The sequence below is a fragment of the Acipenser ruthenus genome, chromosome 28 (genome assembly GCF_902713425.1).
Source record: "Acipenser ruthenus chromosome 28, fAciRut3.2 maternal haplotype, whole genome shotgun sequence".
Classification (NCBI taxonomy): Eukaryota; Metazoa; Chordata; class Actinopteri; order Acipenseriformes; family Acipenseridae; genus Acipenser; species Acipenser ruthenus.
The window spans coordinates 16,198,803-16,304,676 of record NC_081216.1 but is presented as its reverse complement, the minus strand read 5'-3'; the positions used below and the strand labels follow the sequence as shown (position 1 = coordinate 16,304,676).

The 105,874-nt window shown below is 38.4% G+C and overlaps 2 protein-coding genes across 4 annotated transcripts; one reads left to right on the top strand and one right to left on the bottom strand.

The window, feature by feature from the left end:
• The first annotated feature begins 8,036 nt into the window (after nt 1–8,036).
• Nucleotides 8,037–43,197, top strand: LOC117434755 (transient receptor potential cation channel subfamily M member 5-like). Its single transcript, XM_034057395.3, has 26 exons — nt 8,037–8,120; nt 14,693–14,760; nt 17,482–17,662; nt 18,076–18,256; nt 19,155–19,321; nt 20,379–20,556; nt 21,243–21,304; nt 23,096–23,278; nt 24,971–25,073; nt 25,517–25,635; nt 27,457–27,798; nt 28,946–29,089; nt 29,570–29,693; nt 30,068–30,213; nt 30,949–31,061; nt 31,901–31,999; nt 32,440–32,698; nt 32,951–33,069; nt 33,249–33,381; nt 33,779–33,953; nt 35,876–36,044; nt 36,772–36,950; nt 39,580–39,712; nt 40,423–40,495; nt 41,044–41,134; nt 41,568–43,197. Exons 1-26 carry the CDS (start codon nt 8,094–8,096, stop codon nt 41,675–41,677), a joined length of 3,678 nt encoding a protein of 1,225 aa, XP_033913286.2. The 5' UTR covers nt 8,037–8,093; the 3' UTR covers nt 41,678–43,197.
• A 1,839-nt stretch (nt 43,198–45,036) lies between these two features.
• LOC117435009 (phosphatidylserine synthase 2-like) lies at nt 45,037–95,393 on the bottom strand. 3 transcript variants are annotated; one of them, XM_034057847.3, is made up of 13 exons: nt 94,490–95,393; nt 83,043–83,144; nt 75,186–75,268; nt 68,966–69,033; nt 64,535–64,669; nt 60,742–60,792; nt 60,140–60,253; nt 59,583–59,701; nt 58,975–59,089; nt 58,248–58,393; nt 55,226–55,411; nt 51,795–51,817; nt 50,449–50,585 (listed from the first exon to the last, which is right to left on the bottom strand). In XM_034057847.3, the coding sequence occupies exons 1-12, from the start codon at nt 94,705–94,707 to the stop codon at nt 51,796–51,798; spliced, it is 1,359 nt and encodes a 452-aa protein (XP_033913738.1). In that variant the 5' UTR covers nt 94,708–95,393; the 3' UTR covers nt 50,449–50,585; nt 51,795. The 3 variants fall into 3 exon arrangements, with proteins under 3 accessions (XP_033913737.1, XP_058858716.1, XP_033913738.1); XM_034057846.3 differs by lacking the exon at nt 51,795–51,817 and having other exon boundaries at nt 45,037–50,585; nt 94,490–95,391; XM_059002733.1 differs by lacking the exons at nt 51,795–51,817; nt 94,490–95,393 and adding an exon at nt 93,157–93,311 and having other exon boundaries at nt 45,037–50,585.
• Between the last annotated feature and the right edge of the window lie 10,481 nt (nt 95,394–105,874).

Genomic DNA, 105,874 nt, shown 5'->3' with positions numbered 1-105,874 from the left:
AGCACTTATTTTGTTAATCACTATCTGGTTGTATTCTGTATTTGTATAAAACGCTTATTTTGTACTTTTTTTGTTTTCTTACTTTGAGCACTTTCTTCTCCAGTTGACAGTGGCATATGGGAGAGGCTGTCCTGACTTCATTTGTGCTTTATCAACCCATCCTTGCTTTCTTTTAGGACCTACCGTAGCATATAATAACTGCTGTTAGGTAGTAAAGAAGATATCTGTACTAAAAAGCATTTCTTTTTTTTATTCTTTTGTCTGAATTTTCTTTGTATTTAAATAAATACCACCTCGCCTATGTTGGGTAAGGTTTAAACCATATGCACGTTTTTTTATTATTCTTATTTGAAATGGACTCAAGCGGGGGTCACAATATATGGGAGACATTTTAATTCAGAGCTCTCCTTACTCCTGCTATAATAAGGGGAGGCATAGTCAAAACAATAGCCCTGTAGAGAGGGGGCGCCACATGTGTTTAACTTTTGCAGGAAAATGAAGAGGCGGGCGAACACGAAACATTATTTTACAATATTTGAAAAACGTAAAATGCATTTATCGTTACCTGTTAAGTCTACTATTGCCCACATACCTTTTTGACTTGTTGATTTAATTGATAATTGGGTAAAAGTGTGCTGTGAAGACATGTTTGTGACCAGTTTCTGCAGTTAAACTTCCCACACAACACACCAGGCACAATGTTTTATTCACCGTTTGCTCACCCGGTGACCCCTCTGTGGTCACCGAACTGTTGTTAAAGTAAAGAGTGACGCTCAACAAACTGCTGTTAAACTCACCGATGAGCCAATAGACTCACTGGGCTCGACATTTGGTGAGATTCACCAAAAACAATATGGATGCCACCATGGACTGTCAGTGTGGAGAGACCAAATTAAATGTTTTAGTCAACTCTGAGATGGCAAATTGTTTAAGAAATGGTAAATAATAGAAGTCCTACCGAATCCTATTCATTTATGAACTTTTTTGCTTCGATTCAAATATTCAAATCCAAAAGCAAAGAAATTTGAATTTAAGTTGATTGATTTGTAAAGATCAAATCAGTTTTATAATCTAACTGTGGCGTTTAATGTCATAGCAATTAAGTCATATAAAAAAAGAAAAAAAAGTACTGCTTAGCATAATAAGAAATTAATTTAAAAAACCACATCAAAACGTTTGTATGAATTTATTTTAAGTTTCATTTAGCATGTTACTATCTGTACAAAGAACAATGAAAAGGAAAAAAAAAAAAACACCAGGTATTTCACATTGGTGTCATGTGAAGCACCAAATTAGACTAGTTTTAAAAATGAAGAACTTGAAAGAAATTTTACAAAATAAGATTTTAATCTCAATTATTTTAGAAGAATCAGGTGTATTATTTATATTTAAGGAATATAAACTTCATATACCATGACCTCAGCTGAAAATACAGCAGTATATTAGCACTCTGTTAAGTCAGAGCTTCAAAATGAACACCAGTGCCACACTTGAACTGAAGTCCTGCTCAGTCTGAAATGACTCTTGAAATCCATGTTGGAGTACTGATTCACATCATGTTAGTAGCCTTGAATTTTTACCTTTCTCAATTTAGATCGAATAAACTCGGACATTTCCTTTTCCAATTCAAAGTCATAATCAGAATCTAACTTCGTTCTCACTGACAACAGCAAGTCTGTTACAGCCTTGCCTGCCGCTGCAGCACAGTTTTCTCCTACTACTAGTCACCATATTGATGTCACCAAACTGTTCTTTGAATCCAGTCACCGATGCATGTACTTCCACCTCGCCAGTTTCTTGGCAGCGGTGAATAAAACAACCCACCCAAACCTTCTCTCCTGTGTATGTGAATCAGTGTGGGTGGGTAATGTGAGTAGTCCAGACCCAATGAGAAACTATCATCATCTATGGTTGCTAAGGAATTAAAAAAAATAAAATGTCTACTGGTGCCAGAATTTAAAGTTGCTGGTACCCTGGCGCTACAATCTAGTGCCATAGCGCCAAATTTGCACCACTACCAATTCTATTGAATTGTGCCCTGCGTTTGTGAAGAACCACACTACCAGGCAGGACACTAAACAGTGGGGCTGGGGGGTGCTTATGGGGATGGATGTCTGTCCGTCCCTCTGCATGTCACACTTACATGTATGCACATAGTGGGAGAACTGCTTATCCAGTTGTCATGAACCTTGGTATTGCCATTCTGTAAATAAACACTGAGTATCAGATTCTGGTTATTGTGTTCATACTCTGAAGCACCGTGGAGATCACCAATGCCAGCACTGCAGTGTAATATCTTATTGCATTATATATCTTTGTCCAGCTAAAGCAATCCCAAAATTCAATAAACCAGTCACAGTGTGTAGTTACCTTTCAAACATTATTATTTAATTACAATGAAATATGAGGCTGGTATTTCTTTAATGACCGGGATCATTAAAGAGATGCAGTTTGGATCAATAGAAATTCTGCATCCCCAGCAAAGTACATGCCTTTATCTCTTTATAAAACTGAGAAATTGGTCACATTTATTGTCCCCATACCTTTATGTTTGCAATCATTCTAAGTGGTTCTTTTTATGCTTTTCAAGTATTACTTTGTTTTGTTTTTTTTATAAATCTGTGCTGCTCAATTCTAGTTTCCACGGACATCTGTAATGTAGGCTAGAGCAGCAAAAGTGTCTTTATATTAGTAAGCACCAGTGGCAGATCACTAGATGGTGCTGGCCCTTACTTCATAAAAACACTTTGGTTGATCTAGCCTATGTTACGTCTATGGCAGGCAACTAGAACTGAGGAGCAGCTCCTGAATGTTGATGAAAGCAGCAAAATTAGTGTAGTTGCAGTAAGAAGCACCCTGGATGATTGCAAGTATAACAACGACGTAAGGGAACAGGGTAACACTTTAAAATAATGGCCACAAATTCATAATGAATTCCAGCTGAATACCACAGGAATAACAACTGAATATCGTATGCGCTTCCTTGAATTCAGCCCTGTTTATTCATGTGGATTTAATTACCAGTATTCATTAGGTGTTCTTTTGTAGAAATGATGTTGATCACATGTATAATGCAATATGGCAGGTGTTCCTAGTTTGTATTTTGATTAAATAGTTTTTTTTTCAAAGTTCAATTGCAAAGAGAGGAAATGATTCATTTTAAAGACCATTAAATGTAGCAGCCCTAACGGGTGCCCAGTGATTACAGCAGGCTATCAGCCAATGACACTTTTTATTAAAATATTAAAACTGCAGAAGCCAAGACCTTCTGCCAGCAAACCTATTAAACAGTCAATCCACCAGGTCTCTTTTTATCCCTGTCGCACTGAGTATCTTCTAAATTCAATTGGATCTGAAGCAGCAGTCTGAGGCACTTGAGTTGATCACTCCTTGCAGTCTTTGTAGTTATTAAGTTACTTTGTGTGGGTATTGACAAAGCATTTTTTGTTCACTAGGGTGCAGACTGCAAGACAGCACAGAACGATGTACTACAGAAGTGTTCCTGCTGTCCCACCAGAAAACATGGATTTCCGCAGAGTAGTCTGTGTGCACAGAGATCTATTGAAACGTTCTTGAGCATTAGGAATAAAACACAGAAATGTTGTAATTCAGAAGTTTGGGGGAACATATTTTACCTAACCATTTTCTGCCTTGCAAGTGTTGGCAGTCTACACATCCACAGTCTCAATGGTATTCTCTTTTTTTTTCCTAAAATAACATCCATCAATGCCAAGCTTAATAACAAAACATGTCAAAGGTTACTTCAGAAAATACAGCAGCAATACTAACAGACTGCCGCCAGGTTTAAAAGGTCAAAGGCTGATCTCTTAATGAACGTTAGCTTTGCCAGATCTTGTTTTGAACAGAGCAAAGGTCCACTGTGGTCTACAGCAACAAAAAAGAATTTCATTGTTTTATCAATGCTATTCACAAAGCTTTTTTAAAGACAGCTTTAAGTTTGTGAATTTTGTGAATGTTTTAAAATACTTGTATAAAACTACAGGCTTCATGAATACCAAGCTTTATACAACAATCTTTGGGAGGCTCAGCTGAGCTTTTTCCATATATTTTGTATATAACGACAGAATGACTGGCCAAATCATTGCTGAGCAGCTTGAGGTAAGGACATGAATCCTATGATCCAATGCTGTGTCCGATGCCCTCCCATTAAATAACTGAGTTTCCTTCCATTCTTTTCATTTCTCTTGCACTTCCTCATTCTGGTGAGTGACTGTATCCATGGCAGCAATAATGTCTCTTAAACCTTGAGAGATATTGTTCTAAAAATCCAAGATAATCTAATTATATCGATTATTTCTGTGTCAGATCCAACAAATCGATATGAATACACCTCCAATAAAAATAGCAGAGGCTCCACTTTCAAAAAACAAAGCAGATTTAGTGAGGGTTAAAAATACAGGGATGCTAATGGAAGCCATGGAAGTTTATTTTGCAAGAGAAATTATAAATTTACATCATTTTGATAAGGAGTTGAGCTTATCTAAAACCACTTTCCAAAAACATATGAGAATTCTTTTTTTTTACTTAAGTAACAGCACTCAGAACCATATATATCAAGTGCATGCACACACTGACCTAACAGGTTCAAATATTTGTATAAAAATCAGTTTATCAGATTACAACCAAATGCAAGCCAAAACAGAGGCAGATAGCAGACGGACAAGATCAGCAGAGGGTCCCCATTATTTGAAACAGGACCCCAAGAAGAGAAAGTAAAACAAGAGTAAATTGAAGCTGTTTGCTCCTAAATCATACTGCAGATCCTAATTATATTATCATCTGACACAGATTCATGTGCCACTTTTTTGGTACCATTCTTGATGATGCACTGCTTTTCACCTTTCTTTCTTTCCACTGAATAAAACACCAGCAAGATAAATGTTTCATTGTCTGATTTAGAGAAGATTGGATTTGACAGCCTGAAATTGCTATCCGTACACATCCAAGGTATTAAGAATTTAGAACAATTAGGAGCTTGGAGGGGAATCCAATTATTTAGACCATTATACCCAGCGGTCCAGATAAGCTGCATACCTGCTGTTTTTTTTCCTCATTAAAGAATCCGAAATACGCACTAAATTTAAATTTAATGCGTAAACATACGCATGGCAATTTTGCTGCACAGCTTGTCTGCCTCCCCTAAAACGTCCACTAACAACATCTCCCAGAATACAATGTCTTCAGTTACTAGGAAACTGTACACGACAAAAACCAACCCAACATACATTATCAAATCTCTGGCTAGCCCTGTGGTCTTTGCAGCTACAAATCCAACTGAAACCATCATCAGAAGCAACCGCTAAAAAAAGGTGCCTATAATATTAAACAAACTGTTTTATAACTTATTAATGCATTTCCTTATTTTATTTATCTGTATGACTTTCTATTAAAGTTTTAACACTGAGTTTAAGAATGTAATGTTAAAATATAAGTTCTGTTTCTGTGCTTATCTTCAAATTCATATTGGCTGTGATCAATAAAGTGAATAAAAAGAGCTGTTTTCTCTAATTTTATTTTAATACCAAGTTTTGTACAGTAATTCAGAGTAGCATTGTAGTTAAAAAGGAAGACTATTTTTTAATATCTATCCCATTACAAATAAAGATTGTACAGTATTTATCAAGATTATTTATGACTTCAAGGTAATGTTGCATTTTACCCCCTGAAAATACATTTTACTCTCTCAGTTTTAAAACTCGAGGGTAAGTTACTCCCAGACCCAAACCCTTATCTGGAGTGCTAATTATACCGTCCAGAATCTCTTTCTGGTTTTCACATTGCAAAAGGGGGGCAATTGATTAGCGAACCAATAAACATGACAAGCAATGTCATTTAATCAGGGGGTTGGTTGTGTGTGATGGTTACAAAGGCTACAAAGTCAGACAGCTTGCCTCTTTGCTGTATTATGCATGTGGTTTCTGTTAAGGTGTTATGAATGCAGTGTCCGATTCAAATAAAGTGTTACCCATTAAACTGTTGTAGACTGGTAAAGAAGCCAAAAATAGGACAGTTTCATATATATCAAACTGTATTTCATTCATAAAAACACACTTTGAAATAACACTGAAATGGCTCATGTGGTAAAGCTTGCAAATAGGGCCCATTAAAAGCTGGAGTTACAGCATGACTATAGTGTTTAGTATCTGTTACCTGTACAAGCTCATGAACCATAGCTTTTCACACACTGAAAGCAGCAGATGGGAAGGGGGTATAGCCTCCCTATGGCACACATATAAAAGGACTGGGAGTACTCCTTCAGTAAAATGGCTGGCATGCAAACCATCTGAAGGATGAACTGTGAATGTAAAAACAGTTTCAGAGAGAAATAATAGGCTGCAGTGGGAATATACTTTTATTATGACAGATGGACAGGTGGAGGCCAGAGATTTTTACACAGATTGCATTGCTTAGTACTTCTCTCCCACAGGGCAAAAGAAACGCAAGCCTTTTTTCATTGCACATCAATCTGTTTATATCCAGGTGAAGTGTGACATAGCACTGTTTTATTATTTGTATTTAATTTTTGCCTTTTTATGTTAATTTATTTCACTTTATTCTAAAAGATACATGATTTGAATCTGGTTCTTAAAGATACAGTTTCAACAATCATGTTCAATCATACACTAAAATCACTAATCACTAAGAGTCTGAGTATATTAAATTCTATAGCCTTTTGTACACTTTATCAGAAAGCAGAATGTTTTGACCAATTTTCGTGGCTTGGAATAGTGTGTTAGCATTTCAAATTGTGTAGAAAAATGGGAGGAAAATAATTTAAAAAATGCTAGTTTTCTTCAACTGTAACTAAATTAAACTAATTTAATTTAAACCAGTCACATTATTGTGAAGCCCAAGGCCTTTAAACCAGAATAAACCACATCACTAAATTACTCCCAGTTAAAAAGCAAACACTAATAAAGAAAGAGTTATAGATTATTTTAAACACATACTAGTGGGATGATTGTGAATGTCCATACAGGGTTTTGAAAAGTAGACCTGTCTTTAATATAGGATATGTCTCCCTCTTGTGGATAAACTGTAAATTCATCAATCTTGGGCATTGTGCTAGGGGGCTGTAGTATGTTAATGGTTATGCTGTATGATAAGCATGTGTGTGTGTGTGTGTGTGTGTGTTTTGTTCTGTCACACAGATATTACTAAATGTGGTGTTGCTGCTATTGAAATTAGTTTTAACAATGTTGCTGTAAAAATGAAGTTCAAGTTTACTTTGCACCCCTTTACCCTTGGTTAAAGAAATCTCAGTTTGCAAGCCATGTTTTCAGTTAGTGTTGCACTTACTTGGTCATTTTACCTTAAGGGTGAAATTGTCTCCAACTCTTCAATAGCTTCTTTCCATTCATTAACCAACCAGTTCCTTCCTCTGTTGACTAACATGCTTTGACCCAGAAAACGATACTGTTGTTGTATTGGCTGATGTTAAAAAATAAAAAGAAGTGGTAGTCAATACAGTATAAGGCCTACTGATGTTTAGATCATTAAAATAAATCCCTGAATGTAGCAGCTAAAAATCTATTGTTGTGACAAACACGATTCAATGTTTTGTAAAAACTAATATGAATAGTTGAATATTCTTTCATTTTTTCAATAAAATGTTCAATATACAGTAGTGTTCAAAAGTTTGGAAACAACTAATCATTTACAGCAAGACTAGATATTTCATGAGCAAGTAGCCTGAGAGATAATCTGTTCCATGAGACTGTGTATGCTATTGTAATAAACTACAAGTAAAATGCTTTTATTCTTTAACACTGCAATTGAAACATTGTAATGGATGTTAAAGTGAAGTACTATCACAAGATGAAATGAGTGCAATATTAAACTAATGTCATTTGAATAACTACCATCGTCATTGTAAATATTTGCATCTCGCAGTGTCTGCAAAGCCATTTCCATTGCAGCCTACCTGTATAATGTAAGTTAAACACAAGGGCCAGTGACAATAGGAACAGTGACATCACTAGAAATAGAGCAGGTGATTGGAACAGGACTGTGTGGACAAAAGCTAGTATACTGAACTCAACACTTCATTGACTGAGTCCTGACCCTCAGCAATGCCTGTGATACAAGAAAAGCAACAGGTAGGCGACCTGCTATTAAATGTAAATACAGAAACTTAGATTCCTTAAAAGACAGGGAAGTAGATCTGATTTGTTTAACTGATTTGCGCTGTGATACTTTGCTAGGCTGCTGTTGGTGTCTTTAAGTCAAGGGAAGTTTTGTGAACTTCTTTAAATATATATATATATATATATATATATATATATATATATATATATATATATATATATATATATATATATATATATAGTTTAGTTAGTAGCTTTAACCATTATTATATGACTCTAGTGTGTAAACATGAACATATGTCAGTTGGTAACTACAGATACACCTAAACTAAACAAGAAAACAAGAGTATCAATATATTAGTCTCAGTAAGGCACTATTGAAATACTACAGGTCCTTTGGCATAAAACGATTCAGTAAATATATGCCTTCCGTTGTCCATAACTACTAGTGGTGCATTGTTAGTTAATCTGTGAAGGAATTTTTGTTTTGTGTGTTGCAGTGAATTTATTCAGTCTTGTATTATGTTCATTTCTCTTGTAATGGAATGTTCCTGTATACTATTGGGTTTAAATAAAGACAAAGGCAATGGTTCTCTAATGGAACAATAGAACAAAGTAGTATGAGTGGTATAATGGTACTAACATAGTTATATACCATGTCGGTGCCAGCTGTTCCAAATCCATTGCAAGTTATGCTGTAGTCTAGTAATGGTTCCGCTAATAGATTCTTCAGATCAATTGTCTTGTAATTTAACAATTTATTTGTGGAATTTGTCCAACTTTAAAAAAAAAAAAATGTGATTTATGGTAATAAATAAAAAATGGCTACAAGACAGTAATGTATTCAGCACTGTGGCAGGGCAGGAGCAAAACCAAAGAAGATCCCACCAAAGTTTTTGTACTGTTCAGTGTGTTGATATGTAAATAAATCCTGTTCGCCTGCAGGGCGTATCAACTTCAACCATCTTTGTGCAGTTTTGGTTGGTCAAACTGTTTCAACTGATGCCTCGCATAGTAAGAGACACTACACATGACATATTAAACAGTTTGTACTGGGAACCTGCTATAGTTGTTATTTTTTAAAATTTTAAATCATAAGTTCTATGCATGGGATCTGGAATGTTGTTCTGAAATTGACAAATACTTAACAAATGTTGCATAATTTAAGTAAAACATATTGAATGTCGCATAAATCCAGGTTTTGCTGTTTTTAAATTTTAATTTATTGCAATGGATTGGTATAGTATGCTTTCCAAATATGTTGTAAAATATATTTTCACTTTCACTTGGGTGAGACATACCTGGTTTCTCAGTGTTAGTCTCAAGGCTTACCATAGTAAAATAATAACAAAGTGCAATTCATAGTGAAAGCATGCTTATGCATTGGTAAGCAATGTAAAGCCCAGAGAGGTATGGCAAACCATATTATAAAACATGGCTAATGATAGTGAATTATGGGAAATGCATAGTATAACCACAGGAAAATTGAAAAATGTCTGTCCAACTTTACTGTGGTAACCATTATTATAGCATTTATCAGGGATCCAGTCTTGAACAAAACAAAAGATTACCAGCTGCACATCTGATGCTCCTACTGATCCCCAGCCCTGTGACTGACCTTCATGCAAATTCCAATTTGCAGTTTGCGTGCGAGAGTCGGGATAGTGTTTTTAATGTTTCAGGTGTGGGAGTACAGATCTTATGAAAGCAACTTGAATAATGAACATCATTCAAATGGGCCTCACCTTCTGGTTTGTAAAGAGCTCATTATGTGTTTTTTTGGGGGGTTTTTGGAGGGGGGGGGGGTAGAAATGGAGAAAATTCTTTACAGTAAGCTTTAATTTATAGTTGGTTTTGAATAGGCAGACACAGCCCTATATCATAAATGTGGTTTATTGTATTATAGCCAAGAACAAATTCAAGTTCTGGTTAAATGACAGCTATCTGAATGCTGTTCTACCACATCACATATTGTTTTTTTTTTATTTATTATATTTATTTTATTTTAATAGATCATTCCTAGAGATGTTCTATCTAACCTAAAACAAAAAGGTTGCTTTAAATATAATATTACATATTTTCCCGTGTAAGTTTGCTTCATTGTTTCGTATTCTTCTGCGACTCAGAAAGAAAGCTGACCCTACTTGCAGTTGAGTTTATTTACATTCCCCATAGGGACACAGGCTCCTCTTCCTCCTCCTATAAACCTGCTTATACAATGGTGTGCTCTGCTCCTATTGTTGACTACTGTGATGTACAGTTCTGAACCCTCAATACCCCCAATGATTTGTTTTCCACTGAAAAAATACAACCTTTACTCCTGTAACTATTTTATTACATATTAACAACATGCCTTTGACAGAAGTAAATATTCCTGATTATATATTTTGTATTGAGAGTTGGATATATGAGTTTACACCATGATCTAGGTTGTTTAAGCCAATGATGCAATGTATGTGCCACAATTCAGTTCAAAAGCAGCACATTTTGGTTTTGTTACTAAAGTTTCCTAAAAGTGGCTGCACCTTCTACTTCAACCTGAGCAGGCTACTCTACAGTACCTGCACCAGACCAGCCCAGCTCACAACGTACCCTTCCAAAAGCACACAGATTGTGGGAAACATTAAGAACCAAAGTGTGGAATAAATGAAACAATCAAGAGAATGGCCTGGTTACCTCAGAATGATTACACTCAGCCAGTGCAAACACTCAAGTTCGGTTTGTGTTTACTGATGCTGGCCGCATGTAAATATCCCTTAAAAGCTGCATCTTGATTATGTCATGTGTAGACTGTACTGGCACTGTGTAGTTTGTCATGTGTAGACTGTACTATAAAATGTATAATGGTTCCATGGTGGTAGTGATATTGCAGAACATTTAGAGAGAAAAATGCTGTTCTCTCACTATATTGATATTCAAAGCTTCAGAATGCTGTCTTAAATAGAATGGGTGGTATAATGTAATGGAATGTTATTGACTGGTTTGTAAACATGAAGTGTGAAAAAAGACTTGTGAAGTGGAAGAACTACATGTGAAGTATGTATTGTTAATGGTTTACAATATATTTTTTACCTTTTTATCAGCTAAAAGCTAATTTAATTGGGCCTTTGATCAAGAGAATAATAAAATACAGCTGTCCATTACATGTCATGTTTTATCATCAATATGGCAGTGAAACTCTTTACTGGATAACACTTACAATGGAACTTGACTGAAAGAATCATACAATACAACTCTGTACCAAATATGAAAACACAATTATCACAAATGTGCTGTCTCTATCCAGCAGAAACCTAAAAAGTCACACAACCTCAATATGGCATCCATATTATGACAGACTAAATATTACCTCAATACCCTTTTAAAAGGTTTTGTACAGTAATTTTGCTGGTATACTAATCATTTACAAATATCTCTTAGAAATTTTGTAAAACTTTTTTTAAAGAGGTTTCTGAAGATGACTTAAAAAAATTGAAATGCCAAAAATATTTATTTTAAAAAAGCGATCTGTAATTGTTTATAATACGTGATTTATGGTAATATAGTATTAATAGGGTGTCTCATATAAATGGTTTGCTGTGCTTTTTTAAATGCTTTACAGTACCTCTCCAGGCTTGACAGTGCTTACCTATGCTTTTGTAGTCTTTCACTGCGATTTCTTGCACTTTGCTATGCTTTTACTATTGGGAACTTTTATAAGGGTATTAGGTCAGAAGTCTATGTCAAAGTTACCAAAACATATAGCATGCAGGGTTTAACTAGTCAAGCCAATTTGAAATGACTGCCTGAAATGGTGCCTGAGATGTAATAATAATAATAATAATAATAATAATAATAATAATAATAATAATAATAATAATAATAATAATAATAATACCCATACCAAGTCACTCTTTAAAGTAGTTGTTCCTTTAAAAAAAAATGAACCTATTATGCACTTCTGTTTGTTACCTAGGTCTCAGATATGTAGCTTACAGTCTGCAGGTCCTTCAACTTTAAAAAATGATATGTGGTACTACACTGCGTTAAAGAAATCTCTGTTTATAAGCCATGCTTTTAGACTGCCTTGCACTTTCAGTGTCATTTCACCTGGAGGGTGAATCTCCCCCCTTCATGGTCTTCTTTCCTGTCATTAACAAACCACTTCACTGCTGATTAACATGCTTTGCAGTCAGTAACATGCTATGATCTAGAGACGCTGCTGAGGTAAAAACAGATCTCTATGGAAGGAAAGCCAAGCAAACTGAGAACTTTTACCTAGGGTAGTGGGTATGTCAACATTCAAGATCTATATATTATTGTAAATAGTGTGTTAGCTACAACCACTTTAAGAGTAGCGGCAGTGCACAGTTTATTTACTGATGTTAAAATATATCTTATACAAAATATATACAAAAGTATTGGATGCTGTAAGATACAAGCAGCTACACCCTATACAATATTCTATATGTAACAAATGCACATGCGAGTTTTACTGCTGTCGTGATTGATATTTAGTAAGCAAGGGGGCTGAGTTGGGTAAAATGGGATGTCCTACTCATTTTGTATGTATTGTGTCATACCTGCGGTCCTATATATAAGCTGCAATATATTCCTGAAGGCAGAGTTTTTCATTTGAACTTTGTGGATAACTGAAACCATATACTAGAGGGAGTAGTGAGTAAAGGGCCTACAGCCAGTTAATAAGCTCTCCAGGAGTGATAATAGGCAATCAGCCAGAAGGAAAACTGGTCTGGCAATCAAGGAATAATAGAATAATTTGGCAGCAGCAGAACCAGTATAAAGGAGAGTGTTTGGTCTGTTTAGCAGGCTCATGAAAGGAGTGAATGCGAGGGCCGGAGATATAATCTTTAGTGAGATATCCTACAGATCCAACCTGTCAGTACATTTTAAACCCTGGGTTAAACCTGCTAGGCTTATCCTGCCTCCTACGATTTAGTTAAGCCTGGCAAGGGAGCAAGAGAGCCACTTGGTAACAGTTCAGATAATGCTTGGTTAGTATGGTCCCCCCAGACTAAATTGTTGTCTTTCCTAGATACCCACAAGAGGCAATACTGCGACAGCGCCCTGTCTATTCTGACCACCAGGGGCGCTGTTTTACAGTATGCATTGGTCCCAAATTACTTGAATGTAGTGTCAAATAAAAGCTCCAGCAATTATTATCTAGAAAATGGAAGTCAAAGGTCACTGGCAACATTATAAAATGAGAATGGCGATGGATTTTGTTGTGCGTTTCTGTCTCACAACTGGTATCTAAAACAATCAGAGTTTTGTTGTTTTCCATTGCAAATACATGCAAATGAAGAGCTGATTTTCATACGCAGTGGAAAGCTCTTGGGTTTTTTTTTTTTTTTTCTGGTTATTTAACCCGAGTGGATTCCACAAATATTTCTTACAAAACTTGCATCGCATGAAACAAATAATTTAAACTCAGCATGCAAAAGGTTTCAATACTATGAGTATTCTGCGGCACACCGGTGTAGTGTTATTTTTAGGTATGCGGTAAAAACTGATACACAACTCACTGCACTTGTTTGCACATGCCTAAACAATGTCTAAACAACTTCCTCTAAGCAAGCAGGGAAATGCCCATTCAAATCTGGTATGTTATGCTGTTTTTTGTAAAATGTAATTTATCATATTTTCTAGTCTTTTACATTGCTGTTAATGTAATTTGTCATATTTTTCCACCATTGAGAAACTACTATGCAAATATTTATCATATGAAATACATTGAGTCTTGTACATTTTTATACTTGTGCAACTTTGCGCTGGACTTTTTTTTTCTTTTTAGAGAAATTGATTGTCTGTTTCCAGTTTAAGTTTGCAAAAAAAATAATGTATAATTAATGGTAAATTAATTGACAATAGGAAAACACCCATCAGATCGCAATTGAAAAAACAACATAATAAAACATTTGTTAACATGTTAGTAAGTAGTTGTTAACACTTAACAGTATCACAAAACTGACACCTTTTTGGGTCACGCTTTATTTAGGCCACTTTTTTAGTTTATTAACTGTTAACAAACATTGTTCATTTTGAGCTAAGGGTTCTACATTGAGATCTTTCTGAACTAATGTAACAGTCAGTGTTGTGGGATGCACTGCCATTACGGATTCTGTTTCCTGTCGGTGAGATGAGGTTGAAAGTTCTATAACTAGGAATGCAGACCAGCCTGGCTCGTCTGCATTGCGGTTAAGACGCCCGCTAATAAAAACCTGATTTAATTTGCTCAACATTACAACAGTAACAATTGTAACGGATTTCAAATTGGGAATTGATAATCTATAGGGCTCTGATGTTTGCAGTTTTAGCTATTATATATTAAATAACAATTAACAAAAAAATAAATCATGTATATTAACATGTTTATTAGCTGGCTGTTAATAGTTAATAGACGGCCCTTAAAATAAAGTTTTGTTTAAGATAATGTGGTTTAGGGACATGTATGGAGTTTTAGCATTAAATAATTGCACACAGTTATCACGGTTTTTGGTATTTGGCTATAAGGATAGCGGCTCCATAATTAAAATTGAATCATTCACAATTTTAAAATGTAAACTTCTTTCTCTTTCTTTCAGAATGTGGCTCCCAGAAGAGGAGCATGCAGCAACTGTGGGGAGAACCTGGAGTATCCGCAAGGCAGGAAGTAAGTCAAATCCAGGGGGACTATTAAAGGAATGTGTGACCTACAGTTCAGGAAGTGGCTAGGTACCAGGAAGCAACATTATCATTTTTTTTTCTCATGGTTTTTTTTCTTTTTTTTTTAAATGTCAAAAGAAAGCATGATTAAAATAGGAGCAAGTTGTATGTATTTTAAAGCCTTCTGATACATCACTACTTTAAATGATCTGAACAAAAGTATAAATACCAAAAACCAAGCAGCATTGACCAGGTGTTTATACAGGCAAGTGCAATTTCTGTACTGCCCTTCTTACACACAACTTATTTTTTCTGATTGGGTGAGCTGCCTCTGAGGGAAGGATTAGTTCAGGTGTCCAGTTCACATGACAAAGGGGGTGGTGAGGTAGGGTTGGGTGATGTGCCTGTTGGTTCCAGCTGCAGTGATTGTCCTGGAGTTTAAGCTCCAGCTCCAAGGGCTCCCACTGCCGTCTGTGTACAAGAAATAAACAAAACAGCTTAGAGCTTGTTGCATACCAAGCACCAAACAAGGGGAAGTATTCAGCAAACTGTGTTCCCTACATGCTGTGATCAGCGTGTCACAGCCTCCAGTCCAATCGCTGCAAACAACACAGCTGATCACACTAAATCTGGGTTCTCCACAGAAAGATGGCCGACTTCTGGTCTAACTTCCACACCTACAGTGACCGTTGAACTGGTGTTCTTTTCTTTGTATGCCTCACCAGACTTTCTCCAAATGTAATGACTATCAGCATGATTAAATAGCTCAATTTTTGTTTCATCACTCCACAAAACCTTTGACCAGAACTCATATCCATCATTCAAATGCCGTTTTGCAAACATTAAGCAATTGTCCTTCTGACGTTTTCCAAAGAGTGGCTTTTTCCTTCTAGACTTTTCTAGACTTTTCTAGAATTAGGTTCTGCATTATCATTATCTGCATTATCATACACATTTCTAGCACCTTGTAGACAATACTATCATAGCATCAAAGTGTATGAATATATATATATATATATATATATATATATATATATATATATATATATATATATATATATATATATATATACACACTACATTCTTTACTAGATATACTAGATTGTCCTTGCAGTCCATTAAAAACCTTAGCCATATATGGCTCAAGATCCATCCGTTGGACAGCCCTGATTTAGGCATGTATGTCTCTCCCCTAATTCTGCATGGACTTGCTTTTTAGACAATGGAATCTACAATAACCCCAACTTCAATCTATAGGCTGTGTGGTCCAGCGGTTAAAGAAAAGGGCTTGTAACCAGGAGGTCCCCAGTTCAAATCCTACCTCAGCCACTGACTCATTGTGTGACCCTGAGCAAGTCACTTAACCTCCTTGTGCTCCCATCTTTTGGGTGAGACGTAGTTGTAAGTGACTCTGCAGCTGATGCATAGTTCACACACCCTAGTTTCTGTAAGTCGCCTTGGATAAAGGCATCTGCTAAATAAACAAATAATAATATTAAGCAATGATGTCAGTATGGGTTATACTTGGTGCACTGTAGTTCTTTTAATATTGACAGCTCTTTCACTGTATTTTATTAGTACAAATGTTTGTACAACATTTCTTTGGCTCATTGGCACTGTATGTAAGCGAGGAAACTGATCCTCTCTGGTGTAAACTGAGCTCTGTGGTTTGCCTGACTCTCTCGAGTCAGAATCACATCCTGAGGTTTGATCCTGAAGCCGGTGGAGGAAAGGTTTTCAGGATTTAAATTGTGTCATGCAAATGTGCTGCCCAAACGTCACTCGTCTGCTAGGTGCCACAGAATTTGTCAGCAGTATGCAAATTAGACTGACATGAAAGATCTTTCAGGCTCATCAGTGAGTCTTGTGCAGCCTTTATCTTGCCACACTTTCATAGTCTTGCAAGAGCACCATCAGAATTTCAATTGGATGAGAATAGCTACTAGTTTGAAACATTTGTCAGAGGTTCCTGCCTTTGTCTGTTTTTTTTTTTAAAGACATGTTGATACATTTTTTTATATGGGCAGAAATATTTTTCAGCAAGACAATGTATGCCATTCATAAACACATGAGACTGGTTATCCTGGAATATTTTCTGGACATGCTATTATTTATATATTGAAAACTATTTCAAAAAACAGCTATAACCTTCTTCAGATAGCATGTTAGAAATTGCTAGGTAGAATGATGTTTTTTTAAGTTTGAAAAACAACAATCTCAATGTACCTAGCTATTTCTACCTTGCTATGTGAAGAAGCTGAAACATTTTAGATAATTATTAAAATAGTAAGTTTTCATTTTATCAGTTAGTTTTCTGCTTCATTAGGTATTTCTAGCGATTGAGGATTCTCCGTGGACATAGAGCTGTTTGCTGTTTTTGAATTCCCTGCACTATTATTTTATATAGAAGATACACTATGAACGTTCATCTGCATTGTTGTAATTCCAGGAATAAGGATGACCAATTAACCAATGAGCCCCCGAATTGTATACTTTTAACTCTCTTTATGCTATGATATGTGTTCTTAATCATTTGTGATTACTGCTTCTACACTAGTGGATATTTGGTTTGTTTTTAAAGTCACCAGCATATTTTACCTTGAGTCTGAGCAGGGTGGATTTTCTGTAATGAGGTCAGTATAAAAATCAACACTAGGGGTGAAAGTGTATCCCGCTTCAGAAGAACAAGTAAAAGATAAATGGTCTTATTGTGTGTGCCCTCTTGTAGTGCGGAAGGTGTCTGTCGGTGTTTCTACACCGTTAATGAATCCAAAGTATCCCCAGTCCAGGGAATTCACAAGAGGGATGAACGGTACAATGGTTGTCGATCCGATAACCAGAGGAAAAGAGAGCCCATGCATCGCGTTGGGAACATTGAGTTCAAGGGATCTGGAAAGAAGCGAGGCAAGGTACAGTATTGAAACACAATTTTAAGATTTGCATTGATATTCTACACCCATTTAATTTCCCAGTTTTAAGCCTATGATTCACCACAGCAGTAACCAATTAATGAATAAATTAATTAATGAAGAATGATGATCCCATCCAGACATTCTATATTGGTAGTAAATGGGTGATATTTGGGGTACCACCACAATTGTGATTTAGCTTGCTCAATAAAATGTTTTGCTTATTTGTAAAGAGGGGACAATTACCTATTGAGTCATACCAAGATATTTAGCAAGGGCTGAAATGGGTGATAAACACCCTGCTCCCATCATCCTACATTGACAACAATTTGGATAACATCATTCCCATTGTGCACGACAGTGTCTGGTCAGAGTGTTTGTTTTAACATTTCTAACCTGGACTCTTCCTGTAGTTTGTGATAGAGCACTGCACCACAGACCCAGCAGCCCTCTATGAGGTTCTGACGGAGGAATGGAACCTGACACCCCCCCACCTGGTAGTGTCGCTCGTGGGGGGGGATGAGGACTTCCAGATGAAGCCCTGGCTGAGGGACACTTTGAGGAAGGGGCTCGTGAAAGCAGCGCAGAGCACTGGTGGGTTCATATCCGCAGGGCGGGTTACAGCAGGAGCTCATGGCCCCCCTTGACATTAAGCATCCTGACTGAGGTCCCCTAGCCAATGAGTCCATAGAAATGGGAGATCGTGTTTTCCTCATAATCACTCCCTCTCTTAACACCTCTTTATAAGGCCACCTCAATAAAGGCCACTTTTCTAGTCACAATGTGCTCATATTGAGTTTGCAGCCCCAAATATATCAAACTCTAATAACACCAAAACACTGTAAATGACAAGCCTTTTTGTTCTTTAAAAATAAAACAAACCCTCTGAAAACCTGTATTAAATTATGCAACTTTTGATTTAGATTTAAAATAAATCGACTGGAAACAAAATAAGCAAATTGAAACCTTTTTCATAAAAGAAATGCATTGACAATCTGTATAGTCTACTATACTGTACAGGTACAACATGTTGTATGAATATTGTTTTGTTGGTTTTCAAAGGGATTATGCAAATATTATACAGTGTTATATAGCCTTTATGTAGGGGTTAAGAATGTTTTATAGTTATCAATTCACAGACAGCGTTACCACAAAGTCTGATAACATGCACAGAACTATGTACTGCAAAATGAAAAAAGAATACTCTAATTTTTAGACTATAATGTCAAGCTTTTACAATTTTTTAATGTCATATACAAGCCGGCAGTATAGTTCGGTTATAGCAAGTGCCAAAGTAGCAAATCACTAGATGGTGTTGGCTCTTACTTCTATCAAGACAGTTTTGCTGATCCAGCAAGTTACATACAGTACATATTGCAAGCAAATAGAACTGAAGAGCAACTTCTCAACTCATTTCAATAAGAACCATTGTTTGCAAACAGCATATAAAAGCAAGGGGACAATCAACTGAGCGAATCCTTTACCTCTGCAGGTGCTTGGATCGTCACCAGCGGGCTGCGTGTCGGCATCACCACACACGTAGGAGAGGCAGTCCGGGATCATTCACTGGCCAGCACCTCTTCAAAGGTCAAGGTCATTGCCATTGGAATTGCACCATGGAAAGTGATCCGTGACAAAGAGACATTGCTCACTGCTATGGTTTGCATCCATTTTATCTTGCTATGTCATCTGAGCTACGTTTATTCTGTTGCTTGTATGCAGCGGGAACTAATATGAACTTGTTTCAGAGATATGTGGGTGCCAAAACCCACCCTTTATTGGGATAGGCATCAACATGCTGGGACTTTAGGTACACTGTAGCTGGACTTATAAATAATGGGACACACACGTCAAAAAATTCAGGTTCAGAAAGTATTTTGTTCTATTTTAAAGTTCTAGCAGTCTAATGTTCTAATCCAGCGTAGAAACTGTACTTTTCAATTCTGTTCCCCGCAATAAAGAGAGTCCAGTGAGCAGACAAAGAACCCTTGCCAAATACTTTAACCACAGCACAGAGACCAGGACACGTAGGACAAGAGTGTAGGAGACACTTGTTTTATACAGAGTGAGTGTACGGAATGGGTTACAAAGCCACGTCCAACTTGACAACGTTTTGTGATCAATCTGCAACTATGAACTGGCTGAACGGCCTCCTCTACTTCGTACATGTTCTAAATACAGCTGCTTTAACATGTATAAACCTGACTTGTCACGGACATCAGTTCATTGTAGTTTTATTGCTGATGTTCATCAGCAGACTGCAATACAACTTTAAAAATGGGTTGCTGGGGGTACTTAGGGACCAGGCTTAAAAACCACTGACCAGTGGTGTAGTGGGAAAAAAAAGTAGTTAAACTGAACTTTTTGGTGTTCCAGGCAGGGCAGTGGCATGGTAGGCACAAAGCATGTGTAGAAATGCCCTTTGTAAACATGCATGTCAGTTGACGCGGTCGTGCAGAATTGTGGTTTAAAGATTAATGGGAAGGGATTCTGCCCATCATTAAACGTGCCGAGTCACTTTATAACCTAAATTGGACTATTGCTTGGCTTTAACCCTTGGTATAGCCAGGATTCACTTTTCACAGGAGAGGAGGATGCGAGTAAACGCTTTATTCCTTAAATGAGAAATGTTTACCCTCGACTACACTATTGCCACTGTCTGGTTGAACATTGAATGTCTTTAACAAAATAGGAATTGTTGTTCTGTGTTCTTTAGCCCGGCAAGCCGGCATTTTATGAGACAGCTGAGCAGCCATCTGGCTCATTATATTCTCTGGACAGCAACCACTCTCATTTCATACTGGTGGACGAGGATGAGAGGCACAAAGATGGAACAACTGAGATGAGAATCAAACTCCTGAAACACATCTCTGAGCAGCGCACAGGGTATGGAGGTATGAACATGACCAAAGAAAAAAACACTTTCCTATTCACTTTGATTCTTTTGGCACAAGATCGTGGTGTTATGGTAGTGCACCAATTCAGTGACGTACTAACAAAACAATATACTGTATGGCCACATGTTTTTTGATATGCTGTACCTCTCTAGTTAGTTACTGTCCTGGTGCTAAACTCACTAGTGATTTAAATATAATATGTTATGCTGGCACTAAAGCAATAGTGAGATTTTATTAAGAATTGAATGCGACTTTCATTAAGACGGTTTGTATTCCTTTGAAATTAGGGTATGGCTCAGGTTAAAGGGGCGGCTTATTTTCTAGTAAATATGGTAGTTAAATATGTTGAATATTCCAGGTTGGTTATGGGTGGGCATTTTATTTTCAGCTTTAAGTGTCTATATTAATAGAGGGAACTTGTTTTATAGACTACAATTCATATATATATATATATGTATATATATATATATATATATATTGCATCCGCCACACACCATCTCAAGTACACAAGCTCTGTGCTAACATCCTAGTTTTCATTATTGTTTGTATTGCAAATAAATATTTCTTATGCTAGATGGATCACAGATGAAACTGAAGCACATGCTGGTACAGCTGCTGTAAACATTTTCTCCCAGTTTTAAGGTTGTATTTTTAAACATTTTTTTTTTTATTATTTTTTATAGGAACTGGTATTGAGATCCCTGTACTTTGCTTACTGGTACATGGACAACCACATATTCTTGAGGTGAGGATTGTTTGAAATTACTTGACCTTGGTAGTTGACAAATGTATTTGATAATATTTGTTTTGTGATTTTCAATACCTTAGTTTTCCTAGTAAGTAGCTTCACATGTAATTTTAATTGCATCTTTATACTGTATGTCCTTGCCTATCGTATGGTGTTTGCAATCATTCTGAGTGCATCTGTGTTTTTACCGTTTATCCTTAAATCTGCATTTACGTGGCTTTGAGCTTGTCTGGAGACTCAGAAGCACTCAGACTGACAGCCTTCCTCATTCCAGCCAATTGAAGTTTTGCATAATACCTACCTACTGTAATAATAATGTAAACAGCCAACTTTACTAAAGTAATGGAAAATATCTGGGGCTTTGATGGGTAAGAAGATCTTTGACTCACAGCCCTAATAATGACACTATTCCCTGTTTTGAGTGCGCTTATTCTAATTGCACTGAGACAACTATGTGAAGTAACTGTCTTATTGGAGAGATGTGGTGGGACCATCATTGGGACCGTACAGTCATTGAGAGCAATTCCAGGATAAGGTTCAGGCAGTGGAAACAAAAGCAGTACAGGGATGCAAGCTTAATATATAATACTTTATAGTTTACAGTAAGTGCAAATAATACTACTAAAATACAATATGAACTAGGATGCAGCAAGTTAGGATTACAACAAGTTATATCAACAATTACATAAAGGAAGTGCAAGGATAGTGCATAAGCTGAAGATCCAGTAAAGTGGTGTGTAGGTCAGGCTTCCAGTGCGTAATAGGAGGGGTTGTTCAAGAGATCTAGAAGTGCAGTGAGAGACGGAGCAGTCCTGAAGTTTTCCGTTAGCTGGTTCCACCACAGAGGGGCTAGGGAAGAGAAGGAGCTGGCAGGGGAGGACGGAGAGTGGAGGGAAGGCATGACCAGTCGACCAGTAGGGAGAGGAAGGAAGGGGCAGTGTGGTGAAGAGATCGGTAGGCAAGAACAAGGTTCTTGAATTGAATGCAAGCAGAGCTAGGTAGTCAGTGGAGAGTGTGAAGCAGAGGGGTAGCAAGAGAGTAGCGAGGTTGGGAGAAAACAAGACAAGCAGCGGAATTGTGAATGAGCTGAAGGGGGCAGATAGCTGAAGCAGGGAGACCCAACAAGGAGGGTTACAGTAGTCCAGTCTGGAGAGTAAAAGAGATTAGACCAGGAGTTGGGTGGAATAAGTAGAGAGAAAAGGACGGATTCGGTAGATGTTGCTAAGAAAGAAGCGGCAAGTGCGTGTCAGGGATGAGATGTGCTGAGAGAAGGAGGGGGTCAAGAGTAATACCTAGGTTTATAGCATAAGGGAATGGAGAGAGAGTGATAGAATCAAGGGTTACTGATGGAGAGGTCAGAAGAGGAAGAGGAAGCAGAAGGAAAGTAGAGGAGGTCAGATTTAGAGAGGTTGAATTTGAGGTGATGAGAATGCGTCCAAGTTGAGATAGCCGAGAGGCATTCTGTGATGCTAGAGAATATGAAAGACGAGAGGCGGGTTTTAAAACTGCAAATGTAGGCGGAACATGCTTGCAGTGGATATATTATTGGCAATATTGGCGATTGGGGAGTTCATTTATAAATAGCATTATACAAAACGTGATACATGCTGTGTAATCCAGTTGCGGATTAGATTGTAGACTGCAGAGGAACCGTCTGCAGCCCCAGTTTGATATTGGAGCGAGATAAGATTGAGTTTTATAGACTGGTTTCATGGTGCAATTTGGCACACAAGTGCTTTTTCTTTCACTGACTGTGGCTGTACCTACTCTTGTGTCTCGCGTCTCCAGAGGATATATAGGGGGATGTTGAACTCGACTCCCTGGCTCATCCTGGCAGGGTCTGGGGGGATTGCTGACATCCTGGTGGACATGATGAGCAGACCCTGTGACCCTGATTATGTGCAGGAGCAGCTGCAGGAGAAATTCCATACAGAATTCGCATGGACGGACATCTTAAAATGTACAAAAATGGTAAGTCTTACTATCATATATTTCAGTGGCTAACAAAAAAATTCCATAACTCTTACTAGTTGTGCACTTCCATTTCTGTGTACGTCTGAAATAGACAGAAGAAACACAGGTTGGAGGATGTTGCATTTTAAATTTAAAATATCTGGTACTACACTTGGTTAAATAAGTCTCTTTACAAGCCTTGTTTTCTGGTAGTGTTGCAAATTCCTGGAGAGCGAAATTGTCCACACCCTTTGAACATCTTCTGTCTTGTTCTTAAATAACCAGCTGCCTCCCATAATGAGTAACATGCTGTATCCCGAAGACACCGCTGTGGTGAAATGACCAACTGTAGGAAGTGAAAGAGTAAAAGACTTCCTGCAAAAAGGCAAACAAACTGAAAACTTTCTAATCTAGTGTAGAACCAGATCTCCTGTTCTGAGAGCCGAATGGAAGTGCAAGATAGATAGGGCAGCAGTGTGGAGTAGTGGTTAGGGCTCTGGACTCTTGACCGGAGGGTCATGGGTTCAATCCCCGGTGGGGACACTGCTGCTGTACCCTTGAGCAAGGTACTTTACCTAGATTGCTCCAGTAAAAACCCAACTGTATAAATGGGTAATTGTATGTAAAAATAATGTGATATTTTGTAAGTCGCCCTGGATAAGGGCGTCTGCTAAGAAATAAATTATTATTATAAGGTTTGTCTTGCACTTCAATGTATAATATAGTAATACATTTAAACCATGTGTGTAAATAGTCATTTACCTTTTAAAGTATTATGCACTTTTCAAATAGAAGAAAACCTTGTGAATTTCTGTCTCTTAAAGTAGCATATTAGAGCAGTAAATAACATCTCTCCCCTCAATTTCAGTAATGCTTCATATACACTCAGAATGCTTTACTATGGAGATATATGTATTACTGTCAGGGAAATGTTGGAGTCTGGGGAGTTCGTTCATTACTTACACATATTGGTGATGTGCTTATGCATCATTAATAATAATGCTGATGTGAGAGTTAAGTGTGAATCATTACATTTGATAGCAGATCATATTTGTGTTCATATATAATTACATTTGAATTTGTGTGCACTATGTTGCAAGGACCTCTGTTTGGCTGAACCACTATTATTATTATTATTATTATTTATTTCTTAGCAGACGCCCTTATCCAGGGCGACTTACAATTGTTACAAGATATCACATTATACATTATTTCACATTATACAGGTATCACATTATTTATTGAAATCCAAAGACAGGTAAAGAGCGTGGATGGGGGTATTGTAACTGTTGCCTTTGCAGAGTAGGTATTCACATTACAAACGTGATAGATCACATTGGCTGGGTTTACATGCACGTGAAAATCGGCTATATTTATGACTGTGACGTTGTCACATGAATACCTCATAAAACAGCAAAAGAACGTCCTTTTGGCAGCGCGACTTTGAGGACAGGGTCAATCATTTTCTCGCGATAAAAATAGCTGTAAAAACCCATGTAAACCAGAGCAGGAATCGTGCTTGTGGCTTATGAGGTTTCAGCAGACAAGATCCTGTTCTTCTGACTTAATCTCCAGCAGAAAGGCCGTACAATTTTTTTCCTAAATCAGAACTGCATAGCAACGCATTTCCTGAAAAGTATGGCAAACACGTTGTGAGGAAAACTGTCATGACCTTTGCATGTAAACGCCACCATTGTTTTACTTCAAAAGATTCAGATTATCCTAGAGCACCGTCACCTCTTAACCATACACAACCCAGGACAGGAAGGATCTGAGGAACTTGACACGGTCATTCTGAAGGCACTGGTAAAAGGTAAGGATAGCAATAAAGGAGCCTGCATATATTACTGTCTTCCTGGCAGAGATACAATACAATACAATACAATACAATACAATACAATACAATACAATACAATACAATACAAACAAGAGAAATAATATAATAATTTGCCGGAAACTGACAGAGTTGAATATGCCAGGCTTATTTAGCACAACAGATAGACACAACTTGGTATAAATACCCATACAGTACAGTATATATAATCTTTAAAAAAAAATGGGGCAAAGAATACTGAGAATCAAGGCCACGACTGTGAGGTATGTGTACAATCGTGTTAAAAACATGTAATAATAATAATACAAACTGACTTGTGAACCAGCTTCTGGTACCTTAAACTTTAATTGATCACAAGCAGGCTTGCTAATCACTGTCATTCAGCCTCTAAGTCCTCACTTGTGCCTCTCTTGTTCTGGCAGCTTGTAAAAGCCAAAGCCAAGAAGCCCAGGAATATCTGGACGAGCTGAAGCTGGCTGTAGCGTGGAACAGAGTGGACATTGCCAAGAGTGAAATCTTCAGTGGAGAGGTGGAATGGCGGGTAAGAAACAGACCCATATTATTGTGTGATGCTGCTACACAAAACAGCAGAGCTCAAGCGTTCATTCCAGTACAGTGTTGCTGAAACAGTGAAGTGTTATAATGCTGTGACCTAAGTAAGAAAGGTTAACCCTGCAATGCAGTCATGCCTGCTCAGACACTGCTTACCCTGCTTCCAGATCAACAGCACTAATGATAATAGAAAGCAAAATCACAAGATTCAAATATATCCTGAATAAACAACTGACTGCCAACCTCCTACTGCATGTACACCATTTACTGTTTCAAATTAAATCACAAGATTCAAATATATCCTGAATAAACAACTGACTGCCAACCTCCTACTGCATGTACACCATTTACTGTTTCAAATTAACATGCACCCCTGTATTTCATCATTAGAATCATTCAACGCATGTTTGTTTTCAGTTATTTTATTTGTATTATCCTTACATCATTTTAATTGTAGCATTTATTAAAATACATTCCTGTAAAGAGATACATTTAAAATCAATATCAATAAATTAGTATAGACATACTAAAAGGTCAAAACATCTGTCATGGACTGTAAAGTTTCTGTTAGTATGTCTACATTTAACACTATTGAGTGTTTAATAGTTATAGATAAAAAAATAAGTAACATGTATAAAATAATTAACTACGAAGTGTCTTATAGCTAACAAAATGTCCCCTAAATCGTATCTGTCATGCACTGTATAGGTCATAAATGTGCAGCTTTAAAATAAATACATTATAAATACATTATAGCATTATAGAAAATGTATTTTCATTTCAACAACAAGATATCTGGTACTATACTATGTTCTCAGTTTGCATGCATGACTTTCAAAAAGTCTGATAGTATTTCACTTCCTAGGTTATTTAACCTCAACAGTGTCTTCAGGGTCATAGAATGCTACTGACTGAAAAACATCTCCAGGTGAAATGAACAAGGAAGTGGAAGCCCATCGGAAAGCAAGGCCTGCAAACAGATTGATAATGTTAATTTAAAATACCTGATTCATTTAAACAATAAAAAGAATGTAACAAGTAAATACATCAAAAAATAGGCATGAAAAAACATAAACAATAAGCTGTCAATTTTAGCTTTTCAACAAAACATGTTTTAGATTTCTATTGTCACACTCATCATCTTTCAGGAAGTGCGTTCTCAGGCTGTTTTGAATGATCAGATTAAAATATATTTTTACAACTATGCAAAATATGTGGTTTAGTATTAGAAGATGCAATCTAAAGTTAAAAATACCTATGGTTTTCTACAGTATGCTGGTGACCACATACACGCCTAACAGCATTGCCTTGAATTTAGGCACATTCATATTATTATTTTGCTATGAGCCTTTGTCAAACAAACACATTGCTCTCCCCCTCCCTCCTCAAGATTTGGTTCCTACTTTCTAGGAAAGATAGCCCCCCTTGGTCTAATTTTCAGTCGTGTATCAAGCTAAGAAATTCCCTGAGTTTAGGATTCTGATTTTGTTTGTTGTATTTGAATTACTGGAATTACTGACATGCTTTGCAGCCAGTAATATGCTTTGACCCCTGCTGACGTGAAATGACCTAGGAAGTGAAACAGTAACAGGCTTCCTGATAATAAGGCAAGCAAACTGAGATCTTTGTGCAGTTCCAGATATCATGTTTTTAAAATGAAAATACATGTTTACTATGTGCTTCGCTCAAAACTGCACATTTGAGACCTGTAGAGCACAATGGGTTTTCTGAAACGATGCTGTTACAACCACAGTAACGAGAGCTGCTTGCTCTACTGAACACAAGTTCCTCTTCTGTGTTCTTCTCGCAGCCTTGTGACCTGGAAGAAGTCATGATGGATGCCTTGGTCAGCAATAAGCCCGATTTTGTGAAGCTTTTCATTGACAACGGGATGAACATGTGTGACTTCCTGACATACAGCAAACTCCAGGACTTGTACTGTGCAATCCCTCCGAAGTGCCTTCTCCACCAACTCCTGCAGAAGAAACACGAGGAGACCAAACTCTCCATATCAGCGCGGAATGACAGCATGGCAGATTCCCTAGAGCAGAAACCAAAGTTCACTCTGTATGAGGTCTCCAGAGTGCTCAAAGACTTCCTGCACGATTCCTGCAAAGGATTTTACCAGGAGACCACCAAGAGAGGAACAATGGTGTGTGCTTTCAGGTTATTTATTACAGACATTTCCATACCCACATAAAACACACATAGTCGCATCCAGATTAATTTTGTATCCTAAAGTAACAGTACTCTTAGGTAGGGCTTCTATTGGAGACATGTTTGATTGCTTACAAAATTCCAATATTTTAAAGTTTAATCCTTAAAGTTAAATGTTTAGAAAATGAATGTGATTTTTTTTTTTTGAAACGCAAATACGATATACAGTACATCACTGTAAGCCAGGGTAATGACGTTAGAAATATGACAGATAGACTTAGTTTGTAAAAGTAGTGGGGTTGCAACAATGTTTACTAACTGCAGACTATTCAGTGAAACATCATTTATAATAATTGATCCTTGAGGTTAAAAATCCACATGTCTTTGCATCAGCGTCAGGCACCATAGGCCTCGGCCTAGCTCTTCTTCTGAGGTGCAAAAATCTTAGTACCAGGTCATTAAATTGGTGACAAATGAAGTCCCAGATATTTTTGAGAAAATGTATTTAGAAATGCCTAGATATTGTATTGTAACCAAGCTCCTTCGCCTGTTCAGCTTGTTTTTAATAACAGTTACCCATGAAATTGGCCAGGGGGCTGTGTTTTCACTTGACATTGGCAGGTAGGAAAATGGTGATAGGAATTTGTATCAGTTGCCTGAAATTTGTAGTATGTTACCTAGCTGTGGGGGCTGTTAGGCATTTCTGTGGTCTCCATTCTAATAAATACATTATTCCACTGTTACAGAACACCCTGTAGTGTTTACAAGAAAGACGTTACTTTACATTTGCTGTATCACGTCTCAGCAATATACTTGCTGATCTTATTGCACGATATATATAAGTACACAATTGTATCAGAAAAAAAGGTAAGGTGTGGGGGGTAAGGTTAGGGCTAGGGTTATAGCGTGCAAAAAATGTACACATGAAGTTCATTGTAACTACGCATAATAACATTATAATTATGAACAAGTGCACATGTATTTACTGTCAATGCACAGTGATTAGAGACACTTAATGTAAAGTGTTACCCAAGATTCTTTTAAGTGGACTAATCGATTGCCTACTGTACTTTAAAAGCCACCTTACTTGAATGCGCGGTGTGTACATTTGTAACATGGCCTTGTTTCGTCTGTATTTTCAGGAAAGAGCCAGTATAAGTCGAGTCAGTCATGTGCAAAAGGCCTCACTTAACATGAACCAAAAATGTGAGAATCCGTGGAGGGATCTCTTTCTGTGGGCAGTCCTCCAGAACAGACAGGAAATGGCCAACTACTTCTGGGCTACGGTCAGCCATCTTCATTTTCTGTGCTGGGAGAAGATTTATAAATTGAAATTATACTGAAAGTTATTGCATTGTTCGGGGCCTCTTGTCAGTCTGTTAACCTATAATAATGCATTCTTGTTGCACTCTTTGCAGTCTTTTCTGTATTAATTTTTAGAATCCAAATGATTTGCAAGCAGCATTGATTAAAATAAGTTGGTATTCAAACTACATTTTATTTCAGATAGATGAATTCTTTGTATTGTATTCTAAATGTAAGCAGCAGTCAGTTGACAATCATGAATTTACAGTAAATTGGACTGTATCCTACATGCATGGGTTTTATTTAAGAATCAGTGAAGAATTATGTTGCAAACACAAGCTAGCTGAGTGGAGTTGCAGCTGTTTCAGCAGATTAAAATGTTTTTGATTGGTGTATGGTGGGTACATTTCCATGATATCTATCCAGGGGTCTTCTTTTTTTTTATATCTTGTGCATGGCAGGGCCCGGAGGCAGTGGCAGCAGCTCTAGCTGGCTGTAAGATCCTGAAAGAGATGGCTCACCTGGAATCAGAGGCGGAGTCTGCTCGTAGCATGAAGGAGGCTAAATATGAGCAATTTGCACAGGGTGAGGAAGTCCAGCCGACCTTCACAATGCCACATTAACTCTCCTTATGCGGCAAGCAGCTCAGGGTGCCACATTAAACTGCACATGTGTCAAATTAAATGTCAGTTAATGTCACCCATGCTCATCTTATTTGTATCATCTTATTAAAGCCAGGAACACATTGGGTACTCAAGAGACAGTAGTCTTGCTCTTTCCACAGTCCCATCCCGTTTATTGAATCTACTTATTGCTTAGGGGCTGATCAATAATCCACAACTGAATTTTTTAGAGCATTTTGCAGCACCAGCTGGAATGGATGACCCATATTTGCCAACCCCAGTTCTAAACATGAAAGGAGTTTCTCTTCTGTAATGGTTGCGGTCTGTTATTCCTAGACTTGTTCAGTGAATGCTACACCAACAGTGAGGACAGGGCCTTCGCTTTGCTGGTCAGAAAGACAAAGTCCTGGAACAAAACCACCTGCCTAGACCTGGCAACAGAAGCCGATGCCAAGTCCTTCTTCGCCCATGATGGTGTTCAGGTACAGGGCATTACAGAAACCTTTAGAATACCAATGTGTCAGGGGTCTACCATAAGCTTGCCATGCCGTTAGCAGACAACCGCATTTCCAGCAATGGCAACACAAGGGATTTGGCGTTAGCAGTTTTGTACAAACGTACTAAACTGAAAAGTTACTTACCAAAATAATTGTTCAAGGTACTTAACACCAGTTACATAACCTGAAAAATGTGTGTTATTGTATGTAATTTAAGATAATTAAGTAATTTTAAATAATAAGTAATACAATCACTTATTCATAGATGGTTTTAAATAATTCTAAGTAATGGTTGGCAATTACTTTACTTGATATTAGTTACAATAAAAAAATGAATACATAAATAAGTGCATTTAAATACCAACAATGTGTTATAATTTGTAGTAGCAGGAATATCAAAGTATTTATTTTATTAGTAGCAGTAAAACAATATTTTAAGAGTAAAAGTTTATGTACCAGTGTATTGGTTTATACCAAAGTGATACTGTACCATTGACATCATAGTCACTTTACAGTAATGGATCGACCATTTTCTTGAGCATATAATCATTTCACTGACATTGATTCCTTCTCTGTTTTCCCTCAATATCAACACAAATGAATGTAATCTTTCCCCTGCCTGGTTGCAGTACTGTATACAGTATGTAGTATACAGGTGGTGTCTTTCCATCCTATTGTTTATCCAACCCTTACTGAATCATTATTCCTTCTATGTTCCAGTCTCACTTGACGAAAATGTGGTGGGGAGCCATGAAGTCAGACACCCGGATTTGGAAACTAATGCTCTCATTCTTCTGTCCTCCTCTAATTTACACCAACTTAATAACATTCAGGTACGGAACCAAGCGCAAAGGTATTTACATGCCACGACTCCAGTTCTGTGTTGAAACTCAAATATCAAAAACCTTGCAGTTCACCATCTCAGTATAGAGTCTACCTTGCTAAAGCCATATGTTTAATTAGGTTCCATTGGCTTCACTCTCACTGCAGATTACAGACCACTACTTACAGTCCCTCACTAGACCAGGAAAACGGCCAGCTGTTTTTAAAAGAAAAAAAGGCATAACAAATAACTAGAAATGGGTGTTTTTGTGAAGAAAAGCCAAGCTTCCCCCTCAGTGGATGTAAGGGGAATACACCCTGTGTATTCATGTAACAGTAAAATGCATTGCAGACAGCACTCTATTGAGAGTAGAAATGTACTACTGCTCATGTTTGTTTGAACATTACCATGGCTTTGTTAATGAATAGACTCAAAACAAACCCACACAACAATATATAAAATACACACTTAAAACTGAAATTTGACATGCCAGTTTTTGGATTTTAGTATAGGTCACTTTTTTATAGCATGGGTTTATACTGGGTAGCAGCAAAATGATGTCCACATCACAACAACATCACACACTGGGTATAATGTTTTAGCGAGGCCCAGGGCTGAATGACAGGGAGTGTTCAGGGTAAGAAATGAAATATGGGAGGGGAGGCTCTTATGGTATTTGCTGGCATCACTCCTGGCAGTAGCCCTGTGCCAGGGATATCTCTATGCCTTATCATGGCTTGTGATTGTTTAGTATTTACTGTTCATTGGTTCTCATTACACTGTATTTGTTCAGGGAGTTAACGTTGCTTTTATGAGCTGGCTCACCCCTCTCTGCTTCTCTGGTTGCAGTGAGGACGAGCATCACACAGTGGGTGGAGCGGAGCAGTTTAAAGAACTTGACAGCCAGGATAGTGAGAAGGCAATGCTGCTCACGCAGAGGCAGAACAGGTCAGTCTGAAAGCAGCTCTCTGACATGACCCTGAGCACGCTGTCCGCATGTTAAACCTGGCTTTTCAAAAGGAATAAACAGATTATTACAAAATAATCTAATATTTATATAGTATTATTTTAAAAAATGAGGATGGAATGCAAACTATATTTTAATTTAATTTAATGAACCCCAATTAATTTACTAAGCTATTATATGAACTAATATGCTTTATTGTTTAATAAAGGTTACTCAAAATTAAGTAAGAATGCTTACTTTTTTATTCATTTCTGTGTTAAGGTGCATTTTAGTAAGCTAGCTGTTACAGTTTCTTGGAAAATATTTTGATTTGCCACTGATACGAGAGGGATAATAAGACACTGGTGTCTCAGAGCAGCTGTATTCCATTATGTTTTGATCTCCTGTTGAATGACTCCTGCCATTGTGATATCTTTTCTAGTGACACGATCAAGCCTGAAAAACAGGTAACGGCCAGCAATAACGTCTACATGAAGTTCCTGTTCTCAAGATGGAAGAAGTTCTGGGGTGCCCCGGTCACTGTGTTCCTGGGCAATGTCATCATGTACTTTGCATTCCTCTTCCTTTTCACTTACGTCATCTTGGTGGACTTCCAACCCCCTCCTCCCTACGGCCCGTCCATCCCAGAGATCACCCTCTACTTCTGGGTCTTCACCCTGGTGTTGGAGGAGCTGCGACAGGTCTGAATCTCAGCATATACTGCTAGAGAACATGATTTATCGAAGTAAAAATACAAGTTCTTTCTGGTATTTCCGAAGAACTGCTCAAATCAAATAACAGCACAGATAGGAATTCAGACAGACATTCATATGGGACCAGTCTTGACAACCACCCAGGTTCTGTATTTATAACAGTTACACTTAATACATATATTCTGCTTGTATTCTAATTATTTTGAATGTAAGCATCATTACATTTCAATTTCTTCTCAGAGTTTCTTTACTGATGAAGACACCAGCATCATAAAGAAGTTCAAGCTCTATGTGGAAGACAGCTGGAACAAGTGTGACATGGTGGCCATCCTGCTGTTCGTGCTCGGGGTATCTTGCAGGTTAGACTATTGAGGATGTATCTTTCCATTGAATACCGTAATACAGCTCAGTTAAAATCTTCCTATTTTAACATTAAAATATGGGTTTATTTGATCAGCCTACACCTTGCCGGATAAATCACATCTGGGAACTAAATGTATACATTTTGATCTTATGTGTAAACTTGTTCCTCTTATAGGATGGCAGGGTCTACGTACGAAGCAGGCCGTACAGTCCTGGCCCTAGACTTCATGGTGTTTGCTCTCCGGTTGATTCACATCTTTGCCATCCACAAGCAGCTGGGCCCAAAGATTATCATTGTGGAAAGAATGGTAAGTCATCCAGTGCCATCTGCAAACCCCAAGAGCTGCAGTAGTTCCTAATAATTTAGGGGAGATCCTATAGTTTCTAAAGCCCTTTGCTTTGACCCCTTTTAAAAACTGTTCTTAACTGCACCTGCTTTCCTTTTTAAATTTTAATTCAACCTCAAAAATTGTTTTGGTTTCTTTTCGTACACACCCACATTTCCATATACAAAACAATACTTTATTGTCATACATTTTCCTAACCTAACTGGCTTGAGTGCCAGCAGTGCCCCCCTTCTCATCTGTGAATTCATACCTGTGCGAGAAGACGTGTTCTTTCCTACCCAAGTTGCTCTGGATAATGAGAGAGAATTATTTGAGGCTACCGCTGGCCGGGGTAATGAAAGCTGTGTGTTTGTTTCAGATGAAGGATGTCTTCTTTTTCCTCTTTTTCCTGAGCGTCTGGCTCATTGCCTACGGAGTGGCCACTCAAGCCCTGCTGCACCCCAACGACACGCGGGTCGACTGGATCTTCCGACGCGTGCTTTACCGGCCCTACCTACATATATTTGGACAGATCCCACTGGAAGAGATTGATGGTAATAAAAATAAAAACACTTTCATAGTTCATATCGTTTGATTTGAAATTTACTTGGAGACTAAACAGCAAGGCTATGCCTGTGCATCCCTGTACTTTAAGCTGCATCAACCAGTATATATATATAAGAAGCTGCTTGATGAGATTCTGGGATCAATAAGCTACATAAACAACCAAACAAGCAAGATGGGCTGAATGGCCTCCTCTCGTTTGCAAACTTTCTTATGTTCTTATGTTCTTATTTGTGCTGTATAAAAGACAGCTCTTAGTGCACAAACAGGTTGCTTTGATTTAGTCTTTAAAGTTAACAGACAAACTAATAAACCAACTACAGTTTTATCTTGTAGATAACAAAATTACAGTGCACCTTCGCTATAACAAACCTGTTGAAGTCCAAGCCTTTTGTTCATTATATTGAGGGGTTCGTTATAGCGAAAGGACAATCAAAATGAACGATAAACTGTAGAGTAAGTTAATGAGATGAGATTGTGAATAAAAGTAGAATTACATGTACCTGTTCGTTTCATGTGTGCAGTATATTCTGCCTTTGCTTTATCCAATTCGTTAAAGAATTAAAACGCAGTACAAAAAACAAAAATCCTGAATTGAAGCTAAACTTTTATTCAAAATCAATCTGACATGAATCATTTCAAAGTGCACCAAATCTTAATCCAACATGCAAGAATCCCAAACTGAGTTTTTATTCCAAATCAAACCAACATGAAAAGTTCATCAGATCCCAAAGTTTTTTTGTTTTTTTTTGTTTAATCAAATTTGCTTTGCCACATGGTTTGCTGAACAAGCCAAAAAAAAGAGTGCTTTTTGACAACCTATATTCACGACAGAAATTATTTTTTAATTTTTTTATTTGGGGTCCATGGGCCAGGTTCATTATAGCCCAAGGTTCGTTATAATGAAGGGCGTTATAGCGAGGGTGTACTGTATTTAACAAAATTGTACCTGTCATGCTATTCAATTCTATATAGGTATCAAATTAGCTGTTTTGAAAGAACCACATGCTATAGCAAACATACAGTAATCAGTTGTGTATCTGCCCTAACCGTTTATCTGACATGATTAAGCTCTTCAGCAATGTTAGTTTATTATTGAACAGAGAAGATTAGTTCAGAGATTGTAGATCCTACCAAAGTTTTTGTACACTGTGCTGTATGTGCTCCTTGTGCTGCCATTGCTGGTAGTGTCACGTGAGCTGTTCAGTGTGCTGAATTGATATGTAAATAAATCCTGTTTGCCTGCAGGGCGTATCAACTTCAACCTCTGTCTCGATCTCCTGCCTGTCACTCAGCAGCGAATGCACGCACCCACACGGCAGACAGCTACCGTGTCACAAGCATTAATACCCTGTATCTTTTAAAACAAGGGATTTAGAGAAGCTCCCTATTGGCTGGTATTTAAAACCGGATTAATGTATCCAACTTTTTACATATCCGCCCGTACTCTGGTGCCACCGCAGTTGGATACGCGACGGATTACTGTATTTTCATTTTATAATATAATAGCTGGTATAAAGAGAGTTTTCAGTTGTCTTGCCTTCCCGCTCAAGAAGTCTGTTACTCTTACACCTAGGTCATTTCACCTCAGCAGTGTCTTCTGGGTCAAAGAATGGTCCTAGAGTCAATAGGGGGAGCCGCTGGTTGGTTAAAGCCCTGAAAGGTTGGGTAAAATGTCAACAGAACAGCTAAAACAAGGCTGTAAACAGATATGTATTTAACCACACTAGATATCAAGTTTTGAAATGAAAATATTTGCTATAACATATAGCAATGGAAGTACATGACAGGTAAGATCCATGGAAGTGGCTGCAAGGACTAAGCATTTTGAAAATATGCTTCTCTGGACGGTTTCTCAAAGTGGTTGCCCAAGTGAAACGTTGAAATAAAATCCTTTTTACTGCTATTCCAGGCGCTCGCATGCCAGAGCAAAACTGCACCATCGACCCCATTGAGATAATGAAAGAAACATTTTCTCCGTGTCCTAACCTATATGCAAACTGGCTGGTCATCCTATTACTGGTCATCTTCCTCCTGGTCACCAACGTGCTGCTCCTCAACCTCCTGATCGCAATGTTCAGGTAAGGACATGAGAAACACCACGATACATCCTTTACAACCTTTCTACTGACATACCTTTTTATCCAACAGTGCCTTTCTTTCAGCAGTAGTGGGTGCAACACAAATAATAAAACTGTATTGCCTTTGGCATTCCTGAGGGCTAGGAGACAAAATCAGCCGCAACTGTGCTACAACAGTCCCTACTGGCCAGGCGGACACCTGCAGGGCTGCCCTTTGACCACCAGTGGGCTGTAGTTTGCGGACATCGTCTGTCAGCAAACTACAGCCCACTGTGGGATATTTTGATTAGTTTTTAAAAATCAGAAGGTAATATTTAATAGATAAAAGCTGTAAATAGTTCCAGCAAATGTAACAATACAGCATATTCAGATGAAATACAAAAACAAAGTATGCTTATATATAAAATAAGGATTTGTATGTAAAGTTTCATAAACAACTGACATAAGATCTAAAATAGATTTCCAAGAGGTTGTATTTTTGAACAAAAGTAGAAAGCATGGCCTAATGATGCTGAATTCCATTTAGGAAAATCAGATACAGATAACGGTACACATTTGTTCAATTAGGATTTGGTATAATAAAAGCGATTTAGCTAGTTTACAAATGTTTATTAACGCAGCAAGCTGACTATATTGGAGACAGAGAAACTCTCTCTCAGCTTCTCTCTCTCTCATGTTTAGTGCCTGTATGTGACACGTTCTCCTCTCTGTCATCGCTGTCTTCCAGCTATACCTTCCAGGTTGTTCAGGGAAACGCAGACATCTTCTGGAAGTTCCAGCGCTACAACCTGATAGTGGAGTATTTCAGTAGACCTTCCCTGGCACCGCCCTTCATTATCATCAGCCACATCTCTCAGGTTATCTGCAGCATGTTCAAAAATGCCGAGCCCAAGCAGGAGCTCTTAGGTTAGTCAGTTTTCTAGTGATTTCACTTTGCAATCCACTAGTCAATATTATGCAATCCACGCATTTATCTGGTGAATGAAATTAAAATACCCAGTAAGCAGTGCAGCATTCTCTGGCTTTTCAGAACGACCCTCATGTTACATGGTGTTCTTGCACACAGTTGAAGCTCATTTGAGTCTCTGTGTATTATACAGTATATGGATTTGTTTCTAGGTAATGCTTACTTGCTTTTTGAGTTTTGTTAGATTTTGCACAATTATTTTGCAACCAAATAACAAATGCATTGATAAGATGTAACAATTTGCCTGCATTGTACGCATGTCTTTAGTTCTCTTTCAAGCACGAAATGTAACCATTACCTAATGGGATAGAACCTCTTGTAGCCAGAATTACCTGAGCACTTATATTATTATTATTATTATTTATTTCTTAGACGCCCTTATCCAGGGCGACTTACAATTGTTACAAGATATCACATTATTTTTTACACATTATTTTTACATACAATTACCCATTTACAGAGTTGGGTTTTTACTGGAGCAATCTAGGTAAAGTACCTTGCTCAAGGGTACAGCAGCAGTGCCCTCCACCGGGGATTGAACCCACAACCCTCCGGTCAGGAGTCCAGAGCCCCTAACCACTACTCCACACTGCTGCCCCTGAATCAAAGCTGCTCCTTTAAGAGCCCTGTATGCATCAGACGTCATCTCCACCCCCAGGAGATAAATACGAACAACGCATAAGGCTCAGCGCCATTTTGTCTTTCAGCCTGCCTGATGAAGGAGTGAGCTTTGACTTTGTCAAAACGGAGATAAGCTGATAAATTAACTTTTTCTCTCTCATTTCATATTTTGAAATAATTTATATTTTTTAGTGATAATTCTTCTTAGCTTTAGGTTCTGATAATCGCCTCTGCAGTCGTGTGCCCTGTGTGAAGCCGACGGCTCTCCCCTCCCCGGGATTCAGTACCTTGTTGTGGCTAAGTTCATGCTCTCTCCCTTGCTGCGTGGATCTTTGGGAGTCGATATTAAATTCTTGCAAGCACCATTTCACACTCACACACAGTTACTATTAAATATTATACATATTTTTAGCAAGTGTCTAATAATTTTCTGTTTTCTTTCAGAAATCCAGTGCACGCGCAGGCCGTCTGGTTATTACAGTCAGCTTTTCACGATACAGAGACACCGCCAGTGTTAATGGCTTTTTAGCTACAGTGGAGGCCTTTTGACTGGAGAATATTCTAAGTGTCTCTATGTGGTTGCTGTTTGCTTTGCTGCACTGACAACGAAGACTACTAGATTGTTCTAGTTAGCAGGCAACTGCAGCCCCTGTCTGTTTTACAGTGCATGCTTGCAGTTTGCCACTGGATTTTTCAGGTTTTTACCAGCCCATTACCAGTGGCCATTACCAGAGCCTGTACCAGTCACCTGGTTGGTATCAGAGCCTGTACCAGTCACCTGGTTGGTATCAGAGCCTGTACCAGTCACCTGGTTGGTATCAGAGCTGGTTCCAGTGACCTGGTCGGTACCAAACTAGGTACCAGTCACCTTTATTTGTACCAAGGTTGGTACCAGTCATCTGGCTCATACCAGAATTGGTACCAGTGACCAGATTCAGTTTGGTCCAGTTTGACACCAAGACCGTTACCAGTGCTCCATTTTTGTGTACACTGTACACAACAATTTTCAGCACCAGTCAGCTTACTGTCTGTTCCTGTGCACATACATTGCATGTGCTGAACTGTTTTTTCAACCTTGCACCATGCTTTTCACCTTTGTGCTGGCTGCAAGAGAAACATTCCAGCAGAGGATAAGCACGACAGGTGCATCCACTGCCTGGGAAGGGAGCATGCAGAGGGAGCAGTTAAAGACTGAAGCTCTTGCGCATCTTGTGCTCATTTTGCTAAAAGGGCACTGAAAAGCAGACTGGCCCACTGTTCCAGGGACCGATATGCATCTCTGACACTGGCATGACTTGCCTCATTCGTCCCCTGCAGTGCGGTCAACAGAGTCCACACTCCCTGTTACATCGGCAGCTAGGAAACGATCCTCTAGGGGTAGGAGCAGGACTAAGTTCACACTCCTCTAAATCCTCCTCTTCATCATCTGGCTGGGAGAGCTCCCCCTCTCCTCCTCCAAGGAAGAGGATCAGGAGCTGTCATAGCAGGCATTCTGGTACTGACCGGGTTGTGGGGCAAATGGAGAAGCTTTTGATGGAGCTGCTGCGAGGCCACCCTGTTGTCTCCGTACCCAGGGTTCAGGCACCCTCACCTGTTTGTTTTTTTGCGGAAGCTATAACTAAGGTTACTCTCTGCACTAATCCTGTTTTTCTCCCTAAAAGCATTTCTGCTTTCCATATCAACCAGTCAGTGGAATTGGAGGCCTTCTATCCACCTCCCTTCCAGTTTGACAAGAAGAAAAAGTTTGATATGCTCTGCCGTTAGGGCACTGGTGTATTATGTGGACCGCAGTTCCACGGACAAGCCCTGTCTAAACAGTGCAGACGTGGTCAGGATTGCATACAAGAAACCAGGGTTATGATAACAACCTACCGTTTCATTAACAGTGCTGTTAAATCCAGATCTCTTACAAACAATTATTTTACTGTATTTCTGCTGTTTTTGAAGAGCGAGACTTTCCAGAAGGTCTTGATCAGAAGCTTATGACCTGGGAAACCGTTCAGAAGGAAAACTACCTGGCAAATCTGGAGAAAGAAAAGAGAGAGAGCAGTGAGGAGAGACTGAAGAAAACCTCTCACAAGTACGTACTGCACTACACTTTTCCAATTACCTGAAATGGGGGCGGGCCTACAGTATGGGTTACCTTTGCACACACATAAAACTGGTTATATGATAGGGTTATCCTGTCAAATAGTGAAAAAAAATCTTTTTAATAAATAAGCAAAACGTAGAATAAATATAGCTGGGTTGTTTGAAACTCAAAAAATATAGCAGTTTAATTGTGGCCATTACTTGTAGCCGCGGTCAGTTATCCAGCAATTCTTAAGAAATATAACATTTCATAATTACAAGTAACTATAAAAATGATTTTGTCATCAGATGTTACACTTTGTTTATTGTTCCACAAATGTGTTCTTAATCTTCGTTTATTACTGTGACTGCTCCTGTTTGACAAGTTTAATAAAGTCACCAGCATGCTGTACTTGACTGAGCAAACCTGGGCAATTTCTGTAGTGAAGCCAGTATAAAAGTGACAACTAGTGGTGCGCTTGGGATGCACACCAGTAATTAATAAAAGACTTTCAATGGGAAATAAATAAGCAGTGGTCATTTTTATACTGGTCTTATTCCAGTATAAAAATGGTGTTCTCAGAACTACCTGCCCCACAGGTTCAAGTATATTCTGATGACTTTATTAAACTTACCAAATGCCCATAAGTGCAGAAACAGGACTACAGTGTATAAAGTATTCATTTAATGATAAAATGTTGTTGCTTTTTTAACATCTAGGGTGGATTCTCTTTTAAAGATTATTGGAGGATTTAAGGAGCAAGAAAAACGACTAGTGACTGTTGAGACGCAGGTGAGGGGGTTACCAATGATACAGCCAGCTCATGCATGTAAACATAGACCAGTAAACAAACCAATTAATAGCAGTACATTTTTATTCATGTATTTGTTAGCTACAAGCAAACAACAGTTCCCTGTTCAGCAACTGGCCAATCGTTGATTTGTGAGGTGCAATACTCTTACAAGCACCTAACCACCAAGCATCAACTAATCAGCCCTCTCTCAGTCTGTCAGATCTGCTATCTTGCCCATCATGCCTGAAACAAACATGCTACATGGAGATGCAGCTTTTAAAAAGAGACCTGTTCATTTTTGTTAGTTTGAAGATCTTTGGTTCTCTGCTTGTTTTTGTTTTTTTATATACTTTAATAATATGCACAATAGATTAAAGGATTGGCCTATAGCACAGGAAGCAAGTCAGTCTGTATATACTGAATTCAACTCTACAACATATGAAATGGATTTTAAAACCTTGGCTAGCACACTTGTAAATGCATGATATCAGACGGTGGAACCTCCTGAGGAATGTAACCTGTGTGTGTCCTGTTTATTGTGTTGCAGATTAAGTACTGCAGTGACGTGCTTTCCTGGCTCGCAGACTGTTTCACACAGAGCAGCCTCAAGTGTAACAGAGCAGCTCCAAAACACTCAAGTAAGACCCTTCTTGCAGAAAAGTGAATAGGTTATACATTACAAGCACTTTGTGAAGGAGGAAAACTTGGTAAAATAGAGAGCAACCAAGGTTTATGTGAATTTAAGTGCTATGTTCAAATATGTACATCACATAAAATACAGGAAACAAAAACAAAAATGCTGTATAGTGGCACCCATATTAACACAACAACATCTTAGTTGTGGTTAGCTTTCTTGCTGATCTAAACTGAGGTAGAGCATAATATTTGGTGCTGATGGACAGATAGCAGAGGTCCCATTGAATGCTCACCGATCTACAGCAATAGCTATCATGACATAACGGATGTAAAACGTTCCTATACACTCTACAATTGAATCGTTATTACCATACATTAGTTTTGTCATTACAGGCGCATGCACGTATCACATAGAATGAACCTGTTCTCTTGTAGGTTCCATGGTGAGTGGTTCGAAGAAGCAGCAGAGGTCTATGGCTGAGGAGGAGAGCACTGCCAGAAGGACAGACATTTTGATGACTGACTTGAAGTACATTGATGACTGACTATGTAATACAAACCAACAATGGACCAATGAAACACATTTGCACTGAAGGATTAAAAACAAGGGTCAGTTATTAACAAGTGTAGTAACTCTAAAAATAAATGTAGTTTTAATGTAGTTTTGTGGAAACCTCCAATTTAACCAACAAACAAGGGTCTGTAAGATGGGATTTTACCTACAAGTGATGTCCAGAAATGAAGCGTTTATGGAAGTGGTTTCATCTTTAATGTAACTACAGCACAGTACCAAAGGGTATATTTCTAGAAGCTCTCTTCCCTAATGCCACAATCCTCTGTAGGCCCAGTTGTGCAATTTTGATTATTTTTAAGCTTTTTCCATTTTTTATGCAAGCACAATTAAAACAACTTCAGTCTTCAGTATGTTTAGCTTTGTGAGATACATATTATTTAAAAGATACATATTAAAAGATGATATTCTTGAAAGAGGCTAACAGATGCATTGACTTGATTGGAATGCAGCTCAGTCTGTTATCTATCATATCACCCAATGTTTAAAACATAATTCTGTCATTTGTCTCATGGGCTATAACAATGGAAATTTAAAACATGTTTATAACGAACATTAAGATCATGCATTTTATTACAACAGGAGTCAGTAATTTACCAATTATACTATTAAACAGTTTTCACCAATGAAATGTTAAGATGTCTACTTCACAAAGATATACAAAATTTGTAAGTTTATGTGAATGAAAGAAAAAAGGTTTGTGATTTTTTTTTTTTTAATTGAATATTTTATCAATATGAAGATGCACGCTGAATACGAGTGTTTGTGAATGATGCTTCATGTACTGTACAATGTGTCTTTTCAAATGCTGCTCAATATTTTTAGGTTATTATACTCATGGTAAACACAACACTTATTTTCAAAAATTCCCCTTTAATATTAGACACTTATTTTACAAAGCAAATAAATGAAGAGTAACACAATTGTTGTTTTTTCTCCGATAAAGGTTTCATGGAGTACTGTAGTTTAAGGATTGATTGGGTTGCTTACATCCATCTTCATGAGTTCACAGCACTCCTTGAACACTCATGGAGTATTCTGTTTATATAATAACAAGGATCATGGATATAAAATACAGCTGAAATCAATGAAGTACTTTCCTTATATATAGTCCTGCATCCGTTTAGCAGTGTGGTCTAATTTGGAACACTGTGGTGTGCCCAACGATTTGAAGTATAAATCCGGTATAAAAAAAAATACCCATTATATTATAGCGTTGAATGTGAAAATGTTACCTAACGTTAGAACTGTTCAAAGCATCAGTGCAAATATCAAGGCAAGCTTTAGTTACTCACCTGTAGGTGTTTCTCCCTCCATGTGATATCTCATTCATTGACTCTCATGTCACAAGGTCCAAATTAAAAAAGAGTTTAGCAACTATTAACTGTGTGAGACCCAGTTCTTCCTCTGGCACAGCTGACTGCACTTGCTGTAATTAACTGCTTGTGTTTGTTTCTCAACCACTAAATTTAGGTGGCTGCCTGGCACTATTCTTTTGGATTAGTGTTATCTGCCAAGGCTTGGCAGTCACCATAGCGGAAATGTCAGGTTAAATGTAGGGTAAATGTTTAGTCAGGTAATTTAAATAGCGAACAACATTTACAATGTAAAACAATTCCTGCACTTGGCTTTTGAATACATCCAAATGATTTTAACAAGGGTTTAGGATACTGTGAGATTTCTTTTGTCTTGAAAGTGGCTGCTACGTACTGTGGACACATTGTTGTAAAGACATTTACCTTGCAAGCTTTATCACTGACAGCATCTTTTAAAGCCAGATTGCTATAATTCATAAAACAGTTCTTTTGGATAGATGGTAACACATTTTTGTCTTTGCATTTTACCCCATTAAAACAGATTCTTCACTTAAAAAGTAAGTAGCGGGATTCCAAAAAATAAAGCGTTATACTCCCCTATGTGTTGCTACAACTGTTTAAATAATGTACCTGTCTTTTCTTTTCATTGTTAACATCCTGACAACTTTTTACACTTATAACTTTTAAATGTGTTTCAAAACTATTTTCAAAATGTCTGCTCTAGTGCACTGGAGTTTGAGATCTGTCCTCTAAATCACTGCAGGAAGGGCTATAAAACATTAAAAAACTAAAACTAAAAAAAAAACATAACAGTGCTCAGGCCTTTCTGTTCCATACCACCTCATAGGTCGTTACTGCTGTGTTACCTGTTTGACAATGTGGGAAATAATCCTTACACTATCAGTGCACTAGAACGGACATTTTGATAAGAGCTTTGAAACAGATTTTAAAGTTATAAGTGTAAAAAAGCTGTCAGGATGTTGTTAATAAAAAGAAAAATTATAGGTATGTTATTTAAACAGTTGTAGAAACACTTGGGGACGTGTAATGCTATGTTTTTCGGAACCCTGCTACTTACTCTTAAATATCCCCAAATACATAATGGCCTACATTCTTAAAGCTATTAATCCAGAAAGGAAAAACATACCCAATGAAGTTACCAAACCAGAAATAAACAGCCCAGACTATTAATTTAGGTTGATCTAGCTGAACTTCATCAACAGTCAATAATCAATACATTCCACAAATTCAGTGGCATCCTTAAATGTTATCTATTTACTACCAATGCACAATGACTGGGTGGGATATTTGTTCTTCACTTTACCCCAATAGAATCGTGACTGACTGTCAGAACTGGTACAACATTGAAATTGAGACCTGTCTTGACAGTAACCATTGCAGAACCCCATTAACTGTAGCATGAACAGCACCAGAATGCATGATTTACACAGTGACAAACAAAACGGGACTTGAAAATCACCATGATTATTACAGTTTTAAGAGTAAGGAGCTGCAAACTCTCTCCTTTACCTTTTCATGAGGTTTGCAATCATTCTCAGCTATGCATATTGCAACTACTCAAGTATGTTAAGGTTCTTTGACAAAGAGTTCAGGAGCTGCTCCTCACATATGTAATAGGCCAGATCAGCCAAAGGGTCTCTGTTTGAGTAGGCGCCAGCAAAATCTAGTGCACACTAGTGTATTGCCAGGAAAAACAAAAGGAAACTTGTGTTCAAAGTGGCAGATTTCTAGGTGGTTCATTACCTCTTTAAAGACAATTTGGATAATCTAGCAGCTCCTGAGCTCAGACATAACATTTAATAATAAAAAGCACAGTATTTGAGTAATTGAAATTTGAACCACTCAGATTAATTGCAAACATCATAAAAGGTAAGAGGGCAGGTGAAAAAATACGAAGGACCTCGATTCACCTATACATTCTATATTGATCAGGGGTCACAGTCTGTATATGGAGACATAAAAATAAAAAAATAAAAACTAAAGTTTGAAACACAAGTAGACCCCGTTTGTTTATTAACTCAATGCCCAAAAAATTACAACAAAAACAGGTCAACATGTTGTTAGTCATTTGCATCTTCGTTTTCTTTTTTTTTCATATTAGTTTAACTCCATTTCACTGCTTTGCTACTGCAGCATTTCCTAAAATAAAGTAGCTATTTAGGGAACTCTCAACGCTCTGAGACCAGAAGAAAATGGAATATGTTACCGATGGAAAAACACAGGAGATTCAGATTTGCTTCTCAATGACGGATTGCTCGAGGGTAATGCAGCAACTTAAAAGTACTGCAGTTTTGGTTGTTTTTGAGTTTCATTTCAAACCAGTGCAACAAAATTGTTGCAGGAGGGAGCATGATCCAGATAAACAAAGATTTTGAGCATCACAGAAGACATTTGAGACCCCTTGTGCGGCACTGATAAGCTTACCAAATCTTTTTCTTTTTTTTTTAATAAAGAGACTTTCATACAGTTTTGATGCAAGACGTAGACTTTGTTCATTTACTTATATAAATAAGACCATAGACTTCTTCTAAAGTGATTTTTTTTTTTTTTTTTTTGCTGAGCGAGTCAGTCTAAAAGGTTAGGAAAGGGGCATTTTTTCAAGATAGACAAGGGTGTCTGAAGTTATGAGATTGACTTTCTTTAGTAAGCACAAGTAGGCACCTGAATATTAATGTAAAGTCAAGAAGACAAAGGTTTCAACTACAAAGTGCTCGTCTGCTATGCTTTCTTAGGATTTACCTAAGGCTCTGAAATATAAACAACTACAGCCTATTGGTATATCAAGTCAGAAAAGTTCCAACAGATATTAAATGCATTTCAAATTATTGTTTGATAAGCAGCATCCAAGTAGTCTCGTCAGCTAAAAATGCCCTGGGCCTGTACAATTTAAACTGACTCGGATTACATTCAATAGTAAACATGGCAGAATGCATTTCCTAAGTTACATCAAAAGAGGCATACTGGCATTTCAAACAACAATATCATATTCATAGAACGTGTAACATTATACATAATATTGAGGATAGGCAGACAGATCTAGATTATTCACAATACTTTGCAGAGAATTACACCCTTCACAGCAGTTAAAACAGAACTGAACCCAGAAAAAAAAAAGATATATTTTGACACAGCTATTTATATCACCATGAATGCCAAGAGTACTGTATTTAACTTTAAGCACTGAGGTGCAAATTTATATACATCTATCCCCCTCCCCATGCTTGTGGTTTGCTAGAAAATATTTAGTAAATGAAAATATAAATCCAGTTACACTAATATATAAATTAAATTAGACAATAAAAAGTTAGGAAAGTTAGGAAATGAACCATGAGATGTGTATAAGTACTTGTTCTCAAAGTAATAATGAACGCAGCATTATACATCAGTAACTTTGGTGGTTGAATTTCACTCATTTTTGGTGCACGGTGAATAATTGAAGCCATCATGCAAGTACTGCAGTGATAAACCTGACTGTGTTTAAACCAAGAATGTGAGTTTAACTGTAATGTTTGACAGCAAGGTTCTTACTCGCACTGATTTGATCAACTTATACCGGGATAAACCACAGCTGGATTTTGTTACAGCATTTTACAGAACTTGGATGGCTTCAACAATTTATTTTTAAGGATTATCCTGGGATAACCAAAAGATAGGATAATTCCTGAATGCTGTAAAATGCTTGACAGCTAGCTCAACTCCAAGGTTACATACTGATAGGAATGGTTTGACATTTTGACACACAAAAGGTTCAGTTGTATGCTTTCCATTTAATCCCACTTAACAAGGTGCCTTTGTGATGGCTTCAACCTGAAAACTGAAATATTGCAAATATTTTGGTATCCTGGTATAATAAATCTGACACACCTATATAACTATAATCTTAGATTCCAGCTGTGTAGTGTGCAATATATTGTTTAAATATGACGCAGTCAAGCAGTTTCGATTAATTTAAAAGGGACTATACCTAAGAATTTCAATGGACTATACTCAGGTTTGCTATACATGATTAAAATGATTTCTTTTAAAAGCAGCACTGTGTATCACATATAGTATCTTACTATCCAGTACAGACTGCTATCTTATGGAAAACTATTTGATTGCCCATCTTTAGTTCGGCACTCTAGCAGCCTATTTATATGTTATACATGCTTGTTCTAGTTTGAGCACAGCCTTTCCAGTAGTTTATATTAGGCATTTGATTATTTTAGGAAAACCATTTCATAAAAAAAATGTATATTGGTATAATAAAATTGTATAGTTTTCCCAAGAATTAAAATGTATAATTTTTAACAGGTACATTTTTACTTCCAGATTTATATTTTCTATCCCGTTCTAGGTACAGGTCACTTCAAATCTCTTGGTTTTACAGCAGAGCACAGCTTATACATGTTAATTAAAAGCAGATACATTTATTGAATAAATCTTACCATAAATTACGTGAATTTTACTATAGGTTTGCCATTAAATTATTGGTTATGAAAAGCACAGTTATATATTTTTTGTAGCAGAGGAGAATTCTTAAAAATCAAAAAGCATGTAGGCACCTGGTAATTCCAGCAACCAGGAAAGCATGCAGGTAAAGCATGGGACAAACTGAAAATCGTTCCTCGTGAAATAAAGCAATTGATTAAGAATCTCTTGTTGGCTGTACTATAAAATATTTTAATGAACGTTTATTTCAAGACAAACTGAGCATTCAAGGCAATATCTACCAATTTATTAGATTTGAGTCCTTTAAATGAGGTTATAAATCTAGTAAGATATACAGTATGTAACTGATAATCCATAAAAAAAATATTTGTTTCAAAAGGTGTTATAAAAAAAAATCTAGCCCCAAGCTAGAGTATACATGTTCAATTTTAAAACATCAAAATCAACATAAAATATGCAAATCAGCAAGTCTGGTTATAAACTGTAACTGTTGACTATGTGGGGAAACCAAACATAAAATATTTATATATAAAGTTGTATAAAAGGGAGGAGCGGATTCTGCTATAAGGCTAATCTTTCTCCCTACTTTGTGTTTAATAGGCTATCTGTGACATGACATATATACAGCAAGGTCTGTTTTATTGATCTCAACAGGCAGCAGCATTCATCAAACCATTCCTGCTATGCATTCTTTTGCCATTTTTGGATATACAATCAAATTGGATGTACTATTTGTTAAGTATGGATTAATGTATTTATCGTTATAAATGCATTCATTTGCATACTATTTTGCTTCCCTGGCATGCATTTTACATGTCAAAAGAATAACTTTGGCATCCATCTCTAGAACATAAATAATCTTTATTGAATGCCTTCTGAATCCTTTTTAAGTGCAATCTGAACTTTAACTTGTATCTTTCTAAGTAAGTTGTTATTCTATTTGAAGACAAGAAGGAGATAATTAATAAAACCACAGCGCACTTCACATTCTTTTAGGGGTTAGTGCAGGACTAGTGCAGAGCTGATTCAGAATTTGCAACAAACAGAAAACAAAATCCTAGCTTACCTTGAATTTAACATACTTCAAGATATTACTTATTAGTGGAAACAGATTTCACCAAAGCAATATCACTTTCCCCTTTAAGGTGTTAGTGTTTACCTTTAACTTACCACCCCCCCCCCCCCCCCCCAACTTGGCGCATAGCACTACCTGGCATCAAAATATTACATTATTATTGATTATATTATTATTTTAAATCAATGTCCCTATCCGAGTTCAGAAATGGTACAATTTCTCCATTTAGATAATTCACAGTTAAATAATTCCCAGTTAAATTTAGACCTTGTGCGAATGTTATTTTATGCACTTCCACCTTAAAACAACACCTGCTAAATACCCCCCACCTCCCCCCCTCCTCCTATCTCCTCCCCTCCTTACAGTACTGCAGACACAGACAGCTTTCCCATTCTCATGGCAACTTGGAACACAAATGCAAGGCCAGTTGCCACCAGCCTACTGATACTGGGGTAAAAGCTAAAACATAACAGCCCTCAAGTATTTTTTTTTATTTTATATGACCTTAAAAACACACAAAATAATGATATACACTGCCTTGCCACCTTATTAGAACCCATGACATTTTTTTTCCTCCACAATTTCCCTAATAAGTGCAGTTCTTATGAATTTAAAATCAAATGTCATATCCTGTACTAGCTTCGGTACCATTTGCACAGATTGTGTACTTCTTTGCAACACCTGTGAAGAGAACTTGGTGCATACCTGTATTAAAAATAGAAACCCTATTTGGCATTTGATGGCTTGTATACATACATATAACATTTGGCCAGCATTCTGTATATTGTGACTTGATTTGATCAACCTATACTCTGATTTTTAGAAGCATGTTACAGCAACCACTTATTTCTAGGAGTAATCCTGGTATAACCACTGATAGGTGCTCATTTGCCAGTGCTCCAGCTGTTGATCAAATCAATAAAAAAGTGGAACTAAACAAGAACACAGAAAGTGGTACCAAAGCCAGCACTAGAAACCTGATTTCAAAAACACCATCTTTAAGTTGCACACCAAGCTGCTCAAAACGGAGTCTTAATCTTAACTGAGAGCTAGTCAGAAGCAGCATGGCAACACAGAAAACAACATATTTTAAAAATAACTGATGGCACAAGAGAATGTTGTCAAGTTGTCAGAAACTTGACATCACCCAAAACTGTTGCACCATCCACATCATTAGCAATAAGGACGTCAAAAAACAAGCAAGGAACCAGTACGCAGTATAACTGCTCTACCAATCACCCACGTGTTCAGGTAACAGAAGTACTTCTAATGAGTGGTCAGACAGAGTATATCACCCCTTTCAATCTATTCCAGTTTTAAAGGTGTATTAAATCACAGTTTTAAAAATCTATGTACCTCTGTTTGAGAAGCTTCCTTTCACTTCCCCTCTGATCACTGTTCAACCTGTCATGTCTAATAAGTTTATTGAACACACCATCAACACTCCTCCATGTTGGTCTGCATGCATTAAGAGCCCCCCCCAAAAGAAAAACAGGACTGCACAGTGGAGTGGAACTCTAATTTCAACTGCTAAAAGATGCGGACCAACATGGAGTAGAGGGCTGCTCTTCAATTGACCTCTATTTGGTTGTTAATGTTCAAAATGAAGGGGAGTGACATTAGCAGGCTAATACATAGATTTTAAAAAACCATCAGGGGCTACACCATGAACATAAACACTGTGTGTTGCAGTGTCTCAGAGATGTACCATTAGCTAGTCATTTTGTGCTGTACCGTACACGGGATACAGCAGCCATTTACATTTTTAACAAAATATTTAGGATTCATTCTGTTTTAGAAAAATGGGAAAATGTCTTGAACATCATTGTTAAAACCCTTTTTGAAGGTAGCAGTAGAAGTGGTAGTAACAGTGAAAGCCAGATTGTCCTGCTGCTCAAGATTTCCTGTGCCGCAACCCCTCTCTGTTCTGCTTGCCGCGCGCTGCCGGATTCTCGCTGCCATCGCTCAGGGGTTTCTCTTGCTCACTCGTGCTCTCCTGCTTCTGCCGCCGCGTCTCTTTGTATCGCAGCGTGATGTCCCTGCACCACAGAAACAACATGGTTAGCAAAGTCAATTCCCACCAACTCACGCTGGTTGTTCCTTTACGTGCAAAGTGAAAAACTGGCAGAAAGCAACAAAAGAAAGTGAAAAATGGCCAAAAAACTCGAAATATTGAGGTATCTTCACCCAGGTGCTGACAGTTATATCCAGGCCAAGCAGGAAAAACTGAGCAAGGCAGATTTCAAGTAACAGCTTTTCCTCCCCTTAGCAGAATACAGAAACTGCCATTCATGCCGTTTACCACTGGAGGGCACAAGTGTTTTAATTCAGCACGGTCTCTGCTCGAGAGAGGCCCAGGACTGAATTGCAGGCATGGGGTGTTCAGGTCAGGGTTGAGGTGCACTCGCGAGCTGTGAGGAGACATTCTTGGCGTCTGCTGAAATCCTGCCTATATCCTAATCCTGACTATAGCCAGTGCCATTGTTCCTATACCCAATACAATTACATTTTTTTCATTAACATACAGCATATTGGCAATAATACATCTGCAACTGGATGAACTACAGACAGATTTGGCAAGTAAACTGTCATCTCCTTTGTGTTGCTTAAGCAATTGTACGGTAAATGTTACAGCATAGTGTTAACAAATTCTGTAAATTATGCGAAAATGCAGCTGTGGCAAAAATTTGATTGCAAATGTACCATTAAAAATGGATAGAGGCCCTACAATTCCAGTAGATGCATGCTACACTTTGTTTGCTCACATTCCAAATGTTTTCTTCATTCACCAAAAGTATTCAACTACAGCTGTCAGTACCATGAAAACTTAACACACTATGACCTACATCCAGAATCTCAAAACAAATGATATTGCAAAAGATATATACAGCAATAACTCATCTTGGCATCAGTGCCATGAAGTTAAAAAGCTACGTTCCTAACATGTAACACAACTGCTTTTAAATGTCTGTGCAAAGTTGCATTGAAATGTCCAAATAGTTTAAAAATTGAATGAGCAGTTCAAGATGTTGCTCAAGAAATGTACACACACAGAAGTAACAACATACGCAGTATGCAAGTACACGAAAAACACAATAGCAGGAGTAAAACATGTTCCACACACAAGATGGGAAAAGAAAATGTGATCATTCAAAAAGCCCTTATTTTCAGCCTTGTGTAAGTGCAGGAATGTCAAGACAAGTCAAGCCAGACGTCAAACACAAAAACGAAAAGCCAAATTGACCTACCTCACTGAACATGTACATTCCCGCTGAAGACATGGGGAAAGAACACAAGACAGGCTTTAATGGGCATGCTAACATGCGGGGAAAAACCTATACAAAGCTCGTAACCACGGTCAACAGCAATTATTCAGACGTCTTAATAAACGAGCATTTAGGGCAGTCACAGGCAACTGTTGTTTCTATAGGAAATCAAGAAATCTGTGCATCTCCCCCTAGTGGCCAAACATGGATGACACCTTCCAAATACTGCACAGCTAAAATCCCAACAGGTTTCTGAATGGTGTTTGGCCTATTTTATTGTTAGACAAAGATTACAAAAACTCTTCTCTTTGTCTAGCCAGAAATCAAAATGCAGTGCCTGTGACCACTGCCCTAATAAAAATGTGTTCTTTTATAGGAATTACTCCGATTTCAAAATGTAAACAGAGTGTAATATTAAATGAATACTTGAAGAGAATGTCACTTTATATTTGTAACAAAGTAAAAGACAGAATCAAGTTATACCAACTTGATGTATATTTGTTTAACTAATATGGCGACCCTCATATTGTTTTTGCAGTTTCGAAGTTACAAATGTGACATGCGGCAAAAACAGAACATGTGTTTGCCCACCTTGGTACAGTTTTATTTTAAACTGACAATATATTGTAGAAATACTCATTTACCTTCAATAACTGCTTCCTGCCAACTCCTTGTATGTCCAGGGGTGTGCAATTCATATCGCCCGATGCCCGGGACAACAAGATTTGTGTGAGGAGCAACAAGCTTTACTGTTATACTTTGCCTGTTGGACAAGGACTTTTGTTCTTTTGCCACAACTTTCTGTTGCTAGAAAAACTCCCGTTGATTTCTAGGGAGTCACACAAGGTCCTAAAGGTCTCGCACATACAAATGAAAAAAAAAAAAAAAAAAAAAAAACGTAACTTACAACACAGCTGCTCTGGGGAGGCTGTGAAGAGCTCAAAAGGTGCCTGCACTGCCATGCTACACAGACGGATGCTGTGTTTACATCGAGCAGGAGAGCGTCTGCTCCATGGAGAGAACTACCACACGAAACCCTTTCACTCTAAGACGGTGCTCGTGAAGGCATTGCCCAGCCGAAGCCGTTTGAAGAGGCCTGTTTAGGGGATGTTGATCACAAACAGTGTAGAGAGGGTTTGCGTAGTAGGTTCCTGGAGTGGGACATTCCTTTTAGGGGGACTAGTGCTCGCCATTTGGTTGGCAAACTCAGTATTATTTAGCGACGACACACTTATGTAACGTCACCCTGTTACACTGGACAGAGCGTATAGAGCTGTCACTCTGTCAGACTGAAAAGGAGGTGGATGGAAAGCCTCCAATTCCACGGGTTGACATGAAATGCCGAGACAGTCTTTGGCAAAAAAGCAGGTTTGGTAGGGAGCGTAACCTTTGTCTTAGCTCCTGAGGAGGATGTCAATCTTGACATGGCAAGCTGAAATAGCTGCCAGATAGACCTGTAACACGGAGGGGGATTTCCCCTTGTCAAATAGGTCCTGCAAAAATTGCAGTATTACTGCCATGGTATTCTGCAGGGTGTCAATAACCCTGTTATAAAGCCCCAGACGGCTCAAATGCAGCCGCTCAGGGGCCAGACCCAGAGCTGCAGGCTCGATGGGTCAGTATGTCATAAAGTTCCTCGTGCCTCACTGAGCAGGTCACGGCGCTTCGGCCGTCTCCATGGTTGGCCGCTCAGGAGCTGCTGTACCAGTGCGGTGACCTCGCTCCCGGTTCGGTACCGGGTTGGGAGTGGAGCAGGTCGATGACCTCAGTACCAGTTCGTTGCGGATTCACCGGTAAGCAGTCACAGTGTGTGGCAACATACAGGAATGCCTACTTGTAAAAGCCACTGGCAAAACCACTCAGTCAGTATCACACACAAGACTGAGAAAAGACTGCTTGTTAGAATGGACTAACAGCCTTCGCAATGGTGATGTTAAAAAGCTGTCACAGAAACAGCATCAAGATACTGTCGTTGGAATTGCTCAAAGCAACAAGAACCGAAGCGTATCTCGGTCTTGCGCAAGGCTGCTGAGCCCAGCAGCTGCTCTTGCTGCATGTGTGCTGAGCACAATGTTACATACAGGCCTGCGCGCAGACACAAGAGAAGAACATTTTCAACAAAAAACAGTAATTAAACAATTACATAAATAATCTAAAACGCCCTGTATAGTGCTAATTAAAACAAAAACAAGTAATAAAATAACTGGGATGGCTTGATACCGGTTCAGTCGCTTTGTAGCAAGAAAAACAGTGGGGCACTTTGCCTTTGTTTACATGCCATTTTATAGCGATGAGGTGCACACATGGAAATCAGAATACAAAAACGAGTCAAATGATATGACAGCGGTTCTGGAAAGACTGAATAAACCAATCCGTGTGCCTCAAGACACACTGGCTATAACAAGTTGCTTTTGAAAAGACTGACTAAACCATTAAGTTTAATGATGATGAGTTACCAGGTTAAAAAACAGTACTGTATCCGTTGTGAACGAATCGCTATCGGTGCCAAGAAGGTGTTCTTTTAAGCGAAGTTCCTGTTTCCTTTAGCCGGAGCATTTACAATGGGAAAAATCTGTTTCACCACAAGGGTGTTCCCTTAGGCGAAGTGTTCTCTTAGGAGGTGTTCCTACATGCGTAGCCCACTGTACCATTAAACCCTTTCTATTGAATTTTAGGCTTAGTAAAATCTGATATGCTTCAAATCAAAAGATTTGTGCATCTCTCTCAACTACAGCAAAACCTTTCAATACACTGGCAGTCAAATAACACTTAAAATACTTCTCTTCAAGCCATGCAGTGAAAACACATTCTTGTCATACTTAAATCTCCAAAAATGCAATGCATTCATTAAGAAAACCCTTCTCATTGTTTTTAGTTACAATGCTGTTCAATTGTTGTGATGTGCAAACAGCATTAAGCTTCATTTTGGTTATTTGTTGTTTTTACCCACACACTGGGATAACAAAGGCCGTTTGTGTAACAAAGGTCAGTTTCAACTTAAAACACAAACTGTGAACAAAAACAAAGAATCCCCGGCAGCACAACCTATGCAAGTCATATTAGATTGAATGGTTTGAACTCATGAATTAAACTGGAAATGTGAAAAATATATCATTGATATATCCCACTGTCTCAAAGTGTTCTGAAGGGTTTATAAAACCATGCAAATATGAAGTTACTACCTCCAGTGGTTTAATCTGGAAACCAAAAAGTCGCATCACAGAACACAGCTTGAAAAAAAAAAAAAATGCTCAGGTCACGTGATGCCAACATGGTCACCATCTTAGGTAAAGGGTGCCGTTAGATTTATCCCTAACACAAAGTTGCCAGCTGAAATGGTTTATGACATATTGCAGTTGTAAGTGTGGCGGCAGATTTGCAAACTCATAAATAATGCATTTCAGTGCTCTTACCGGATGAAGAACCTCCATATGGTCCAGGTGAGGATGACAAGGATTCCCAGAATCCAGCACTGGGTGACGTGGAAGGGGAGGGGCAGCATGAGGGTGTTGGGGTCGTATTTCACCACAATCAAAAACTCTGTCACCGTGATGGCCGCCACCATCCAGGCCTGCTGTCCCAACTTCTTATAGAATTTCCTACAGCACAGAAACAAAAGCAATTCACCAGCCAGGCAGAGTTTCTTAGCATGCAGCTATCCTGTTACTAGAACTTTCATAAAAAAGTGTTTCTTTCCTTTTTCCATTTTAGAGACAGTATGATTAAATGCTTTTTTTTTTTTAAACTTTGTTTATTGGTTTTTACAAAATTAACACGTTAGACAAATGACAAATAACTGTTACACTAATTATGACAGAAAAGGAAAGAGAGAGGAAGAAACAGTGTCGCGCTTGGTTTCTTTAAAGGAAAATTACGGAAGAGAGGACAGTCTGAGGTTGTCAACATAGGAAAGAAAGGTTTGCCATGCTTTATACAATGTTCCAGTACATCCCTTTAGTGCGAACTTAATTTTTTTCTAATTTAAGGTAATGCATCAGATCCCTGATCCAATGAACACAAGAGGGTGGGGCAGATTGCTTCCATCCAAACAAAATCAGACGTCTAGCCAGAAGGGTTGCAAAGGTCACAGTGTCTGACTGCAGCCTAGATAGGGGAACACTGTGAGATACCACACTGAAAAGTGCAGTGAGTGGGGTGGGGTCAATGGGCACTTGTAAGGTTTGAGAGAGGGTCTCAAAGACAGAGGTCCACAAAGAAGCCAACCTGGGACAAGACCAGAACATATGGATGAGAGAAGGCTGGATCCAGTTCAGGGTGAATTTTGGCCAGTTTGACCCTTGACAAATGGAGGCTATGAAACTTTGAATTGAGCCCATGTCGAGCGCAAACTGAAGAGGAATGCACACGGGCAAGAATAAATTCCTAAATGTCATCTGTGAGGTTGAGTTCTAAATCCTGTTCCCACACGGTTTTCAGTGCAGACAGTGGAGGGCAATGCAGAGACAATATAATGCTATAGATTTTAGATATAACACCCCTACAGTCAGGGTTCAATTCTAGTATGGAATCAATAGTGCATTTGGGAGGCAGTAGAGGAAATTGAGCCACTTTATTTTCAAGTTTCGAATTTACAATGAACTAAAAAAGTGTGTTTGTGGTAGATTAAATTTTAGGGCAAGCTGGTGAAATGATGCAAAATTATTGTCAATGTATAAATCTTTAACTGACTCAATACCACCTCTGTACCATATACTAAAAGCAGAGTCTACCACCGAGGGTGGGACCAGATGGTTTACATCGACAGGGGCAGACATGAACATGGAATGCAGACCAAACTACCACCTAAACTGTGCCCACATCCAGAGGGGGTCACACACCAGTGGGTTAACACTAAACAGAGGTAGAAGTGGACCGACAAGAAGTGGCCTCCATGACTATCCACACAGGCCCGTCTAGCTGGGGGTGAAATCATGACCAATACAATAGATTTTGAATGATAGCCGACCAATAGTAAAATTTAAAGTTAGGTAGAGCCATATCCCCCATTGATTTTATTCTTTGGAGAAATTCTTTGCGGATTCTGGGAGATTTCTTGTTCCAGATAAACAAAGAAGCCATCTGATCTAGGGCAGGTGTCTCCAATCCTGGTCCTGGAGGGTTGCTGTCCCTCCAGAACTCTGATAACACGCAGGTTGTTTCTCCTACTTAGGCTCTCCAAGTCATTAATCTTTGCACGGAGCTTGTTATTTTCAGAGGAAAGCAAGCTGCAGGTTGATGCAATTCCAACAAGGCGGGTTTCAAAAGCATTCATGGAATCCTCCATGTTCTCGGTGCATTCAGACAATGTGGCTTGAATGGGAGCAGTTGCCAGCTGAATTACTGTCCGAAGGGTAGCGATCTCGTCTCTTATAACTTCCTTGACGATCCTGCGAAAATGTTTAAGCATCGTGGAGCTGTAGCCAGCCCCCGCAGCTCTCCTGCTTCAGCGCTCGACCCGGCAGCAAGGGTAGTTGGATCAGCAGCCGGACGGTTTCTCAGGCATTGCACAGTAAGTTGAACTGACAACCGCCAATAAAATCACATTCAATATTAGAATTTAAGTTTACTCTGTTATATTAAACAAATTATGGGGCAAAAAAGGATTGCTTATGATTTATTGAAGTTGTGGGAACCCTTGCTTTCACCTCTACTCTATAACCGGCCCCCTAGTGGTCTCCCATGATTAAATATTTTAAAGGGATTATAATCTACATTATTGGAATGTTTAATTTCTTACCTGGTTTACTATTCCATTACTGTATAAGTGTTTTGAACAATATAATTTCTGTTTAGATTAATATTTTCCAGGTTTACCAAGTGTTGTTTTGCTGGAATGCTACAATGGTGATTTATGACATAAGCAGTATAAGGTACACCAAGAATTGAAATACTGGGCCCTATTCACAAAATTTCAAGAATCCTTTTAAGGAATGTTTTTAAAGAACTGTTTTGAGTTCCTCTCTAAGGTTAAACAGTGCAAGGAAAACTAGGAATAGAACCTTCTCTAAAACATTTGAAACATGTTTCATGAACTGCAGCCTTGATTTAAGTTTTTTTAAGGACTATTTTTGACTTGGTTAAACAGTGCATTTGGAAAATAAGAAATAACTTCTGACCCTCTTTAAACCATTTTAACTCAATGCCAGTCACAACCTGGTACTCATTTATATTTAGAAATAATAATCCAAAATAAAAAAATAAAGTTAAATGACAAATGTTTCAACTAGAAGTCTTTCAATGTTTTATTGCACTTTAAAGGTTTATTTTATTATGGTATTTCTTTATTTAGCCCTATTGAGTTTTCAATAGTTATGGATGATCTCTGACTAGGAAAGTGTTTGCTGAGTACATATCTGCTGGTTTTAAAAGTTATTTGCTACACTTTCCATGAGAACACAGCTGTACTACAGAACCCACTGAGGCCCATAAACTTACGGATCGTCCATGAAGTCGTAAATCTCTCGCATGGCCACTCCTCCCACGTTGACAAAGAAAACTAAACGCAGCAACACCAGACAGTGCTCCGGAGGCATCCACAGCACAAACTTCAGGTAGAATGTGTTCAGCTCTGCCAGCAAGAACTGTGCAGGGAGGAAGAGAGACACCAGATCTTAGAGGAGCTTAAACAGCTGCAGTGTCACGATTACACACACGTTTACTGCCTTTGACTGCTTCTACCAGATGAGCGATTCCCTTTATCATGACTGAAACTGGTGTGCAACAGGGAGATGCAGCTTTTATATATTACAGGGCAGCAGTGTGGAGTAGTGGTTAGGGCTCTGGACTCTTGACCGGAGGGTTGTGGGTTCAATCCCTGGTAGGGGACACTGCTGCTGTACCCTTGAGCAAGGTACCTTACCTAGATTGCTCCAGTAAAAACCCAACTGTATAGATGGGCAATTGTATGTAAAAATAATGTGATATCTGTATAATGTGAAATAATGTATAATGTGATATCTTGTAACAATTGTAAGTCGCCCTGGATAAGGGCGTCTGCTAAGAAATAAATAATAATAATACAGAAAGCAAGTCAGAGATGCTATCTACATAACAAATGAATCATGTGAGGGGCAACCTATTAACATTCAAGTGTGTTGTACATATGTCAGGTGTTTATTATTACTGTGCTCACTGGTTCTGAAGACAAGTGCATGACTCTTACCACAAATATGATGCCACACACAGCCAGCCACCTGCGCAGATTGGAGGCTGGTTTCCACTCGAACTTCACCCAGCTGTAGGGTGTAAACTGGAATGCAATTCTTTTGATTTTTCCCCTGTGAAAAAACAAGTAATCAAATAGCATAAGCAAAAGGCAAAATAAAAAGCTACAGAGGTGGGTGTTAACAGTCAGCACGCAAACATTGCACCTTATATAGTTAGTTCTAAAGAGACTTCAGTCCCATTCATGGGGTCCAACTTACTTTCCTCAATCTTTAATCATTATATTGGAGATGCTGCACCCTAACTGTGGCTACCCTGGATAAATATTTGACTAAAGAAAACTACACATGGATATGTTTGCATGCTTGCATCAAATGAGCAACTGAAGACTTATTTGTATTGTTTAGTATTTTTGAATATAGTAAATCTGACCAAAACAGTTTACTTGGAAATCATTTCAATTTTAAACTCTTAACATCCCTAGTCTAGGTTTAACAAATTACCTCAAGTGTTTAAACTGTACAGTTCAGTGTACTGCAGTTAGTATACAAACACACAACTATTTTAAAAAGCAGAAGCCCCAGGATCAAGCCTGGGGTGACACACTTGTATGTTGGAATGTTCCACAGTCCCTGCCACTGATAGGTCTTCATTGAGAGCCACTCCAGGGTCTTCATGCCACAGTAAATCCCAAAGCCATTGCAGAAAACCACGTCCATCAACCACTGCAACAAAACACAGCCAAGACGTCAGACAGGCAGACAGCATAGCGTCTTGAGGAACTAGAACCGGCCCTAGCACTATTCTCACTTGATAAAATGGCCCTAATTTGCAGCGAATTATCTCATTTTTATTTTGAAAGGAATACAAACTGTAATTTGCCTTTTCAGACAGTATAAAAAAGTACATTTAGATGATTAATTACAAAGGTCAGTTAAAACAAAAATGGCTTTTTCCAGCAACTAAAAGCTGAATTACTGAAGTTAGTTTTAATGATCACTAGTGGTGTGCCTGGCACAAAAAAAAAATCACATAAGCAGAAACAAAAATCTGAGAATTATACAAAACACACATAATATGATGGGTAAGAAAATTCATAGAATGTCGAAGTTCTAATGTATAAGTTTATGGAATTTCAATGAAATTCCCACGCATGTTCGTACATGGTCCCACCAACACTCGCTGAAGTTTGGCAGCTGATGCTCCAGGCTGTATTCCAGGAACTCGAACATGACACTAATGATCATACACATCCACCAATCACGGATCACCAGAGTCTGCAGGGAGAAGAGTGGGAAAGATGGGTCAGATTCGTCTGTCACAATCTAGAGCTTTACCAGAAAAAGATCCTGCACGCCGTAAGGGGCCCATCTCAAAATAGACCACACAGTTAAGAAGGATAAAAGCTCTCTTAAGAGAGCTGAAAGTAGAACAGTTATTCACTGCATCTATGTTAGAAAACACCAGTGACTGAAACATTTTTGCTTTACCTAGCCTTTCACCACCCATGCAACTTTGTCATTCCATTCAACTTTGGTATCCGTTTGTCCCTGAAAATGTACTTGGAAATACGCCTGATCATTTAGCAGTGTTGTTCATTTTCCGACAATTGCAACTAAACATATTTTTAAATGAAAGAAACGTTCATATTTTGGAGTTAATGAATGGCCTTTGTAATAGCCTGTGTTGAATACAGAGTATGTTAGAGTCACATGGTATGGTATGGGATAGTACAGCACAGTACAGTACACCCTGGCAAGCTTACCTTTATGTACCAGCCAATAAAATGTGCTGGAACAAAGCCATCCATCTTGTCCTGAAACACAAATATAGCATGTTATTAGTAATATGCAATATATTTCTCATTACTGTGCTGCATGAAAACACAGTGCTTGTTATCAAACACAGGTTCCTTTTAGGAATGCATGTTAACCATGCTTAAACATTAGGGTCATATTTTCAAGGCGTTTCCTCCAGTCTTCAATTTAAAATAATAATTTAAAAAATGTTACAAAATGAGAAACAAACACATTCTGAATGCTTAAGAGAACATTGTTTTACTAGTTGTTTGGTTCTAGTTTTGGAAAATGAACAGCTGTTTTACCTTTAAAAAAAAAAAAAAAAAATAGAGTGAAAGACTTGAGTAAACACAAACAAATATGGCCCTAGGAAAACAAAACAAGCTAATTCCCTATTCAAAATAGAACAAAATAGACCATAATATAGTCTTGGCAATTTAGCTACGATACGTCTTTTTTTTTTTTTTCTTTTTTTTTTAATTTTGTAGTCGCCAATGATTTTTTATTATTTTCTCCCAATTTAGAGTATCCAATTATTATTTAGGCTCAGCTCACCGCTACCACCCCTGCGCTGACTTGGGAGCGGTGAAGACAAACACACTCTGTCCTCCAAAGTGTGTGCCATTAGCCGACCACTTCTTTTCACACTGCAGACTCACCATGCAGCCACCTCAGAGCTACAGCGTTGGAGGACAACGGAGCTCTGGGCAGCTTACAGACGAAGCCCGCAGGTGCCCGGCCAGACTACAAGGGTCACTGGTGCGCGGTGAGTCGAGGACACCCTGGCCGACCTAAACCCCCACCCCCCCAACCTCCGGGCGGTGCTCGGTCAATTGTGCACCGCCCCCTGGGAACTCCTGTCTACGGTCGGCAATGAAATAGCCTGGACTCGAATCGGCGATGTCCAGGCTATAGGGCGCAACCTGCACTCCACACAGTGCCTTTACCAGGAGCCCCTAGAGGATATATGTCTTAATAAAATATTTAAAACTTGATCTACCTGAAGCAAGTTTACCCTGCTTCTCAATTCCACAGACACCTTGTCTAAGCACCTGGCGGGCTGCCAGGGTAGCACTGATAATTAGCTCCTGGGAGCTCTGCATTCGTAGCTGGTTAAGATGACGCTCACAACCCTGGGTATGTTTGAGGAGTTTGTAGGGTAATTGTTGATCAGTTGGTAAAAAACAAAGAAGTGCAGCTGGGTCATTTAAAGCTGGACTGAAGACAAAGGGTTAAAACTGTGGGAGAAAACAAGGGCTTGCGGAACAACAACAACAACAACAAAAAAGATTTTGACCTTATTTTCATGCATGCAAAATGAGATTCCAGTCCCTGGTACTGTATGTGATGAACTTTCTCTTGGTATATAACAGTGAGTAAGACCATTCTTTCTACCTGGCTAATGCCATATCAAGTTAGTTCTTTGAACTTATGGGTTAGGGTTCAATCCTCGGTGTTTCCTATATTGCTGGTGTGCTATTTCAGGAGTTCTTTAGGAGGATGGGTTAAGCCCTGATGTAGTTGTAATTATATTAAGTTAATCTGTTGTGTATAGGGAGTCCGTTACTGTTATAAAAGATGTCTTCTCGTGCAGTTTGTGTGAGAAGATTACTGTACGAAGAGAAGGTGGTGGCCCCAACTATGCAAAATGGTGTATCTTATAATATCAGATAGTCTACATACAACATAATATAAAATCACAAACGAAAAACGTACTCAGGAACTACTAATACACATTTTAAAAAGTGTTGCTATTTTTTTTTTTAATTATTATTTTATAAATGTTTCATATGGACTATGCACAAGATTATATCTCTAACAGGATAAGATGGACTGGAATTTACTCATTGGTTGATTCCTCATATGTGATTTATAATTCATAATTCATAACTCTTCTGTACTGCACATTGAAAAAAATAAAAACAAACGCATAGAGAAAAACAGAACAAAAACAAACAGGAAACTGGAAGAACATTTTCTTTAATGACACTCTGCTGAGGCCAGCTGTAAACACGATTTCACAACTTTGGACTGAGTATCTCCAGGGCAAAGATTTCTAAAAGCAAAATATAACTAGTCATGCACCAACTAACTTTTTGCTTGCTATATTGTGGCTGGGGAAAATTCAACTTTCGAGTTAACACAGAAAAGCAATAATTACTCATTTATCAGAGCATTTTGTTTTAACTATCATCCCTGGTTAATTTTAAGCATGCCTAATCGTAAACGTAATCCATCTACCTAATGTTAATAATGTAAAGTCATTTTTGACTGAGCCAACACCCCACCCCACACTTTTGCCTTAATGACAACTTTATGCCCCTTGGGCCCACTCAGCAGAATCCAGCATTTTTTTTATTCTTTATATGATTTCTGCTTTTCACTAAAAACATAATATTTAACATTAGTTGCACAGTGTTGATACTGGCAAGTTGAAATGAAGAAATAATGCATTGTGTGGATATCCATCTCGCATTTTTGTTTTTTTGCGCTGTGAAGATTGTATTTTAGAATGTTAAATCCAGTTTTTCTTCTTTTTTTTTTTCTTTGGTCCTTGCTCAATTTGCATACCTTTCCATACGTTTGTAAAATATCAGCTCATTCTAAATTCTCACGAGTGGTCTATTTGATCATTGTTGTCTCCATTTACAGAAAAGTAGGATTTGAAGGCTTATTTACATACGCAGACATACGTATACAAAGAACGTGGTTGGACCGGAATTTGTCTAGACCCTTGGGTAAGGGTGTCAGTTTGAATATTGCCTCAGATGAACACTTCAAGGACTGCTTTAGGAATGTTTCTGAAGTGTGTTTCTAAACAGTATTTGAAAATAGTACCTATAAATAGCATTGTAGACCATGGGGTAAATGGTTTAGGGCGTTATGCTTTTGCTTGTTTCATATCTCGACTGTTTTCCCTTAAATATTTACACTATGTTGCCACTATCAGCTGTATGTGTGCTGACCGATAAACTTTCTTAGCAACTGCCAACAAATTGTTTGGTGTTTGTTAATATGAGTGCACAATAATACAGTTTAAAACAGGATGGGGACAGAATTGGGCAGTACTGTAAAGCCCATTAATCCCCATTTTCTGCATGGATCATTATATGCTATGCTAACTAACGATGACATTGATTGTGGGGATGTGAGTTGGGGAAGCAAATCAGAGTGGCACACAGGTTGCAGTGCTGCTTCACCTATGGGCTTTTGTGCAAATTCATTTCCCCCCTCAATTCCTCATAATCTTTGTCTCGGCAGAAGCATTTTCTACTCGCTAGCAAGCATATGGAAATAAGAATCTCAGCAGAAACAGCACAGAAGTTTACAGTGCACACAGCACATGGTAATAAAACAGGTATGGGATGAAAGATTAGGAAAATATAGATGGTATGAAGTATCCCATTAAGTTAGCATAGTAAAACTCGCTGTCAAGCAAACAATATGGGGTTTGTATTTCATAACTTGTGATAATTCAATTTTAGTTTTATGATTCAAACACTTTGATAATGAAACTCGTACACTTTGTGAAGTCATTTATCAGCACAAAGTGATTTAATAACAGCCCTGTAATATATATTTTACACAGGAGCGACACAGTGGACAAAAATGCCCAAGGCTGAGGGTATATTGCTCATTGGAGGTCAACACAAACTATGTTTCATCATGTGACCCTGCATTAGCCAATTGGGATGCAAGTTTCAATCCATGGGTTCAACAAAAGCCACTTCTGGATAAAACAGAAATACGAACACTTACCCAGATATTGTGAAAAGGGTCTGTTTTGTCCCCCGGATCGTAGAGAAGGCAGTTTCCTCCATAACCCTTCTCAGGCAGTGGTACACCCAACTTGGGGTCAATAAACTTCATAAACTGTCTGCCATCGTGCACAGTCTGTAAAACACAAAGATTCTGTGAGGACTGGCCTTGAAAGGCAGAGGTAGCTGGACAAATAAAGCAAGCAGCATTTTTAGGTCTCCTCACGAGAACATTTGTGTCTGTTTTCTTTTTTTTTTTCTGCAGTGTCCCACATTCACAATATTCTACAGGAGGGGTGTACAAATCCAGTCCTCCAAGTGTTACAGGTATCATTAAATATTGAACAGAATTAAGACCTGAAAGGAAGTTAAATTGATTTAATTCAGTATTTAGGTTCAGGAGGAACAATGTTATTGAGCCAACACTTTTTCAAAATGCAGACCTTGCTGACTAGCTTTTTTGTTTACTCAAAGGTAGTTTTAACTGTAGAGACACAAGCTTACTATTTCACTCCAAAAGAATCTATTTTCACTAGTAGAGAATTATTAATGAGTAAGTCAAGGGGTGTTCCTCACACTACCTCAGTGATAGAAAGAACTGAGTAAGTTTCTCCATTTTCATCTCGAAAACCTTGCAAGGTAGTGTTACACTTGGGATCTCATTATTCACTTAAATTGATGAAAAAGGCTAGCTCTAGTTTATATCAAAGCATTCTTTGAGCTGTGCTGAAAACATTTTCAAGAATAAAATCACTTTATGAAAAAAACAAAAGGAAAATCATGTTAATTCCACAGAAATCACTTTGCATGGAAATGAGAGGTGGGTTTTCAGCTAATCCCTGTCTGTCTATAGCTGCAGGATGCAACAAAATGTGTATGACTTGCTATCATGTCACAGTTAGGACATATTCAAATAACGAATTATCAGTCTACAATATCTCCATTGCTTTCATTGTGCTGCAAAGCCAAGACTACAGAATACGTCAGCTTGCTGTGCTTTAGGAGTATTTCATGTTTTCATTCTCCATATGCATGCACTAAACTACCAAGATATGATGTTATGAGGACAGTTTGACAAACTATAGATCAGCAAACACATTTAAACTCTGAATACTGTAGGAAGCAGCTCTGTAGGAATAGAAAACGCCTTTTTGTATTTTCAGCTTACGGTCTGAATTATAGCATTGTTTCAGTGTCAAGGATGGGGTTTGCTTCAATATCATGGCAACTTGAAGCTGACCGGTACAAAGGGATATCCACCAACCAAATGATATATGGTGATTCATAAACACTGCACAATTGGATTACATAAATTGTCTTTCCTTTTGTTTCAGGGTTACACATAGACTTGGCTGCAGTCTGTTTGGATTGTACATTCCCTGACTACCCAATTGGATTTGGCATTGCCCTGGCTGGTTTGGGGCATGTTCTCCTGGTATACACTGGGTCCACTGATTACTCTGGAAGGCTGACCCAATGCTGTCATTTACTTGAGCATTGTTGCAGATCAGGTTCACCCAACAAGGCTGCACTTGTATCCTGATGGCAAGGGCTAATTTCAAGATGATAATGCACTCATCCACTGTGCCAGAATTGTGCATGACTTTTTCAGACATTTTTCTCAATCCTGTTAAGTATGTCTGGGTTTAACTTGAACCACCTGCATTATTCGTTATTATGATCCTCTTTGCACCAATTCCATGAAATGAACATCCCTTAATATACCTCCCAGCGCATTGTGGGGTCACAGAGTGTCAAGGCTTTATCAGGGTGTGTGATTTATTAAAAATATATGAATAACTGTCATGCATTGATGTTATCGGTACTGTAGTACTGCAGCAGGTGAAATTGTTCCATGCAATTACAATGTAAACATTGCAAAAAAAAATTACATACATAAATAAATAAATAAATAAATAAATAAATAAATGCACTGCACTTTCAGGACATGGAAGTACAAGGTTTAGGTGACGAGGACACAATGTGGTTAATGTTTTCTAGGAGATCCTTTTATTTGTTTAGTTGGCTGTGTTTATTTTCTCCGAGTTCAACAGTGATGGTGTACACCACATGAACCGCTGGGTCAAAGCCCGCTGGGTCAAAGCCCGCTGGGTCAAAGCCCGCTGCCTCTAAGCTTCAAAAGAAGTAGAGTTGTAATTTTCAGAGCGCTAAATAAACACCAATTAATGGATACAGAACTGATGTGCTTGGAAGCAACACATTTAAAATCAATATGTGGAAGAGCAAAAACTCTGCTTTCAGGATTGAGGCTTTCTTTAGTTTTTTTTTCAAAGCAGAAAGCTGTTCGGCTTCGCTCCGTTTCGATGTTTCCAATATGTCACAGTAGATTGTATTTTAAGGAAGAAAGATGCATTTCTTAAAGTGTTACAGAGCACCCGGCAGTGTTTACAGGAAACGCATTACTTTCCCTTTGCTGTAGCCCATGTTGTCCATATTGCAGCATTATATTGTGAAACAGAATACTGAGCATGGGTCGTAGATCACCTGGGGAATACATTCCTCAATGTTTACTCTGCAGCAGTCACAGAGAATGTATCTTAAAAACTTTACTGTGTCTCCAGATCATGCTCCCTCCTGCAACAATGTTGGTTATCTGTTCCAACAATACAACACTCATTCCAAGCAGAGCACCAGTATTGTTGCAGGAGGGAGCATAAACTGGACACACGGCAAGGAATCTTTTTTCCTGGCCAATGTTCCTGAATAAACGTCAGAAGGAAAAAAAAAAAAAAAAGTCCTCTGTTGATGCGTGATGTGTGAAGAAGAACATAATACTGCGATACAGAACACAGGATACAGCAACGATAAAGTAATAGCTTTCTTGTAAACCCTACTTGAAATCTCTATAGAGTAGCAAGAGCACCCAGTCTGAGAACTCCATTTGTAACCTAATTGTGTTTGAATCGAATTCTAGACTAGTGGAGGCCAAACCAAAGAATCTCGCCTCACCTGGGCCTCGTTCACAATTAGATACCCAATATGCTACCAGCACTTCAGTTACAGCCGGGCAGCACTACAGCACTCTGTGGTGATACTGCGCTCAGCTGGGAGAGAACAGATATCAGGGGTTTGCTTGAGTTCAATCACATGTTTGTCTCACGGAAAGAATATTCCAATGTGTGAAATACCTGGAGGTCGTCTTACATTATTTCAACCCTTCTTGCCATTACATAGCCTGGTCTGGTATTGAGGGTCTATAAGATTCTGCCTATAAGTGACAGAAAAAAATAAATATTGATAATGGAAGTTGTTGCACCTTTAATAGAACTACTGTACCATACTGTATTTTATGCAGAACAGAACTTGCCTATTGTCACATTCTTATTTTTCCATTTGATTAAAATGTTACGTAGACCCCCAAATTTGCACATTTTAAGGTGACTTTTCCTACTTTGCATCCATTTTGAAACAAACAAATATTTTATTTACTTTATCTCATACAACAAACTGAAAACTTAAGTTGTTTAAAGATGGTGCTCACATTAAAAAAGATGAAACATAGGAAGACGTGGCAATAGATCAAGTTCATTTCTGTAAATGTACCCTGTGGTAGTTCCATTAAGGTCAAACGACTTCCATAGTAAATATCTAATTTTTGACCATGACTTGTAGGCATAAATCCCACACACAATACCTAAGGGGTTCAGTCTTGAAAAAAAAGATTAATGTCAGAGAAAGTCTTTGTTCTCACTAGAGAAGGATGAGATTCTAATGAAAGGTTTGACATTTTATCAGCTCATTTGTCTTGGGTTATTATTAACTGCTTTATATATGGCGGTGGTATTAAGACCTGCCACAGTTTATTGATACAGACCCCATGATGTTTTATCTATAATGTAAAAAACAAATGTTGTGCCTGCAAGATGTTACTGGATAATAAAGGGATGTCATTCTTCTGATTAAAGATTGTCCTAACAGGAACAAATGTTTCATAGGAAAATTAAACAAGGGACAGATTTCTTGTAACACTGGAAGTGAACCGTGGAGAAAACATTTCTGTTGGCTTTGTGAGAATGTTCTTATGTGAAGTAAAAAAAAAAAAACAACAACCTTTAGTATTAAACTATTAGGTAAATGCTTAAAACAAAGAACAAATGTCACAGTCAAACCATTTTTATATCACTTCAAAGGGACGGTTAAAAAATAGTGACATTAACCAGAGTTGACTTTATCAGGATTTCACCAATAACCTGGAAAAATAAATATTACAATACAGAACAAGTGTTGAGATGACAAAACCCCCTGCTTTACTGTGGGACTTCAAGTATAGATAATGATGAATAAAATGCATTAATAAAGAGTCTACTATACTGTGCAGCAACATTAATCTTTTAATGGTATGCGTAGAAGGATTTGAGATATCAAGCGAGACAGAAATCTGTTATTTTTTCTTGGTTTGGCAATAACCTACCTGAAAGAGGATAAAGATGAGGAAGAGCTCATACACCACGCTGACGCACAGCCAGAATCTCCAGTAAGCTGCAGAGACATAGAATTACAGGAGAGTTCTTATTTCAGGCTAAATTCACGCCCTTCACATGACTTCCATCTGGGTCCAAAACCAGTTCATGTCACAAGACAAGTCTGGTGGTTCTAATCACAAACATCACAAAACTAACACATAAGCGGATTTAGCAGAAGCCCAGGACTGAGCAGCAGGCAGGGGGTGTCCAGGTGCTCTCGCTCTGCACAGCTCAAGCCTAACTGGAGCCGGTATATATTTTCTAAAGGCCATCACAAATGCACTTGTAGTCTACATTAGCACTAATTAATTTACAATGGTATTTTAAGAAGACAGCCAACATTGCAATTTAATAGAATTAGGTAAACAGACATGATAAGAGTTCACAGTTGCTATTCCGTAAACACATCAATATACAGGACGATATTAAAACACAGCCATTATTTCAGTCAGTTTACAAAATTCTTCCATACTGCAGTTCGCCAGAATTTTTTTTTACATCCCCAACATTAGTTTTACTGCTTAAAGCTTAAGGATGCAAGCTTCCTCCCTCCTTGAAACCAGTCTGCCACAAAGTCACTGTGCTTGAGTCATGATTTTCACAGAACCACCGACGATACTTTACCCAGATGGCACATGTAATGCTTCCCTGTTTGCCACTAGGTTATGAATGTACTTTCTTGTGTAAACTAAGCTGCAGCTACAGCATCACACCAGATTAAGGCTGATCTGATATCACTTACAGCTTTACATTCAATGTAAACTTTTCAACATAACTCCAGGGTTTGTTTGACCTAAGGGGCAGGTTATTTCTAAATTCCAAGAAGCTGTAGCATAATTTAGTCCACTTGAATTACATTAAAACCACACCTAAAGTAGGACAATTACGGTATATTTTTGAATGTGAAAATTGTCTTTATCTTTATTAAGTGCCCACATTCATCCGAGGATCATATTAACTAGCGAGACATCCCAAGTACACACGTACTGCTTAAAACCTGTGCATAGTCAGCAGCACAGCAGCACATGCACTGCAAATAATAAAACCCAACACCTCAGCAATATCTTGATCTGCAGAATAAGGGTTTTAAATGATCTCCACAGGGCCAGACTGGCTCACTGGATAGAAAGAAGGATATTATTAGAGTGGACCCTAACTGTTTACTACAAGGGTAAAAGGTGACTAAAGGTCAGGTTTGGTGGTATGTTTCTCCTCTTCGTGCTACAGTGTACCCTACTGGCCAGGCGCATGAAAAGCTCAGACGGACACCTGCAGGGCTGGCCTTTGTCCTCCAGAAGCCAGCAGCTCGCCGACAGGCTTCTTGTACACTTGTGGAAAAGCCCTAAAAAGTTTCAACACAATTGCATAAGCGGTTCTCTAGATTTACATTAAAAATGATTTACATACAAGTTTGTAATGCCCGCGTACGTATGTATGGACCGGGGATAGTCCATCCCTGCTGGAGATAATATTGATAACTTTATACTACATATATACTGGAGTAGGCACCGATATTGATGTGATACAGCCATGTGAAGTTTCTTTGTATCAGATAGGTAGCATTAGATGGCTTGTATCACTATAAGACTATCCTTTTTTTTTCTTCTTTTAATCAAGGCAATCCTGGTAATACTTTTGAAGAGCCAATACCGTTTATTAGATTAACTATGATATACAAACACTAGTTTTCAAGATCGCAACAGTCTCTTCTTCAGGTGTAAGTGGAAATGTACTATGGGTGTGTAGCATCTTGCATCATACAGCACCCTATGTCATACTCTATACACAGAATATTGTGTTAAAGTCTAATGCTAGTGATTACATAACTTGAAGTCCATGCACAGGTCATCTGGCACACATACTGAACCATGCACAGTGGTTTAAAGGATAACTCTCCTTTTGGCTGTTCATTTTCTTAAGCAGAAGCCAGGCGCATTTGCACAACCTGGGGTTAACATGTAATTGAACAGGATTTCCTGCATCCACTTTAAGAACTAATTTTGTCAGCCTGTTTTTTCCTGCCATACAATTAAAGATACTCCCCATACAATTAAAGATACTCCCCAGTTAAAGAGGATGTTTTGTGAGCTGCTCGTATTACTTTAATGGGGAACTAACCACAGCTTTAAACCAGCCTCCAAGACTTTATTTTCTCTTTGACTCTGGTGAAGTCCTCCACATTGCAGATTCATTCCATACAGTAGATGTATCATCTCCCACTGTAGTGGAGGCAGCTGTACTCACTAAGGACTTGAGCTACATGAAAAGACTGTTGTTTAGCATAATAACTATTGGTGGTGTAACAGTTTGAAATCAGAGGCTGCATTAGTCACTCCATTTTAAGACATGGATACAGTTATACCAAATGTCTTTGTTTTTGCATAATAAGGAGACCTGTAATTTTCACATCAATAATGCACATTTGCATCATTTAGCTGGGGAATGTATGTTACTGACAAGCCTTATTATAGCACTCCCCCTTTATAACACTGTAGGCGGTAGCCACAGTTACGAGATATATGTGTTCCGCCTTATAATGAGCATGAACGTGCTGGTGAAATGGCATTATGGGGAAATGGGAGGGAGCCTTGTAACTGGTTCTGTGGTATAAAAGACCACCTTATAAAAGGGGACCACTGTAAAGCTCTGCTAAGTAGGTCACACAATATCAAGGGTCAGTACACAGCTTCATCTACCGCACTGAAGAGCAGAATAAAAAGCCATGACACAGCTGTTTCTGAACCACAGATCTTGGCACTCACAATACAAGGAAGCTTGGAATGGCTCCAGCCCCAGCCTTCCTCTGTGTGTGTTCTGATGACATTCGATTTCATCCGAGACAAGTAGCCTATTGCACAGCTTTTTGTGTGTTGGAAATGGGAGTGAACCTGAAGCTTTTGTACTATAAACTGTATGAAACACAACTATTCCAAGTGCGTAATCTCTTGGCTGAGACTAATTTATGCTGGAGTGGGAGTCTTTAATCTCCACAGTTCCTATAAAAACATCCTAAGACTCTGCCCTCCCTGCTGGCTCTGTGGATTCCTGTGTGAGAGTGTTGGCATGGTGATTAGTCCTGACTCAACAGATGTCGTGTCAGAGAGGGTAGGGGAACGCCAGTGCTGTAGACAAACAGTGTCACAGACAAGTGACGAAATAAAAAGGAGGAATCTTTACAGGATTCCGATATCCAGGATGAAGTTTCAATTTGCTTAAGCGGCTGACTATGTAGCGTTTAAAATGCTCAAAATGCACAAGTGGTCTTCTTTGTTAAATACTTAATAAATTTACCATCCCTTAATTCTGCAACAATCCAGAGATTCTGCATTCGAGTAAACTGACCTTGCATCCCACAGTGTATATGTAACAAGTATGTTGGATTCCATCAATGAAAGCTTGTGATGCGATACAAGTCAAGGCAAGTATGGGTTAGATTTCAAGGCTAGCAGTCTAAGAACATGTTGTCTCAAGTTACCAAAGTCTTGTAAGCAAGTTGTTTAAAAGGGTAGATACAGAACTGAGGTTTCGAGTGTCCGTGTATCAAACACCTTTGAGCTGTATTCAAGAGCAAGCGCCAGTTAAAGCTTACAATTACAATACAGGCACGTGAGGGGCTTGAAACACATGCTCTCCGTTTCAAACAATGGGGTACAAAGTACAGTCCAAACTGTTTAGTATTAAGCAGTAACTTGCAATAATAGTGATCTTAAATGTAATCTTCCTCTTGTTTAGGTTCACTTTGTGAATATGGTTTGCTGTTTCAGTCATCACGTCCTGATGACTCATTTAGTTTAAAAGATCCCCTCTGGCTTCAAAAGATTGTAACCATTAATCTGTACCTCTGAAATCCCCTTTTGGATATAAAAAAATATCACGTAGAACAAATGTGGCATTCCCAGCTTGGTGGCCAAGTGACCACCACAATACTGAAGATTTAATTTCACAATCAGAAGTGAAAAAATTCCAGCTGCTAACACCAGGCACAACTCGCTGAAACCACTGAGCTCACTACCCCTACAATACAGAATACATCCTTGTTTATCTAAGCACACTTGTATCCTTGGTGGTGACTGGTGAAATACAATTCAAAGCTGCTGCAGTATGTCCACTGTTTTGTCTTTTCCAATCTTTTCACAAAACAAACATTAAACTATAAAGCTGCAGATCGTTCAAACCAGGGCGTTGACCTGGCAGAATCCGGTCTATATATATTGATGTTAATTTAGAGTTACTGACTGGGAAGTGGGTGTCTATTATGTATGAGGTCAACTTATACATTGAGCATACTCTAGCACAGCACTAAGGATAGTAATAGTTTCATAAAAGGCATCTTTTACATTTTCAAGTAGTACAAATCATTAAAAAGCCATTTACTGCAAAACAGAAGCTTCCTTTTACCGCCTCAGGAATTTTGAATCCGCTACTCCTTAGTAAATTCATATTATTTCCATATGATGTGAGCTGCTAAACCCAACAGGTCAAGGACAGTACTGTGTACCACAGGTATAACAAGGTTTTTTTTTCCTCCTCAAAAAGGTATGCAAACATGTCAATCTATCAAAAAGGTGATTCCGGTTTAGTAAACACACAATGACAGCCTCTGCTAACCACGTGCCAGATTTTGAATTTTCCACAAGATTGCCCAAACAGTCAAGCAGGAGCCAGGGTGCTGATGTACATGACACCAATAGAAGAATTCCAGGGAATCGTACATATTATAATATTGCCAACACTTCATATATCTGACATTTTCCATTATGAAATATGTACACGTAAATGAGTATTTCATTATTTTTGTGATGCATACTGCGATACGCATTGTATAGTGAAATTAGTGTATTGCTACACCACTACCTTTTAAATTAGCTGAAGTATGAGAATTACTTATTCGGCAAATCCCATTTGATAAAGAAGTGAAGTCTACACCCAAAATATTCAGTTAAATAGGAATTACAAGGACAAAGACATTTAGTAAAGGCATAATCATACATTTAAATATGACTCATTTTTTATTAAAATTGTATTTGAATAAAGTAAATGTGTGTGACTGATGAATCTAATAATCTTTGAACCAACTAAATCTCTGGATAAATTCTAGTATTGAAGCACCAACAGATGAAGACCTACCCTCCCCTCACAGGAGAAAAGAAGAGCCATTCTTCTTGAGCAGCGCTGACATATTAGAAGGGCATTCTGGGAATTCCATGTTAAATCTGCTGTGCGGAGAGCCCGGGGACATCTTTTCCATTAATGCTTCATCTGTGCGGCACACTTCTTCAGTACCAAATTATATTTTCTAATTAATTTTTTTTTTTTTTTTTTAATGGCAAATGCAAATGTGTTTCTAAAATTGTCATTCCAGAAACCACAAACTAAGTTTGGATTTACATACAGGACCGGATTTACATACAGGTGAATTTCAACAGCCATGATATGGCCTGGTCAGCAAAATAACATACCCTATAAAAACAATGTAGTAATATTCAGGAGATGTGTTCTGATATTAAAGTGTTAAAAATCATAACATCCTGTATTGAAATAATGCCGAACACCCCTCTAGGGTCACTTAAATACAAAATGTGCATCAGGTGAGGTGCCTGACTGGTAAATTGCAAATATCCTACAGTACACTACAGTCTGCTCGGAGAGGCGATCCCATTTTTCCATCCTACATATGTCCATACGGTGTGTGATCACCACCAATACAGACCTGTTATTGGTAGCACATACAGGAAATGAGTGTGTTCACATGCTTAATCTACACACATGAAAATCCCTTAACTATCTGGAGAAATGTAGACAGAACGGAGCAGAACTGTCTATTTGTGACATAAAACACATTGCAGGGGTCAGTACCATGAAAAAGTAGGTCACTGTGACTTGCATTCACACAGCTGTTCCATCAGATCAGAAAGTGGCCAGACAGTTATTTAATGTTATCAGATAGTGGTTTTGATCATTTTTAATAAATGTGTTGAGTGTTAACAAAGCCTTAAAAACAAGTATGAGTAATAACTTGAACTGGAAAAATACTTGTTTTTACTTGTTACTCGGTACACTACCGCTTACATCCAATATAGTTTTGTGGCTGTTAATATGCAAGACCATGACAGTAAATGCATTCTTATTCTTCTTCTTATTATAATTAATAACAAAGATTATTATTACCTGGATGGGGTCTTGAGAAAGGTCCGTCTTTAGCCTGCGTTACTCCAAAGCACAAGAACACCAAGATGCTGGCAACAATCCCTCTAAAAAATAAAAATACACCACAAAATGAAAGGCTTATAGGATTTATAACATAATCTCAGTTATTGAGGAAATACGTTTCTTCTTTTTGTTTTTGTGGAGGGAATCACAAAATAAGTGAGGCACTTTACTGAAAGGTCAAAACTTGTATGACAGCACCTATAACCCCAAAGGATGTAATTATTAATGCAATATAAAATGCAAGCATTTACAGTTTTGTACATTCTGTTAGTTTTGAAGAAAAAGTGGCAGAGAAGGTACAAGAAACTGATAGGTGCAAGATTGCATCTTTGAGGTATAGTGTGAGAACACAAAAGAACAAGTACAAAACAAACACAATCAAGCCAGAACCAGTTTACTTTCTGCAATAGCAATGTTTACATTACTTTAGCACACGACACGTCATTGTGTCTGCACATGGAACCCTCCACAGGTGTAACCCACAGGGTGTTGTCCCGTGGTGATTGGACCCACAAAGGACAGGGAGGGAAAACCCCAGGTGCAAATGGGTATTAAAGAGCTTGTTTCTGTATGCAATTTTGAATCAGCTTGCTCTGTAATAAGAAAATGATTCCCTGCATATATTGAATAAACCAAACTAATATCTTAAGAAAATTACTCTGTGCATTTCTTTGCATCTAGGTCACATCAAGAAACAACTACTCACTACTACGAGATCACCTTCATGAACAAACAGAAATAAAAGTCCTTTCCCAAACAGAAAGAAAATGACATGCTTGTCATATAATAATTGTGAATAGGCTGACAAGAACGTGTACTGTACAAATCCCGAGCCGTGTTTTAAATTATAATGGAGTACTAATTGTAATCAATGAGCTTTTTTTTTTATTTATTTTGATTTTCTATTTAAAATATCACAAGGAAATCTTTCAGCATATTATTTTATCATAAATATGATATGTCAGCTAAATGCTTTCCTATTCATCTCTAACCGTGGAGTTTAAGTGTACCAAGGTTCGATTGGGAATGACACTGGTAGAGTCACACAACAAATGTGTGAGGGAGGCAGCACCTGTGTTAAACTGGAAGTGGGCACCAAAGGAAGCTGTGGAAGATGCAAAGGCTGCCCTTCGTATCAGTGATATCATGGGGCAAGTACAGCATGGAAGAGGAGGCTTTGGCCTCAGTACAGCTCCTTCTGCATGGCACAAAGCAGCCCCAGCTCAACGGAGAAAGCGTCAATGAGGTGCAAAAGCAGGAGGAGAGGATGAGGTGGGTAAAGGCAGTTTCCCAGGCCAAGCAGGAGAATGGACAAGATGGGAAAGTGTGGAACACCACAAGATCGGCTGGCGAGACCTATAGATAATGTAACAGAGCAGGAACAGTTTCCTCATCAGGTCAACATATGATGTTCTCCCATCACCACAGAACCTTAATTCATGGGTAGGCGAGGATCTGTGGTATCCTTTGTGTTCATCACCAGCTACATTAAGACACATTTTGACAGGATGTAATGTGGGTCTTAGCCAAGGATGGTTTACTTGGCGTTATAACCAGGTGCTGCGATGTTTGGCCTTAGCATTTGAAGACAAGCGCAGCATGACCAACAGGTTGCCACCAATTCCAGCAATGTATAACACATGAAGAACAACACTCCTCCATCCAGGAGAGCAACCTCCAAGAAAAGGTATTAAAACCAAAACTTGCTAGAAAGCTGCTAGAGACTGGAAAATGCTGGCAGATGTTGGACAACAGCTTATTTTACCACCTCAGATTGCCTCCACTAACCTTGACCTGATATCGTCTTGTGGTCTGGATCAGCACGCCTTGCTCACCTGGTAGAGTTAACAGTGCCATGGGAGGATGTTGTGGACGAGGCGTATGAAAGAAGAAACTTCGGTACGCTCAACTAGCTGCTGAAGCAGAACAGCGAAGATGGAGAGTCCAGGTTTATCCAGTGGAGTTGGGATGTCGAGAATTTGTGGCACACTCCACAACCCGGTTTCTCAGAGACATCGGATTCAGTGGTCAAGAGTTGCAACGCATAGTGAAGAACTTATCTGAAGCAGCAGAGAGGAGCAGCAACTGGATCTGGTTGAGACGAAAAGATTCTGGTTGGGGATCTCAATCACAGTAGAAAGAAAGCAACGTTGACGTAAAGGAAGGTAAGTAAGCTAGGCTTAGCTGAGTAGGGGACGGAAGGGGGTGATGCTGGGACGCCAGAATCACTGTCGAGCTCTCTTAAGGTGTCGTGGATTAGTCCACGAAACACCAAGGATGGAAGGTGCCCACTTGAAGACCACATAGAAGTATCCTACTCAGCTCAGTCCAGGCGGTTGTCATGCTGATGCGCTAGGGAGGCCGCACTGTGGTTGATCCCTGGAGCCAGCATTGCAGCCGTTATGTGTGCTAATGCGCCAGGGAGGCAAAATGGGCTGATCCCTGGAGCCAGCATCACACTTCAGCCATCAACACCAAGCAGAAGGATATTTACATCATCAGATGGAAGGAAATGCAGATGGATCACATTAGTTTACAGGAAAAGACGCTATGTCTTAGTTTAGTTGGTGCTTATCTTGGCGAAAGTCCAATATCAGCATGAAGTGTTAACACCTACTCTCATGTAATGGAAATCATAATCTTGTCATTTATTGACATATTGTTTAACACAGTACTTTAATGTTCAATAATGAAGTTATTATTTTTTATGTGATAACACTTGGCTCCAGCAGGAGGGGTGAAGATGAACACACGCTGTACTCCGAAGCGTGTGCCGTCAGCCGCCCGCTTCTTTACACACTGCAGGCTCACCATGCAGCCACCTCAGAGCTACAGCGTCGGAGGACAACGCATCTCTGGGCAACTTACAGGCCCGCAGGCGCCCGGCGAGACCACAGGGGTCGCTGGGCATAGTGAGCCGAGGACACCCTGGCCGACCTAAAAATGAAATATAGTAATCTGCAAGGTTTGTTTCTCTCAAAGGATACACACTCTTAAAAGCACACTCTTGAGGAAGCAAATTGCAATGACTTCCTTTAACATTGATAGCTGGGTTGTTATTTGGCACAGTTACAGCAATGACTGAAAAGAACACAATGGGGTTTTCTGTTCAACCAGACAAAGGATTACAAGCAGCAGTTACAAAGCTGCCAAAGAGAACAAACAATAGGGTGCAGTAATTCTACAGACTGCAGGGGTCGGACTAAATTCTAGAACGCCTCTGCTATAGATGTTTTGGATTGTATTACAGTATCTGATCTACTCTCAATTAAAAAAAAAAAAAAGATTTTAACTTTTCAGGTGCAGTGCGATTATTACAAGATTATGCCAGCAAACCCTTAGACTTTATTGAGCAGAAAAAAAAAGGAATATCCTACATACTAGGGATGGGAATTTTGAAGTTTAAAATGTATACTCTAAAGACGTGGTCAAACGTTTAATATGCTAGACATATAACCAGTCATGTGACAAATTTCACCAAACACATATTTAATGTATTAATTTTAGAAATGTATCATCATATACAGTAGTCCGACACATAGGAAGGGCTAACTGGCATCAACTGTACCGTACTACAGACAAAGCCTATTACAAAATGCAAAACAAACTGCATCCGAGTAGGCACTTGCCATCGCAGGCTTTTTGTGGGGAAAACAAAGCAACAATGCTTTGCACAAATCCACACAGAAACTCTACAGTGACAATTACAGATCACTGTTGGCAACTATGTGTGTATGTAACAACGAGTGGTTTAGTCAGACAAGCAAGATTGTACTGTATTAATAATAAATGCCTGTATCCTTGAGATTTATGTCTCCTCTTACAGAAATGTAGGAGAGACTACCTCAGGAAATTCAAGTCTTTAACAGCTAGGGCATTAAAACAAAAATCCTGAAGAATGTTCCCAGCACATTCAAAAAGAGCCCATGAGTGTAATTTGTTTTCAGGAACTGAAGAACACAAAGGCCTTTAGAAGAGTACAGTATAGTAGCTGTCTACCACCTCCACTTTGTACTCAGAGGTAATGCCGCAGTATAAAGCAGTCACAAGCTGTTCCACTTTAATTGAGGAGAATTTCAATGGGTTTATATTATGAACACAAAGCACTTATTGTGTCAAACTACCTGTAAAAGGGAACATCTGGAAAGTGGAAAGGGTTTTACATAATTGTAATTCAAGATAAAATGTGTATAAAGACTGTGAGACGTGACTTCTTTAGTTACCACAGAAAACACATGTGAAATCATTAGTTCTCTAATGAACGTCTGAGCTTTTTTTTTTTAACTGTACTTTCTGCAAGAGGGCTACTTGGTATTGGTATGAAATCTAAGAGTTATCAAACTATATTTTGTATATTTCTTCTTGTTTATATTCATTTTGTATCTTTACCCAGAAGACACTACTGAGGTGAAATAACCCAGGAAGTGTAACATATTTCCTGCGAATAAGACAGAGAAAACAGAACTTTCTATAGGTCGGGTACAATACTATCTGAAAGGATGGCTTGCAAGCAGATATTTCTTTAACCAGGTGTAGTAGCAGATGTAAAATAAAAATATATGTCACTAGAACATGTGTTTGTTATTTTTTTAAACTGGACCTATATAACGAATGTAAGTGCACCACAGATAAGATTTAGGGAATATTAGATACAATCACTTTAATGCTTTATTTGGTTAAATATGAAACTTGAAATTAATCGGATTAAATCATTTTAAATTAGCAGCACTAATTTAAATCCTTTTTTTTTTTTTACAGTTTACTGCTCCACTAATGTTTGTGTTTTTTAGGAAATATTTTCAAAAGAGAGCATCTGTCACTTAACTTCTCTGAAGAAGCTCACAGACAGAAAAGAGCGTAGAGAAAATAAGCATTTATGTGAAAACGTGTTCAGAATTTGGATATTTATTTCAATAAGCAGATGTCAGAAAAGTCCAACCACTAGAGGAGTGAAACCTAGCAACAGGGGTTGGATGGTTCACTACAGTACCTGAACGTTCCCTTTGTGTGATACTGTACATGTTTGTGCTGCTTCACCCTCCCACGGTGTCACTGGTAGCATTTTCAGAATGGAGTCCTCTTTACCCCTCCACACACCTTGAAAACAGATAGCTTTAACATTCGGAAACCTCCCCAAAGGCAGGGTCTGATTGACTAATCTTTGTTTGGTGTAATAATCACTGTAGTTATATGAAAATTTTGATTACAGCAACCCTGCCAGCTACGGAAACACAAATAACAAAGGCAGACTTCACTAGAATCATGTATTCTGGTACCTGTAGCCATTACCTTACATCAGAACTGGGGCAAATATTCTAATATTCAAACAAACAAAATGACCATGTTCATAATCGTTCATATAACAGAATTTCTAAATGACTGTATCAAAAAGATCAACTGTAAAGGGAAATATATAATGCAAAGAAAATGCATAAATGACAACAACTTTTAACTCTTCAGTGAATTCCAAATTAAAAGAATATTTGAATATGCAAATATGAAACACCCAAGTTCATCCCAGCACATCATAGCATCGGGGCCAGAGCATAAAAAAATCACCAATTTCAGCCCACTACTTTAAATTAAAACTATTTTCTCACCCTCTGAAGTAACCTGGATCTGCCGTGACCCTCCTAATAATAAAGCATTAAGGTACAAGAAAGCATGGGTTACCGTGGATATTGTCACTGCTTGGTGCGTTGTTACCAACCAAGCAGTGACAATATACACAGTAACCCATGCCCTCTCATACCTTAATGCTTTTATAAAACGGATTTACTAACGTAAATATAAATAAATACAAGAGAAATAGATAGTTTCTGAAGATTTATTAAGACATTTGAAGGATAACCTTCCGCAAAAGAAAATAGTTCCTACGAATTATTGATACTCGGGTAAGACTTTTCTTTAATTGAGTTGCAATTTTGTTTTCATAGACATTAATTTGAATGTTGCCGTTAACTGTACAATTCTTAAAAGTGGCTGTCAATTGTTGCAGAAGGGGGCATTGAAGTGCAGGAAGGGGGTTTGCTTTAATCGGCTCTTATTTTTTTGTTTGGCGATGCTGTGGAGTTTTCCTCCGTGAAGATGTTGCTCCAGCGCTTTCGATTTTCTAACGACAATTCCCAATAACTCGGCAGGGAGCTCTCCGATCTGTGACCGCTAACAGACATAACTCTGCAGGGAGCTCTCCGATCTGTGACCGCTGACAGACATAACTCTGCAGGGAGCTCACCGATCTGTGACCGCTGACGGACATAACTCTGCAGGGAGCTCTCCGATCTGTGACCGCTAACAGACATAACTCTGCAGGGAGCTCTCCGATCTGTGACCGCTGACAGACATAACTCTGCAGGGAGCTCTCCGATCTGTGACGCTGACAGACATAACTCTGCAGGGAGCTCTCCGATCTGTGACCGCTGACAGACATAACTCTGCAGGGAGCTCTCCGATCTGTGACGCTGACAGACATAACTCTGCAGGGAGCTCTCCGATCTGTGACCGCTGACAGACATAACTCTGCAGGGAGCTCTCCGATCTGTGACCGCTGACAGACATAACTCTGCAGGGAGCTCTCCAATCTGTGACCGCTGACAGACATAACTCTGCAGGGAGCTCTCCAATCTGTGACCGCTGACAGACATAACTCTGCAGGGAGCTCTCCGATCTGTGACCGCTGACGGACATAACTCGGCAGGGAGCTCTCCGATCTGTGACCGCTAACAGACATAACTCTGCAGGGAGCTCTCCGATCTGTGACCGCTGACGGACATAACTCTGCAGGGAGCTCTCCAATCTGTGACCGCTGACGGACATAATTTCTCTCACTTGCAATCCAGCGCTGGACAGTTTCTGTATTAAGGTACTGCGGATGCAATGTTTGGTGTATATTTGTGTGGTGCCTGCCTTTCTGCATATTCTAGGCAACATTGTTAGAGTTCTGTACCTCAGCGTGACGGTTTAACTTTTTCTTTCTTGCAAATATGATCAGATGCAGCTTCTGTTTCTATCCATTTATTGATTGTCATCAGTGCAATCAGCTTAAAAGTGATGCCTTCAGTGGTATATTCCATGACTGCCAATTATCTTTTTTTTTTTTTATTACCGTTATTTCAATAGGCACCGTGATACAATAGCGCCACAGATCTAGTGATTTACTCAACAGTTACTATACCGGGGATTATATCATGGCTTAGAACCACTGACTGACCAATCAGCATGCAGCATTATAACAATTAAAACATGTAGATTTTTAACATTCTAAATAATGTATCATTATTTATTAGAAAAGCACAACTCACTACAAAACATTTACTACAATTGACAGAGCAGGTACACAAAAATGAAAATATTTGTTTGTTGTTTTGTGGAGCCCTTCATATTAGCTTTGATAAAATAGCCTCGAAGATTGCCTGTGTTACATTAGCATTTCACAACTCACATGAATGCAGTGCAATAAGAACACACAACAGGGAAAGAGAAGGGAGTTATGCAATTTAATAGCAGGTGTCAGCTTTTAAACAGCATGACACTTTTATCATGTCCTACTGTGACAGCATGGAGGGGGGTGGAGGGGGGGGGGGTAAATCTCTGCAGTCTAATATCAATTCAAGGAAAATAACATTATCAATTGTTTCACGCCAAACACGTTCAGGCATATTTTAATAAGCTGCCACAGAACTTGCACAGTAGATGTCTTAGTACACACGAGGCATTCTAGTCAATTATAACAATTTACAGGCACAGTGCCAGCATAAAAACGCTCAGCACCAAAACAAATGAAGACTTGTCAGAGGTTTTCACAGGTTTCCTTACCTCTTGGTGTTGTAGGCAGTGTCCTGAGGTGTTTCTTCCAACAGTGTCACATACCCCAGTGCACACGTCAGAATGAACAGCACTGTCACTGTGTGGGCCCTCCTGCAGAGACAAGGGACAGAGAAACCGATCAGAACACAACCCAAACCCACTCCCGCACTGCACGCCAGGGCTGTCCAGGAAAGAGTAATCAGAACACAATCCAAACCCACTCCCGCACTGCACGCCAGGGCTGTCCAGGAAAGAGAGATCAGAACACAACCCAAACCCACTCCCGCACTGCACGCCAGGGCTTTCCAGGAAAGAGTGATCAGAACACAACCCAAACCCACTCCCGCACTGCACGCCAGGGCTGTCCAGGAAAGAGAGATCAGAACACAACCCAAACCCACTCCCGCACTGCACGCCAGGGCTGTCCAGGAAAGAGAGATCAGAACACAACCCAAACCCACTCCGCACTGCACGCTAGGGCTGTCCAGGAAAGAGTGATCAGAACACAACCCAAACCCACTCCCGCACTGCACCCCAGGGCTGTCCAGGAAAGAGATCAGAACACAACCCAAACCCACGCCGCACTGCAAGCCAGCGCTGTCCAGGAAAGACAATAAGGTTGGACAGGTGCTTTAAAAGGATAAACTAGATTTAGTTTTACAAGGTTGTCAAAAAAACACCTGCCATAATGCAGTCAGTAAGCACAGATGTGTCTGCAAAGCATTTAAATACTGGTCTGGATGATTACATGACCATTCCTCAATGAAGTCTACAATTCCTTCAGTGGGTGGACATTTTTAGGTCAAGTACTGTCTAGACTGGCCCTGAGCACTTCTTCAGACTGTTCCTCATAAAACATCAGTAATTTGAATGTCAACCATAAGTCCTCTTTTAAAGTCTGTCAAATTTGCTGTTGTGCACATACTGTAGGAACTGAAACTGACTTGCAACAGGGAGATTACACTTTTATATACATGGTGACCCATAAGTCAGGCATCATCTTTCAGGTGTGAAATGGTTTTCAGCAAAGAGGAACGAATTCATCTCATGTTCACGTGTGGTGCCAGATTAAACGGACAACATCCTGATCTGCAAATTATAGAATATTGCCTAAGATGCCTGATTTATGAGACACCCTGAAGAGCACATTCCACTTCCATACAGGAAGTATCCATTTATCCTGTCCATTGGATGTAAATTGGTGTCACATTTTTGAGTGTAGAGGTGCTCCCATACTGGTTTCCACAGCTTAAGAACATAACAAAATTTACAAACGAGAGGAGGCCATTCAGCCCATCTTGCTCATTTGGTTAGGGTTTGTGAATGAAACTGGAAGACCAAGGTAGCCCCAATTGTGCCTTGTTTAACTTTCATTTTGCAACTTTGCCCTTTTTGAAAATATATGTTTACACAGCCCTGTTCCATTTTTTTTCTAAGTTGGCTTTTTTGGTATGTATGGAAAATGTTTTGGTTATATATCACTCCTTTGATGTTATAATACATAATTAAATATATAAAAGTAATACACATGCTAACTCCCTAGTCCACATCAATCTTTACAAGCATGCTAGGTTACAAGTTTTGCTTTTTCAAAGACAACAGAATAAGACTTTGATTTCTTGTAATCTACATCAGCTTTTTGACTCCTAGCCACCGACTCCAGATCATTCAGAATAATCACTTGATTTAACTACACATCATACAAAGCATCATATTGTGACATTAGAGTATTGTTACAGTACATGCTGGATACCAGACACTAAAGTCATTCAGTAAGTTATTTGTTGGCTTTTATTATTAACGGAACAGTAAAATTTATTATGCTCTGATCACTTTATTTTTTATTTAACCAGGAAAGTACCATTGAGATTAAAAATTAATCCCCCCCCCCCAATACAAAAAACACACCAATTCAAATGGACACAACCAATACAAACAAGTTAAACACATTCCGAAAAACAAAGGAGCATCGACCAAAACAAAACATGTCTCAGCTACATACAGTAGATGCCAATGTTTTCTTTAAACTCCTTTAGAGATATCAAAACACTGAGTTTCACTTCCTCCTGAGGTTTATTCTAAGACCAGGAGCAAGAAAACTGAATGCCTTTTTTCCCCAATTGCGTACAAACTTTAGGAACTGTGACACTTAGAACAGTCTGAGATCTAAGATTAGAAGTACTACTAGAGGTCAATAACAAGTTATTAAGGTAATTTGGGATTTTGCAAAGGATAGCCTTATAAACAATTACGTACCAATGTTTCAATCTTTGCAAAGACAATGACTAGCTATGCCCCCCCCCCCCCTTTCTGTTTCTTGCATAACCAGTCAGTATTTTCCCCCCATTAAGCACCATGGGGCTGATTTAAACTTGCACCCCGCCAGGATAAGCCACAGCTACAGTAGATTGTATTGGAGCAGTTTATAGCACTGGGGAATCACTGTGGATTGCATCAGTCTAGGAGGAGCTGGTTGATGCAATCCAGGGGCTTCACTGGCACTGAAGATGCTCCAATAAAATCCATCTGGGGCTTATCCCCGCGGGGACAGGGTTATCAGTTTGACTCCGAAGTACAGCAAATTTGGAACATCTTCCCTAAGGCAGCATCTACTCTTGCCTTCACAGGGGAATGTGCCCAGAAAACAAACTGAACTGCAACTCAAATGCATTCTCGCCAAGTCCCTGATGTCTTGAGAGAAGTCTGTGCCTTGCTTGCAAATAAGACTACGTTTGGTATACTTGCATTGGAGTTCTGGCATCGTATTTTTAAGCAGAATATTCAATAAACGACAACAATTTTGTTGTGGATGCAATAGGCTAAACTACAGTAACCTGGTAACATTTGTAAATTCTAATTTGCAGACCTTTACAGTAGACTTTGAGTATGCACATTTCCTAAAGCACACCTAAAGAGTGAATTGAGCAGAATTCAGGAAATGTAAGTTGATGTGTGATTTTAATTCTAAACTTTTAGAGGAAGCTCAGTCTATGCACCACTAGAACATATTGGGGTAATTCCGTGACAAATCTGGACATCTTCGTCTCACATTTAAAAAAAACTTGTTACTGTACATGTATGGTGTTTTTTTTAAATGGAAAAGTTTTAGGTTTTGAGCAGCTCCATTGACATTCAAATTGCTATATATCAGGATCCATTTGAGATAGAGATATGACTTTGGTTTCATTGTCTTGGAAATTGCTTTGTAAATTAAGTTCATTTAAAATATGTTGATGGCCATTCACTTTTAATATCTTTAGCATTGACCCTGAAAATCTCAAAAATGCCTAGTATGTATCCTGCTCTGGCCAGTGATACTGGCTTGATATTTCACTTGGGTGCATGAATCTGATGAGGTAATCAGCAAATTCATTTGACTTCTGTGTCAGTACAAACCAGAAAGGAGTGTCATGTCCACAGGATATGAATGATCCTACTTTAAAAGTCATTAACTGCATTCTCCTGTTCCTGAGCACAAGCTTTGACACTGAAGCTGACTCTGTCAGCTCTGGACAATACACTTTGGCTCATTTCAAGGCTTTCACCAGACTGAGAAATTTTGATGAAGTGATGTAATCGCTATGTTCCCTTGTCGACAATGGCATTCCTAAACCTGTTTTGTATGTGTACTGCATTTAGGCTAACACCTATATTTGGCCTGCATATGTCTGACAACGGTCAAATATTTTACACTTGAATAACATCTAAATGTTTAAACTAATAACACCCCTAATCTAGAAATACTACAAGAAACTGTACAATTCAATGACAAATGTTTTCATTGAATTTTACAAAGTTTCTTTTGGTATTTTTCAATTTACCACTAGAGTGTGTTATACAGTAGCTATGGATGACATTAATATACATGTACTGTATGGAACAAAAGTGATACTCTCAAACTTGTTCTTAACAATGTCCTTACTGAGTCTCCAAGAACAAATCTGTATTACAAACCAGTCACAGGGGAATGAACCCAGCAGGGGATAAGAAGCCTTCCTGAGTCATCGTGTTCACAATCTGTTACTTAGCGATAAGGCCAATTGTTAATGAAGGGATTTAAAAAACAAAACTTGCTTTTAAATAACATGGGGTAAAGCCATTTGCAGACAAGAAACAGACTTGTTTTATAAAAGACAAAACAATTTTTGACATGCATAAAATTGTATGCCAAGTACCGTAACATTTTACTTTCCAACATTTTGCACCAGTTACAACTAAGAGAAAGGTAGAGGGAAGGATCATCATTTCATTATTGTTTTAACCTGCTTTCCTCACCTGTATCTGTACATTTTAAATTGATTTTCACACCATTCCTCATTGTGTACAACCTGCAGCCATGCCGACAAAAATAAATAAATAGATATATAATAATAATAATAATAATAATAATAATAATAATAATAATAATAATAATAATATGACAGATTTTTATAACAAGCACAGATACTGCAGCCTACCATAATGGCGGGGCTTCAAACTTGAACTATCCCTGCATCCACTCCTGGCTTTCAGAAGTCCCCTTGTTTAGATACATTACACTATGTAACACAATTTTTGTTCCTGGGTAGTAAGTGTTATTTCCTAATTGCTTATGCCTCAAAAGTATAGAAAATGGCTATTATTCCCCACAAACTTTGCTTTTGTGACCAGGACAGTGATATTTTGAAATTTACCTATTTCCAATGAGAAAACGGGCGAATTTGTGTCTTTTCGTTCACATAATGTCAGAAAAAAACAACATATGAATCCAAATTAACATGTATTTGTACTAAAGTAATGCAAAAATGACTACAAAAGATTTAGAAGTGAGTAGTTTTTCGAGATTTACGATTATACTGTAAATCACTTTCACGAATCAGCCTCCAAATGTAGTCTCCCATCATGTTCTCGTTATACTGTCCTTCACTGACAGCTCATCCAGGAGCCTCAAAGCCGTGCTGCTCCATAATGGTAACAAGTACCCGTCTCTTCCCCTGGCTCACTCGGTGCACCTCAAAGAGGATTACAACAGCATCAAGACCTTGCTGGACGCCTTGAAGTATGATGAGTACGGCTGGGACCCCCGGAAGGTGCTGATGCCACCACTGCACATCAAATTGGGCCTTATGAAACAATTTGTCAGAGCTCTAGATAAGGAGTCGGCAGCCTTCAAGTACCTTCATGACTTCTTCCCTAAGCTGTCTGAGGCAAAGGTCAAAGCCGGTGTCTTCGTCGGACCACAGATAAAGAAGATCCTGGAGTGCAATGAATTCCCCAAGAAGCTCACTAGTAAGGAGAAAGCAGCTTGGAACAGCTTTGTCGCAGTGGTTCGGGGCTTCCTGGGCAATCACAAGGCCGAAAACTATGTGGAGCTGGTTGAGACTCTGGTGAAGAACTACGGCACAATGGGCTGTAGGATGTCCCTCAAAGTCCATATCCTTGATGCTCATCTTGATAAATTCAAGGAGAACATTGGAGCTTACTCGGAGGAGCAAGGCGAGCGCTTCCACCAGGATATACTGGACTTTGAACGCCGCTACCAAGGACAGTATAACGAGAACATGATGGGAGACTACATTTGGGGGCTGATTCGTGAAAGTGATTTACAGTATAATCGTAAATCTCGAAAATCTACTCACTTCTAAATCTTTTGTAGTGATTATTGTATTACTTTAGTATAAATACATGTTAATTTGGATTCATATGTTGTTTTTTCTGACTTTATGTTAACGAAAAAGACACAAATTCACCCGTTTTCTCATTGGAAATAGGTACATTTCAAAATATCACTGTCCTGGTCACAAAAGCAAAGTTTGTGGGGAATAATAGCCATTTTCTATACTTTTGAGGCATAAGCAATTAGGAAATAACACTTACTACCCAGGAACCAAAAAAAAAAAAATAATTGTTACACGGTGTTATCAAAATGACCAGGGGTGCGTTCAGAGCTCTCCAGAGCGTTACATGGCGCTTTCTATTGAATGACCTGCATGCCGAGAGCCTTTCGTATCATTAGCTAACACTCTCAGGAACTTAGTCGGTGGGCATTTCAAAATGGCGGAGGTACAATACCAGTGTGGCGACTGCGGAGTAATTCCCCCACATGTTGGACTTTTTGACCAATATATCTGTATGCATTCTTTTTCGTAAAAAAAAAAAAAAAAAAAATCTGATAGATTATTTAAATTAACAGTGCAATTAATTGACTATTTTTCCTTTTAAATGAAGTGAATCTGCAGCATTGCTTGCAGCTTGTTACTGTTTGTTCGGTTGGCCTTAAGGAATATTTTCTTAACTGCATTTAAAAAGAAAAATAATGAACAAATAGCGCTGTGTTAAAGGTGAACTATATGTAACGCTGCTTTTTTTTAAAAAATAGTTTTGCTATTTCCACGAGAATATCTCAGCTGTAAAGGCACAGCAGTATAGACTACACTGAACATAAAACCCTTTTTTTCGTGTCATAAAGGGGATGTTAGAATAAGATAACTTTGCTAAAATTAGGCACTTTTGCAGGGTTACATTTCTATCTAACCAAGAGCACATTATAAAACAAAATGATATATGTACTACAAGACTTAAATCATATTGGAGAGAAAAAACAAACAGTAGTACTTCAATTGTAAGACTTCAGAGGAAAAGAAAAGGCAGGTGCAGGAGCTCATGGAAATGCACAAGTTGCACCTGGGGTTGCAAAACAAAGAAACTGCTAGAGTCATTCACATATGTATTCAAAGAATCGTTGAAGAAATAATTTCTTTGGAAAGTTTTTATTTTTTATTTTATTTGGTGTATAAAAATGTTACTGGGTTGAAGAATTGTTGAAAAAATAAATTGTTCTATTTTTGGAATTTTTATTTTATTTTGCTCTACAACAATACTTACATATAATAAACTGCGTAAACGCTTACAAAGCGTAAACTGCACAGTAGCCACCTGTAAATAAAACATGCAATATGCAACAATCACAGTACTGAGGAACAATGCTCTCAACGTAGTTTTCAATCCGTACAGGACTCTTGCACGTGTTTGAATTCACTGCTGCTAAAGCCATGTGTGTTGGCTCTCGATGCAAATGCAACAGAGGCATTAAACAGCTGACTCTGCACAATCTTCCATAAATTCATCCAAAAACAATGGAAGTGCTGTGTTGAACCTATTGAATGCAGCGCAGGTGTCAGGAGTTTGAAAAGCAGCTCTGAACTGATTGCATAACCACAGCATGAATAGATTTGCTAATAGAAGTTGTTTTTGCTAAGGCCAGAACAATTTAACATCAAACTCCTGGCTCCTGATAATTAAAGTAACATACCTAATTTAGTTCTGAAACCCAATCGTGCATTGCTAGTGTGAGTTTCAAGCACTGGTAAAGTAATCTCAAAAAGCTATCCCTATAGTAGCACAGTCACCTTCAACCACACAGCACAGGTTTTATCCTTCAATGAGATAAGCACACAGCTGTGCGACCAGCTTACCCTACAAGACAGCGCTGTTTATAGAACTGCTCAGCCTTCCAGGGTTCAACTACAGCAACCAAATGTCTGCCTATTTTACTAAAGGACCATTGGACTTTGTGTTCCCTGCATTGGACACATTACTTTCAAAGGAATTGCACATCTAAACTGGTACAGGTTTTGTTGGTTTGTTTCCTGGTTCATTCTTGGAAATAAGCTGACTGCTCAACTTAATGAGGTTTTCCTGGTGTGTGTACATTTTAAAATAAATGTACTGTAGGTCAGACCAAGGTGATGAGAGTCTGATCAGGGCTCTCCAAAACTTTTCCCCTGGCAAAGAATGACACATACCGCTGCCACCATATGTGAAAGATTTCACTTGTATAAAAGGTTCGATAGCCCTTTTGAAGCAGACCAAGAGACAAGAATTGTATTTTTTTTAAGCATTTTCATGCAGATTGTATTATTTAGAGAAATAAAAATAAAAACAACAAAACAAAAACAAAACCTAACAAAACTCCCACATGGAGTACTAACTAATCTTTCTTATTTTTTCAGTACTAACTACTATCAGACAGATGTTTCACAGCCACACCCCTGCGTTTCTTGGGCAGGAACAGAAGTTAACCCTTTCCCAACACATTTCTTTCAGGCAGGCATCTCTAGATGAGGGCCATAGTGGAAAAGTATTGCTCCGAGGGAAGACTATTGTTACTGACAGGGAGCTATAATGCCCGAAGCCGCAGGCATTTCATTCTCCACTATGAGCTGAGTCTGTAGTACATATTTAAGAGTCAGTCAAAATAATAATGCTCCTCAATACTGAGCTCTGTTCAAACAATCCAGTTCGAATTCTTCCTCTCTCTGTCACTTAACTCACACACTCAAAAACACAAAATTCAACCACATTTCTCATCCTCGACCTTTATTATATTAATAAAAAAGAAAATGCGGAAAATAATTTTTTTTTGCATCCAAACAAAAAACAACTATACTTAAAACATGAGATCTTTGGCAAATCATATTTTTAAAACCTTCTTTTTCCCCTTCAACAGAACTAATTGAACTTAAGTCGATATTCAGTTAAAATTGTGAATTATAAAGAAATTCCTAAATATATATATAAAATATAGCAATACAAGATACAGCTGTTCCGTTGGTATATTAATTTTTGAACACCATTTGTTTGCGCATCTTTTGACAAACTGAGTTAATTAATAACAACTTTCTTTCGCTGCGTCGGACGTCAGTAGCACGGCTTGGCAGTGGAAAAACAACCCAGGCTCTCCTTAACCGCACCGCGAGGGCTCGGTACGACCCTGGTGCAGTTTGGTTGTTCAGTGGAAAAGAGGCATGAGAGGCAAGGTTGGATAGTAAATATGATTTATATACTGAAAAGGCATAAATATTTGCAAGCCTTTTATTATGCGTTTTCCGTGTATGAAAAACAACGTAAACATTTTTGGCATGAATATCTTAGTGCATAGTAATACACAACTATCAGTGCAACAGGCCACCAACATTTCTGGAGCAAAATAGGTTTTATGGGTGTAATATTTTGGTCGCAAATATTTATGGCTTCACAGTATTTTGTTTAAATATAGCTGATACAGCAGAAGTAAATAACTAAATAACATAAATAAATAACAGAAAATGTTTCTGAAGTTCATACCGCATAGTTATCAAAGTTTTTTCTTTCTTTTGTATGTTTTGTAATTCATTTTCTGTTAAGTCACAGAATCTTCATTCAGCCATTTTCTCTTGTTTTTAGGAGTGGAGGTGGAGGGCATTCCTTTGAAAAGGGGTGGGACTGACAGTGATGTGAACCAATCACATGTAAGAGGGAGACTATTGCCCGGTGGTATAACAATGTTAGGGCAATAGTTCAATCTATTTTTGCTCCCATGATAAGGTTTTAACCAATCACAGGTCTGAATTTACAAGCACTGACTCATTATATTTTATACATATAGATGTACAAAGGGGCTGTTTTTTTTAAATGAATGCTTTTACTGTACATTGGAAGGTTGTAACAAAACCAAAATAAATAAATAAAATCTAAGACTAAAGACAGCTTGTTACAGTACAGTCCAAACCTGACAGTAGACTACTTAAAATACGTGCAGAAGACAGTAAAGACAGTAAGGTCCAGTACAGTAAGTTCTGCCGATTAAGTGGGCCTCTGCTCAATTTAGCCAGTCCAGATCTTTGGGTATTAAAATTACCCCTTGTCTCTCCACAGAAAGCTGGGACCGAACAGTAACTATTGTATCTACCTACAAAGATCTTTGGAATAACATTGTTTTTTTAAAAAGGCAACAACTAAACCAAATTCTCTCAACATTACAGCGCTCTAAAAATAGTCAATTTTCAATTAACGCAGAGGTAAAATAATGAAATTCAATAACTACTACTAGTAACTCAAGTAGAAAACATCTGAATCTGAACACTGAAGGCATTAGCCGAAAACCTATGTTAAAATAATTCCTACAGGTATAAAAACACAAAAGTGGTACATGGCTTCTGCCTGTCACTTGTTATGCAAGTACTGTAGCAAACGCTGTCTAAGCTAGCACCATGTTTCCACAGCTGCTACTGCAACCTTCAAAGACACCAGTTTTGTTAAATAGCCTGCCTAGTACATGACCTTCACCTGTCAGAATGCCAAACTGAACTGCTACAGGACCTACCTGCCTCCTGATACCAGCTGCATGGCCTTCTCTTTCTGAACCCCATATAGACCGCGGCTCAGCAGGCGCTGCAATTGGGTTTACCTCATAGATGCACCCGGCCGGTTACAGGTGCGAATCATGCCGAGGGAGAATCTGGGTAAGTCAGTAGCACTACATCTACCTACGGTGCACCACTTCAGCATGGGATGTGTGTGTGTGTGTGTGTGTGTGTGTGTGTGTGTGTATACAGTATGTGCCTACATGCATGTGTATGTGTGAGTGTGGCTGGACCTGTGCAGAACCGGTTCTTCAGAAAGGCGTAACACTTAAGTCCCATCTGTCTTGAAGGATCCCACAGCACTTTGCTGAAGAGGCATAGTTAGGGATATTACATGTATTGACACCTCCAATGCTTAAGGCAGATTATACACCGATATAATTTCTATCCCCACCCTCAGGCTAGCTTGCATGGATAATTGTAGGTGGACCTGGAATGCTTAGCCACTAAGTCCCGACCACTTTAATAAAAATCAATGACAAACCAAATATGGTACAATTGGCTGCCTAGTTTTCTTTATTAAAAGTAACAGACCTTGAAGCTGCGATTTAAACCAATTTACTGCTGCACCTAGCAAGCTGACAAGGGTGATTAGAGGGGAATGTGGTTTCACAGGGAAAGGTTGTGTTCCTCTATTGTTGCTACTGGTAAACTACATTTAGGGACTGTAAACAGGCCGCTCTGTTTTCTGATAAAGCCCAGGAGGCTGTGGCAGATATTTACGATACCAAGATACTGTAAGGCTGGAAAGGTTTAACCAGTAAACGAAAATAAAAATCCTTAATGGTATTTTAAACGTTTAAATGGAAAGCAGTGTTTTATGCAGATCTTGCATTGATTCTCATTTTTATTATTCAAATTTGATTTTAAACCACTGCTACTGAGTAGCCTACTGTGTGTAAAAAACAATGGAAAATATGAAAGAAAAGAACATAAATATGACTAGACATCAAGTCTACTTTGTCATTGCAAATGCGTATGACGGTATAAATGACCATTTAAACAGAAAGTTTATACGTATAATATATATTTTTAGTTTTACACCAAGGTATTAGTTTTTGACATCAATTTAAAAATGACTGGGAAAATTACAGGCAAGTTAGTTAGCCAATGAAATAACAAGCTTTCATTAAAAAACCAGCTTTGTTAATGTCTATCCAAACCATGTCTAATCTATCATATTCATTCACTCAATATCCAAGCCTGCATAAATATGACTGACAGTGCTATGGCAGGTGTTCACCATATTTGTTTACCACCAAAGGCATGAGAGTCAACTTAATTTCTACTCACCAGAAAAATGTGTTGGTTCCATCATCAAAGACTTCTGTTTCAGTGGTCCTCCTGAAACTGTTCTCTCTGGAAAACTGTACAGAACTCTTGGCCTTCATGAGGTCAGGGACTGCGCTGGAGCTGAAGGAGTGAGCCAACATATTGACCATTGACCCATTGACTTGGTCTTCTGCAGAGGACCTCCTCAGCGGGATACCTTTCCTCTCCACTTTGGTCATTCTAGGGTTGATAGTCAAACAGATGATCAGCAGCAGAATTATTTGATGAGCTTGTCATATATACATATTTTTTTTCAGATTAAAATTAATGTTAAGGGATCAGTGAAGTTTCAGATTGTATTAAGCAGCTTTCCAATCCAAAACGAGGTATTTCTTGTCCTGCTAAGAGTTCACAGGTGAATGTTGCATCGCCTAATATTATCGGCGTCTGCTGTTCCTGTCAAAATCTTGAAATGGCTTATCACTAATATGTCTTTCTTCCAGGGAGTACACGAATTTTGTCGTTGTTCAAAATCTTCTCGTCGTTGTCATAAATCCTCCGACTGCATTTAAAAAAAGCAATGTCAATGTAGCATTACTGCATCTGACTGAAAATAACATACTTAATACATTCAAAGTACTGCCGTTATTACTTGTATGTCATTGCTGCACATGTACCCGAATGGTTCTCCAATATTAATTAATCAAACCGCTTGACAAATGTTTGTTCCACTCTGGCGAGGAGAGGGCTATAAACCTTATAAAGCCAAGTCCGCCCTATCTCGAAGCGGTCGCTGCACTGCATGTGTGCAGGGGGCCACTACAGCCAATCGGAACCCGTTCTGTGAACATCATTATAATAAATCGGCAGCGCGAGTTGGACCTGCTTGCTGTTGTCACTTCTTTTATGTCGAGTTACACAAATCCCTGACGTCACTGAACCGTGCGGATTTGGTCATTACGATGCGACTACATGTTATGAAACACAGTGCAAGTGTATGTGTGTTCGGTAGATAAGAGTTTTTATAAAGTTTTATTACGTATGTGAAGTTGCAGTTGAATAAAAAAAAACGTTTTTTTTTTCTTTTCTTTTCAGTTATATTTGCCCCCGTTTAAACACGAGAACGTTACCTTAACTTTTTCAAAATAAAGCTTATCGGTTCTTGCGACCTATTATTACCGTGGTAAACAGACATGTAATCCTGTGGTATTTTTACAGTTAAACACTTGAGAGCAGTGAGATTGTGTGGTTAGGGCTCTGGACTCTTGACCGGAGGGTCGTGGGTTCAGTCCCAGGTGGGGGACACTGCAGCTGTACCCTTGAGCAAGGTACTTTACCTAGATTGCACCAGTAAACCCCAACTGTATAAATTGGTAATTGTATGTAAAAATAATGTGATATCTTGTAACAATTGTAAGTCGCCCTGGATAAGGGCGTCTGCTAAGAAATAAATAATAATAATAATGTTAATATGTAACCCCTTAACAGATATGTTGTCATCATATGATAAGGTATCTAAAAGGTCATGGGCTGAGCCAATTTGTGGTCTGTAATGTGATGTCTGAAAGAGTTAATAATTACCATAAAAGCATGTGTGTAAAACAACGTTATCTATCAAAGTGGTGACAATTCTGATAAAGATCATTCTGATCTACTGTCTCGTTTAATGTTCAAGTACCTATCTTCTAAAATCGACCCGCGTCCATCCCTCCCAGCTGCACTGAAAAAAGTGACTGACTCCCAACTTTTCGTGGCGGGTCAGGTCAGGGAGTATGCAGAATCACAGCCCGGCTTCAGGCTGTGACTGATAAAACCACAGGAGATACCGTGGTGAGACCACATTTTGTTACTGCTTTAGTTTGGGTGCCTGGTTTTATATATTTCATCTTGACACGTTTCTGAGCTCATTTATTAAGTATAAATACTGTTAAAAATCAGCTAATAAATAATAATAATAACAACAACAACTATTATTATTATTATTATTATTATTATTATTATTATTATTATTATTATTATTATTATTATTATTATTAAAACAACTAGAAAAATAAATGACCGATCAGACAGGGATCATTTGCACAGAACAGGCTTTTTAATGCATTTTCTTTCAAGCTGTTGAAATATATATCTGGTTCTGTTGTTATTTCTTTACTGGAAATACAAAGTATGTCAGATTAAAAATACAACTAAAACTCTCAGTCCAGCGAATGTAGCAGATTGTAAATCTTTTCAAGCCGTCCAACCAAGCAAACTCAATCCAGTTTCATCAGGGGTTACACAAACACAGTACTAATTAAATGAAAACAGCAGAACACTCTCTGTTTTTCTTTGAAAAAAAAAAGCTTAAATTAATTTCATGGCTAATATACCGTATTATTTGGTTGTATACATTCTTGTGTAAGTTACAGATCATTAAACTTAATAACTGCAAAAAAAACTGCTTGTTAGATGGTTGAGCTGGTTTGGCATTGTAACAATATATATATATATATATATATATATATATATATATATATATATATATATATATACAGTACTGTGCAAAAGTTTTAGGCAGGTGTGAGAAAATGCTGTAAAGTAAGAATGCTTTCAAAAATAGACAAGTTAATAGTTTATATTTATCAATTAACAAAATGCAAAGTGAGTGAACAGAAGAATAATCTACATCAAATCAATATTTGGTGTGACCACCCTTTGCCTTCAAAACAGCATCAATTCTTCTAGGTACACTTGCACACAGTTTTTGAAGGAACTCGGCAGGTAGGTTGGCCCAAACATCTTGGAGAACTAACCACAGTTCTGTGGATTTAGGCAGCCTCAGTTGCTTCTCTCTCTTAATGTAATCCCAGACAGACTCGATGATGTTGAGATCAGGGCTCTGTGGGGGCCATACCATCACTTCCAGGACTCCTTGTTCTTCTTTACGCTGAAGATAGTTCTTAATGACTTTCGCTGTATGTTTGGGGTCGTTGTCATGCTGCAGAATAAATTTGGGGCCAATCAGATGCCTCCCTGATGGTATTGCATGATGGATAAGTATCTGCCTGTACTTCTCAGCATTGAGGAGACCATTAATTCTGACCAAATCCCCAACTCCATTTGCAGAAATGCAGCCCCAAACTTGCAAGGAACCTCCACCATGCTTCACTGTTGCCTGCAGACACTCATTCATGTACCGCTCTCCAGCCCTTCGGCGAACAAACTGCCTTCTGCTGCAGCCAAATATTTCAAATTTTGACTCATCAGTCCAGAGCACCTGCTGCCATTTTTCTGCACCCCATTTCCTGTGTTTTCGTGCATAGTTGAGTCGCTTGGCCTTGTTTCCACGTCGGAGGTATGGCTTTTTGGCCGCAAGTCTTCCATGAAGGCCACTTCTGACCAGACTTCTCCGGACAGTAGATGGGTGTACCAGGGTCCCACTGTTTTCTGCCAATTCTGAGCTGATGGCACTGCTGGACATCTTCCGATTGCGAAGGGAAGTAAGCATGATGTGTCTTTCATCTGCTGCAGTAAGTTTCCTTGGCCGACCACTGCGTCTACGGTCCTCAACGTTGCCCGTTTCTTTGTGCTTCTTCAAAAGAGCTTGGACAGCACATCTGGAAACCCCTGTCTGCCTTGAAATTTCTGCCTGGGAGAGACCTTGCTGATGCAGTATAACTACCTTGTGTCTTGTTGCTGTGCTCAGTCTTGCCATGGTGTATGACTTTTGACAGTAAACTGTCTTCAGCAACCTCACCTTGTTAGCTGAGTTTGGCGGTTCCTCACCCAGTTTTATTCCTCCTACACAGCTGTTTCTGTTTCAGTTAATGACTGTGTTTCAACCTACATATTGAATTGATGATCCTTAGCACCTGTTTGGTATAATTGTTTAATCATACACCTGACTATATGCCTACAAAATCCCTGTACCTAGAAGAATTGATGCTGTTTTGAAGGCAAAGGGTGGTCACACCAAATATGGATTTGATTTAGATTTTTTTTCTGCTCGCTCACTTTGCATTTAGTTAATTGATAAATATAATCTATTAACATGTCTATTTTTGAAAGCATTCTTACTTTACAGCATTTTTTCACACCTGCCTAAAACTTTTGCACAGTACTGTGTATATATATATATATATATATATATATATATATATATATATATATATATATATATATATATATATATATATATATATAAAGGCATAATGTGGTGCTATTGCTGTCCCAGATTCCCTGAGAATCAATAAGCTAGTGAATCTTTTGCTTGTTGGTAGAGTATGTAAATGAATACTTTGCATAGTCGTTTCCTATAGTTACCTATTGTAACCCATCCTCCACAAGCAATGTATGGCAAAGTATACCCTGTCCTCTGTCCAACCATTCATTTTATTAAACCAAGATTGTGTAATAACCAAGGCTTTCATATTTTCTTACCTATAATTAGCAGCAAGTTTCTTTGTTTCTAGGTAAAAACAGTTTATTTTTTAAGCTAATGTATCTTCCCACAACTATACGTTTATTTCCTGTTCATCAGGTATTAAGAACCCACCGGAGCCTCACACTAATGTTCAGTGCTAGGCAGGTGGGATCGTAATAACTGGTGCACAGGAAATCACATTGGCAGATTTTACCCCAGTTGAAATCAAAGTAGATGCTATAGTCAGAGGTGAAAGTAACTTAATTTCTTACCTGTGTAATGTTATTTTCAGGTACGTGTTAATAAGTGGTACTCAGCGCACTGAGCTTGCTCGCGCATGCCTAAACAACTTCTGCTAAGAAAGCAGAGAAGTGCCCATTCAAATCTGATACGTTATGCTGTTTTCTGTCTTGTACATCTTTTTAAATTGAATTTATCATATTTAAGTCTTTTATGTCGTTTTTAATGACATTTGTCATATTTTTCCACCATTAAGAAAATATTATGCAAATATTTGTCATATGCAATACATTGGTTGACAGGCAAGTTGAAAAAGGCATGCAGATAGAATAACTAGCTAGAAAAAATAAATCAATCATTTTTTTGTATTTTTATTTTTTATTATTTGTGTATTTTTCCTGAGGGATATCAGACAACACCCGTTAGGTAAACTGTTCCTCCACTACTACCACTCATTCAATGAAAATTGATTTGAGTTTGTTTCAACTACAAGTCTGCTATCAAATGGCAATAATTGAATAAATTGTGTCACATAAAAATGCTGAATGAAAAGGTCTCTAAACCCCTCCTACTGTGTGCTTATTTTTTCCTATTTGGTCAAAGAAGCTCGTCAAGGCTACTTCCAGCAGCTCTCAGATAATAAAGGATTGCTTGGTACGGCCTTTACGTAAGTTGCACGAGGTTACGAGGTCTTGGGTCTTGGACGTGAAATGTACAGACAGACGCCCCACATATCTATAGAACACGTGATAACTTATGCTAAATTATATTAATAGCAAGTTTAATCACAATTGGTTAAGAGTACAACCTCCGCCAATTACATACTGAAATGTCATGGTTGCCATGACAACAGAGAGACTGTCACAAAGTCAAAATGATGCCCTCTTATTACTTCATGCTTATGTTTAGCTGTGTCACAATGCAGAACTCCCAAACACAGGCAAGTACAAATCAAGACTAAATCTACATTGTCAACGCAGTCTGTACCAAAAGCAGTTCTCAGAAAATGGAAACTATTACTTCAAGAACTATTTGGCAATCAAACAAATTAAAATTTAACAAATTACCAGAGATTTTAGAAACCCCAGAAAATAGTAAGGAATCTGCTTCTCAATCTGACCTTGATTGGTAAGTTTTTTTATCCGGGGAAAGAAAAAGTGTTGATTAAAAGCTGTAAGCTTTTGGGACAACACTTACTTTACATTTATTTTGGACTAAAAAAAGGAAATATATTTCTTGGGTATCTAACTATAGTTTTACAATTATATACTGTAAAATTACTTTTTTTCCCTCTATATTCTTAAATATTTATTGTATTGGTCTGACTGGAAAAACTGCTGCATAGGACAGATGAGTAAATATATAATATTTAAATTTGTCATCAATGAACTGCCAAACATTGCAGGAAAAGTTGTATCTAACAGCAAGACTGTTTAATTAAAAGTCTTTTAAATTACAAATACAGTTCTAACTCTGTATGCTTGAGTTTCTTCTATGAAAGGTGACTTATAATAGGTTTATATAGTGTATGTGTTGTTGGTATGGGTATGAAATATCAGAGTTATCTTAACTAATGTATAAATGTTGTTTAGAATCACTTTGTATCATATTCTAATTTCAGTCATCACACACTTGTGACTTTTTAAAACTCAAGGAGTTTAAAGCACCAATGACCCTCCATAGACCTCTCAGATTCATGTCTTACTTGGTACACCTGGGGGGTCACCATTAATCTATGCCCCTGCAATACTCTGCCGCTAGTGGATTTAAGAAATTAATCAGTAAGAAATACCACACTGAACAACCGTTAATGGTTGGACAGGATTTTGAGAGCTCTGTTAAGGCCAGAGGGTGCTTTAAAGAGTTCTAAATCTATTGTATTCCATATGCTGTGGATGAAAATCATGGTGACCTACACAGTGATGGGAAAAGTGAAGCCTCCTGAACCACTAAACCCTCTGAATCATTTGGTTCGCAAAAAGATTCACTGAGCCGAAGCACATGAAGCGCTTCATGCTCTTTAGTGCCATCTCTTGGTAGATCTGCACAACGCAATACATTGAGAGTAAAGACAGCCCCCTATCTCCAGAGAGAAGGCATTCAGTAAAGTGGACAATTGCACTGATGCTCAGAGAAGGCAATGTATTATATTGTGACATTGCATACACTTTTGACATACAATATCAAGCAATTTCATTTTTAATTTTCTCGGTTATTGGGCATAATTTAAACAATCATTTCAGTGTAAAGGAACATTTCAGTGCATTTTCTAAAGACAGAGCTCGGCCGTTGCTTTTTCGAAATTGCCTGGAATATTTATTTTACATATCAACCACTAATCCGACTAACCAATAAAACCTTCTTAAATAATCATAATAGAAATATAAAAGTGTTGTCCAATCGAGAACAAGCTCTTATTGCCTGAAATAAAAGATAGCGTAATTTGATGAGTCTTAAGCAACCGTAGTGTGTAAGATGATAAGTAGGACATTTTGATTCATACTTACAAGCAGATTCTTCAGTGGCACCAGTAGTATAGCTCTAGCTTTATAATGCACAGTGGTGGAAATAGTGGGTTTGAACTATGTTTCCATTTTTACAGAAATTGTGTACTCTGTATCCTTTATACACTTATGATAGATTGGAGGATTTTGGTTATTTACCAATAATGTTCATAAAGAGCTCTGTCTGTACATACTTAATGCTTTTTTGTTTGTTGTTAATTTGAAAAAATATGTAAATGTTTATGAAATATAAAACAAAAAGCAGTATCATGATTGAAAAAAAAAATGTTCCTTTCATCTTGACTGAAACAACACACTGTGAGCACTGTTGACAGAAAGAGGACGTATTGGGTAAAATAGCTACTGCTAAACACCGTTCAAGGGTCACATGACCTAGTGGTTCAAATGAAGCTTTGCTTCGTAACACTGTTTGCTTTTATTGGTTCATGTGGAGTCGAATCAGCTGAGGCTTCAGTCCCATCACTAGACCTACATGTTCATGTACTGACACCAGGAATGTACTGTTCATATTCTTGTAAAATAATTACTTACTTGTATACCTTATTTTTTGCATTTAAGGGTGCATTTTTCTGTTTTTAACAACAGGTTAACAAGCGACAAATCTGCTTCTATCAGGGACTTAAAGAGAACAATCAAACATGCTTTTGCCTGCACAGACATCTCTATTAAAAAACAAGCTGATAACGGCTCAACTGTTGTAAGTACCCACAATGTTCAATCATTTTGATTGAACTATTTCTAAACTAGCTACTGTCTTGCAGTCAGATAACCCATAATTCAAGTGTAAAGGCTTCAAAATAGCTGTGAATTACAGGGTTTATATCTGATACAGATGACCTCAAAGACACTGCTGGGGTGAATTGACCAAGGAAGTGCAAGAGTATACCTGAAAATAAGGCATGCACGGAGAGAGTGTTATTTAACCTAGCATGGTGCTAGATAACATTGTATATATCTTATTCAGATAGCATGGATAATATCAGTCTACCCGCTATTTCTGCCATGCCAGATCCCCTCTATGGGATTGCAATGTTATAATACACAATTTGTCGTCTATAATGTTCTATGTAATCATTCTTTCCCAATAGGTTAAGAACCCTGTCTCCTGCTTCCCTGGACTGTTTGGAAGTTGGAAGTATCCTGAGATGCTCTTATGGACACACAGACCTCCCCACTAAACTAAGTTTACAATCAAAAGACAGACATCCATTCTGAGTTTAGCAAAGCCTACAGCCGAACCTGACGTGGAAACTTGCAAAAAGGCACTGGGCAGCAGTGGTTAGGGCTCTGGACTCTTGACTGGAGGGTCGTGGGTTCAGTCCCAGGTGGGGGACAGTGCTGCTGTACCCTTGAGCAAGGTACTTTACCTATTATTTGTTTATTTAGCAGACTCCTTTATCCAAGGCGACTTACAGAGACTAGGTGTGTGAACTCCGCATCAGCTGCAGAGTCACTTACAATTACATCTCACCCGAAAGACGGAGCACAAGGAGGTTAAGTGACTTGCTCAGGGTCACACAATGAGTCAGTGGCTAAGGTGCGATTTGAACCGGGGACCTCCTGGTTACAAGCCCTTTTCTTTAACCACTGGACCACACAGCCTCCTACCTAGATTGCTCCAGTAAAAACCCAACTGTATAAATGGGTAATTGTATGTAAAAATAATGTGTAAAAAATAATGATTTTGTATGTAAAAATAATGTGATATCTTGTAACAATTGTAAGTCGCCCTGGATAAGGGCGTCCTAAGAAATAAATAATAATAATAATAATAATATGGCAAATCTCGTTTTGATATTAATCATTAGAACTGGATAAAATTAAAACTGTCTGAAATTAAAAATATATAAAATATCTAAAGTGACTGTAGTTAACAAAATAATTCCATTCCATGCACATTCCTATATAGATGTCAAGTGTGTAGTTTTAAAACATGATATCTAGTACGACACTAAGTTAAACAAATCTGGTCATGGTCATTCCACCTGGAGAATGAAATGGTCCCCACCCCTCTAGGGCTTTCTCTCCTGTCATTAACCAAACAGCTGCTTCCTCTTATGATTGACATGCTTTGCAGCCAGTAAGATGGTTGACCCTGAAAGCACACTTGAGGTAAAATGAGTAACAGATTTCCTAGAAGACAAGCCAAGCAAATTTAGAACTTTCTTTAACCTAGTATAGTACCAGATCACAGGACGGTGTTCTCCTTGGACGCTAACAAAGCCAGGAAGGAGGCTTTGAATAAACTTTATGAACACAAGTTACTGAACAAACAGCAGAATCAGCATTAACACATGTAGACTATTTTTAATTACTAAAACTTATTTTTTTTTTATTACGCTATAAATACTGGTTACCGGTACTTTTATTCTTTACATGTTTTACAAACAGTTCATAAACCATGTTCGCTTTTGTGTATGAGGTACCTGAACTGAAGAACAGCTCCATGTAAGTAGAATTTTTTTTTTTTAGTATTGAGGTATTATTTAGGCTATTGGAAATACCCATGAAGCAACATAGTCTTCACTCAAGCTTCATTTTCCCAGCAGTGGTCAACCAGACCACTGATGGAATTCTGAGCAAACCGCATTACTCTTGGAATATTATGGAAAATGTTTGTATTCATGAGCAACAAAAACTAGTACTGCATAAAATCATGAAAAAAAGCAAACAAAAACTTTAAAAGTTTGTATTTAATTAACGTACCCATTTTCTAACAGCAATAGAACCCTCATAAGCAGGCTTTACCTTCGGCTCGGGACATTTAACGGCATGAAGCAAGCCTTTCTAGACATTAAAATGATATTCTTTGAATTTAATACTATACCACATGAGGCAACTGTGACATAGTTGCCCTCTCGATAGCTACTGGGCGGTATCTCACTATTTACACCAACCTTAGTCAGGTCAAAGTTAAAGGGTTTACTGTGAACACTGCTAAGCTCGAAAGCCACTATGTTAAGTGAACTGAATTCCTTTTGTAGCTTTTACTGCATTGTTTCCACAGCTGGAGACACCCTACCCTTTTGAGAGTGAGTCTGAGCCATTGTGTGCATCCTCCAGGAGTGTCTACAAAAAGCATAGAAGAGCTAATGAAGCTAGAACTCAAAGAGACTTGTCTTGCTGCACTTCTTGAAGACGTTAGGTAACTATCATTGTCATAAAAAGCTTTAAATCATGCGTTATTTAAAGAGTAGCTTAAAGTTACATTGTCATAATCATCCACTTGTTTATGATGTTTGCATTCATTCTGAGTGGGTGCAAATACTGTGCTTTTTTATTTTCTTTGCTGAGATTTTTTTTGCTCCTTAAAAGAAAGAAAGTAATCAAAAGGCACAACTGGAGTCAAGAATGTGTTTAAGCATCTTAGCACACTTTTATTTACAATATTACAAAAGAAAACACTAGCTCTATGTTCAGAGCCCTGAACTAAAACACTGAAGGTGGTTTGCCATCAGTGTTTTAAATGGAGGACCAAAAATTGAGGACTTTTGGCTTCTGTTCCCTTATCCATGATGGAGTGCTGTCCAAACAACCCTTACCAGCGTCCTAATGTGTCAGGTTCTTGTGTGGGACATACACTCCATCACAGTTTGCAGAACCCGATTTGAGCCCTATATAGTAAATCGGTGTCCCTGGCATGGGAAATGAAAGGAATGTTTTATTTGCTACACTTTAGCAAACCTGTTGCTTGTGTTTCAGAGGCACCCTGTCCGATCTCACCAGAGAGCATCAGATTGACAGGCAGCAGCACGGACGCATGCTCCAGCTGACCGCACACTTCAGACAGAATGTGAAGCGCTTCATCACCCTGGGCAGTGACTGCAATGTCCCCGAGACACTTGACAGTGTCAAACCACAAACCAATGACACTTTGACCATGTAAGACCTTTGTGAGCTTTGTACTACTGACCAAACAGCTACCTAACCCTGTATACTACTGTTCAGTGCAGGTCAGAACTTCTAAGTAACTTGGCATATTCAAGTTAGAAAAACATTTATAGATGTCTGTTTTTTATTCCAGTGGTATTTTTACTGATTTGATCAAATATGTGTTTGGAGACTATTAAAGCATTCAACAAAAACTAGACAAGACATTCTTTAGTATGGTAATGGTTTTAAGATAAAAATCTGAAACCAGGTCAAATCGTACATGTCATATGAATTCGCTTTTCCTATCATCTTGCTAGAACATGGCGTCAGTGGAGGGTACAAGTGGGTTCGATAAATGGACAT

Coding starts and splice junctions, on each gene's coding strand:
- LOC117434755 (XM_034057395.3), top strand. CDS start 8,094: ATGCCTGTGATACAAGAAAAGCAACAG. Junction 32,699..32,950: donor TGTTGGAGGAGCTGCGACAG/GTCTGAATCTCA, acceptor ATTTCTTCTCAG/AGTTTCTTTACTGATGAAGA. Junction 33,382..33,778: donor TTATCATTGTGGAAAGAATG/GTAAGTCATCCA, acceptor TGTTTGTTTCAG/ATGAAGGATGTCTTCTTTTT.
- LOC117435009 (XM_034057846.3), bottom strand. CDS start 94,707: ATGACCAAAGTGGAGAGGAAAGGTATCCCGCTGAGGAGGTCCTCTGCA. Junction 60,254..60,741: donor TTATTGGCTGGTACATAAAG/GTAAGCTTGCCA, acceptor TTCTCCCTGCAG/ACTCTGGTGATCCGTGATTG. Junction 55,412..58,247: donor TACGACTTCATGGACGATCC/GTAAGTTTATGG, acceptor TCTGTGCTGTAG/GAAATTCTATAAGAAGTTGG.